Below are 121,896 nucleotides of genomic sequence, written 5' to 3'. Positions count from 1 at the left end.
ATGGCTGATAACTAAGGTAGGACCAAGGAGAAGTGGCAGGTCCTGTTGACAGAAGAAGATACAATGTTCAGGACAGGAGTAACCCCTAAGTTGAGGATGAAGACTTTCAAAAGCAGGTGGTATAAGGGCAATAGCATGGATAATCCATTCTCTTCACACTATTCAAGGTAGACACTGTATGGTTGCTAATAGGAAACTTGAACCTGAATTAAAGAACTGTTCTTCACATACTTCTGAATCCTATGTGTGTAATAATAAGTCAGCTCACAGAAAACCTTGTCCTCAGTAATGAATATGTCAACCAACCTTCTGAAGTTAAAGGCAAGTTACAGGTGAAATCATACACTATCTTAGCTTTAAGCAAAAACTTCCATCTCTTTGTGCACCGCTGTCTTTGTTTGTCCTGTGTTAGAGCATTGCATTAAGCAGCAAACAGTTTCGTGCTGAATAGTCATAGCAAAGGTGTCAGATGCTTTGTGTCAGGGAAATGTGCATAGTCAGGATTTCTTATACAAATTTGAAAAACAAAGACATTCCAAAGGTAAAAGCATCAGAAGGTTTAGGAACTGACCAGTCTTGAACCATCCCCTATCTCTGCACATTACATGTGTAAATTGCTGACCAGTCTGACATTTCTGGCTATTTTAGAGATAAAGAAGCAAGCATTAGAGCGTTGCACATGCTGGCTCCCCGAATAGTCCCAGAGATAGCTCCTGAGGCCCGACCTTGTCTTCAAAGGGCCAGAATCCTATGACTGGTCTGCCAGCTCCTTGCACTATACACATTGTTCCCTGCATCAAGGGCCCAGCCAGAGCTTTGAGCTTTTCTGGAGAGAAAACTCTCCCGAGGATGCAGGGCTCTGACAAAAAAGGAAGAGCATGCACAATTTTCTCTTTGACCACCATATCCCTGGACATACACTTCTGTTTCAAAAGCCTGGGTACTCAAAGTGCTTAACTTAACCAGCTTTATCTAAATTAAGTAAGAAATGCGATCATAGTGATTGCTGAGAAAGCTAAGATTTTATCTGCACACTGGGCTTAGCCTGAGCCCATTCTGAGTGGAGAGAAGAATTCATTCTACCTCTGCTGCTAGAGATGGCACTGATAGGAAACATTCTGTCGAGGTTATCTGCAGGTTTTTTTTTTTTTTCCAGTGTAATCCATCCCTGTCAAAAACTAAGAAACAGAGAAATGGTTAATGTACTAAGAAAAAATAATCACTCAATCTAGAAACCTGCTCTGTGAAACTATTTTTCAAGAACAGTGGTGGAATAAAGACACTTTAGATAAACGCGATCTAAGGGTTTATTATGAAAGATCATACTGAAGGGATTTTAAAAGTGAACTAGCTATCTGTATATAGGTTAATAAGCAAATGTTTATTCTATAAAAACTAGAATAATAACATCTAATTTTGGGGGAAGTGGCTAGAATTAAAATATTGGATACTAATATGTAAATGTTGAGAAGAGTACGATCAGAGTTAAAGCATTTTAAGGACATATTGTTGTTTAGAAGAATAAAGATACTAATTTTGATTACCTTTAGATACAGTTAAGAATAATTTTTAGAGGCATGATAGTAGTGTGATTATATTTAAATATTTAAATCCTTAATTTTTAGAGATATGTACTGAAATAGTTTCAAGTGAAATGGTATAATATCAGAGGTGCACTTCAAAATATCTAGGGGTGGGAAGATTGGGTGTGGGTATAGGTATAGATGAAACAAGATTTGCCATAAAGTAGTAAATATCACCACTGTATGAGGAGTAAATGGGGAGGGAGTTCATTATTCTTTTTTACTTCTGCATGTATTTGAAAATTTCCATAAAATTGTTTCAAATACACATGATTTCTAATAATACATTTATATATACATACATGCATGCACACATTATATATATATAATAAAATATGTATTTCACAGAGACAATGCTATGTATTTGCCAAGCCCTGTTTCATTTATATAAACTATCTTAAAAATAATAGTATTTAAATGAATTCATTAAAATATTCATAGATTCAATAAACATATATTTTTAAAACATTTATAATTTTTACTATGTGCTGTGAAAAGTGCTGGGCATTGGATTGAAAAGATAAGACATAACAAATCTTTCCTTGAGGAACTCATAGTTTACTTAGGAAGGCAGCAGTTCGTTATAGTCCAGTGCACTACTCACATAGACATGAACATAGGGATTCTTGCAAGACAGGAGGGACACTTAACCCTCCATGGGGCACAGAAAACTTCCAGAAGGAGGCCTGGGCCTTGCCTGGGGGAATAAGTAGGAATTAGCCAAGTGAAGAGGAAATGTGAGTAGGGAATTCCAGGCAGGAGGAAGAGCATGGTAAAAGATACCAGACCAGGAACATCAGGTGATGTGGAAACAGTGTTAGAGAAATATGACATGCAAGCAGGGAGTGATGAGATATAAAGTTAGACATGAGGCAGGGGCTGGATCAAATCTGTAGGACATGCTTATGTGTTTGGATCTCTCAGACAAGGATGGATATGACAATATAGATTTAGCAGGTGGTTTGGGCTTCCAAAAAAGGAGACTGAGGCTACATCCCAACCTTGGTCAGTTGCAGGAGAGGTGGGACCTCAAGGGGGAAAATAACTGGAGGCCCAGATGAATTTGGAGACATCCCAAGACCTTCATCTTACTTCCAAGAATATATACAGCTTGAAAAATGTCAAGCTGATGCTAGAGAGATAAAATATCAACAGCAGAGTAGGTGTCTGGGCAGATGAACTTCAGGCCACCTTCTAGGTCCTTCTTAACTCCAGAGCAGAGCAAGAAGAGAATGCTCATAAATCTGAGAGGGCTTGGACTTGTAGCCAGTAGGGATCTTGAGATCAGAATAGGAAGGGCTCTGAGGGATCAGGGACCAGGGTGAGATGTGGACATCTAGATGATAGATCAGGAACCAAGTTCCACACGCAAAGAATGGACAAAGTCACAGTCATATGGCAGTGACTTCCTGAGGAGAACAGTGTCTCCAAATTGGTTGCTTCACCCCCTTGAGTTTAAATACAACCTCTGAGGAAAGGCATAAAATGAAAAAAAAAAAAAAAGAAAAGAAAAAGAAAAAGAAAAAAAAGAACTGTTGCCCTGAAGCACAGAATGAGTTTTCCAGCAAAATAAAGCAACAACAAAACATTTCCTTCCTTTAGGGTAGAAAAACTGGCAATACTTTTGTGGCTTTTATCTCCTCACCTCTGTTTCTCTTTGACACTTTATGTTTTGACCCCTTGAGGTTAGGACTTAAAAAACCTACCAACTCCTCTGGCCACACCACCCCTCACCCTGGCTATTATGAAAAGCTTGCTGTTCAAGACTTTAGTCTCTGCTCCTGATTTCAAGATCATATTTTAAAATTCAGAAGCCAAAAATGTGAGTGTTTATTTTCTAAATCAAGCTCAGTCTGTTCCTGAAACAATGCATTTCAGCCTAGAAGTCTACTTGTCTACTATTGCTATGAAAACTGCTATAAAAAGGAACTGCTGACTATGAAAACCATCGATTTCAATTTCCAAACTTTATTATGCTACATAAACATTGTTAGCTTATTCAAAACCCTTTTGACTCTTTTTATCCTTATATTTATCTGGCAGAAACTTAATATTTATAACTATCCTCCCCCACCCCCATTCATAGAAGAGGATGCTGTGTGTTTCACCGTCCTCTCCTCCGCCTCTGTGTCCACTCATTGTTCAAGGTGACTCGACAGCCCCAACACTTCACTCTCATGGATGTTTTACTTCCAAGGCCACTCTCAAGACCTTATTGTCATCCAGAAGGGCTATGCATCGGAAACTTTAAACTCAGAAATCCTGCCTGCAGTCCTGCTAGCCTTACTTTTTTGTTTTCATCAAGCTTAACTTTTGACATCACAACCTCTAGTCCAGAATGACCTTTTATTTTCTTCCTTTGTTAGAGAGTCCCTCTTAGCTGAACTTCCTTCTCTCCCCAAATTGGATCTGTGTTACACCGTTCTTGCATTGTTATAAAGAAATACTTGCGGCTGGGTAATTTGTAAAGAAAAGATGTTTAATTGGCTCACAGTTCTGCAGACTGTACAAGCATAGTGCTAGCATCTGCTGAGATTCTGGAGAGGCCTCAGAAAGATTTTATTCATGGCAGCAGGTGAAACAGAAGCAGGCACATCACATGGCAAAAGCAGGAGCAAGAGAGTTGGGGAGATGCTGCATACTTTTAAATAACCAGATATCCTGAAAACTCACTCACCACCTTGAGGACAATACCAGGCCATGAGGGATCCATCTACCCCCTTGAACCAAATGCCTCCCTGCGGGCCCCACCTCCAACACTGGGGATGACAACTCAACATGACATTTGGGGGTACACAGATTCAAACTATATCAGGATCCCACTGGTTTAGTGGCATTCTCATCTGTACCCTGATTTCATGTGACCATGCCACCTGACACCTCCATAGATAAATATTTGCTGGCCTCAGCTGGGTCTCAGTGTTCTTCCCTCCCTGCTCCTCTCTCCTACACTTTTTCTCCTGTCTCTTTTTTCCACTGGACTCTAAGCTACCTGAAAGTACACCTGTGTCTTATTGCTCCAAATCTTCAGTATCTAATACTGTTTGTAGTATATAATAGGGATCAATACATGCTTGCTGAATAAATTAATGAAGAAAATGGTAATCATTAAGTTGCAACATATTATATCTATTTACTCATTTTTCAGTCATTCATATTGGCTAAATACAATAATCCAAAATGTTGAGGAGAAAATGCGAAATTATTTTAGATTTAAAAAATATTTTTTTAAATTAGGAAAAATTGAGTTAGCATACCTTTAGAATTAAGGTTAGCTCTCAAAATATTCCATGTTTTGTATATTCTCACCCATATTTTTATATACAGAAAGATTATACTGTTATAAACTTATTTTTACATGAAATTCTATAGCAGTATATTACATAAAGTAAAATGCATCCATTATAAGTATACAGTTCTATAAATTTTGATATATTTATACACCCATATAACCACTAGTACAGTCAAGATATAGTACATTGCCATTATCCCAAAATGCTCTTTTATGTCTCTTTTTAATCAGTTCCAATATACCTTTCCAAATTTCCAAGCCCCAGATAATCAATGATTTGCTTTCTGTCAGCAACAAGTTAGTTTTTCCTTTTGTAGAATTTCACATAAATTGAATTGTAGAGCATATACTGTACTCTGTTGCATCTGGCTTCTTTTGCTCAGCATGCTTTCAATATTTATCTGTGTTGTTGCATGTGTATGCCACAATATGAGTATCCATACACAGGTTGATGGACTTCTAGGTTGTTTTCACTTTTTGGCTCTGATGAATAGAGCTACTGTTACCCATTCATGTGTAAGTCTTTGTGTGGACACATGTTTTCATTTTTCTTGGGTAACCACCTAGGAGTAGAACTAATGAGTCTTATGGGAAGTGTATATATAATGTTACAAGAAACTATAAAACTGTTTTCCAAAGTGCATGTAAATATTTTACATTCCTACCAGCAATGTAATAGAGTTCTAGTTGCTCCATACCTCATCAACGTGACATTGTCGGTCTTTTTAACTCTTGCCATTCTACTGGGTAGGTAATTGATAGTTCACTGTGGTTTTAATTTATATTTCTCTGATGGTTTATGATGTTCAGAAGTCTTCATGTGCTTATAGGCAATTCATATTGTATTCCTCTTGTGAAGTGTTTGTTCAAATATTTTGGCAAGTTTTAATTTGGGTCGTCATCTTATTGAGTTGCAAGAGTTACAAATATGTATGTCAGATATACGTATTGTGAATATTTTCTCCTAGTCTGTAGCTTGCCTTTTCACTTTCTTAGCAGCATTTTTCAAATAGCAGAAATTTTTAATTTTGATGAGGTTCAGTTTATCTATTATTTTCTTTTATGACCCATGCTATTTGTGTCTTATCTAGGAAATCTTTGCCTATCCTAAAGTTGCAAAGAATTACAATGTTACCAGTTGATTTTTAATAGAAGCTTAAAAGTAACCAGTTAGTCACTATTGCAATGATCTTAGCTATCATATTCTAAAGAACAATTATTCTCCAACACTGAAATCCCTGTGTAGAGTACCATGACTCTCACCAATTCTAAATGGAGCCCTTGAATAAAGATGACGAGCTTTCAACAGCTGCTTTAAAATTAATAAGTGTTTCCAAAGGTAGTGATTAAATTTACTCTCAAACATACAGCCTAAGTGAGCAGGATATGAGGAGAGCATTCAGTTTCTCAATTTGGACTGTATTTAGGCTCTCCTGTTTGTGATATTTTAAAAAATTATCTTTTTTCTCTTTCTCCTATTTTTTTAAATCTCTTCTGAGTATCTCAATATGCATCTTTTCTGTCTTTTGTATGTTTCCCCCTTATGTATGCTCTTCCTTCTTTTTCTGTTTCCTGCCTCTTTTCATTCTCCTTTCCTTATTCCTTTTCCATCTTTTATCTTCTCTCTTCACTTCTTTTCTTTCCACTTTTCTCTTTCACTTTTTTCCATTGTTTCTTCTTAAATTGACTTAGGGTGGAAGCTATAAAGAGATAGATTTATACATTCAGAATTTATTGGATAAAGTTTTATAATGTGTATTCACAATTTTGAATATGAGTTGAAAGCTAAGTTAATTGAATGCTTTATGCTTCTCCTTATAAACTAACCAAATAGCTTTTATTTTCAATGTTGTCTTCAACTAATCTTCCATCTCCTGTCATCTAATAGAGTAAATAATATCATTTGGTGATTTGGGAAAAACTTTTCTACAGAAATGAACATGGATACATAGCTCTTTGTAGTGAAAAAGGTCTTCAAAGGCATTTTTTTCAAGAAAATATTCATTTTGTATAAACATAATGCAAAATATTAACTATTCTACTGAAATTTTTCTCAATAAGAAAGTTTTGCTGATGTTTTACTTTCAGAAAATATAGCTCTTTTATATTGTCTTTTAAAGCATCCAGCAAGACTCATAAACTGCTTCATACAATGCAAACCTACAGAGACATTGTCCTATACTCTTCAAGCCTGCAATATGCTTTAATATTTTCTACTTTTTAATGTAGTAAGTTATTATTTTTAGTCCCCATTCGTCTATATCCTACCTTCTATCTTTGTTTTTATTTTCTGTTCGTGCCATTTCCCTCTCTATATATATTTTTACCTAACTTTCTTTAAGTCTTTATAGATTGAATAGCACAAAGATTAGTTTTTCAATGTCTTCTTCCTTATTCAGTTTTTCTATTTCCATCTCTCTGTATACAACATTCTCTCATTCGTTTTTTAATATTTCTGTTTTACTTCACTTCTGTGTCCTCCTTAGGCACAATTCAACATCTTTCAGCAGCTTTTAGAAAAAGAAAGTGGTTATTTTTGATCATCTTATTTCTGTAATTATTGAAACCTATAAGCCAAAACATTTTGGAAACAATTATAGTTTAATGCTTTATAATGAAAATGCCTCTTTTAAACCTATTTCAACTTCCTTAGGGATGCTAAAATTATTTTTAAATTTAGTGGATTGAATGATCTATTTAAAATAAGCATAGAGTGGAAAGAATTAGGGAATGGCTGGAGTCAATGTATGCTACAAATAACTGGGGCAATTGGAATGTTTCAGGATGTGTTTTCAACATTTTTTATTTGCTTAAGCTCTAAAGAGAGAGTATAATAAATGAATGTTAGAGTGAATGGATACAGACTTGGGGAAATCTGAGAGTTATAGCTCTAATCTCCCTATGGTGATTTCTTTAGGGTCTCCAATTTAATGTTTATATATCACATAAATTTTTACTCTGTTTTATAATGTATCCATGCTCACTTTTTCATTAAAAATTTTCCAAAATTTCCAAGTAAAATCATTGGTTCTACAGAAAACTTTTTCTTCCTGTGCCTTCTCATTCATTCAGCACCCTGTTAAGCATCTGGTGGATGCCCCAACTTTTTGTTTACTATCTTGCTTCCTATCACTATTCCCATAATTGACTAGACATGACAGTGCTAAAAGTCAGAATGGGGTACATGGTGGTGGTAGCTGACTCTCTGACAAATGGCTGTCTTCAAATGCAGTGGACTGTTTGAGTAGAGAGTGAGTCATTCTGAGTGGAGGTATTTAAACAGAGAGCAAAATATTATTGAGAACCTCATTGTGGGGTAAGACTGGATAAATGGTCTATCAAAGAGAATCTGGTTCTTATCCTAGTAAAATAAAAGGAGGCTTTCATTTTCCTATCAGGCATTCTATTGTTAAATTGATCATTTATATTAAGATGTAAAGACATAAGAAAAAATCTAAGGCCTGGGGCAGTGACTCACACTTGTAATCCCAGCACTTTGGGAGACTGAGGCAGGTGGATGGCTTGAGCTCTGAAGTTCAAGACCATCCTGGGAAACATGGCAAAAGCCCATCTCTAAAAAATGCAAAAATTAGCTGGGCATGGTGGAGTGCACTTGTAGTCTCAGCTACTTGGGAGGCTGAGGTGGCAGCATCTCTTGAACCTAGGAGGCGGAGGTTGCAGTGAGCCGAGATGGCACCACTGCACTCTAGCCTGGGCAACAGAATGAGACCTTGTCTCAAAAAAAAAAAATCTAGTAGCATTATTGGGGTGTTTCAATAAAGCTAACAGAATAATAACCCAAGTAGTAGTAAACATTGGAGATAGTATTGCTGACTGTAACATTTACTGGTGAAAAAAATGAAAGTGTAAAATAGAAAAATCATTGAAGTGCCTTGGTTTTATTAGAAATAAAACAATGGTTCTGACTAAAATATATGCACACAAAAATTGGATTGGGAATATATTGTCCTCTGGCTGGTGGTGTTGGGTAGAAAAAAATGAAGAGATGATTGGAGGACGAAGGGCAGAAAAGAGCTGAGGATGGAGCTGAGAAGAGTTGTTTTTTTTCTCTGTTCTCGACCGGTTGAGCTGGATTCTTACTACCTCCTATTGCTGCTGAAGGCTAATCAAATAGCCCAAGGAGCCCCAGGACCATTTTCATGCATTCTTTCTTTCTACTACCATCTTGGCTACTGTTTATCTTGGTAGTCTATGGGAATCCATCTGGGTTCCTTCTTTGTTTAAAACTCAAAAAGATAAGCTCTGAGGTTGGGAAAGATACAAGTAATTTCCTTCTTTTTAAAAGCTGATGCCTCTAATAACTTGCTATCCGAGTTTACTCCATAGACCAGCAGCATGGACATTACCACGGAACTTGTTGGAAATTCAGAATCTCAGGACCAACTGCTTGCATTAGTTTGTTTTCAGGCTGCTGATAAAGACATACCTGAAACTGGGAACAAAATAAGGTTTAATTGGGCTTACAGTTCCATATGGCTGGGGAGGCCTCAGAATCATGGCCGGAGGTGAAAGGCTCTTCTTACATGGCAGCGGCAAGGGAAAATGAAAGAGAAGTAAAAGCGGAAACCTCTGATACGGATAAACCGTCGTATCTCATGACACTTATTTACTATCAGGAGATTAGGACGGGAAAGACCGGTCCCCAAGATTCAATTACCTCGTACTGAGTTCCTCCCACAGCATGTGGGAATTCTGGGAGATACAATTCAAGTTGAGATTTCTTGGGGCATAGTCAAACCATATCACTGCTGAATCATAACCTTTATTTTAACAAGATCTCCATAGGATTCTTATGCATATTAATGTTTGAGAAGCACTGATCTAACATATTTTATTTGCTTTCCCATAGGGTATACTCTACTCCCAGGGTGCCAGTGATTTCCTGGAATGAGTTTAATTGAGGCTGTGCTCTCTCTTAATTAATCCATTAATCCATCTCACAGCTAATCCTTACAACAAACCTTCAAGATACCTTAATCCTTATACTGCAGATGAGACAGGACAGGTTAAGTAACTTATTTAAGGTCATGCATCAAGTAAATGGTGAGGATGTGGTACCTGGGTCTCAGTCTAACTGATTCTCAAGTCTTTTGTTGTTGTTGTTCCTGTACTATATTGCTTTTCCTTGAACTTAATCATGGTAACTGTTTATGTATTGGGAGATGAAAGCCCATTTAAACATAAGGGCTGTAAAAGAGAGCCCTTTTGAGTGTGTTAAAAGGGCTTTCATTCCAAAATTATTTTAAATACTGTTTTACACTTCATGGGCAGGATGAAGAAAAGAAGAACGAGTGAAGCATCATTGGAGAAACTTGGCAAAGTGAGAGAACTCCATCCTGTCGTGCACACACTTCATCCTGCCCATCAGCTGACTTGCATCTTGTTGCTGCTGGGGTAGGCCCCATATTTTCAAGCCCGTGTTGAGCCAGGTGCTAAGAGCAGTACTGATTGTATTATGTTGAGGCTGCCCATATGCCTCCATGCAAACTGTAGTTCAAAAGCTGTAAAACTATTTGCATTTTCAATCTATTGGATGGCTTTGAAAAAAACCAGTGCCAGTCAGGCTATTTGGATGCTTTATATTTGCCAAAAAACTGTAGAACTTATGGCCATCAACCAATTATTAGGAAATACTTAATTTTCAGAATAGTTGCATTTTCCAGGGATAGTTGCAAGTGAAGAAACCCCATAAAACACTGGAGATGACCTTGATTACCTTTGTTCTTGGAAAACCTTATTTAGCTGGAAAAATAGGGGAGAGGGTGGAGGATTCTGGGTGGCTTTAGCTTTGGGTTTGTAACCCACATGGACCTGTTTCAAGCTGGGTGACATTTAGTGTGGGCTGTTCACACTGCACAAACATTATTAGGGAATAGATACCTAAAATGAGCAATGATTAGGAGGATGAAGTGAGCATAAGCAGTCCCAGGACCTTTAAGGTAGAACTGGGTGTATGGGGGGGGGGGGCGGTTGCAGACACAGTTTTCAGCTGGGTGAGGATAGGGGAAGAACTGATGTTTCTTGATTGATCTCAGGGCTGTTCTCATACTTGCAGGGGGCTCTGTTGCCTCATCCTTGTAAAGAGTGTATGAGTTATCTTTCCTGTGCCCTGGCCTGCTTTGCTTTTTCTAAAGTGATGACCTTGAGGACCTTCAAGCTTAGGAGCTTTCAGAGCCGGATTTGCCACCTGGGAGCGGAACCTGATAGTGGCGCCCTCCTGGAGCGCTCCATAGTCACTCTGTCCTTCCCTCCTGCTCTCTTCCTGACGTTAGCAGAGGACTGGGACTCGCGAGAGAGGACTCACGGACCTCCAGGACCTATTAACTTGACAGACCCGCCCCTCTATTCGAGCCAGCCGAACTCGGAGAACTCAGAGTCATCCTCGAGAGTAAAGAAAGCTCTTAGAGTTTTTTTTTTTTTTTTTTTTTACAAATCTATCTTAAATGTCAGTCCAATATCCACGGGGGCGAGCCACAGCAGGTAATTAAAAGCAATTAGCTGTCCCCCTGCCGGGAAGGTTACCTTTCTCTCTCTTCCTCTTCCGTCCTTCTTCGTCGCGTGAAAGCGGTGGAAGTGCTTTGCTCCCTAAGCAGCAGTGTACGCCGCCGAGCTGGCACAGGAATGAGGGATGGACTGAGCGGGGATTCACTCTCCTCCTCCCGCCGCCGCTGTGGCCGCGGGCGCAGCGGTGCATTGTGGAGGCAGAGCGAGCCGCGGCGGCTGGAGCTGCGGCCCCAGGATCTAGCGGCGGGAGCTGTCCGGGGTGCTGAACGTCCCGCCCGCCGCCCGCCCAGCGCGCCCTCCTGCACCGGGCCCCGCCAAGTCCGGCCTTCTTCCCATCCTCCATCTGCCTGTCTTTCTCTCTTAATCTAGGGGCGTAGCGGCTGGAGGAAATCATGGTGTTCGCTCCAGGTACACCGCACCTTGCTTTTTCACCAAGTGTCTAGGAGGGGAGCGGGGTAGAGGACGGAGAGGAGAGGGAGAAAAGGCCTCTTTACCTTACGGCCCATCTGCGCGTTTTGGAGTTACTGTCTGTGCTCAGGGTGCGGAAGAGTGCCTCGGCGCGTCGCCTTCGCCCCTCTCCCCAGTCCCGCCCCATCTGCCCTCTAACAATCTCCAGCCCTTCCTCGCCCTAGTCCCGCAGCTCCTCTTCCCACCTGGCTCCTTCACACCGAGCTCAGGCGCCTTAAGAACTGGGACTTTCGCCAGCAGCACTGGCACCTACACGGGCAAGAGAGTGGAGAGGTGGGGCAAAGAGTAGTGGGCCTCGGGCCACTTGCGTGGGAATCTCCTTCACTGCTACTTCCCCCTCTGCAGAATTGGCAAAGTGACCCGGGTCCTCCTGGCCTCCTGAGGAGAAGGAGGCGAAGTGGGCGAAGCCAAGGGGAGTAGGACAAAGGGCAGAGGAGCGATACTCCTTAAGGAACTAGACCTGAAACTCCGACCGGAGGCTGCAGCACAGAGGCAGCTACTGCGGCGACGCTGGAGGTTGCAGTGTCTTTTTGGAGCAGGCGGTGAAGGACCTTAGTCCCTTTGCTGCTCTCCGTGGCTACTAGTTGGCGAAGAGTCAGATTTGTCTGCGGTTGACCGGCTTCGCGGCGTGTCCGTGCGTGTGCATTTGAGTCCGCCCCACTGGAGCAAGGGAGGCCAGGATAAGCGAGGAAGCGGGGAAAAGCGTGGTCATTGTCAACTTCTGACGCCGTCTCTAGGGGTAGATCCAAAGTATTTCTCTCTCACACATTTTAGGGTCTGATTTCGTTGAAGACTGCTGTGGAAAACAGGGAGTGGGGAAGGCTGGAGGGGCCTAGAACTCTCTAGCTTTGTTCCGGGGGTCTTTAACTTGAAAGATTGGCATGCGTTTGCTGTGGTCATGGGCTTCAGATGGCTGGGGAGAAAAGGCATAATGTATTTTTTTAAAGGGAAGAATTGAGTCTTTTCTTCAAAAAATTCAATTAGCAAAACTTGAGAAGAGCAAGTCAGTCCCCTCCCCTCCCCCTCAGAATGCTAGCTGGGAAGGGAGGGATGAGTTTCTGTAGGCTCTGGCTTTACCACAGGCAGTGGTTCTTAGAGGAACGCCTTAAAGGAATGCCCAGGAGCTCTTCCCATGCCCATCCTAAATAACTCAAGGGAGGAAATTGTTCCATATAGTGAAGGACATTCAATCAACACTGGAGCAAGGAAGTTGGAAAACAGCTCTTCGCTGCATTTATACAGCACTTAACACTTTACAAAGCAGTTTCATGCTGCTATCTCATTTGATCTCCTAATTACCCTGAGAGTTAAGGAATATCATTCCTACTCTACCATCCCCAGGGAGGCTGGTTCCAGATAATCTTGCTAGTCTCAAATGGAGTTTTCTGACTTCGCATTCTATCTTTTTCTCCCACAATCTTTCTTCCTGACAAAATGTCTCACTGGCTCCAGGGGTAGATGACTACCGCTGTCCAAGGTCAGATGTAGCCAGAGACTCAGCATATCCTTTCCATTCCAAGGAGGGGAGGGACATGGTGTTGTCCAAGAGTTAGGGTTGTTGGGTGATGTTAACTAGGCATTTTCTAAAAGCAAGAACTTGAGTGATGGCTAGTGTAATGAACAGTGGGGAATTTCTGGAGTAGACTGGCTTGGTTTAAAGAGCCCACAATTGGGACAGGACTTTACTTTTCCATTTTACTTTCAAGTTTTGTATTACTGTTTTGTTCCGTGTGGAAAGCAGAAGTTATTCATAACTGTCAGAGATGGCATAAATTGACCTGGATAGGATAGATACAGAAACCTCTGGGGAAACGTTGTTTTTTGCATCACTTCTTCAATATTGGGGTTCTCTCAAAAAATCATAAGCATTTGGGACAATAAGAACAGGGTGCTAAAAATACTGTGTCAACTTACCTTCTCATCTATGGATCATTTGTTTTCTAATTCATATAGTGATGTGTATTATTCTGAAAGAAAAGCAGAACAATGAATTGCTTTTGAACTCTGCAAGATTTTCAGCACTGCAACCTCATTTCCTGCCTATTGCTTTTCTAAATCTCTATAATAATCTGGGAATCCAGATGTTTTGTACTAGTTAAAGGAAATACACTTCCACCCATTTCCTCCAAGCTAACCTAACACTCAGAAAGGGAAGAAACAGGGTCATGTGCTAAGATCATTCCAAAATTATTAAAAGGGTGTTATATAAGCCAAGATGAGTATAACAATAAATTAACAAGGAGCTATTCATAAAATTGGGTCAGTGGGTACTGTGCCCTTCAAAACACATTGTAGCTTTTTTGGATTTTAGCACAGGAGGGCAAGAACCCTGAGGTACAGTTCTGAACTTGCCTCAGCTGACTGGTCTCCCTTTGAATGATTCTCCTGGCTCTTTACCTTAAAGGCAAAGGTGAAAAGTGAGATATTTGTAGAACAAGTTCTAGTCCAAAAGTACAATGGAATGAGGGGGAATTAGAATGAGACTTTATTAACCCTATTTAGGATTTAGTCTTATACACCATAACATTTTCTTACATTTTCTTGTTTCAGTTAGTCTACAGATTGTAAAGAACACAGCTTAAGTTGGACAGGGTATTTGGGTTGTTTTTCAGTTTGCATGAGGCAGACAGTTCAATTCCATTTTTTCCCTTTCTCTTATTATTAATAGGCTATAATTTAGGAGGGTTTTAATTTTGTGCATGCCAGTTTTCAAACCCCATAAAGGTAAGGGGCATGACTACCAATTTTTTAAGGATTTAATTACTTGAAGCCCATCATTTATTTATGCTTCTGTCTAAAGGAACTATACAAAATTATTAACAGTTAAATGAGGTATAAATTATACATATATATTAATTTCTCTGTAAGTACCATATATACCTAAATAGAAGTTAAACTAAGCTAGGCTACGTGACTTAGGCTAAACGCCAAAATGAGGCCTCTTGCTTCCTTTTCCTAAATTGCTTTATTCCTCCTCCTCCCACCCCCATAAACTGAAGGTAGAAAATTTCAAAAGCAATATGAGAAAGCTAAGAAGCATACTACCAGGGCCAAAGGAAAGGGGGTGACACAACCAATATGGAGAAATATATTTGTCCCATAATACTAAACTGATCCAGGTTATTTAGGCTGTGGCTATAGCAATATCTTACATTCAGGAAGAAAAACATTTCTGGGAGGAGTTCTGTACTTCTAATATAGTGCTCTTGGTTTTGTGGGGAAATATCAAGGAATTATTACTAATTTGTAGACAAAGTCAAAGAGGAACAAGGAAGAAAGACCACTGACCATTGGTATTAAAGGTGACAAAGTACACAAGAGAATGTCAGGATATTTCTTGGCCTAATTCCAGGAAGAGAAAGAGGGAATGTTCACAAATTCAAATCCTTTTCAGTACCATAGTTTCACCCAAAGAATTCCAGACTCTGAACAATCAAGAGTCTTTTCCTAAATTCCTTCTTCCTCGAGGAAGAGCTAATAAGAAACAGAGTGTGAGGTGGAAAGTGAGGGCAGAAGTTACCTTATCCCTGGGCCATTCCCCACTTTCTTTCATGATTAATATATAATTCAGGGATTAGTGTATCTTTCTTGTGGATAGGCCTAATATATACTTCATTTGCTTGGATTGCCTTCAAGTCAGGTGAATTGCCAACATAAAAATATTTATTTTCTTGCATAAAAATTAGGCAAGGTATGATAACAAGGATTTCATGGAGGAATAAAAATGGTGTAATTGTAAGCAAAAAGACAGCCAGTCTCTTGACATCTAAGCTTCATCTGAAAAATATTTCGCACCAATATTTCTAGAAAGAACTTCCAAGTACATATAAGAAAATATTTATTGCAAGGTATTTATAAGTTTTATTCATTTACATAAACCTCTTAACAAATTCCTGACACATTGGTAAATAAATAAAGTATGTATCTGACTGTCTTAACTGTGAGGTTTACAATGTGCCAACACAATAAATTCTTTTCTGTTAGCATAGTCTTTCAACTTCTATTTATGTATTATTTTAAAAATTAGCATACAGTAAAATTGGCTTTTTTGGCATAGAGGTGTATGAGTTTCAACATATGTATAGATTCATGTAGCGACCACAAAACAGTTTCATTGCACCTAGTTTTTCTCTTGTGCTAACCCTTTGTAGTCAAATCTTTCTCCCTTCCCCCTCACCCCACCAACCTCTGGTGACCACTGGTCTCTTTTCTATCCCCATGGATTTGCCTTTTCAGATTGTTGTATAAAAGAAATCATACCAAGTTTTAGACCACTAGGACTGCTTCAACCAAATACCATAGACAGAATGGCTTATAAACGATAGAAATTTATTTCTCACAGTTCTGGAGGCTGGAAGTCCAAGTCCAAGATGCTGGCAGATTCCATGTGTGGAGAGGGCCCACTTTCTCATAGACAGCACCTTCTTGTAATCCCAGTACTTTGGGAGGCCAAGGCAGGAGAATTGTTTGAGGCCAGGGAAATTTTAGAACATAGTCCTTGTCTCTGAAAGAAAGAAAGAAAGAAAGAAAGAAAGAAAGAAAGAAAGAAAGAAAGAAAGAAAAGAAGGAAAGAAAGAAGGAAGGAAGGAAGGAAGGAAGGAAGGAAGGAAGGAAGGAAGGAAGGAAGGAAGCAAAAGGAAAGGAAAGGAAAGGAAAGGAAAAGTAAAGAAAGAGAAGAAAAATTAGCTGTGTGTGGTTGAACATGCCTGTAGTTCCAGCTACTAGGGAGAATGAGGTGGGAGGATCCTTTCTGAGCTACGATTGAGCCACTGCACTCCAGACTGGGAGATAAAACAAGATCCTTTTTCTAAAAACAAATAACAACAAAACCTAATTGACTATATTTATGAGCATCTATTTTTAAACCTTTTAGTCTGTTGAATTAATCTATGTGTGTCCTTTCATTAAGACCACACTGTCTTTATCACTATAGTTTTATACAGGTGGAGCATGCCTAATCCAAAAATCTGAAATCCAAAATACTCCAAAATCTCAAACTTTTTTGAGCACTGACATGATGCCACAAATGGAAAACTCCACACATACTTAACACAAACTTTGTTTCATGCACAAAATTATTTAAAATATCATTTAAAGTTACCTTCTATGTGTAGAAGATGTATATGAAATATATGTGTATAAGAAATATATGTGCATAGGCTATGTGCATAAGATATATATGAAATAGGAATGAATTTTGTATTTAGACGTGAGACCCATTCACAAGATACCTCATTATCTATATGCAAAGATTCCAAAATCTGAAAAAAATCCAAAATCTAAAACACTTCTTGCCCTGAGCATTTTGGATAAGGGATACTCAACCTGCAGTAAGTCTTAAAACCAAATAGTGTAAATCCTCCAACTTTTTTTTTCAACATTATTTTGGCTACTGTAGTTCCTTCACCTTTCCATCTAAATTTTAGAGTCAGGTTGCCTATATCTACATAAAATCCTGCCTAAACTTAGATGGAATTTCCTGAAATCTATGGATCAGTGTGCAGAGAATGAACTTCCTAACTATGTTGAGCCCCAATTCATAAATAGATATGTCTCTTAGTTTATTTAGTTCTTCTTTATTTCATCAGAATTTTGTAGCTTTCAGCATACAGATCTTGCATATTTTGCTATATTATACCTAAATGCCTCTTTTGGGGGGAGCTATTGTACATGTAATTTAAAAACAATTTGATGTCCGCACATTCGTTACTAGGTATGGTTCAGTTTCACATGTTGACCTTGTTTTCTATGTTCTTGCTTCGCTCTCTTATTAGTTGTAAGAGATAAGTTGTAGATTCCTTAGGATTTTTAAATGTAGGCAGGTACTTTGAAAAAAATTTTATTTCTTCTTTTCTAATTTTATGCCTTTTTGTACAGACTAGTGCTTCTAGTACAATATTAAATAGGAGTAATAAGAAGACATTCTTGCCTTGTTTACAATCTTAGGGGAAAGCATTCAGTCTTTTACCATTAAGCATGATATTAGCTGCAGTTTTGTTTTGTTGTGGATACTTTTTGTTAGGTTAGAGAAGTTCCCTTCTATTCCTAGTTTGCTGAGAGATTTTATCATCAATAGATGTTGAATATTTTCAAATGTTCCCTCATCACCAATTTACATATTGAAACTGCAACCTCTAGTGTGATGGTATTTGCAGTAGGGCCTTTGGAAGATAATTAGGGTTAGATGAGGTCATGGGGGTGGAACCCTCATAAATGGAACTAGTAACTTTATAGAAAGAGACATGAGAGATATTATCTCTTTCTCTGCCATATGGGAATACAGGAAGAAGGCATTCATATGCAAGTTAGGAAAAGAGCCACACACCAGGAACTGAACTGGCTGGCACCTTGACCTTGGACTTCCTAGCCTCTAGAACTGTGTAAAATAAATGTCTAAAGTTTAAGCTACCCAGTCTATGGTATTTTTGTTATAGTAGTGCAAACAGATTGGGCTACTATTAGAAAATGATGTGAATTTTTCAATTTTTTTCTGCTTGTATAAGACCAATTGTATAATTTCTTTTTTAAATGTTTCCTTCACCAGTAAAACCATATGGTTATAGAGTTTTGTTCATAGGGAGGTCATTAACTACAAATTCAATTTTTAATAGATATAGGTTTGTTTTGTTTATCTTGAGTGAATTTCAGTAGCTTTTTAGTAAATTTGCCTATTTCATTTAATTTGTTGAATTTTCATGAATACAGTTGTTTGTAATATTCTCTTTTCTATTTAACATATATATGGGTTCTATAGTAATAGCCCCTGCAAAGCTCATGTTGAAATTTAGTTGCCATTATAACAGTATTGAGAAGTGGGCCTTTAAGAGGTGATTAGGTCATGAGTATTCTCCCCTCATGAGTGGATTAATACCACTATTGCAAGAGTGAGTAATTAGTTATCGCAGAGGTGAGCTGTTGACAAAAGGATGATTTCAGCCCCATTACTCTCTCTGTCTCACATGCTTGTTTTTGCCTTCCACCATGGGGTAACCCTTGCCAAATGTAAGCACCATACTCTTGGACTTCCTGGCATCCAGAATCATGAGCCAAATAAACTTCTTTTCTGCATAAATCACTACGTGTATTGTATTTTGGTATGGCAACACAAAATGAACTAAGACAGAAAATTGATACTGAGAAGTTGGACTGTTGCTATAAAAAATACCTGAAAATATGGAAACAGCCTTGGAACTGAGTAATGAGCAGGAGCTGGAAGAATTTGGAGGAGCAGACTAGAAAAGTCTGTATTGCTGTGAACAGAGCATTAAAGGTGATTCTTGTGGGGGCTCAAAAAAAAAAAAGAGAGCTATAGGAAAAGTCTGAAATTTCTCAGAGATTATTTAAGTGGTTGTGACCAGAATGTTGGTAGAAATATGGATGGTAAAGGATAAGGCCTCAGATGAAAATGAAGAACAAGGGGTTGAAAATTGGAGTAAAGGCCATCCTTGTTATAAAGTAGCAAGGACATGGACTGAATTGTGTCCATGCCTGAGGGCTTTACAGAATGCAGAATTTAAGAGTGATGAATTAGGATATCTGGACTGGTTACTTTTAATAGCATACAGTGAGATGTAAGAGGAAAGGAATGACTTAAATACAAAATTTATAATTAAAATGAAAGCAGAGCAGAAAAATTTGAAAAATTAAGAGCCTGGCTATAAAAAGAGTGAAAAAGTGTGTTTGTTAGAGAATGCTGAGGGCAGAATGCTGTGGCCAAGTCATCATTTGCTAGAGAGAATACAATGGATAGAAGGATGTCAGGTGCTATTAATAAAGACAATGGGAGAAAGATTTTAAAGGCACTTCAAAGATCTTCCAGGTTGCCCCTCTTATCCCTGGCTCAGAGCTTTAAGAGGGCAGAATGGTTTTGGGGGATGGGGATGAGGTGCCCTCCACAGGCTTGCTACACAGAGATGTCTTGGGTCTCTGCTCCCTACATTTCAGCATAACTCTCCTTGGCTGCTCCAGCCATGGCTCTAATGGGCTCAGGTGTAGCTCTACCTGCTGCTCTAAAAGGTACAAGCTGTAAGCCTTGGTGGCATCTACAAATTCTGCGAGTGCAAGAATACAAAAGCTGTGAAGGCATGCCTTTTTCCACCCAGATTTCGAAGAAAGTCATAATTGTAAAAGGTCAGCTGAGAGAGAAAGGACAAGAGAGAGAGGGGACCCAAGTTCAGGCAAGCCTTTATTAACCTGCTGGCTGCCCTCTTAACAGTCAGGAGCAGCTCTGAGCTTACAAAATGAGGGGTTTATATTGGGGAGGGGAGTTTGGGGGAGTTCTTGGGTATGGCCACATCCTGGAGTTGTTTGCTGGTTAATTTTGCCATATATCACTTTGTGACATTTATGGTAGAATTTACAGGAGGGTGTAGGTAAAATTTGTTTATGCTTCCCATGACATCCCCCTGTGCAGCCCGGATGGCTTGTAATTAGGGTTTGCTTTTTGCAGCAAGGCCTGATAGGTAAAGTCTGCTGGCTTCACTGCGGCACCTAGATAAGGGCTTAGAAATGTAAAGGGGCTCAGGGGGAAGGGTGGATGGCACAGAGAAGAGTTGCAAAGCATAATGGGGAGGGGTGAGCAGCACGGAGAGGTTTAGGGGAAGTGTCAGCAGTACCAAGAGCTTTTCTGGGGCAGTTTGTCCCTAACAATAATCAGCCTTGGTGCCCAGGAAGAAACTTGCCCGTGGGTGGAGCTGCCATAGAATTCCTCAGTAGGGCAATGCCAAGTGGATCCATAGAAGTGAGGCCACCCCTGACACCACAGAACTGTAGAGTTACCAGCATAAAATGCCATCCTGGGAAAGATGCAGGCAAAAGGCTTCAACCCAAGAGAGCTGAAGGATGAACTGAGCCCACCAAAACCATGAGGGAAAGGTTGTCCAAAGCCTTGAGGCCCAACTCCTGTCCCAGGGTGCCTAGGATTCAGGACATTGAGTCAAAGAATATTATTCTTTGGCTTTAACATTCAGTGTTGTTTTCTGTTGGGTTTTGGACTTACATGGGGGTCAGTTAACCCTTTTTTCTGGCCTATTTCTCCCTTTTGGAATGGGAATGCCTATCCTATGCATGTCCCACCATTGTATTTTAGAAATAGGTAACTTGTTTTGATTTCACAGGTTCACAGCTAGAGGGAATTTGCCTCAGGGTAAATCACGCCTTGAATCTCAGCCATCTTTGATTTAGATGAGACTCTGGACTTTGAACTTTTGAATTAATGCTGGAATAAGTTAAAACTTTTGGGACTATTGGGATAAAATGAATATACTTTGCACTGTGAGAAGAACATGAGTTTTGAGGGGCTAGGGGTGGGATCCAGTAGTTTGGATGTCCCTCCAAAACTCATGTTTAAATTTAACTGCCATTGTAACAACCACATTAAGAGGGGAGACCTTTAACAGGTAATTAAGTTGTGAAGTTTCTGTCCTCATGAATGGGTTAATGCCATTATTGTAGGAGTGGGTTAGTTATTGCAGGAGTGGGCTCCTGACAAAAGAATAAGTTTGGCCCCATTTCTCTCTGTCTCATATACGTGCTTCTGCCTTCCACCTTCCCACCATGGGATGATCCTCACCAGATGCCAGTGCCGTGATTTTGGACTTCCCAGCATCCAGAACCATAAGCCAAATAAACTTATGTTCTTTGTAAATTACCAAGTCTGTAGGTATTATGTTATAGCAGCAGAAAATGGACAAAGACATTTCCCTTTCATTCTGGATATTAGTAATTTGTGTCTTATCTAGTTTTCCTTGTCTGCTTGGCTACAGGTTTATTAGTTTTTAAGATCATTTCAAAGATACATCTTCTAGTTTCATTGATTTCTTTATTGTTTTTCCTGTTTTCAATTTTGTTGATTCCTGCTCTTTATTATTTCCTTTTTTCTTCTTGCTTTGACTTTGTTTTGCTCTTGTTTTTCTTGACTTAAGACAAAACTTACATTGTTTATATTAGATCATTCTGTTTTCTAAAACAAGCATTTAATGCTATAAATTTCCAGCTAAGCATTGCTTAAGAGTATTCTAAAAATTTTGATGTTGTATTTTCATTTTCATTCATTTCAAAATATTTTCTAATTTCCCTTGAAACCTCCTTATTGTCCCATGGATTATTTAGAAGTGTATTGTTTAGCCTCCAATTATTTGGGAATTCTCTGGATATATTTTTGTTATTGATTTCTAGTTTCATTCTATTATGATTGGATAATAAACTTGCAATTGTTTCAGTTGTTTTAAATTTGGTAAGATATGTTTATAAGCCAGAATGTGGTCTATCTCGGTGAATGTTTTACATGCACTTTAAAACAATGTATATTTTACTCTTTCAGGTGGAATGCTCTATAAATGTCATTTTGATACAGTGAGTTGAAGGTGTTGTTTACTTCTTTTATATCCTTGCTGATATTCAGCCTACTTGGCCTATTAATTACTAGAAGAGGAGTACTAATGCCTCTAGAAAAAATTGAGGATTTTTCCATTCCTCATTTTGGTTTACCACTTTTAGCTTTATGTGTTTTGAAGCTCTCTCATTAGATGCATGTGCACTTGAGATTGTTACGTCTTCTCGGTGAATTGGCCATTTTACTGTTAGACAGTGTCCCTCTTTATTTCTAGTAACCTCATTCTGAAGGTTATTTAGACTGATAATAAATCCAGTGCTTTTTTTCAACTTTTATTTTAGATTCAGGAGTACATGTTCAGGTCTGTTACATAGGTAAACTGCATTTCACAGGGGTTTTTTGGTGTACGGATTATTTTGCCATCCAGGTAATAATCATAGTACTTGATAAGCAGTTTTTCATACTCTCCCTCCTCCCACTCTCTACCCTCAAGTAGGCCCTGGTGTCTGTTGTTCCCTTCTTTGTGTCCATGTGTACTCAATATTTAGCTCCCACTTATAACTGAGAACATGCAGTATTTGGTTTTCTGTTCCTGTGTTAGTTTGCTTATGATAATGGCCTCCAGCTCCATCCATGCATCTATGGAGCTCCAGCTCCTACAGCTCCAGCTGCATCCATGTTGCTGCAAAGGACAGGATGACATTCTTTTTTGTGGTTGTGTAATATTCCATGGTGTATATATACCACATTTTGTTTAACCAGTCTACTGTTGATGGGCATTTAGGTTGATTCCATGTCTTAGCTACTGCGAATAGTGCTGTGATAAACATACACCTGCATGTGTCTTTATGGTAGAATGATTTACATTTCTTTGGGTATATACCCATTAATAGGATTGCTGGGTCAAATAAGTTCTTTGAGAAATCACCAAACTGCTTTCCACAATGGCTGAACTAATTTACACTCCTACCAGGAGTGTATGAGCATTCCCTTTTCTCTGAAACCTTACCAGCATCTGTTATTTTGGACTTTTTAAGAATAGTCACCCTGATTGTTGTGAGATGGTATCTCGTTGTTTTAATTTCCATTTCTCTAGTGATTAGTGATGTTGAGCATTTTTTATATGCTTATTGCCTACATGTATGTCTTCTTCTGTAAAGTGTCTGTTCATGTCCTTTGCCCACTTTTTAATAGGGTTGTTTATTTTTTGTTTGTGAGTTTGTTAAAGTCCCTTGTAGATTCTGGATATTAGACCTTTGTTGGATGCATAGTTCATAAATATTTTTCTCCCATTTTGTAGGTTGTCTGTTTACTATGTTGATAGATTCTTTTGCTGTGCAAAAGCTCTTTAGTTTAATTAGGTCATATTTGTCAATTTTTGTTTTTGTCGCAATTGCTTTTGGCATCTTCTTCATGAATTCTTTGCCAGGGCCTATGTCCCAAATGGTATTTCTGAGGTTGTTTTCCAGGGTTTTTATAGTTTTAAGTTTTACATTTAAGTCTTTAATCCATTTTGAGTTGATTTTTTATATAATGCAAGGAAAGGGTCTAGTTTCCATCTTCCACATATGATTAGGCAACTATCCCAGCACCATTTATTGAATAGAAAGTCCTTTCCTCACTGCTTGTTCTTGTCAACTTTGTTGAAGATCAGGTGGTGGTAGGTGTGCAGTAATATTTCTGGGCTCTCTATTCTGTTCCATTAGTCTATGTGTCTGTTTTGGTACCAGTATCATGCTGCTTTGGTTACTTGCAGCCTTGTAGTACAGTTTGAAGTTGAGTAATGTGATGCCTCCTGCTTTGTTCTTTATGCTGAGGATTACCTTGGCTATTCAAGACCATTTTTTGGTTCCATATGAGTTTTAAAATAGGTTTTTCTAATTCCGTGAAGAATGTCATTGGTAGTTTGATAGGAGTAGCATTGAATCTGTAAATTGCTTTGGGCAATATGGCCATTTTAACAATATTGGTTTTTCCTATTCTTGAGCATGGAATGTTTTTTCATTTGTTTGTATCACCTCTGATTTCTTTGGGCAGTGCTTTATAATTCTTGTTGTAGAGATCTTTTACTTCCCTGGTTAGCTGTATTCCTAGGTATTTTATTCTTTTTTGTGTCTATTGTGATGGGATTGCATTCTCAATTTGGATCTCAGCTTCAAGATTATTGGTGTATAGAAATGCTACTGGTTTTCATACATGGATTTTGTATCCTGAACTTTGCTGTAGTTGTTTATCAGAACTAGGAGCATTTGGGCAGAGACTATGGGATTTTCTAGGGATAGAATCATGTTGTCTGCAAACAGACAGAGTTTGACTTACTTTCCTCCTATTTGATGTCTTTTATTTATTTCTTTTGCCTGATTTTTCTGGCTAGGACTTCTAGTACTATGTTGACTAGGTCCGCTTTCTTTTGGTTAGTGTTTGAATGATATTGTGGATCCTCATTATTTGTGAATATCATATTTGCAAATTTGCCTACTCCCTAAAATTTATTTGTAACCCCCAAATCAGTGCAGCACTTTTGCTGTCATTGTGGGGCATGTGCAGAGTGGCAAAAAAATTGAGCCACCTAACACATTCCCAGCTAAGGTTGAACACTCTCTCTTTGTTCCAGCTCTGATACTATGAACAAATGTTCTTTCCGTGTTCTATTAGTGCCATGTGTTTCATACTTTTGTGTTTTTTGTTAGCGATTTCACTGTTTAAAATGACTCTTGAATGTAGTTCTGAAGTGCTCTATAGTGTTTCCAAGCACAAGAAGGCTGTGATGTGCCTTATGGAGAAAATACATGTGTTAGGTCAGCTTGTTCAGCTGTGAGTTATAGTACTATTGGTTGTGAAATCAATGTTAATGAATTAACAGCATATGTTAAGTAAGGTATCTTTAAACAGAAACATACATTAAACAAGGTTGTGTGTTTATTGCTCAATTGTAAAAAATATTGTGATAGAGGCTCATGGGAAACTAACTCTGATTTTTCCTAAGAGCAATGGTTTCATATGGTCTAATTAAGTGCTTGCAGTAACTTTATAGAAAATAACTACTGTGAATAACAGGAATCAACTTTGCATTATTTTCCTTCATTTTTACTTTTAAACTACCTTTTGCATTATAGTCAACACCGGTTTTTTTTTTAAATCTTGCTTTTTAAATCAACTGCATACAGTTTTAAAGGTGGTTTAAGTTGGCTACTGACTGCCTACATGTCTTTCTTCTCTGATTACTATATTTTCTGATTTTCCATTGCCATTTAAAATTGAATTATATTTCATCATTTGAAAATTTTTGTTGTTGTAGTTTCAGAAATTTTAGAAAGCATAATTAACCAAATTAAAATATAAAAATCACTCACAGTATCATTCAACTAAACATTATTAATATGTTGAATATAATTTCCTATCCTTTGTCTGTATAAATATATCTTTCTCTTTTTGTAACAAAAATTTTATCTTGACATGCATATTATTTTTTGATGTGACTGTTTACACAAGGTATTCTTAATTTTTTCATGTCATTCAGTTGTCTTTTATATATTATCTTTTAAAAAGACATAGAGCAAAAGGTGCCATTATTTATATTTTTCCTTTCAGATGATAAAAGTGAGGCTCTAAATGCCTGACCTATTTTAGTTTGCAGAACCAGGATTTGAAAGTTGGGCCACTTTTTTTCTGTATGCAACACAGTTATTAAATAGGAGGCAACAAACAATTTGCATAATAGGAACAAAAAATATGTGCACTAGATAAAACTGGTCTCTTTAGAAAGAATCTTCTGTATGTCCAGCACCTTTTCTTCAGAGTTAGAGGATATAAGATGCTCTTCTCTCTTGCAGAGAAATGGACTCTGTCCTTGCACAGTTCCTAGATTCTTCATGTACTCCTGGATGCTGCGTCAGGGATGGAGAGTAAAAGAATAGACAGCCAGGATCACCAAAACTTGTCTAGAAGAATAAGAAGACCTAATAAATTCACACCATGCTTTGTAGTTTTGAAAGCATTTATGTTAACTAAGTGCCACATGCATAAGCTTTCTTGAGGTGAAAATCAATGGAATTGGGCTAGTTATAGTCTCTCCTTCTCTATAAAACTGATAAGAGTATTTCAGTTATTCCATAGCAATTCAAATATGAAGCAAAGTTGGTTGTTGCAGAAGCTTGGGTTTGGGGACACATAGGTCAGGGTTCAAACAACTAATTTCTGTCACTTTCACATTTAGTGGCATTGGGTAAATTATCCAAGCTTGCTGATATGCCTATTTGAAAAATGAAGATCATAATATCTGTTTTCCAGAGTGGTAGTGAAAATAAAGATTAATTGCCTAGCCCACGGTAGGCTAAGTGGAAGCTATTACTGATGTTATTGTTGTTTTAAAGAGGAATGACTTATAATGCACATCTTATACACATTTGCATGTGGATGATCTCAACATTGCATCATCATTTGGGAGCTAAACAGTTTATTCTTTCTGTGGAAAAAGACCAACTTACTGGATCACTACGTTACCTGTGCAGACATTAAAACTTTAAAGCAAAATGCTACAATAAGCTAGGCTGATGATAAAGCAGATGTCTGAGTGCATCCTGAGATGAATAAGTTATGAATCATGGAATGTTGCTGTTTAAAGGCTAGCAGCTGCATGCTTGAAAGCAGATGGCCATCTTGCTGATCTGAATAATTCTGATCTCGTCTATATTTAAAAGCTGAATACGTTTAGGTATGAGGATGAACGTGTAAGTACACTCAGTGGCCCTGAATGATGATTTTCTGGTGAGGGTATAGGGCATTATGTTTTTAATACTCAATTACTTAGGTAGGGTCAATTTGTATTGTGAGGTATTAAGACCTACATTACCATCCTGTGGTCTTATGTCAGAGCCAGACACATATATTCTTGGATACTATTCTTTGACCATTATCTTTGGTCTTGAATGTTCTTAAGAAGAAGCCACAAACCTTGTTGGTGAAACAACCGCGGAGTCACTAGCTAGGGATTAGGAGAGGGTTGGTGTTTTCTTCAAAAGCACTGACTTGCTATGTGACTTTCAGTAAGTTAATGTAACTCCTGTGCCTCTTTTAAAATCTTGTTCCACATCATCATCTTCAGCATCCTTAGAGGTTTAGCATCTTAGCTCTCACTAATGACCTTTACTGGGCAGATGAGATGAATGTAAGAAAAGGCAAGGGAGCTAACGCTTGTAGAATACCTACTCTGTGCCACATGTATCACATGTACTTTTCAGCAAGGAACAACTTTATATAAGTAAATGCCAAAGTAGAACTGTCTTTCTTTAACCTATGGCTAAAATGCTGTTCCATATTCCAAACAGTCACAGCTAATGGATTTGCTGCAATGAGCAGACAAAAGTAAAATGCCTTCTCTCAATTCCTTTAAAAAATTATATTTATTTGATTTTCTTTTTGAGATGAGGTCTTACTCTGTCACCCAGGCTGGAGTGCAGTGCTGCGATCACAGCTCACTGCAGCCTCAACCAGTCCTCTTACTTCAGCCTCCTGAGAAGCAGGGACTACAGCCATGTGCCACCATGCCTGGCTAAATTTTACCACTTTTTTTTTTTTTTAAGTGATGGGGTTTCACTCAGTGACCAGACTGGTCTTGAACTTCTAGGCTCAAGGGATCCTCCCACCTCACCTTCCCAAATTGTTGCTATTATAGGCATGAGCCACCATACCTGGCTGTATTTTTTTTTTTTCAAACTAAGAGAAGTGTTGCTGTGGCACTCAAGAAATACAATGAAATTATAAATGTAATATCTCTATTCTGGACAAGTATGATGAGTCTGTTTGGCATTTAGACAGGAGCACTCTATGGAATCCACATCTTGTGTTGCCTGACAGAAGTTGTTAATTTTTATCTCCATGGAATTTATTTCTAACATTCTTGTGCACTTATTCCTCCCTTCCCATTTTATTTTTGCATTTTGGGGGGAATAAAAAATGAAATTATGTGTTTATTGCCATACTTTAGATGAGATTTTAATTACTCTCCAACCAGGGAATTTAGAATAAAGTTCCCTACAGCCTTAATTGCAATCCAACTCATGCTTCAGAGTAGATTATTTCACCACCTGATCAGGTCATGCTATACAAGTTAATAATTAATAGTTATTTTACTCTAAAAATAACATGTCAAGAAGCACAACATGTAAAGCTTCTCTTATCTTGCCATTCTTTGTTGTGCCTATAGGACAGTGATAGTTGAGTGGAGCTGTTGGCCATCAGTAGAAAGAACCGGTATGACCACCCTTCCATGTACCTGCCTTAGACAGGGGCAGGTCTCTCCCCATGAATCTCTCAGTCACGTGCACCTGGCCTGGGAAAAGAGAAAACAGCAGCCTTGGTGGGAATGGAGCTGAAAATATTAGTTAAGGCCATAAATAGGTGAGCAGTATGGAGGATAAACACTTTATATAATTTGATTCATTTATTTCACAAACATTCACTGCCTATCTTCTGTGAACTATGTACTCTGCTAGGTAGTGGGCAGGACTTTAATATAAAGAAGGACACTAAAGTGTCAGAGTGCTGTGATTGAAGGGCAGAGAACAAAGGAGGTTGGAGCGGAAGATAGGTCAATTCTTTTGGGAAGAAACTGAGTGTTTTGCTCTGGGTCTGAGTCCTCCTGGGAAGCCTGCAGTGGGGGTGGCTAAAGCTGTGCTCCAGTAAAGAAACCCTTTTCAACCGATAATCCCTTAGCACCACTGGGCCAAGCATGGGGCTCTGTTTGTGAGTGCTGGAGTGTGGGATAGGGACAGAGAAGCTACTGAGGGTGAAAGAGAGTCCTTCTGTCATGTCCTTTTAGGTACGTAAATATACCTTATAAAGAAATGGCCTTCAGTGCCTTTAACAACAATAAAGACGTCCTCAAGGAAGGAGCATATGAAAGAGCTGAAAAGAAACTTTCTAAAGGGAGCAGATATATTTGATGTGTGTCCTAACTTGAGCCCTTGAAGTTTATCTTCTACTTGAAGTTATCTTCTTTTAATGACCACTGCCACCACCAGAACAGGATGAAGGTGTGCCAGGCTCCTGATTTCTCAAATAACTAAAACTAGAACTACCATTAGATCCAGCAATCCCACTACTGGGTATCTAGCTAAAGGAAAATAAATCATTATAACAAAAAGATACCTGCATTCATATGTTTATTGCAGCACAATTCATAATAGCAAAGATATCAAAGATATGGAATCAACCTAAGTATCCATCAACAGATGATTGTATAAAGAAAATATGGTATACATATATATATATGTACATACATACATACATACATACATATACTCAACCATAAAAATGAATGAAATCATGTCTTTTGTGGCAACATGAATTGAACTAGAGGCCATTATCAAGTTAAACAACTCAAAAACAGAAAGTCAAATACCACATGTTCTCACTTACAAATGGGAGCTAAATAATGTGTATGCATGGACACAAGGAGAGAGGTAATAGACATTGGAGACTCACAAGGGTGGAAAGGCAGGAAGTGGGTGCGAGATAAGAAATTACTTAATGGGTACAATCTACTATTCAGGTAATGGCTACACTAAAAGCCCAAACTTCACCACTAATGAATAGATTCACATAACAAAATTGCAGTCTTATCTCCTTAGTCTATTTGAAAAAATGGTGCTTTGAGCATGGTTAGACATGTTTTTTCCTTAGTTTCTCTAAGCACAGCTGAGGTTGACTTTTATTAAATAACACGAAGGGAAAACCCAAAGAAAATTGGCATACCAATACCTTTAAGGGGGTAGGATTTTTATCTGATCGCAAATATATTTTACTTTGTAGTTCCTGTTCCAGCTCACCCCATTACTCTCTGTGCTTTGGCTCAGGGATTATCAGTGCTGGGTGCACCTGGGAAGCTCTGGGAACCAGCCAGCCTGGTAAAATAAAAATCTCTAGGGGAGTGTTCTAAGCATAAGGATTTTTTAAAAGCTCTCCAGGCAGTTGATTGTGTGGTTGGGTTGTGAAGTTCAGATCTAACTTCTTAAGGGCAGGCAAAACAGGCAGGTGGCTTGCCTGATTCTTTATTCTCCATCTCTTTGTGCATCTCCTCTTGGCACATACGAGTGCTCTGTACATGTTGTATAAATGAATGAACAAATAATCATCTTTCTTTTTATCTCATAGTTTTCCCATTAAGTATAAACCAAGAGAAGATTCTAACTCTGATGCTCACATAGGGGCCTTTCCCCTCAAGCCTAGCCCTGGTTTGAAGAACACACCTTTCTGGTCATTGGCAGCTCTGCAGGATTGCCACTCTTTAGATACTGAGAGTGATCTTGTCCCACTTCCTTTTTTTTGAGATGGGGTCTTGCTGTGTTGCCCAAGCTGGTATTGAACTTCTGGGCTCAGGCAATCCTCCTGCTTCAGCCTCCAGAGTATTACAGGGTCCAGCCACCATCTATGCCGGGGTTGTCCCACTTCTTCATGGTGAAATCTCAATAATTCAATTACCATAGCCTGCACAAAACCATGCATATCAATAAGCAGGAGGGTCTGTCTGTCCTTAGGTGGATGAGTCCTACTATAGTTAGGCTAGTGGATGATGTACAGTCCTCCAAAACACAGGGCAGAAAGCAGGAGCATGCAGCCACCCAGAGCAACACTAACCTGGATGGGCACTGAGGACTTTAGAAACAGTCTTTCTTGCCTGGCTGTTTGCTTGCAGACATGACTCTTAGATGGATAAAGAGTCACAGTTGAGGAAGGAATAAGACAGGGCCCACAACAGGGCCCTGTTGTGCTCAGGAATTCCTCAGGCAGTGTTGACACTATGTCTTCTCCAATGATGTTCTAAGTAGCTTTTGATGTTCCTTCAGACAATCATCCAGGTCAAATGGAGAAATAGGGGCAGTGTTCTTAGTGCCACATTTCAGAAGGGCATACCACTGCAAATTTCAAACAGAGGAAATTATGAGGTAAGTATATTATCAAATTAGGTTCAAGGCTTCTATTTTTGTTACATGACTTAACTTAGAAGCAATTTATATATGGAAAATAAAAACAGCATTTTTATTATTTATAGAGTATTTATACAGTCTGAAAATAAACATTTAATGTTATTTAATGTGCTAAGTATTTTACTTTGTTTAGCGGGTTCTGGGATTGAATTGCCTAAATGTTTGTCAAACTTCTATAAAAGGTAATTACAGATATAGGTATACATATATGTATGTGTATATATATATATATATACATATATATATATGGAAAATAGAAAATACATATATAAAATGTCTTCATCTCCTAGAAAATAAGGCCAGTATACAGGAATCATGGCATAAGAAAACATTGCTTGGCTTGAAATCAGAAACTTGATTTTAATACAAGGTTTTTCTACTTACCTGCTATTTGATTTGAGGACAGTTACTTCATCTTTCTGAATCTCAGTTTACCTAATTATAGAATAGTAATAATAATTTCTTTCTCATCATATAGGGTTGCAATAATGATTTAAAGAGAAACATTATAAAATCTGCTTAGTAGACTATACATCACATATAAATTTCAGTTACAGTTTGCATTTATGATTTTTAACTTTAATTGAAGGCTCACCTTGTATAAATCTATAAGAAAGAGAATTCCATGATATCCTTAGGCATTTTAATGGGCACTCTTACTGAGCCCACTGCTGCCACTGAGCTAGCTGAGGTTGTGATTCCATTGGGTACTGGCCTTTGGGAACTGCTGTGTTTCATTGCATTCCGAGACCAACATATCCTGAAGCCACAGTAGGTGTCTGAGTTTACCCTTGGAAGTACATGAAGACTTTCCAAGCTGTATATAGGTGCAGGGAGAATTTTAAGGGAATTAGTTTTTCTTAGAATTAGAATTTCCAAGCTGTATATAGGTGCAGGGAGAATTTTAAGGGAGTTAGTTTTTCTTAGAATTAGAATTTGTTGTTATCGTGTTTTTTCTTAAAGTTGCTTGAGAAACACCTACAGTTTTTATTATCTAGCCATTACTTTTCATAATTGCTCTTTTCTCTTTTTATGAAAGAAAGAGATGTGTCTCATCCTTTTCTAATTTTACATTGTCCTGACAGAAAAACACCAAACATTGGGAGGCACCAAACATTCAGGAAATGACCTTAAATTTTGGCATCTTATCATGGCACTTGAATCCTACAGTGTCTACAGGATTTTAAACACTTGGCTTCCATAACACTTTTTCATTTGAAGTTCTGTCAGTCTTTATTTACCAGTGTTTTTTTTTTTTTTTTTTTTTTTGAGACAGGGTCCCACTCTGTCACCCAGACTGGAGTGCAGTGGCACGATCTCGGCTTACTGCAATCTCCACCTCCCAGGCTCAAGTGATTCTCCTGCCTCAGCCTCCTGATTAGCTGGAATTACAGGCATGTACCACTACCACCCAGCTAGTTTTTGCATTTTTAGTAGAGATGGGGTTTGGCCAGCTTGGTCTTGAACTCCTGACCTCAAATGATCCACCTGCCTCAGCCTCCCGAAGTTCTGGGATTACATGCGTGAGCCACTGTGCCCAGCCTATTTACCAGTCTTTATTTGTCAGTTTGGTAAAGACTGTCTAGGGCAGTGGTTGTCAACCAGAGGTGATTTTATTGCTCTCTCCCTTCTCCAGGGGACACTTGGCAATGTCTGGAGACATTTTCCCTTGTCATGACTAAGGAGTACTACTGGCAGGGCCAACCTATGTAATTTGCAGGGTCCATTGCAAAATGGAAATGTGGGGCTGTTGTTCAAAATGCAGGACAAAATATCATTAAATGCACAAAAATATAAAGTTTTTCTTACTTCTGTTAATCTGTCTCCTCATATCATGGTGTTTTGAAATTGCTGTTTCATGTTTAACTAAGTTAAAAAAACCCTATAATTTAAAGTTATGAGCATGAATTTTATTATTCATTTTAATACTGTGCAATACTAGTTTCAAATATAAATTAAAGTCATATGCTGAATCAATAAAATTGTACAAGTTGAGTTTCATAGCTTGTACATGGTTATATATTTCTTACCAGAACAGTGAAAATGCTACATAGACTTACTGAACTGTTTTTTTTTTTTTTTTTTTTTTTTTTTTGAGATGGGGTCTCACTCTTTCGCCCAGCCCAGAGTGCAGTGGTGCAATCTTGGCTCACTGCAGGCTCCGTCTCCCGAGTTCACGCCATTCTCCTGCCTCAGCCCCCCGAGTAGCTGGGACTACAGGCACCCACCACTGCGCCCGGCTAATTTTTTGTATTTTTCGTAGAGATGGGGTTTCACCGTGTTAACCAGGATGGTCTCGATCTCCTGACCTCGTGATCCGCCCACCTTGGCCTCCCAAAGTGCTGGGATTACAGGCGTGAGCCACCACGCCCGACCAACTGAACTGTTTTTATTTCACTTCCTGATATGCACATGTTCTATCAACATGCTCTACCTTTGGCTCACTGATGAGTTAGGAAGGGCTGAAAGGAAGAGAAACTAAGTGCTTCTCTGTCTTTCCCTTGCCTTCTATGTCACTGTTTTCAGTGTAATTTGTTGGCCAATACAGGGAAGTAACAAGAGCAAGAAAGAACATGATGGGGTCCCTTGGTTGTTTATGTTTCCTAGGATGCCATGATCTCTTTTTGTGTTCTAAGCAAGTTATAGTTCTAATAGAAAGCATGGCCTTCCACCTACCCACAACTCAGTTGTCGACATCCTGTGCTTACTTTCTACTAACTTCGAGGCTTTAGGTCTCACTGAACTCACATGCATTATGAGCCACTGTAATTCTGTGCTTGTGGGGCATTGCTAAGGCCTTATGAGTATACAAATCGGGAGGCAAGGAATGACAAATTGGACACGTCTCCTCTCTGCAAGTGGGATTCCTTGTTCCATTGAATTTCACTTACAAAATGCAAGTCTTATGAAGATAAGATCATTAAGAATTTTAAGACAGCAACGGCAGAGCATTAAACCAAGCACAGAGTCTCTCTGAGTGTGAAGCCCTGTGTGGCTACACTGGCTACCTACCCATGAAGCTGGCCCTGACTATTGGTATCTGGTCAAAGGAGGCTAGGGATGCTGCTAAACCTCTTACTGTGCACAGGACAGTCCCTCAAATCAATGACCACCCTGGAGAGGCTAGTATTCTGTCGCTGCAGGGCAGCTGAGGCCTGCACATGAGGCCAGTTTCCTCCTCTTCAGTAGAGTTGTTCCCCTGGTGGACTCTGCTCTGTTCTACAAATGTCACAATCACTCCATCTGAGACAATTGCTTTCTGCCTTTTTTTTTTTTTTTTTTTTTTTTGACAGAATCTCCCTCTGTTGCTCAGGCTGGAGTGGAGTAGCCTAGTCTCAGCTTACCGTAAACTTCACCTCCAGGCTTTAAGCGATTCTCGCACCTCAGCCTCCCAGGTAGCTGGGACTATAAGGGCACACCACCATGCTCGGCTAATTTTTGTATTTTTAGTAGAGATAGGGTTTTGCCATGTTGGCCAGGCTGGTCTTGAACTCCTGGCCTCAAGTGATCTGCCCACCACAGCCTCCCAAAGTTCTGGGATTACAGGGCTTTCTGCTCTTTGAGAGGCTGTTTACTCTGCAAAGTCAGTCCCCCTCAGTACTTTATACAAGTGGGCAATTTTGCTTACCACTCTTTGCCATCAATTTGCTGATAAGACCAGACAAGGTGGCCTAGCTTTCTAAGGTGGACCTTGACTGCTCCTAGCTGAGTGGTCCTCACAGTCCCTATAGGCAGTATTCCCTTGAAAGGGAATTCTATGAGCACTGCCTCTTCCACAGCACAAGACTTAGGGAGAGGCAGCCCTCAAGAGCTTGGACCTCCCTAGGCAATGGTCCTCAGGATTGTTCTCCAGCCTCGGTCATCTCCAACATCGAGTCTGCAGCATGACTGCAACTTCCCTGCAAGTTTGAAAGTCTTAAAAAAGGATGTTCATGGGAGAAAAGCTGGCATAGGTAGGCAGGAAACCCAGGGCAGGAGCAAAGAGCACGTATGGATTGAATACAAGGGGAGGGCTCTGGGGCAAGGGCTCAGAGCATCTTCCTTAGATTTTTGTTGTCACAAGCCAGAAAGAGTGCTGGAGTGGGTGAGCAAAGATCCCAGCCAGCCCAGAGTTAATTTTCCACCCGCTTGTTGGGGCTGTAATTCCATTTCTCGGCCTCTAATCGCGCACAGCAGATGGCCGAGGGGGGATCTTGCCAAAGACGGCCCAGAGACAAGCACTTCCATAGCACTTAATGCTATGGGCGCTATCAGTGAAACAGTGTTTAGAGATCACCAGCCCCACTGCACTTCTGCACTCCTAGAGGTCAAGATGATTCTTTGAACGTCATCTCCAAATTCTCAGCAATTGAAACAGCTTGGTTCATATTAATTATTTATTAGTCAACCATTATGTGCCACACCTAGGCTAGTGCTAAACAGAGAGGACCCCTGCCCTCTGGGGCGCTGAATGTGTTTAGGCACAGAACCAAGAAAAACAACACCCCAGTTGTCTTGACTGTGTTTTTTCCTCCAAAGGAAAGCACATTATTTTATTCCAACTAAAATATAACAAAACTCAACCCCTGATTTCTGTTTTGGCTCCCGATAGAGCTGCCAGCTGTCTTTGTTGGGCTTTCAAGTCACCGATGGCTGTTCTTCTTTTTGGACATGGGGAAAATGTCAGTTTCTTGAATCAATGATTTGGAAAAAAATTACAGAAATTTGGAAAGCTAGAAGATGTAACACACACACACACAAAAACACCAATAATGGCCCATGATTTGATATTTTTAAAGTTTTGGTTAATTCTACAAAAAGCTTTCAGCAATTGTGTTCAGTTAGTCCCTAGGAAATTTGCATATATTATGTAGCTGTGTGATGGTCAGTAAAAGCAAGTTATCTCCTGAGAAGGAATCCGAGCATTTTCATGGCCATTAGTAATTAGTACCGTTTATTAAGCTCTTTATTTTGCACATTACAATATCAGCTTGTGGGATTTTAATGATTCAATAACTTTTAACCAACTGTGAAATGAAATATTTCCCATGTATTGTAACTCAAACAATGTTTAAGATTTTTAACCAAATAATTTATCTTGCTTCAAAGTGTCTAATTATGTTGCAAACTTTAAAACAAAAGGTGTGTAATTTAGATTCCACACCTATTTTCTTCCATAATAACTCTTTTCTTCGTTGGCAGAATTCTAATATTAGGTCTTAAAATGTTCCTTAGAGGGGGTTTTATAAATAAGGTATAAATTAATTGAGTTAAGCTCCTTAGAAATTGCTTCCCCCAGCAGTAAAATTTCCATTTTTTATATATTTTTAATAAATATAAATAGAAGAGACCAAGAAACAAACTATTTTCTGATATAGAACTTTATTCCTCCCTAAAATATGTTGTTAGCAATCATTTGGCCTTTGGTAACATAATTTCTTAGAGACAAATACACATAGTTACATAAAAATTATGTAAAAATATATTTTAAGTCATTTGGTTAGATAAGATGCACATTGCAATGCCACAAGAAATCAATATGACTAATTATCAAAGACTAATCATTCTTTAAAATTTTTTTTAAATTTTTAATTTTTGTGGGTACATAGCAGGTGCATATATTTATGGGGTACATGAGATATTTTGATACCAGCACACAATGGGTAATAATCACATCATGGTAAATGAGGTATCCATCCCTTAAGCATTTATCCTTTGTGTTAAAAAATTCTAAGTATACTCTTATTTTAAAATGTACAACTAAATTATTGTTGACTAAAGTCATCCTGTTTTAATTTTTGTACCCATTAACCATCTCCACTTTATCCCCACTCCCCACTACCCTTCCCAGCCTCTGGTAATGATCATTCTACTCTCTGTCTCCAAGAGTTCAACTGTTTTAATTTTTAGCTCCCCCAAATAAGTGAAAATATGCGGTTTGTCTTTCTGCATCTGGCTTGTTTCACTTAACACAATGTCCTCCAGTTCCATCCATGTTGTTGCAAATGACAGGATCTCATTCTTTTTTATGGCTGAATAGTACTGCATTATGTATGTGTACCACATTTTCTTTATCCATTCTTCTGTTGATGGACACTTAGGTTGCTTCCAAATCTTGGCTTTTGTGAATCGTGCTGTAATAAACATGGAAGTGCAGGTATCTCTTCGACATACTGATTTCCTTTCTTTTGGGTGTATACCCAGCAGTGGGATTCCTAAATCATGTGGTACCTCTGTTTTTAGTTTTTTGAGGAACCTCCAAACTATTCTCCACAGTGGCTGTACAAATTTACATTCCCACCAAATATGTGCAAAGGTTCCCTTTTCTCCACATCCTTGCCAGCATTTGTTATTGCCTGTCTTTTGGATATAAACCATTTTAGCTGGGGTAAGATGATATTTCATTGTAGTTTTGATTTGCATTTCTCTGATGATCAATGACATTGAGTACCTTTTTGTATGCCTGTTTGCAATTTGTATGTCTTCTTTTGAGAACTTTCTATTCAGATCTGTGCCCATTTTTTTATTGGATTATTAGATTTTTTTTCCAGTAGTGTTGTTTGAGCTCCTTATATATTTTGGTATTAATCCATTGTCAGATGGGAAGTTTGCAAACATTTTCTTCCATTCTGTGGGTTGTCTCTTCACTTTGTTGATTGTTTCCTTTGCTATGCAGAAGCTTTTTAACTTGATGTAATCCCATTTGTCCATTTTTGCTTTGGTTGTCTGTGCTTGTTGGGTATTACTCAAGAAATCCTTGCCCAGAATGACTAATCATTCTTTTGATAATTACTTATTAAATGGAAGTATAACATATTGTTTAAGAGTTCAGCCTGTGGACTTTCTTTGTCTGTTTCCTCATGTGTAAAATGAAGAGAAAATGCTACCAATGTTGTTCTGTTACTGTAGAGCAACCCACCACAAAACGTTGTGGCTTAACAACATGACCCAATTCTTTTGGGGTCATGAATCTTCAGTTTAGAGGGTAGGGCTGGACATGGGTAGTTTGGTTCTGCTTCACCTGGCATCAGCTGGGATGACTTGAATGCTGGGGTCTGGAGTCATCTGGAGGCTTGTTCACTCCCATGACCGGTGGTTGATGCTGTTCATCAGCCAAGATCTTAGCTGGATTCTGTTGATTGGAACACTTGCATGTGGCATCCCCATGTGGCCTAGGTCTCCTTGCATCTGTTTTCTGGCTTCTAAGGTAAGCCTCCCAAGGGAGAAAAAGCCAGGTATTCCTTTTTATGATGGATCCTTGTCATTTTTCTTCTACCATATTCTGTTGTTTGAGGCAGTCACAAGTGCCCACACAGTTCAAGGGGAGGTTAAAGACACTGTGTTTCTTGAGAAGAATGGCAAGGTTCTGAAGAAAATGGGGAAACAGGCATATCACTTTGGTCATTTTGAAAAACAATCTGCATGCTATGGTTTTCATGAGAATTAAATGAGTCAACACACATAAAATATAAGTGTGCTATTGTTATTAATGAGGATGTACAATGTGCCAGGGGACTGTACAATATCTTTGCTTAGCAGAGACTCAAAATTCTAGGGTTGCCCCTTTATTTAAACATAAGGAAATTGGAACCCAGTGTTTAACTTGCTCAGTTATCCAATGAAAGAACTGGGGCCATGATATCAAAGTTGTGAATGCTTATTACAGGTCACATTATGGAAAATGGAAACATAGAGTTAGCAATCACATAAATAGACCTTTAAATAGTTAATGAAGACATGGAATGAATGCCTTGTCTATGGAGATCCTTGGAACCTGATTCAAAGACAAATGTGGGCGTAAAAGGATGAGTCTTTCCTCTTACTTGGAGTATATTTGTATTCTGTTGCAAAGTTGGTTTTTTGCCTTTATTTTGTGATTGATAGGATCAAATGAATTTCTGCCAAAATTTCTAGTGCCACATATTTTGCCACATCACACATGATAGGCAGTATTTTTGTTAAAAATCAGAATATTTTTGAATATCCCAAATGTATGAATTAGTAATAAAGAAGGCATGCCAGTCTTACTGACAAGTATAATTGTACCCGGTGTAAAATTTCAAATGGTTATAGTTATTAAAACTTTAGGCCATCATAGGCCTGAAAGGCTGCAGGTGAAGAGTAACTGCAACCTGCCAGGCATTAGCTATAATGTTAGGTAGTTTATATAAGCAGGTTTTAATGAGATGAGCATCATTTTGTTCCTAGACAATTATGTATGTAGATTACTATGAAGTTTTATCTTTTTGCTCAGAAGTATGTTAATTGGGACAAAATGCTTTTCTTGCTTTTAGTTTATCTAGATTTTCTAAAATCCATGTAAACTGGAAAACAGTAGTATTTTTAAAAATCCAGATAAACTAAGAGAGACCTCAGAGGAGACTGAGGCTGCCACATTAGTTGCTGGCCTCATCAAACATTATCCGTGGTAATGGTACTGGACTACATGGTACAGGCTATGGACAACTAGTAGATTTCAACTCCTATTCCAATTGTGCTTGGATTTTTGGAGCTGAGCTGTGTAGAGCTCACTGGAGAAGAGGGCCTTAGCTGATGAATGATATCTGTCATGGTCTCAGGCAGAGAGGGTGGATACATGTGCATGTGCTGTATTTGCTGTCCTTGCTGTGAATTTCACCTAACTTTTCTGTGATTGTGAATTTTGTGTCAACTTGGCTAGGCTATGGTCTCCAGTTGACTGGCCAAACACCTGTCTAGGTGTTGCAGCAGGATATTTTTAAAGATATAATTAACATTTAAATTATTAGATCTTGAGTAAAGCATGTGACTCTCCATAATGTGGGTGGTCTTATCCAACCAGTTGAAGGCTGTAAGAGCAAAGACCAAGGTTTCCCAATAAAGAAGATTCTCTTTAAGATTGCAACATAGAGTCTCTGCCTGATTTCCCAACATGCTTCCCTGAGGAATTCAGACTCAAGACTGCAACATTAACTCTTCCCTGGGTATCCATATTGCCAGCCGGCCCTGCATATTTTAGACTTGCCATCCTTCAAAACACATGAACCACTTCCTTAAATATTTCTCTCTCTATGTATTGATTCTACTTTCCTGGTGAATCCTGACTAAAACACCTCCTTTAGGTCCCTTATGTAGCTCCCCCATCCATTTTGTTGTTGTTTTTGTTTGTTTGCTTGCTGTTGTTTTTAAAGGAATTGCCTCATATGAGGAAACAAGCACCTTTTTATTATGCATGTCATCCAAATGCCCCTGTTTATTATTATATTATGACCACTGTTGGGTAATGGTTTATGAGAGTCTGCCCTGTAAAACATCACCTCTGTTACAAACTTAAATGTTTTAAGCTCTTGAAGGGATGATATTACCTGGTATGTCTGCGAAGTTAACATTTGTGAGTCAAGATTTGGTGTCAGGATCCTTAAAGAAGGGTTCACACTAAGACAAAGTTACAAAAAATGTGTAGTGGGCTTCAAGATAAAGTAACACTTTAAAACAGTATAAGGTATGGAAATATAAAGACAGTGTGGTACTGAGGAGGAATGGGCATGAGTTTTGGATCTGAACTGTAATATGCAACTTAACTGGATACGTGGCCTTTGGAAAGGTGTTTAGCTTTTCTGAGCTCCAGCTTTCCTCTTCTACAATACAGTGGAAATAACACCCAACTTCTTTACAGGTAGTAGACCGTGTAGATGCTTAAGCAATGGTAGCCACTTAGGCTGTCCTGGTTATTAAGAAAGGTTACATTCAAGCCACGGCAAAATAATGAAATAGTTATGTTTTTCTTTATTGCTTCCCTCTGCTCTGCTATAACTAGGTTTCCTTCAAGTTAGCCTCCTCTCTTTACTTCACCCAATGCTGCTTGGAGACTATTCATTCACATCAAGATTTCTGATAAATACAGCACACATTGTTACCACTTTGGTAACAGGGCTTAAGAATCAACAAAAGGAGCAAAATTCTGATAGTAGCCAGAGTGCAAAAGAAGTTGTGTTCAGATGGGTTTGGGTACAGGGAAAGGAAATGGTGGTTTCTTCCATAGCCAGCCCATGCACGTGTCTCATTCTACCACTTGCATGTAGGGGAAACAGCATTATTTCATAAGGCAATTTAGAGAAATAGATGAGATAATTCATGAAAAAGTGTTAATCTGTGTCAGAAACATAGGAAGTATTCAATAAATGTTACTTAGAAACATTAGCTATTACAGCAGCAGCAAAGGCAGCACTGATTTTACTGCAAAGAATGGCATAGAGCACTGCTGGTGGGATGAAAGTATGAAAAAGGGCTAGATGAAAAAGTAAACATGGTGTCTATACTGGCACCAACTAGACTAGACTAGTGAAAAATAAAATATTTAAGATAAGGCCAGGACAATATCATAAAACTCAAAGCACTTTTACATAGCTATTATTACCACTGTTTGGTAATGGCTCCTGAGAGTCTGCCCTATTAAACATCACCTCTGTTATAAACTCAGTTGTTTTAAGCTCTCGAGGGGATGATTATACCTGGTATTTCTGCAAAGTTAACTACATTGATGTGGCATACACTAATGCTTGCTTAAACAACAGTAACTCCTCCTTCATTCACGTATAAGAGTCCTGATTTTGTTATCATATTTACCTTTTGCCCATGTGACTCAGGCAGTTGCTCACAAGTCTAGGTTATAATGATGGTTACATTTCCATTGCCAGTGATTGGTTCAAGGGCAGCCATACGACGGAAGAGATATGAAAGGAAGCCTGCTGGTTGGAATGTGAATGTATAGGGGTCATTTCACATTTCATCATTCCCTTCTCCCTATCTGCAGTTAGAGATTTAACAATTTTAAAAAATCTATCTGACTCTTTCAGTATGTTTCTCTGCTCACTTGAACTGCCATATTTACCGTATATCAAGTATCAGGCTTTTAAACCTGCTCCATTTATCCATCTGTGTCTGTTTTGGTGCTATCATCACACTGCTTTAATTATCATATAGTTTTTAACACGTTTTAGTATGAGGAGTGAAAAATCATGAGTAATGTCCTTCGTGTATCATTTACTACTCTAAGAGAAGGGAGACCATTCTTTAATAATGTGTGTTAGCATAGCGGATTGCTAGTCACTGTCACCCAAGCCAACTATGTGCAATATTTTGCAGATGGTGAAAAATGTTATAGAAGATGTGATTTTAGGAGCAGAAACATGTTTTAAAAAGTGTCTACAACTGATTCAAAAGGAAACAGATGCTCACATGTTTTTGTGAACTCTAGTTTGGAGTTACTCAAGATGCTTACTGTGATTAATATTCTTGCAACCTTAAATCATGCTCTGTCAACTTCTAAGGAAACAGTTTCAAATGACTTATTGAGTAATGGTGGAATAACAAGAACTAAATCAGGTTCTGACCTCCTTTTCCTGCATGTTGAGCAGACTGTCATATCTGAAATGGATTTTTATCAACAAATTTTGTTTTCTTCTGCATATTTATCATTGAGATATTCTTTAAAGATGGTTCTTATTTCATGAAGTATATAGAAGTATGGTGGCTCTGAGAATTGGATTTTCTGCTTTTGGACACAAAACATGGCCTTGTTCTGTGAAACAGCACTGGATGGTGGTCCATGTGCCTATGTGGGAGAGGGATAAAAAGGAAAAGAGAGCATAGCAAAGACATTTTCTATGCCTCCTAAGGCAAAATGAGAGGGGAAAAGTTGGTAATTCACTAGTGCCTGAAGAGTCAAATTTATTAATTCAGAAAATAAAAACCCAAACATTTTGTTGTGACAAAACAGAAAAAAATGCATTGCTCTAAGACTTGAACCTCTTAATTCCTGCCAATAATTAGTAATATAATAATGAATTAGAAGAAGACTTATACATAGATGATAATATGGTATTTTAGGTAATTCTATATGTAATTTGGGGGACCTTCACACTAATAGATGCTTATATTATTTTTGGATACTTTGTAATTAATTTAATAGAAATCAGGTAGTTTGAAAGTCATGAAAATAATGGCTTTTCACAATCATGCAAAGCACATTTTAGAACTTTGAATATTAGAGGAATTTTTCTTTCCTAGAAAAGGAAGCTTGAACCCAGACATTACAACTGAATTGTTGAAGTCACTTAGTAGGTTAGTGTTGAGGCTGGCTGCAAGTCTATAACTCTATTCTCAGCCCAGTGTGGGTTCCACCAAACTAGGAACTGTAAAATCCTTTTCACTGCAATCAGTAGGCAAAGGCCATTTAGAGAACTGTGTGAAGGATCCTGAGCCAAGTTCACTTTCAACAAGCAACAAGATGGATTAATAGTGCTTGCCTTAGAAAGAGGAGTGGTGATACATAAGGCCTACACCTGCTATCCTGATATCATGCCTTCCTTTTATTTTTAGACATCAGTTTGTACCTATTCTTAGCATATCTGTTAAGGATTCCTTTTAGGCCATATTTGACGTCTGACTCAAGCTCTCTATCATCTGATTTTAGGACCAGACATGAAGGTTGAACAAGTGATCATATTGGAATCCTGAGCATTTGCTTTGAAAACTCCCATCTGTACTCTGAAAACTGAGTGTGGTACAAGAGTGTCATTATTTTCTTACTGCATTTATGGATTTGATTTCATATTATAATTACAAGGAGGAGATGAGTGTGGCGAGGAGATGTTGCTATTGCTGTTCTTTCTTACACCTTACTCCTACCCCCTTTGGAGTTTTGACAGGCAGACCTTGCCACTCTCCAATTACAAGTTAAGCACGGGATAGTCAGTAGCTAAGGGACCATTTTATCTGCTTTTATTAGCTACTAATTAAAGTCTTGGGTGATATCTCCCCTTAATAAGTAGAAGATACAGGTTCAAACATTCCAATAGAATATTTTTCTGGGTTCATCTATCTCTTTTAATGGGCCCTTGTACCAACCCATAATTCTTCAATTCGTTTTTATGTTCTACTACCTACTAGCCTGGCAGATTGGCATAAACATAAGAGAGACACCAATTGTACACAGCAGGGAATGAAATAGAATGGAAAATTATTTAATTAATTGCCTAGGAAGGTAGCAGTAAATTCAAATCATAGAGGAAAATGTTATTTATACATTCAGTTACCTTTAGATATAATTGAATACACATTAGTGGCTTGTACTCCCAACTCTTTAATATTGATTTTAGAAGGCCAGTGATGTGACAATTTTCCTTACCCATCATCACCAGAAATGCATTGTCTGCACCAATTTATTTTTACATTATGTGGGGGTGATATAAATGTTATGAGCTGCCTTTGTATAGAGAATGACAGCAGTGTAGTATGCATTAGTCGTAAGGCAAGTACTGTAAATATTTTCAAATGTCACAATAAAATTTTGTGAAGCTACTGAATCAACTTCAACCATCCCTTCTCCCATGACCATAGGGGGATACACTGAGGACAGCTTGTGTGACAGAGGTGTTATCTGTCTTCCTGGGAGGGACTCAGATTTCTGGCTCATTCTAGATTGTAGAAATGACCTTGACATTCTTTGCCCTATAAAAAACAGATGAGTTCATTGGTTAGAGATAATAAAGTAGAAATTACAACACTTTTTTTAGTTGCTTTTCTAGAGGTAAATTTATTTTTCAGTGAATGAGCATTCTATTGGTAAAATAAATACAAAATTGTGATATATCCTCAATCCACCTGTGGTGCTAGTTGTGTTAACCTTACTCCAAGTCACAAGAAATGAATAGGTTACTCTTCTACTTTGCTGAATTCTGGCCTGTTAAGGCAAAAGAATTTTGTAATAAGTGAAGGGACTAACCTGTATGTTTTTCATCCTTTCCATCTTTGTATCAATTTATCTATTCCCCTAGGATAACATAATTTTATATAAAATCATTTCTACATGCATTTGAAATTCAAATATCACTTGGGTTTTTTCACTGTTCTTTTTTTCATCTTGCTCTAGATTTTTTGCACATGGTTAGAGAATATTTTCCACATACAGGTGTAATAGCTACCTATGATATATATTCAGAAGAGTAATGGTCATTTCTGTTCATTTGATAGAATTACACCCTTCCCCCAGTTTTCTACAAAGGCATAATAGTTGTACTATTCAATTTTAAAAATAAGCTGCCCAGTACATGATGTGATGCACACAAGCATACCAGATGGATTCAAAAGATATTGAGTCATATTGTTCAGCCTTCTGAACACACATATTGATAATATTATTTGCCAGCATTTCTTTTTTATCATTTGCAAATGTTCTACGTCGATTCACCTATTAATGCTTCATGAGGCTTGGAAGTGTATCTTCTGATTTTTTCTTACTTCTTGGAAGCCATTTCAATTCAGTCCTATTAACTCCAATTAAGTATTGAAATATATTGCTTGAAGGCTGCCAAGAAGACAACGTGACTTTAACACACAAGGAATTTCAAGCATATATGGGGGAAAATGTTTCCATAGATAGGAGCTTGTAATTTGACAGTGTTTCTGACCAGTAATTTTTTGGCTTCACGATTAAGTAGAATTTGAATATTTTCCACTTGGTTTATTTCTATCTCTCAACAAGCCAAAAATTATCAGAATAGCAGTTCCATTTCCCTTTAACAAAAAGTTACTTCTTATATTGCACATGAACCTGGGTGCTTTGTTACATTCAATATAATTAAAGAGGAAAACCCTGGAAATGATACTAATCTTCATAATCCTGGCTTGAGGCCTGGAGAGGGGATAGATAAGTAATATCCAGAATTTTCAAACTAATGTTTAAAACCTTTTTGAAGATTAGTGCTTGACTCTTGTTTCTCTAAATGCAGTGCAGATTTGGCAATTAGCTGGTTAAGTACATGGAAAAGGCAGAACTTGCACTTTGGGACTTGAATCATCTGCTTCGTTGTGCCCATTAATTAAATAGGCTGTAAAATAGTCACTTAGCTACCAAATTTCCTCACGGTCTGTGGGTATAGGCTGAAGTTAGCATTGAAGAACAGGGTGGCTGCCTGAAACCTGCACCAGAATTACTTGCAGTCACGGCTAAATATGTACATTCCTGAGCCGAACCCCAAACCGACTGAATTGGAATCTCTGTGGGTGGAGCCTGAGAATCTTCATTGTAACTATCAGTCCTAGTTGATTCTTATGGATACTAGATTTTGAGAGTCACAAACCAACAAGAAGCTCCATGACCTGCCTGAGGCTGTCACTTAGACCTGACCTTTCCTGTAACTGGTCCCCCTCTTTATCACTTTTCCCTTTGTTCTCTGCTTTCCAATGCCTATCCCAGGGCTGAGTGAGCCCTTTCCTCTTCACACTTCTGTTATTGCTTATTTATTTATTTTTTATAAAGAGAAATATGCAAAATGAGAATTTGTAACTCACAGTAGCTTTTGAAATCAGCCCAGCAGCTACACACACACACACACACACACGCACACACACACACACATCACATTGAACTCTTCATAGAGTTTGAATATTTACTACATATTTTTATCTTTATATTCATCCTAGGCATTTCTATTGTGATTCAAAGATGAGTTAAACTAGGCTAGGGAGTTAAGACCTGCTCATAGTTCCCAGATATTCTGTGCCTTTGGTGAACATTTTGAGGACCAGGAAATATGGATTTTCTCAATAACCCCAATGCCTGACATGTTGCCTGGCCTGTAGTAGATGCTGAATAGAAATTGAAATGACTCCAGGTATTATTTACCTCCTCCAGCAGATCCAATCCTCCAGGACATGGGCCAAGAGAGCAGTCGGAGCAGCAGGATTTCTAGCTTGCTCAGAATCCTTACCTAGGGGACCAGAAGAGTGAGATCCATCTTTCCTAGCTCTGGCTTCCTGATTTCTGGAGTTTTCTTTCTAAGAGAAGATTCTAGTAAATAGGCCAGGTGAGAAAATGTGGCTACGCAACTGTATCATTTGTTATTTTCACTGATTTTGACCTAAGTCCTTATAATCTCTTTAACAGTATATAGACTCAAGTTAGCCCTTTTACACATAAATCCTTCTCTTCTCAGTATCCATTACAGTATCAATTGTTTTTGGTCTGTGGTACATACGTCTCTCAGATCTCCCAAAAACCTTGAAGAGCTCCGTCTTTTATTACTGTTTCCTTCATTTGCATGTGGCTATTAGCAAACAAATCCAGCAATCTATGAAAAGAGTAATAGATCACACCTGAGTGAGTTTATCCAAAGAATTAAAGATTGGTTAGCATTAGAAAATTGGCCAGGGTGCTTTGCAATATTAATAAATTCAGTGAGATTAAATAATACGTTTATCTCAGTGGATGTGAGAAAACATTTGACAAAATTTGATAGGCATTTCTAATTAAAAATAATTCTTAGGCAGCAAGAAATAAAAGGGAAATTCTTACACTGACAAATGGGACCTGCCAAAAGCTCCAGAAAATATCACACTTAATATTGGGATAGCAAAATCTTTTCCTTTGAGATTAAGAACAATATAGGAACACCACTCTTTTTCAGTCTTTTAATAGAGGCTCCAACCAGCATAGAAAGGTGAATAAATAAGTAAATAAATAAATAAATAGAAGGTGGAGAAATTGAAAGGAAGACAGCAAGTTGTCATCATTGGGAGATGCAATCATTGTATATGGAGGTTTCAACAGATTATTAGAATTAAGAGAAGTTGGTGAGTTTTCTGAATTTAAAATCAATAATTAACATAAAAGATTTATTTCATTTCTATACATTAACAATCAACACTTAGAAAATACAATTTAAAGAAAAATATAATTTACTATGATGTGAAGTACCTTGGAATAAATTTAACAAAAGATGTACAATACCTTTGTAAACATAATTTTTTTTAATTAAAGGAGATCTAAATAAATAGAGAGATACACTATGGACATGGAGCAGAAGAACAAAATATGGAAAGATCTAATTTTCCCAAGTGAAGCCAGTGAAGCCCCATGGAACTATGGAGTCCCAGCCAAAATCCCAACAGGTTTTTAAAGTTTTTGAACGTAATATTTTGATTGCCAAATTTACATAGGAATTCAAAGGGCCAAGATTAGCTAAGATATTATTCAATAAAAATAATAAAATGGAGAGACTTGCTGTTTCAGATATTAAGGCTTATAAAGTACTAGTATTTAAGACAGAGAAATGGGTGCAAGTCAAGTAGTTCAATGGAAAAGAATAAATAATTTAAAAACAGCCCCCCACATATATGGATACTTGGTTTATAATGAAGGAGCCATGGCAGGTCAGTAGGGAAAGGCCAAACGTCTCAAAACATAATTCTGTGGCAATTCACTATTCATATGAAAATACAGGAAATCAGGTCCTTACCTCACACCATGCACAAAAATCAATTCCAACTGGATTAAAGTCCCAAATGTAAAATCAAAATTGCAAAGTTTTCAAAAAACAATGGAGGAGAACAATTTCGTGAGCTCAGGACAGAGAGCTCAAGACCACAACAAATTATTAACAAGAAATTAATTAAAAAAACAGATTTGATTACATTAAACTTCTGTTCATTAAGAGAAACACAGAGGTTCTTTTTTTGAGCCACAAAGAGGGCCATAGAAGTATCTGCTGCACATATAATTGACAAGGAATATATATAAAAAAGTAAGAAAAAGGAAAACAACCCAGTAGAAAAATGGGCACATAACTTAAATGGGTACCTCATAAAAAGGGGAATCGTCATCATAAATCAATCTCTGAATAGATGTTCAACCTCATTAGTTATCTGGGAAATGCAAATAAAATCCATGAAATATAATTGCATGCTTACCAGGTTGAAACTTTAAAAATGATGACACATACTAGGTATTGGTTAGAATTTTGAACAATGAGAGGGTTCCTTGCTGAGGAGAGTGCAAATTTGCAGACCTCCTTCGGATAACAGGTTGGCAATACTTAGCGAATTTGAGCATGCTTATTATTCTCTACAATGCAGACGACTACTCCTATTTCTAGATTCCGGAAGTTCCTGCACATGTGTAGGCAAGGCCAAGAATGTTAGAATCATTCATAACAGCTAAAAAACTGGAATCAAGCCAAATTCTGTTACTGATGGAATGGAAACATTTTGGTCTATTCATTAAATGGGGCACTATATAGAAGTAAAAATGATCAAACCACAGATACAGACAACAATATAAATTTGTGACAAAATATTAAAGAAAATCATGGAAATGATTGTGAGAAAATTCTGGAGATGGTTTATCTTTTGCTGGAGTAAGGGGACACGATTGGAGAGCAGCACTCGGGTGGCGTCTAGGATCTGGCCAATGCCTAGTTCTTAAATTGAGTGGTGGCTAAACAGACAGACCAACTAACAAATTATGTTAGAAGAGTTTGTGGCTGAAGAACTTAATGTTTCATGAAAAAATAAGATGAATTGAAAAAATGCAGATGTTATTTTCAGTAAATAAGGCAAAAATGACAGCACAATGACAGTGTTGTCATTGTAAGTTCTTGCATCTTAAACTAGTCAGTTATTATGTCTTCTATAATTAATTTCTATTTTACCATAGTTTGCTTGCTAGAAACTTTTAAGCCACTATCTACAATTTCAGTTAGATAACATGTAATTTAATTTTATTTGAAGGTGGCTAATTTGCATCCTCAAAGGTACTGTTTCACTTTTCCTCCCTTCCTCTAATTCTTCTTACCTCCCTTTCTTCTTGTCTTCATTTCTGGTTCTCAGACCAAAAGCTCAATACATTTGACTTGGAGTTTTTGAATGTGACAGCCGAGGCTCCCTGAGACACAGGGTGAAACACGTGATGTTAATTTCCTGTCACACAGTTCTAACAAATACTTCTAAAGTCTGGGTTTGTTTTTCTTCGGCTTCTTTTTTTCTTCTGAAATATCACTGGAAAAAAAAAAAAGACGTAAAACATCTGATCTTGTTCTTCGCTTCCTTTTCTATTTCCAGCCACCTGTTCTCTCTTTCTAATTAACCCCAACACAGTAAAAAGAGCCAAGATTCTCATTCTTATGGTTATAAAAAAAAAAAAAGGTATAATAAAAGAAAAGCCACGTATACTAGGATAAGGGGAACTCATGGCTGGACCAAGATTTTTCTATTTCTTTATCCTATTTGTAGGTGAACAATGTTGACTCGTATTCTCATTTATCTGCTTCAAAATTAATCAGAAGTTTTCACCTGTATTTTGTAGTTTAGGTGTGAGAAAACCAAGGCTTGTTCAGGTGAACTCAAAAAGGCCCTGAAATGGGATTCAAACCCAGTGCCCCTAAGACAAGGGCTTTCTCAGCACAGGCTCATGACTACAGAGCCTCAGAGTGTTGGCAGGACTTGGTTCATTACATACCAATGTGTGCAGGGTTCGGGAAGTTTATAAGCTTGAGGAGAATGTTGTCATGGCAAATGGTTGACCAACAGGAACAAAATCATCTGGGAACATCACTGGACCCAACTGAAATGAGCTTATTTTCACACTTGTTTGTTCTGTAGTGTTTGAAACCAAATGGAGGGCGTGGAGAACTGACCCCCTTAGAAGTTTGCAGGCATGCAAAGGGAAGAGGAGGAGGGAGAAAACAAGAAGCTAGGAGATGGCAGAGATGAACTGGGTGTAAGATTTTGAAACTGCTAATTGGCCTAGCCATATGTGGCCTGGAAATTGGAGCAGCCTTTCTAATATTCACACTCTAGTGTGTTTTCTGCACCTTCTCTCATGCAGAGGGGCTGAGCTGGCACCAAAGGAGTGTCTCCTCAGCTGCTTCCTCTTGTGCCTTAACTCTCACTGCAGCGAATCAGCAAAACATAGCAAAGGAGACCAAGAGCAGAAAATTAATGGGAGCAGAGAAAATGGGGGAAGAAAGAACAGACTGGAAAACAGTGACTTTCACAGCCACTCATTGAACCATACTTACAGATTGTGCATACACAGGGGACAATGTTGAATGAGAACAAAGGGGGTCATCCCCTTGAGAGCAGATGCTGTAGGGGACACAGGCTGCAACAACCTTGTGAGGACGTGCCATTATTGTGCCCATTTTAGAGGTGAGGAAGCTGACTTGTTCAAGGTCCCACAGTAAGTTGTAACAGAGCTGGGTGTGGTGTCTCACACCTGTAATCCCAGTGCTTTGGGAAGTGGAAGCAGGAGGATCACTTGAGGCTAGGAGTTTGAGACCAGCCTGGGCAACATAGTGAGACCCCCATCTCTGCAAAAAGATTAAAAATTAAAAAAATTAGCTGGTGGTAGTAGCATGCACCTGTAGTCCCAGCTACTCGGGAGGCTGAGGTGGGAGTTCAAGGCTGCAGTGAGCCATTATCATGCCACTGCACTCCAGCCTGGGTGACAGAGTGAGGCACCATCTTTAAAAAAATTTCAATGATTTAAAAAAAAGTTTCTAAGTCAAAATTTTTTAAGAAAACAAAGTAAGTGGTAACGAGTCATGCATACACTCATGACTAGATTTTATCTTTGATGAATTGAGTACAGAGTCATAGATAGAAAAGTCCACATCTGCTAAGTGAGAGGAGGGGTGAGGGCATGAGGCTGCACAAGAGACAGGGACTGGTCACGCAGGGCCCTGGGGCCCATGGTAAGAGGTTGAGTTTTCTTTCCAAATGCAATGGGAGACCAAGGAAGAGTTGTGTGCAGGTGCATGACAGATTGGATTTACATTTTTAAAAAGTTACTCCAGCTGCTGTTTGAGACAGTGGAGCAAATGGAAGCACGACAAGAAGTGAGGGGATACATTTATCTATTTTCCATTTTGTGCAGAGAAGGAAATAATCTTTGGGCTCTGTGTCTGGACACCAGCTCCTTGCTTTCCTTCCTTATCCTGAAGACGGAAGCTGCAGCAGGAAGGTGTCATGGAAAGAACTCTGGCCCAGGGTGTGGAGCACACAGATCTAATCCCATGTGTGACTCCAAACAATATTCTGAGCCTCCAGTTTTCCACTTAAAAAAATAGAATTGATACTTCATCTTGGTTAATCATTTCACATCTTAACATATTTCATGATACTTAAAAATTGTAAAAACTCTTAGTTATCACATTGTTCCTGAAGGTGAAAACTCAGCCTGCCTTATGCAAACATAGTGATGTTGGATATTTAATTAATGTTTATGACTGACATTTAGGAGAGGCCAGAAATTGAGGATAGCTGGAGGAAGGCTTCTAGTTTCACACCATGCCCTGTCCCCTACCCCCATTACAGCCTTGAAAATTCATCATTAGGAATTAGTTTACAACATCTGCCTGCTTTTTATTGCTCCTTCTAATGCCTCCAGCCTGGTGTGAGAGCAAGAAAGACCCCTAGCCCATGGAGCTGCTTTAAAGCACAGCTATGTCTTATTTGCCTCTCAAAGTTTCTGCAGTCGGAATACACTGTCTTACATAACTCCTGCAATTTTTCAAAAGTACTGAATATGGAGGTTGCTGTGATTAATAGTATTAATCATCTAAAAGCATTACTGAATTCATAGCCTCTTCTTGTCATTGTGTCATGAAGGGATATGGGAAATATTTTGACATTACAAAGGAATCATCTTCAAAAGGTTGGGAGCTGTTCTTTCAAGGAGAGTAGGAAGGATTTTACTTTATGGCAGAGGATAATTTTCCTCTGGTTAGCCCCCTGAGATTCTCGCTCTATATTCACTTCCTCCAGGGACTAAATATTACTTCTGAGAGATTATTTAGTTAAATTCTAGACTTGCACTTTCTGATGACTTGTCACATCTGGGAATTTGATTCCTTCTTTGGCAGAGAAATGGTGATTGTGAAGATTGCGCTGTTTATTTCAGGGAGAACACTGGCATACAGTGGGGATGTTTTTTTGTTTGTTTTTGAAGATTCCTTTAACATCACTCATAGTGCTCATATTGGTTCCCTCCCTCCTTCTTTCCCAGGAAGGGAAAGCATGTCCTCACCATGCCTGGGAACTGAGCATCTTTGGTTAAATATTTAAGAGATCTAGTGATACGGTCCAGTAATTCTTATCTGAGTGGGGACAAGAAATCTCTGGACTCCATTTCCAGCTGCTTCAGAACTCTTGGGAGGACAAATCTATAAATGGCCTAATAAGAGTTTTTGTTGTCAAAAAGTGCTGTGGATGTACTAGTTACTCTAAGTATGTTTGATAAAATAAAAACAGCCCTTGTCTCGTGAGTCAAGGATTTTCCCTATCTTCTTACCTCCAATGTCCTGGTCCCCCAGGAGGCCACCACTAGGACATAGCAGAGGCTATGGAAGGTCCTGCAGTGGGGAAGAAAGTATGCAAGCCTCTGGCTTCCAAAATTTGCCTTGCATTCTATTAGGACCTTGGTACTGTGGCTTCCTTTAGCACATGAGATCACACAGTGTCTACTTTTGCTGCCCCTATAAATAGCAGACTCCTGCATCTGGGAGTCATGAGTTCGGGCCAGCCTGGTGGTTTGGTGGCTCTGGATTGCTTTTCCTGAACTTTCTGTTTGTCAGCTGATGCGGTTCATACATTTGGAAGGGAGAGCTTGTTTCTCATAGAGGGCTACAGCCTGCAGGGCAGCCATTCTGATGGGCTGGGCAGTGTAGCCGCGGATGAGAGGCCAGAAACAGCCACTTTCGGGGAGGGGCACAGGGAACAGGAATTCTGGCTGAGCAGGCCAGATATACATATTCAATAAGTTACAGGAAGAGTCATGAATATTTATGAAAAGAGAAACTTACGCATGCGCAATTGACATTCATACCTCTCCTGGGTCCCGAGTTCAAAATACAACCGAGTTAGCATGAGCCCAGGGTGGAGTTTTCAGCCCCCTGACCTCAAAAGATGAAGCACAGGATGCAAAAGCCTCACTGCACAGCCTGCATAGACTCACGGGAGCCACTCCATGGTCGATGGTCTCTTATCCCAAAGGAAGGCTGGCCTGTGCAGTGGCTCGCACCTGTAATCTCAATACTTTGGGAGGCTGAGGTGGGCGGATCACTTGAGCCCAGGAGTTCGAGACTAGCCTGGGCAATGATGGGATGGGAAGTGGGACAGGCCTTGTTATACCTCCTCCTTTGCCAACCCCGTTAGGCTTTCTTCCCTAAGGGCTAAACAGAAACCAGCCCTGTGGTGTGGCAAGACACTATCTCTACAAAAAATACAAAAAATTAGCTGGGCGTGGTGGCGGGCGCCTGTAGTCCCAGCTAGTTGGGAGGCTGAGGTGGGAGAATTGCTTGAGCCCAGGAGGTTGAGGCTGCAGTGAGCCAAGCTAGCACCACTGAACTCCAGCCTGGATGACAGGAGGAATGCTAGTTGGTTGTTTTGTTGAAACATAAAAGGGAGGGGCAGCATCAGTTGAGTGATTGACATCAGGCAGAGTCTCTTGAGAGGGCTAGTTTCTGTTTAACCGTTAGGGAAGAAAGCCTAAAGGGGATGGCGAGGGAGGAGATAGAACAAGGCATGTCCCACCTCCCATCCCATCAGGGTCCAGAACTCAATTTCCCAGGTTACTTTGAGGTCGCCTTGGCCAAGAAGGGGTCTGTTCAGTTGGTTGGGGGAGGCTTAAGATTTCATTCTTATTTCTCATTTCATAGATTTTCTAGAGTTCCTACTGACTGCAAGAAAGGAGAAACTCTTGGGAGGAGTTTGATTTCTGAGTCTCTTGGGGGTAAAAGGAGGAAAACCTACATTTCTGCTGAATTTTGCAGAAATGTATGTGGTGGTCAGAACAGCCTTTTAAGTCTCTCTGAACTCATAACACAGTCTTGGTTGTTATCTACGTGCTCAGAAAAAGGAAATATTTAAAGGATTTCCAAGACAGTATTTTCGTAAGCATTCTCTGTGCCTCTACCTCCAGTGAAAAGTCTTTTTCCAAGTGTGTGTTTCCCTGGTGAAAACCACTTATTTTAATGTATCCCAATTTGTCCAATTTTTTCTTTATGGTTATTGCTTTTTGTGTCCCGTTTAAGAAATCTTTATCCACTCTCAGGTCACAAAGATATTCTTCTAAAAGCTTGATTGCTTTACTTATTATAAATTTTTTTTTTATTTTTCATAGAGATGAGGGTCTCACAGTATTACTTAGGCTGGTCTCGAACTCCCAGACTCAAGTGATCCTCCCGCCCCAGCCTCCCAAAGTGCTAGGCTTCCAGATGTGAAGCAGTTTTAAGTTCACAGCAAAACTAAGCAGAAGGTACAGAGATTTCTTATACGCCCCCTTCCCCCACACACTCACAGCCTCCCCCTTTCTACATCCCCCACAGAGTGGTGCATTTGTTAGTTAAACCTGCACTGACACATCATAATTACCCAAACTCCACAGTTCATATTAAGGTTTACTCTTGGTGTTGTACATTCTATGGGTTTGGACAAATATGCAATGACGTGTCCATCATTATAGTATCTATCATACAGAGTTGTTTCACTGTCCTAAAAATCCTCTGTGCTCCAAATTATTTTACTTTTTAGATCTAGATATGAAATCCATTTGGAAATTTTTTGTGTATAGTATGAAGTAGTCACTTTCATTATTTTTCTATATGAATAACTACTTGGCCAAGCCCTAAAGACTGAAAATACTGTCCTTTCCCTACTATACAACACTGTCATGTTTTCCATACATCAGGTGTTCCATATATCTGTGTGGTTGTTTCTGGACTCTTTAATGTACTGATCAATTTTTGTATCCCTGTATTATTATCACACTTTCTTAATTGACATAGCTTTGTAACTGGTATTAATAGCTGGTAAATTAGGTCCATCTTATTCCTTGTTTTGTTATTTTTCTTTCCTTCAAAATTAACTTTGCCTTTTCCTGGCCAAAATAACTCAATAAGCATCTTGATTCCTAGAGTAAAATTGTCTTTTCCTTTTCAAGTTTTATTGGCACCATTTTTATGGCTTCTCTAAGGAATTACAATCCAGTAATATTATATCATTTAAATTATGTTCTAAAATAATTCAGCAGCTCTGCACATAAAAGCTTTCCATGACCCTGTTAGTCAACCAGCCACTTGTCTGCCCTGCCCTTTAAGGCCAGGGAAAGAATTCGCTTCCTTTTCTCCTTGGCCTTTCCAAAGTCCATCTGTGTTTCAAGGCCTTCTCCAAATCTTGCATATTCTTGCCTTAATTATGTAACTCTCCTCAGACTACTGAAGCTATGCTGGGTGGCACAGATATGAGGATACATGGCTGCTTTACTCTCAGAAAAAGGCTCTGATACCTCCCCAGGACCCCAGGCCCAGGCTGGCCTCCTTTCTTCAGTGCCGTCGCCTGTCTCCCTCCCTGGTGGGCACCAGCCACTCAGGCTGCCTTCAGTTCCTCTCCAGCCCTGCTGTTGTTACACAGATCAGGGATTTGCCACTCAGGGGTGGATCTTTTGCCTTGAGTGTTCTTGCCTTATTGCTCCCAGCACCTTCCTTTTATCAGCTAATTTTCACTAATCCTTAAGTCCCCTCTCTGGACATCTTTCCCTGACACCTAAACTAGATGAGTTCCCTTTGTGGTATTGTAATCATAAGAGGTTCATTGTCTGATGCACAAAGCAAGTCAATATGTGGAGACACTGGGTTGCAACAGAGGAAAAAAGGTTTAATCATAGAGTTGCTGACCAGGAGATGGGAGGAAATCTCAAATCTGTCTACCCAAGGAGATTGGGGCTATGGATTTTAAGGGTGTGGAGTGGGCTGAAGTGTGTGGAGATAGTTGATTGGTTGACGAGTGCAGGGTGAAGTCATGGGACAGGAGGATGAAGATGTTGCATTCTCATACCGATCCTTTTCCTCTGTGTGGGTTGACATCAGCTTTTTTGGTAGAATTTGGGTTTTGAAAAACTTCTTAAGTGATCCTTAAACAAAAACCTCATTATTGTAATGTCAGCTATCCTGTCTATAGGAACAATGGGATGCACTGGCAGTATCTAGTGTTGAGTGACTTTCAGCATCAAGTAAGCGGGCCAGAGCTCAGCCTGACTGATACTTAATTATAACTGTATTTCTGTCCAGAGCCTGGCATTCAATTCCTGTCAACCTTGTGGGGATGGTTTCAGTATGCTCGCCATGCTCCCTTCATAGCTCATGTCATAGCTCTCAATTATAAACCCATTTGATTAGCTGGTTAACATCTGACTCTTCTAGATTGTAAGCTCACACAGGGCAGGGGCTATGACTGTTCTGCTCAACAGTTTAGTCTCCAATACCTAGCCTAGTGTTTGTCATGTAGTAAGTGCTTTGTAATTCTTTTATGAATGAATGTATGTATGAATGAAACAGTTTGGCCTAGTGGCCTATGTTATCCTCCATAGTACCATACATGTAGGTCCTCCATAAATATCTTTCTGATTCATGTCATTTTGTTGTCTAGGACATTTTAATAAAGAACTCCATATAATTTATAAGAGTAGCTGGCTACATTATGACATAATGTGGCTGGCCATTGTAGGTAGAGTCAGAGATGATTCTTAATTCCATGTATCTGATTTGATAAGGGTGGTGGTGGTAATAGACAGTATCACTCAAATATGACTTAGAAATGTCCTATGCCTGCTGATAGCTGTCTTGCTTTCTGCATCTCAAATCTACCTAAAATGCTTCTGATTTGGTTATGGTGCATAGGGGAATAGCATGCTCAGTTGGGCTAGCAGCAAGCTGGAAACTCAGGGGCTGTGGCTTTTCATTGCTGGGAACTCACATAACTTTAGCTTGCTTGGTAGCAAAGCAGGGCTCCTGGGTTTGCTTTATTTGCAGTTGGTGTAGATGAGTGAGATTTAACATCTGGTCCTTCATGGAAAATTCCTGTAGTTCCAGAGCTGGAAGAAAAAAACTATCATTCTATTATTAAAGGGCCCCGAATTAGTTCTTGTTCTCTGTGTTCCATGTGCTCGTCATTGATAAATGATCATACTATCTTTGCAGTCTCAAGCAATCAGAAGGGGAGATAAAATAACTGCTCCCTGGTTGCCAGCAGCAGCCCTGTGTATTAGAGTGTGTGTGCAGGGAGTGGTGCTGGAGTCCTGTCTTGCCTTGGGAGGGACTTCTGTAATTTGCATAGTTAGTGAGTCAGTGGGGAGAGATGAGAGATAGAGATGCCATTTGTGATACAACATCTGGCGCCCTATCTGTGCAATCTAGAAAAACATCACTAACCAGATTCTGCCTCAAAATGGAACACTGACCTTTTCCAAAACCTGCCTCAGTGGAATATAACAGGGCTAATGTAAAAGAAGTAAATGACACCTAGGTTTTTGGGGGAAAATTGATGTAAGTTTTTATCAGGAGGGTCATCCAATGGTCATTAGAAGCACAATTTTAATGGTTATACATAAGAAATTAGACCAATTATTAACCATATTGCAATTGAGCTCCTTAGACACCTTCCACTGGAGAGGCATGAATGGGTTATGGGGCAGAAAGTTCTGAGGGGCGTGGTGGGGAGCTGTAGAGCTCACAGCGGTCTGTGGAAGGCCGGATCCTCATGGAGGAGCACTGGGTGATCACAGAGAAGCAGGACCATGTGGATGCCTGGGGATGAGGAGAGGCAAGTAACGATCCGAGGTGGAAAGACACTGAAGACAAATTAAGTTACACCACATTCTCAATTTTGGCTTATTTATATTGGGCATTTAAGAGTTTATAGCCAATTAAATCAATTCCTCATTTTTTTATGAAACACGAAATTGATGTTGTAAATGCTAATTAGGCTGGAGGATGTTTTCATCATTTAAAACTAGGCAACAGTCTGCCTACGACGCTAAGTGATTCATTACATTGAAGTGAATTCAGTGCATATAAGTCAATGGTGAGACTCGGAGGATTTGAGTGGCTGGACCTGCCTTCTGTTGGTTGTAGTGTACTTCCTCACATGGTACTTGTATTATTATAAGAGACTCCATCAGGAGTTCCTCAAATATCTTGTCCTTACAAGTGAATGCCACAGGAACACCAGGAGGTATGAGTGTGATGCCGCACAAAGACTAACCTGTGAACACCTGCTCTCCAGGATGCTTTGCCAAGGCAATGGGGCTAAGTGGTTCCTTCCTCCTAAGTAGCTGTGTTCCCACCTCTTGATCCGAACTTTTTGGCCACAGCAAAATGGGCCAGAATAAACCTTGTTATTCAACCTACGGCTGGCTTAAGAAGTGGCCTGGAGCCTGGTGTGGTGGAGTGTGCCTGTAGTTCCAGGTACTTGGGAGTCTGAGGCTGGAAGATTGCTTGAGCCCAGGAGTTTGAGACCAAGCTGGTCAACACAGTGAGACCCCATCAGAAAAAAACAAAAACAAAAGCAAAAAAACACTGCCTGGTATAAAAGTGCTGCTTTATAAGGATAATGGTGATATGGTGAGTCTATTAGCCTCTCTCTCTCAGGAATTTCAACTGAAGATATGGCAAAGGTCAGTCAGTTGCAAGAACATTTGCCAGGACCTTAGCTGGAATGACCTCAGGGAAGGAGATATGTACAGTCATGAAGCAATGCACATTGTGAATATGCAGAAATAAGAATGAGTGAATGCGTAAAGTCAGAGAGACTCCAGAAGAAGCGGAGAGGTGCTTGGTTGGTAGCAGCAGATGGAGAGGTGAGGCTCGCTCATGGCAGAGGATAACCTAGGTGGTGCAGTAACTGGAGCTATACTGGATTTTTCCAGTTTCTGAGTTGTAATATGAAGCTCAGCTGAACAGTTCCTGGACACTTGGCTATGGCATTTGTATATCTATTTTCATGGTTCCCTCCCCTCTACCATAGCTTAAGGTAATGGAAGAGAATATTATTCCTCGCATACCAAACAGCCTAACACACAAGTAATATGTGTGCTTTGCGCAGCTTTTTATTTTGCATGAATTGTCTGTTAAGTGCTCTGGGTGGCTTTTCCCCCCACCTTAATCCCTCTCTTTCTCTGCTCCAGCCTTCGCTGCTCTCGTTATCCCACAACCTCCACTGCAGGTAGATAAATATGACCTAAAACGAAGTGGTAATGAGGGCAGTGAGAGTTAACACGCATCTAGTTTGGCTAAGATAGTCTTTCTAGGAGCAAGCCTAAACCTTTTGAAATTGTTTTTGTTTGTCCTCACACTTACACACTATATAGTGGTAGTAGACAGAGCAACCTGGGTTTCACATTTGTCCTGCTGCAAGTATATACTGCATTCTCCCTTTTCAATGTAGCCTTGGCTTTGCTTGGAAGTAATTTTTTGAACTCCTTAATGGCTTATTTGTTTTAGCATTAGAACCTTCTTGAATTTTATTTTTATTTATTTTACTTTTTTTTTGTGACAGAGTCTCACTCTATCAACCAGGCTGGAATGCAATGGCATGATCTCAGCTCACTGCAACCTCTGCCTCCCAGGTTCAAGTGATTCTTGTGCCTCAACCTCCCAAACAGCTGGGACTACATGTGCTTGCCACCACGCCAGACTAATTTTTTTGTGTTTTAGCAGAGATGGGGTTTCGCCATGTTGGCCAGGCTGGTCTCAAACTCCTGAGCTCAAATGATTCGCCCACGTCGGCCTCCCAAAGTGCTGGGATTACAGCTGTGAGTCACTGCACCTGGCCCCTCCTTGAATTTCAGAAAGACATATGGCTGCCCAGCCTATGAATGTATTTCCTAGCCTCCCACATGGCTAAGCGTGGCCATGTAATTAAGTTTCCCTCAATGGAATATCAGAAGAGTGATGTTTGCAACCTTTATGACAATTCTTTAAAAAGAAATTGCTTGCCCTCCATTTTCTCTTTTGCTCTCTTTTGGTCCCACATGGGATATTGGTTAACCAGCTTCACTCAGGTAAATGAGGGCAATATTATAATAAAGGTCAGAGCAGTAAGATGTAAGGAAGTTAGAGTCCTTAGATAACCCATGCAGCAGAGCTACTTACATACTGGAGTACCTCTGAACTGTTACACGAGAGAGCAATGAATTTCTCTTGTGTGAGCTGTCCTATTTTTGAGTTTCTCGGTTACAACAGCTTAGACTATTCCCTAACACACAATGGTGGACACTTACAAATGCTTACTATGTATTAGGGACCACACTGACTGCTGAATACGCTTTATGTCAGTTAATTCTCCAACAACCATCCTAAATTAATGACACTTGCCCATTTTACAGATGTGCAAACAGGCTTACCGAGGTGAAGTATCTTACCCAAGATTGCATGAATGCAAGTGGTACAAAGGACTTGAAATCTCTGAAGTGATTCAAAACATATATTCTTGATAGCTATGCCTTCATGACTCTTCATATAGAAAAATTTCTATTCTTCTTGGCCATTTCACAGCTTCAGTCTATTGCAATTCATGCCTCCAGACTCCTCTGCTCAGTTTGGTGTAGATTGATCATTTTATCCTGTTTTTAAAAATATTGTTCTTTGCTCCCAATAGGTTTATCTTGCTTTGTTCACTAGATTGCAAATCCCTCAATGGATGGATAAAAATGCTCAATAAATGAAGATTGTATGTCTTCATGGATAAGAACTGTCTGGTCTTCCAGAATTACTTAATATTATCTTTTGTGATGTTTCCTCTTAGGTGTATAAATTCTGTTGTTAATTAATCAACCCCAGTGAACGTCATCCCTCCAATTTTAAATACATCTTCATGGTAGTGAGCATATTTATGTAGAGGAAATATCCAAAAAGATGATTTTAAATAAGAAATGATGTCCATTCTGTTTACCACTATAAAGATAAATAGATGGGATTTAGGGTTTTCCAGATTGCACTTCAACCAAATGGTAGATTCATGATCAGTCTACCATGTATGAGTTAGTATTACATCGGCTGCACAATAAAAAAAAATACAAAAGAGCAGTTGCCTTAAACAAGGCATATTACTTTTTTCTAACATAAAAAGAGGCCTGGAGGTGGGCATCTGAGAACTGATATGGTGGCTTCTTGGTCATTGGATCCCAAGCTCCTTCTTTTCCTTCTGAAATCCCTGAAAACAGTTTGTATTCTAATGGTTCTAATGGCTCTGGTCCTTGTAATAACTATCAGGCCAGAGTTGCAGGCAATAGGATGGGGAGAGGACAAAAGACCTTTATCTGACTTTACCCTTCTACATGCCTTTTCCAGAATTTTTAGTAAATGAACTTCCACTTCCACCACAGAACTTAGCTATACCTAGTTACATAACTACTCAAATAAAATTAAGATTTTGTTTTTAACTAAGAAAGAAAGCAGAGAATCAGTGCTGGGTAGACTGCCTTGCCTTCTAATTAGAAAGTTCCCACCATTCCAGATTGGGGGTTGACAAACTGGCCCATGGGCCAAATCTGGCCTGTGGCCTGTTTTTTTGTAAATAAAGTTTTATTGAATGAAAGCCATATGCACTCATCCATAGCTGATTTCATGCTACAACAGCAGAGTTGAGTAGTTGTTCCAGAAATTGTATGACCCATGAACTTAGACTATCTCCTATCTCATTCTTTAAAGAAAAGTTTGCCAATCCCTGCTGTAGATCACCAGGCGGGGAGGGGGGCAGGTTCTGATGAAAATGTTTGCCAATGACTGCTCTAGATCACAGTGGGCAGCTTCAGATAGTTTCAATGGTTGTGATCCTATTATAGGGGCAAAGTTGACCTTGATATGGATTCAGTCATCATCTATTCTCCAGCCCCAGTGAGGTTATATACACTAGGCATGTATTTGGGTGCAAGTAACATAAAACCTGAATAATGTTGGATTAAACAGAAAGGAAATATTTTCATCACATACACGAACGCCCAGAAGTACGTGGCCCAGGGCTGGTACAGATGTTCAGTGTTGCCATCAAAATTAGTCTGCTTCTTTCTCCTCAGCCATGCCCAGAACGTTGGCTTTCATCTTCATGCTTACTGGAAGATGAGTGCAACACCTGAAGGCGTTATGTCTGCATTTCCTGAAGGAAGTGGGGAAGGTGCAAAAGGGCAAGGGTCTGTTCTTTTCTAGAAACTGTCTCTCTAGCAGCTGATGATCCTAGGATTCAAACAACCATGGAAAAAAATATTGGAAAAAACCTGATAAAAGAAATAACAGTGCAGCAGTGAAAAACAATACAATTTTTAAAATATAGTATAACAACTACTTACATTACATTTATATTATATTAGGTATTATAAGTAACTACAGATGACTTAAAGTGTATGGCAGGATGTGTGTAGATTATATGCAAACACTAGGTCATTTCATATCAAGGACTTTTGGTATCCAAAGCATGTCCTGAGACCAATCCCCCAATTGTATGTGCTCTAGTGGGCTTCTCATAGTTAACTGGTCCACTCCAGTGTGTTCTTACAGTCTCACTCTTCCCTCCCATCTTCCTCCCCTATCTTTCCCCCTCACATTCCTGAAATTAATTTCTCTCCTTTTCCCCTCCTTTTCATGTTTTTGGCTAGGTGAGAAACCTGGAAATGAGCCTGAAGAGGTGATGCTGCAGAATGCCAGCAAACAGATTGTGCAGAATGCAATCCTGCAAGCTGTGCAGCAAGTCTCCCAGGAGAGTCAGCACAGGGAAGAGAGAATCAGTGACAACCGGGACCACATCCAACTGGGCGTTGGGGAGTTAACCAAGAAGCATGAAAAGAAGTAACATGGTGGACTTGGCTCTTGACATGTGCTTGGTTTCTAGCCTTCCTCTTAGTATAGGACGCATCACCAAAATGTTGCCAGTAAAGCAAACGGAAGTGTCACCGGCACCTAGCTGTAGAATGAATTCGCACTAGCCCCTGGCTGAGAAGCACTGTTTTGAAAAAGTGCATTAGATGATTCTGTTCATATTTATGCAGTGCCTCTGAGACATAGTGGGGCCAAATATGACACTGTAATTGCAAAAGTAGTTTTGCAGGCCAATTTATTTTTAAAGTTATTTTATTTGAAAAAAAAGAATTCTATGTCTCGTTTATTTACTTCTGCCTTTTATGTGTTCCTTCTGTGAATTTAACAAGCGGTCTTTTTGCTGAAATACTGAGTACAGTACTGAGTTCTTTATGATATATTAAAAAGACATGCTAGAAAGGTGAGGGAATGGAGTTTTAGTTACCTTCCAATGTGAAATTGAAGGCTTTAAGTGGGTTCAGGTCTAAGATCAAATTAAGCAAAGGGAAATTCTGAGGCTGAGTCCCTTGGGATCATACCAAGGCATTTACTAACATTTATGTTATTTTAAGAAAGGGAGGAGTTTAAGCTTCTCAAGAACTCAGTCTTTTAGTCTCAATTCTCTGAATGATTTCATAATTTGTGTTTATGCTCTGCGTAGAAATCTTTTGGGAATATTATGGATTTCTTTTCTCATCTCAAGATTAAATAAAATAAGACAAGTGAGTCTACACATGTGAGTTGCCAATGACTCAATTCCTTACCAGCCTCATGGAGAATGGCTAGAATTGTAGATTTCTTCAACAGCTGCCTATCGTTAAGAGACTTACACTTGGGGTTGATTATGGGGTGCAACATCCTTGGAAGGGATTCTGGGGTCCTTACGAATGCTGTTTTGCCACCAGGCTATGCATTTGCATTAGGACCTTACTAACTTTTCCCATCCACACATTAAAATTTTTTTTTGAGATCATGAAAATCATACAGGTCAGGAATATATGAGAATACAATGGGGACAGTAAAGTGACAGTGTTTTGAATGCAGTGACAGAGATATGTGTGTGTACATGTGTAATAAAGGTATCTGTGCAGCAGCAGGATCAATCCCTGCTCCACTTCTGTGAGGATAATGCACATATTTCTGGAGTATCTACAGTCCCATTTCTTGGGCTTCACAAAAGTTGTTGAATTGCTGCTATTGGGGACAGAGGAAGAATTTGACCTTGGTTAAAAACCTTCTGGTTTCAGAGTATCAATATCTACATTTGATTTCTTTTTAAAGCAAAGTATTCGGGTATAAATTGTGACTGATATTAAGATATACTTCTAAAATTCCAATATGCTACTGTTTCTAGAATAAATAGTTGGATAATAGATAATGAATGAAAAATATCTTACCAGCTTTGTTATGCTATCTCCCACAGTGCACAGGTGGAATAAATTCACAGGAAACATGGAAGGAGAAGAAAGCAGAAGGGCTTAAAATTTAAAGATTGTTTACTCACAAGTATTTCTTTTAGCAGAATTCATGCCAAGTGAAGAGTGAGTTTAAGTCGACCAAAAGTCGTATAACTGATGTGATATAATTGCATAGCACACATAGTGAGAATGAAGGTATTCAGGGAAATTATTCAGGAGTGCCACAAATAAAATAAATAAATAAATCTAATGCTTGTAGTTTGTAAGTGATCTGGTACTATGTCTACTCAGATATCTGGATATGACCAGCCTTTGTTTTTGCTGTCAAGTGACAGAAACATATAAACATACTATTTTTCCTCTCTGATGTGTCTGTACTAAAAAATTGGGAATTTTTGGAATATCTTATTGACCTCTGTGTCTAAATGTTATTTATAAATAAAACATATACAGCTTTGAAATATTTTAAGCAAAGTTTTCTAGACTCTGCTGTTTGGCTCATTTTGTACGTGGATCTTACCATTATTTGGCACCATGAGGCTTCCAAGGCTATTTTCAAACCCCTAGATATCATCCCCAGGGGAAGTGCTTCCTTAATAGGCCCTTCACTGTGACTGTGTGAGGACAGCCATGGGATGGTGGGTCCTGAGGATTGAAGAGAAAAGGATGTATGCTAAGAAGTGGTCTTTTGATCTAAAAAATTCAAGGTAAGTGGGTCGGGAAGGTACAGTGTCTGCCATAATTTTTGAGATGGAAAATCGACAGCAAGGAACAGAGATATGACTAAGTTGTTGGGAGGACAAAAGGAAGTTCAGCAACCCCTGTCCTCAATAGGTAGGTGCCATATTGGCAAAATTCTAAGAAAACTCAGTCATGAAAATAAACGAGTTAAATACCTATAAACTCTTACAGATCTTTCAGTATGAAGAAAAAATTACTAGATTTTACAAGGGGCCTACAGAACTTCATTTGACATAGGATTAAGGTGGATTTCCACTTGATTACTATCATAAACCAGATCACAGCTTCTAGTTTCAGAAATGAGTGGGAGCATTTACTTAGTGTCCTTTATCTTTCTGATTTACTACATACACAGGCTTCCCATCTCTGTGTGTTCAGCTGTTCGTCTTTTCTGTTGCCTGCCCCTAGGGTGGAACTAAAGAAAGAAATCCTTTCATGTTACTTTGTTCTGCTGTAATCATCTGTTCAGTGCAAACAGTATTGTAAATGGATGCAAAATGACTAACTGGTTCCCTTCATTTCTTTTCTTATTCATTTTTTAGCCATTTAGGTTTCCTTTATGGTGGAATTTCAGGTTACAAAGAAATGAATCTATCATTTAAAAATAATCATTGAATTTATGCCATTCAGAGACGAGTAACTGGCCATTTTCAAGGCTGTTTTAAGGTTTCTATAATAAAACAATACAAAAGAGAGGGGATCTTTAATTTATCCACTGTAATAGCTTAGTCTAGTAAAATACAGTAAAAAAATAAAATCTACGAAAAATCCGAAACTAGTTTAGCCCCTATAATACCAAAATAGATGTAGAGACAGGAAAGAGGAAATTATAGTAATAATATCTTTCTTGAGCATGTGAAAGTTTTCGAAAGATAGTAGTACAAATTCCCTCATTTATCTCATTGCCACAACCTCAAACTAAGGTGTAGCCTGAGAAAATCTTGATATAGTTTGGCTGTGTCCCCACCCAAAATTTCACCTTGAATTGTAATCCCCACAATCCCCACATGTCAAAGGTGGGACCAGGTGAAGTTAATTGGATCATGGGGGTGGTTTCCCCTGTGCTGTTCTCATCAAAGTGAGTGAGTCTCATGAGATCTGATGGTTTTATAAGCATCTGGCATTTCCCCTGATTGCACTCACTCAGTCTTGCTGCCCTGTGACAAAGGTGACTGCTTCTCTTTTGCCTTCTGCCATGATTGTAAGTTTCCTGAGCCCTCCCAGCAATGTGGAAATGTGAGTCAATTAAACCTCTTTCCTTTATAAATTACTGTCTCCGGCAGTTCTTTACAGCAGCGCTAGAATGCACTAATACAGATGTTATTCTCCTTTTGCAGATAAAGTCACACTGAGGCTCAGGGAGGATAAATATAACCTAGATGGAGAAAGTGAGCACTACTGTGCACAAAAATACATGAAATCAGTAATCTCAAACTCTGTGAGCATCTGAACACAAAATTGAAGAATATAAATTCTAGGGATTTTAAGAATATAAATTCTAGCTATATCAGTGTTAAGATGTAAGAATGCAACTGCTTTAGATAAAACATTTCTGCATAAGACATTTAACAAAAATAGTAAAGAGTCAGTGAAAATATTCAATAGAAAAAACTCAATGCCATTCAACTAAAACGTGGTAGCTAAGGAAAGAAACAAGAAACTTCGGAGGGAACAAAATAGAAGACCACAGTAGGGTATGAGAAGACTACTAATCTTTCCTCCATTCCTCAGAAACCATATTAGTAAGTACACAAAATCCTGATCCAGGTGTGAGAAAAACAAAGTGAGTGACTTTGTCCTTTGTCTTCTGGCTACAGTGTAGTGGAAATGGCTGTCGGGAAGAAATAGGTGAGATAGGAGACAGGACTCCTCTCAGATGAAAGTGGCAACTTTGGCTAGGTGCAGTGGCTCACACCTGTAATCCCAGCACTTTGGGAGGCCAAGGCAGGTGGATCACCTGAGGCTGGGAGTTCAAGACCAGCCTGACCAACATGGAGAAACCCCAGCTCTACTAAAAATACAAAATTAGCCAGGCATGGTGGTGCATGCCTATAATCCCAGCTACTCAGGAGGCTGAGGCAGAAGAATCCCTTGAACCTGCAAGGCAGAGGTTGCAGTGAGCCAAGATCACGTCACTGCACTCTAGCCTGGACCACAAGAGCAAAACTCCATCTCAAAAGAAAAAAAAAGAAAGAAAGTGGAAACTTTCCCTTACAGAAATTAAAAAAAAGGAAGAAAATAGGGGAAGGAAGGAAGGGAGGAAAGAAGATAAATCCCCACAGGATATTCTAGGAAAATAGATACAAAATGCTCAACAGCAATACTACCAGAATAAAAGAAAAGTTATTACGTTCTGGGCTGCGAGCAAGTCGTTTACGATGGTAAACTTTCATGCTAGCATCAGATTACTTCATAGCAACATTGAGTACTCTAATATAAGGGAGAAATGGCTGTAAAGAAGCACTGAAGAAAGGAAAGTATGAGGGAAGGATATTATTCCCAGCCAAGACATCAATTAAGAATAAAGGCAAACATTAAAAAAAAAATTAAGCATTGCTAGTACTCAAGATTTCTTTGTGAAAAATCTGCTTGACCATGAATTTCAGCCAACTAAAAAATGAATAAAAATAAAGACTTTAGGAATGGAGAGGCTACAACAAAAGGACTAGTGAAGAGCAGTATCTTCACCTAAATATAAAGTGAATAATACATAATTGTGAAAATTATGGCCAGAAAGAAGTATGTAAATTGTTATATCTTGATAGCATAAAATATAACCAAAAAAATCAGGAGGTAGGCAGGGAAAATGACATCATGCTAATGACTTTATCTGTCAGAGAGGAAAGATAATTTATATGATCTCAAGTTGAATAATTTAATGAACTCCAAGGATGCCAATCCCTTATTAGATTGTATAATTCCTCCTCTTAACCTTTGAGGAATGTTTTGGAAACTAGTATGATACAGAGTTATTTAAAGTTTAGCAATTTCTTTAGTTTCTATTTAGTATTTTTTTCTTTCATTAAATTAAAAAGAAATTAAGTATTCTATCGGTATCCTTTTTTTATTTTAATTTTTTGAGACAGTGTTGCCCAGACTGGAATGCAGTGGCTTGATCTCAGCTCACTATAACCTCCACCTCCTGGGTTCAAGCAATTCTCCTGCCTCAGCCTCCTGAGTAGCTGAGACTACAGGCATGTGCCACCACACCCGGCTAATTTTTGTATTTTTGTAGAGAGGGGGTTTACCATATTGACCAGGCTGGTCCCGACCTCCTGACCTCAAGTGATCCCCCCCACCTTGGCCTCCCAAAATGCTGGGATTACAGGCATGAGCCACCACGCCTGGCCTTTTATCTGTATATTTTTACTGTGTCCTTTTCCACTGGAATAATCCCTTGACACCATATGTCTCCCACTGTTAGCTTATTCTTCCGCTGAAGCTGACCAGGAGGACTTCTGCTGCATGTGAAGACCTAGGGTGACTTTCTTACTCAGAAAAGTAATTCCTTTGATCATTCAACTTAGGCCACAGGTTGTACATAGTCTAAGTAATAAGAGAACAAACGAATAGCTTTATTCCTATGGTGTTTTCCATTTTTAAAGCAAGTTACTATTCCTTTCTTAGCTGATTTCTACTTAATCAATTAACCAGTGCTTTCACTACATGCCTGACGCTTGTATCTAAGAACTGATGCTCTTGCATGAATGCTCCACTAATGGAGTTATATGTGCAGCCAGTGTCGTTGCCGCCCATCTGTATGCCCTCAGCATGTGTCATTTCACTATTCAGAGATGGCTTCTGGCTCCAAATAGCTCTCACTTTTTGCCTGTGGGCCTTTTCTAGGTATATCTGTGTGCTCAGCCTACACGAGGGCTTCGCCAGAAGTACCAGGGCGCTAAGGCCCCAGGACAGCCTTCCAACAATAATGGATAGGAGATGGCGTATAAATACTCCAGCCTTCTCACCGCTCCGGTGGGCCAACCCTGAGGCATGTTCCATGGTCTCCCATTGGTTGAAACCTGATGAAGTCCCTGGTGTGCAGCCCCTTCTCTCTCATTTCTCCACTTTCCTATTGGTGCTTCCTATGAGCTACTTTCTCTCAAATTCTTGTCTCAGGATCTATTTCTAAGGGGACCAAAGTTAAGACAATGATGTTACAGTGCTTTCTATCAAAGAAAACTGAGGTTGCTAATTATCTGTATCTTGTTGCAGAAAAATTGGACCAGGCTTTCTGAAGAGACAATCTGCCTCAACCAGGTATTGAGCAGTAGCTGATGTCTTTCAAAACAAATGCCAAAGTAATTGACTGTGAGTTGGTTAAGAAATCAGATGTGTTGTGTATTTTAATTTTATTATGGCTATTTTAGCTGGCTTGCGATTGATTTAATCTCAGTTCTGTTTTCTAAACTGGCAAATTTATACCCATTGAATCCACAGAAATATCACATGAACAGGTACTGGAGGCTGCTGTACTAAGGAAAAGTGGTACAGAGACTATTGCCAGGCCGTACAACTTATAAACCTAAAGAACTGAGATTTAAAACATAGGAGACAAATATCAAGTCCAGTAATTTTATCAGTACCTTCCCTCCTGAAACTAGACATTTTTGGCAAGTTTTGGCAAAGAGTCATCCCTTTAAATTTATTTACTGCTTTGCTTATGCTTTACAATTAAAGGTTCACCTTTAAAATCAGAAGAAATAAATATATGTAGATCTAGAATTTGTTTCTAGTTTTGCAAAATTTAAAGTTTACGGTAATATATGAGAGTTCCAAAAAAGGCAGTATTGTTGAAGTCAAGAGCTCACCACTCTGAGTCCAGTGATCTGGGTTTGGAGTCCATGTATAATTGCTAAAACACTTTGTGATAGTCCTTCAAAAAATTTATCGCAATAGGCAATTGTATCTCTATTTTTATATTATTTAATTTATCTTTCCATAACTAAGGCATAGGCTTCATGAAAGCAGGTATAGGTGGTTCTTGATTAACCTGTATCCTAAGCAAAGAGCAAGCACTCGTTGACCAAATGGATGTTACCTGCGTGACACTAACAAGCTTTTTAATTTTTCTGAGCCTTAGTTTCCTCATCTGTGAAATAGAGGTTGGCAAAGGTGATCACTAAGCTTCTTTCTAGTTGTAAAATTAAATGATTCTGTGGTATTTTTATTGAGGCTTTACTTCAGTGCACAGCATGATGAATTTTTATATCTGAATATAACCAGGTAAATACCACTAGTTTGATATACAGCATTTCCTCCACCATAGCACATCTCCTTAACTCCCTGCCAGTTGATACCTCCTCCAAACTAAACAATATCTGACCTATATAATCATAGATTTGTTTGTGAACTTCATATAAACAGAATCATGCAGTACATACTCTTTTGGTGGGGTAGTATTTCCTAAATATTTTGTCTGAAAGATTCCCTCATGTTATTGCAAACAGTGGAAATTTGTTCTATTTGCTCCTTTGTTTAAATATACCACTACTTACTTATCCATTCTACCATTGACTATTAAGGGTCTCCTCCCACCAATTTTGGCTATTACAAATAAAGCTGCTGTAAATACTCTTATACATACCTTTGAGTGGGTACATGCCATTTCTCTTGGGTAATTTCCTAGAAGTAGAATTTCTGGGTCACAATGTATATATATTTACTTTAGTAGATCCTGTGAAAGAGGTTTCTAATGTGGTAGTTTTAACTTATCCTCCTGCTAGTAATATACGAGAGTTCCAAATTGCTTCATATGTTTGAGACAGGCTTCATCTTTATAAACGAATTTTGTTTCATAAGCATCATAAGGTTATGGGAAATTTCACTCTGCCTTCAAAGCCCTTGGTTCCCTGGCCTACAAAGTGTAGTGCCAGAATTCAACAAGAGTCCTTTAGGCAGAAACTGGCCTCATTTCCACTCAGTCCACCTGCCTGCCAAAATCCTTGCTGATATCATTTTCCTCCGACTTTACCCAGATAACACACTGTGGAAGGCCCTCCCCTGATGCTGGAATTCCAGTTCATCTAACTCCTATTCCCTCTACTCCAATCTGCTTTATTTAAATGCTGCTTTTTGTCATTTATTCACTCCTTTTTCTAGCTGCAGGAGCATTGGACTACCTCCTTTTGAGAGCAGAAGTCCCCTGATTCTGTGAATTCCTAATCCACACACTTTGGGACCAGTGATAATGTACCAATTACAGATAACATTTATGATATTGGGATCAAATATAGGAACTAAAATATGACTTTCACTTTGATTTGTTTTAGAGTCATAACCTTAAAAGCAACCTTGAGAAACTACTTACTCCACTGATATGCTCTCTGATATACAGTGTTTTCTGGTGAGGAGATTTTGCCGGGATCATAGTCACTGAAAATTATGCTTGGCATGGGTAATAAAGGAGCCCAATGTTGTTAAGCAACAACTCTTCATCTCTTTTCTTTTTCATCCATCTTTTTGCTGTCCTCCTTTAATCCCTCTACACCAATCTCTTCCCCACCCCCACCAAGCTTCTGCCTCTTCATTCCTGAACAATTTTAAATACAACTGTGAAAGAAAAGAAGTGAGTGAAAGAAAGAAAGGAAAAGAAAATGCTCAGATGAATGTGGGAAAGAGTACGTTTTTTGCTCGATGTAGCAATGTGCATGTGTGTGCATGCTCACAAGCACCATACGCAGGTATATTTATGTGTATTGGGGTGTATTTGCTTTCAAGTCCAAACATGTACATTTAGCATGAAATTAAGTAAATTTTTCATAGTTTTGGTCGAAATGAAAAGTAACCCTATTTTGTAACCACAATGCACATAAACATTAAAAAGAAATATAGTTGACCCTTGAAAAATATGGGTTTGAACTGAGCGGGTCCACTTGTACATGGATTTTTCTTTTCAACCAAATGTGGATCAAAAATACAGTATTCATGAGATTTGAAAACTGTGGGTATAGAAGGCCAACTTTGTATATTCAGATTTCACAGGGCCTACAAGTCTTGAATATGCATGGAATTTGGTATAGTTGGGGAGTCCTGGACCCAGTCACCAATGCATGTAACTCAGCATGTCTGTAATTTGCAGAAAAAGTAGGTATTGAGAACCTCAGTCTTTTTCAAAGATAGGCACTCTGTGGCATCAGGACAGTTAAAACTGGTGCAATTAAGCACCAATTAAACAATTAAAATGTATGATTTCCTGGAAATGCCAGCCAGACTTTCAAAGAGGATTCTTTATTTGAATTGAGTGATGAAGTCAATTTTGCTATGGTTTTAGGAAAAAAAACAAAACAAAATCTCACACAACAAAAAAAACCCTCCATCATTTTGTAAAGTAGTTTTTCTTTTGTAGTAGCTTAGTATTCTAGTTTGTCTCAAATTGTTTATTTTTATTTTCATTAGATTAAAGGTTTATTGAAAATTAGCATTTATGTTGAAATAATATAAATGATTATAAATCACTCTGATGCTGACATTTGTTCAAAACTAGATTTGTGACCTTAAGCAATAAGCTTACCTTTCTGGTGCTTGTTTATATTATTTCAGAGAAAAAGGATCATGATACCAGTTCCATTTTGGTAACAGAATGTTGGTATCATCAAATTAGGCCCTGTGGAGTTCCAAGCACTAAATGAATGGAAAACTGTCTAGGCAAATGCATCCCTTAACACAGCTAGACAGCAATTACAGAATTACTATGTGGTTTCTTCACCTGGTAAATCAATCAAGATAAGCTTCTTTTCTAGACTAGTGATAGAAAACCTGAATATTCTCCTCTACATCTGATTTGTGTTTTGTCTTAACCGTTCTTTTTTCTTGCCTTCCTACGATAGAGGTAATCTCCCACAAGGTCTTCTCATACCATGGGCATAATACGGTGAGAATTATCAAAAGATTGATCCTGTGCAGAAAAGTTACAAGAAAATGTAATTTTTTCTCCAATCCAATTCTCTTTATACTTCTTTCCATAAAGATACATCCAATCTCTTTAAAGCTGTATCCCTGGGTTAAAGATCTAGTTATAGATCTCTGAGGACTGCACCTTGTCCTTGACTCATGAAAACAAAACAAAACAAAACAAATAAACACCTCTTTAGAATTGGAGAAAAAGTGTGTTGAGGTCCTTATAGAAGGAAAAGCATGTCATGTTAAGGGAATTCATTTACAGAAATAAGTGTGAATGGATGTGCTTAGAAAAGTTCAAAGTACCACACAAATGCATTGCATTGAGAATTCGTGATCCTAGGCACTACATAAAAACGCTTATTTTCAAGATGGTTTTATGTTGCAGGAAAGGGAAGAAAGGTGAATGTTCTTTATGCAAATGCTTACAATATAAAGTCAAAACTAACAGACTTAATAAAATACAAAATGGTGAAGGAGACCAGAAATTTTCCATGGAGGAAAATATATTTCAGTGGAATATTTAAGAACTGTAGAAATGGAAGAAAAGAAAAACCATTGTTTTAAATAAACTTTCTAAATTACTGTCTTTAATGTTTTCTTCAGATTTCATATAACAAAAACAATTTGTAAATGGTAATGTTAAATAACAATTACAGGGAGCCATTGTTTTGGACTAAGCTCCTGCACTAGGTCCTCAATAGATCAGACTAAAAATAAAAATGGAGTCACCAATGCTCACCAAACCAAAAGTAAGTTGTTATCTGATCTTTTAAGAAATCAGGGGACATAAACAACAATTTTCCCAATAGGCCAGTTTCAATGTTCGGTGGGCTTAATGATGAAATTCCCTCTGTTTTAATCCTTGACTAACCTGAAGTAATCTTATGTTAAGTAATCTATTATTTTCTTATTTTTCTGTCTGGCCATCCCCACCTGAAAAGGAAAGTAACTTTGAAATGACCAATCTGCTTTTTGTCCTTTGTATTTGCTTTCTTCAGTCCTTTTTCTGTCTATAAAGTCAATGACGTTTACTCACTGGAACACTTATTCTATTTTATGGAATGAAGTGTTGGCCGATTCTAGAATTGCAATAAAGCTAATTGAGATGTTTAGACTAAATTTGTTGTAATTTCGTTCTTTTGACAGTAGCCTTCCTCTTCCTGTCTGGCTCCATCTCTTGCCAGCTTCCACCCAACAATTTTATACTCTAGTAGTCCTAAAATACTTGCAATTTCTCTTTGATTTCACTTCTTTGTATCTGTGATCATGCAGGTCTCTGTCTACCACAATTTCCTCAACCTCTTTTATCCTGGAAACTTTTATTCACTTTTATGAATCCCTTGAGCATCTTATCTTTCTGGAAGTATTTATCACATCTCTACGTTTCATTATTTCAACCACTTAGTCCCGTCTAAACACAGTCTTCTGTGTACCGAAAGCTCCCAGAGATGGCTTTATCTTATTACCTGCCTTATATTCTTGCAATTATCTACCGAAGAGTCGATCTCCCCTGTTAGGATTTAGCTTATAAATCCTTGTAGGGCAAGCACCATGACTTAGTAATAATTTTTGTACTCGCATTATAGCACAGTGCCTTAAACATGATTTGTACTCACCAAATGTGGAATCGAATTGTAGTTTCAAACTTTCCAATATGTATTCTGAACTGAGCTGCCTTTTAGGCATGGGCACAGATGAAGGTCAGGGGGTCCCTTTTAGTCTGGTCTTTATTTTTTTATTTGTATATACAAGCATGGGTTGCAAGGGCAATTTTGCTACATTGATATATTGCATTGTGGTGAAGTTAGGGCCTTCAGTGTATTCATCACTGGAGCAAGCACATTCTACCCATCAGGCAACCTCCCATTACCCACTGCCTTCCAAGGCCTCCAGTCTCCGAGTCCCCATTGTCCATCATTCCACATCTGCTTCCATGTGTGCACTTAATTCCCATATCTAAGCAAGAACATGTGGTGTTCATTTTTCTGTGTCTGAGTTGTTTCACTTAAGATAATGGCCTCTAGTTCCGTCCGTCTTGCTGCAAAAGACATGATTTCGTTCTTTTTAAATGGCTAAATAGAGGCAGTTTCCACAGCCTCTACTACCACTTCCACCATCTCAGAGCTGGCCGCCACCACCATCACCTCTGCCGCTGCCTCCTTGGGACCCCCCTCCAGCTCATCCTCTGCCCCCTCTGCCTGCCCCCTCTGCCCCTCTACACATTCTAGGCCCTCTGTCCTGGAGAAGAAGCTGTATTCCATCTTCCTCGCGGCACGGGGCACAGCCATGGTGGTCGGCGGCAGTGGAGCTGGCTAGGCCTAGGCGGGAGCAGCGGCCCCATCAACCCGCCTCGCTGCCTCCCGGTAACCCTCTGCTCGTCACACTCACCCTGGAGCAGTTCAAGAGCCGGGCCCCGATGAACACCAAGCCAGCTTACCAAAACTGGAGGAGGAAAGCTGAGCATTCGGTGTCCATACACCTGGATGAGCAGGACTGGAATCCTACGATGCACAAAAGCCTAATGGGAAATGAGCAAAGGCAGAGTGAGGTTCAGTCAGGGACATTGGAAACTGGAGTAGACAGGGTAATTTCTCAGACAGTGGATCCAAAATTAAACTACATCCTCAGGCCACCAATGGAAGGAGCAATTCATGAGTTTCTGGAGGCCCGGAAAAAAAGCAGCAGCACCAGCGCCCAGACCAGAGCCCAAAGGCCGGGACACTCCAGCTCCATCCCAGAGCACTTCCCAAGAATATCCCTGACACCTTTTGAAAGTTACATTTGATTATTGGTAAAGAAGTGGCTTCGGTTACATAAGAGTGTGTATTAGCCAGGCTTCTCTAGAGGGACAGAACTAATAGGATAGATGTGTATGTAAAGGAGAGTTTATTAAGGAGTATTAACTCACAGGATTGCAGGGTCCTACAACAGGTGGTCTGCAAACTGAGGAGCAAGGAAGCCAGTCCGAGTCCCAAAGCTGAAGAACTTGGAGTCTGATGTTTGAGGGCAGGAAGCTTCAGCACAGGAGAAAGATGTCGCTCAGAGGCTAAGTCAGTCTAGTCTTTTCACGGTCTTCCGCCTGCTTTTATCCTGGCAGTGCTGGCAGCTGATTAGATGGTGCCCACCCAGATTAAGGGTGGGTCTGCCTTTCCCAGTTCACTGACTCAAATGTTAGTCTCCTTTGGCAACACCCTCACAGGCACACCCAGGAACAATACTTTGCATTCTTCTATCCAGTCAAGTTGACATTCGGTATTAACCATCACAGAGTGCAACTTCAGAATTAAAATGGACCAACGTCTTACTGATTTCAAGATTTCAGCCTTGACTGTGGGCCATGTCCAGTTTGAATGGGGAGCGAGTTTGGCAGTGGGGAAGTTGACCGAGTGGTCCCCTGCATTGTGCTACCATTTGGCCAGCCTGTCCAAGGGTGCAACACCCAGTAGACACTACAGAGAGACAAAGAAACAATACAGCAACCTGGGGTTGTCCTGAAACAGACTTTTATACTTGAACGTGGAGACTGCGCTTTATTTTATTATTTTTTATTTTTTTGGACAGAGTTTCGCTCTTGTTTCCCAGGCTAGAGTGCAATGTCGCCATCTCGGCTCACTGCAACCACCGCCTTCCAGGTTCAAGCAATTCTTCCGCCTCAGCCTCCTGAGTAGGTGGGATTACAGGTGCCTGCCACCACGTCTGACTAATTTTTTTGTATTTTTAGTAGAGACAGGGTTCCACCATGTTGGCCAGGCTGGTCTTGAACTCCTGATCTCAGGTGGTCCACCCCCTCGGCTTCCCAAAGTGCTGGGATTACAGGTGTGAGCCACTGCTCCTGGCCGAGACTGTGCTTTAAACTGGAGACTTTAGGGTTTGTGCTCTGAAATACACAAAAGCTACAGTGAGAGAACATAACCAGTCCCGAAGATAATTTCAAAGAACAATGACAATAAAGGTTGGCTGGGAGTAGTACTTGACAGTGCTTTTTTGATATTGTTTCCCAGAGTTGCAAACAAGATTGTACAGGCTGCATAGCTTTAAAGTTGTTGTAACTTTCTTGAACATGAATCTTCCAGACAGTTTCCTTTCCTTTGTAAGAGGTAATAAAACATGAAACCCTAGAATGTGTGAGGAAGTTCAGACATTTTAGGTATAAGGAAGCACATTTGCAGGCTCTCTGTCCGGGGCTGCTTCCTGTTCTGCAAGGGCTAGTGAGTCTTGGGTTGTGTTTATTTTATTCTCAAATTTGTGTTTTTTAGAAAAGCAAATGGTAATAAATGCCTTATTTTTTATAATAAGAAAAAATGGCTAAATAGTATTTTGCTGTGTGTATGCACCACATTTTCTTTATCCAGTCCTCCATTAATGGACACTTAGGTTGATTCCATATCTTTCCTATTTTGATGCTGCAATAGACATACAAGTGTAGATATCTTTTTGATATAATGATTTCTTTCTTTTGTGCAGATACTCAGTAGTGGGATTGCTGGATCATATAGTAGTTCTGTTTTTAATTCTTTGAGAAATCTCCACACTGTTTTTTGAAGAGTTTGTACTGTTCACTCTATTATTTCCTTTGCTTTGCAGAAGACTTTTAGTTTAATTCTCATTTGTCTAATTTTATTGTTGACACATGTGCTTTTGAGGTCTTAGTCATAAATTATTTGCTTAGACTAATGTTTAGAAGAGTTTCCCCAGATTTTCTTCTAGTATTTTTACAGTTTCAGGTCTTACATTTAAGTCTTTAGTCCATCTTGAGTGGATTTTTGTGTATGGTGAGAGATAGGGGTCTAGTTTCATTCTTCTGCATATGGCAGTCCAATTTCTCCAGCATCATTTATTGAAAAAAGTGTCCTTTCCCCAGTGTACATTCTTATCAACTTTGTCAAAGATTAGTTGGCTCTAAGTATGTGGTCTTATCTCTCAGTTCTCTATTCTGTTCCATTAATCTATGTATGTATGTCTTTTTTAAAAAAAAAATAAAACGGTCCCATGCTGTTTTGGTTACTATGGCTTTGTAGTATAATTTGAAGTCAGGCAATGTGATGCCTTCAGCTTTGTTCTTCTTGCTTAGGTTTGCTCTGGCTATTTGAGTTCTTTTTGATTTCTTATGAACTTTATAATTTTTTTTAATCATTCTGTGAAAAATGACACTGGTATTTTGATAGAGATTGAATTGAACCTGTAGATTGCTTTGGGAGTATGGCCATTATAACAATATTAATTCTTCCAATCTATGAGCATGGGATTTTTTTTTTCATTTCTTTGTGTCATCTACAATTTTTTTCAACAGTGTTTTGTAATTTTCCTTATAAAGATCTTTTACCTCCTTGGTTAAATATATTTATAGATATCTTATTTTTTTGTATTGTAAGTGGGATTGCTTTATTGATTCAGTCCTCGGCAAGATTATTATTGTTGTATAGAAACACTACTGATTTCTGTACATTGATTTGTATCCAGAAACTTTACTGAGTTCATTTATCAAATCTAAGAGTTTCTGATGGAGTCTTTAGACTTTTCTAGATAGAAGGTCTTATCATCAGCAAACAGGGAAAACACATCATTCTCTTTTCCAATTTTGATGCCTTTTATTTCTTGCCCAATTGCTCTGGCAAGGACTTCCAGTACTATGTTGAATAAGAGTAGTGAAAGTGGGCATCCTTGTCTTGTTTCACTTCTTAGAGGCAATGCTTTCACGTATTCCCCATTCAATATGATGTTGCCTGTTGGGTTGTCATTAATGGGCATTATTATGTTAAGGTTTGTTATTTCTCTGCCTAATTTGTTGAAGATTTTTATCATGAATGGATGTTAAATTTTATCAGATGATTTTTCTGTGTCTATTGAGATAATCATATGGTTTTTGTCTTTAATTCTGTTCATGCAGTGTATCACATTTATTGATTTGCATACGTTGAAGCATCCTCACATCCCTGGGATAAATTCCATCTGATATGGTGTATTATCCTTTGATGTGCTGTTGGATTGATTTGCTAGTATTTTCTTGAGGATTTTGTGTCTATATTCATCAGGTATGTTAGTCTGTAGTTATATTTTTATTGTATTTTTTTCTGGTTTTGGTATCAGGGTGGCCTCATAGAATGAGTTAGGGAGAATTCACTCCTCCTTGATTTTTCAGAATAGTTTCAGGAAGACTGGTATTAGTTCTTCATTGTATGTTTAATAGAATTCATACATATATCTGTGAATCCATCTGGTCCTGGGCTTTTTTTGGAGTGGGAAATTCTTATTACTGATTGAATCTCAATATTTGTTATTGGTTTGTTCACAAGTTCTATTTCTTTCTGGTTCAATCTAGGGAGGTTGTATGTTTCCAGAAATTTATCCATTTCAGGTTTTCTAGTTTGTGAGCATGTAGCTGTGCATAATAGTCTCTGATGATCTCAAATTTACATAGTATCAGTTGAAATGTTTCCTTTTTTCATTTCTGATTATTTGGATGTTCTATCTTCTTGGTAAGTCTGCTAGTGGTTTATCAATTTTTTATATCTTTTTGAGGAACCAACTTTTCATTTTGTTGGTCCTTTTTTTTTTTTTGCCTCTATTCCATTTAGTTCTGTTCTGATCTTTGCTATTTCCTTTCCTTTGCTAACTTGGGGTTTGGATTGATCTTGCTTTTCTATTTCCTTGAGGTGTGATGTTAGGTTGTTAAACTGTGCTTTTTCTACTTTTCTGATTAGGCATTTCACGGTATAAACTTCCCTCTTAGCACTGCGTTTGCTGTATCCCACAGGTTTTGGTATGTCATATTTTCATTTTTATTTATTTCCAAACAATTTAAATTTCTGTTTGAATTTCTTTGTTGACCCAATGATCATTCAAGAGCATGCTGCTTATTTCCGTGTATTTGTACAGATTCCAAAGTTTCCCTTGGTATTGATTTCTGGCTTTATTCTACTGTGTCATGAGGAGATACTTGGTATGATTTTTAAAAATTTATTAAGACTTATTTTGTGGGCAAACATGTGGTCTATCTTGAAGAATGTTCCATCTACTGAAGAAAAAAATGTATATTCTTTAGCTGTTGCGTAGAATGTTCTGTAAATGTCTGTTAAGCCTATTTGGTCTACTGTCAGATTTAAGTCCAACATTTTTTGTTAATTTTCTGTCTTGATGATTTGTCTACTGCTATGAGTGAGGTGTTGAATGCCCAACTATTATTGCATTTCTGTTTATATATTTAGGTCTAGTAATAATTGTTTTGTAAATTTGGGTGCTCTAATGTTAGATGTATATGTATTCAGGTTTGTTATTGCCTCTCCTTGCTAAATTGATATATTTATCATTTTAATTTTAATGCTTTTAATTTAAAGTCTGTTTTATCTTATTATTATTATTATACTTTAAGTTCTAGGGTACATGTGCACAACGTGCAGGTTTGTTACATAGGTATACATGTGCCATGTTGGTTTGCTTCACCCATTAACTCATCATTTACATTAGGTATTTCTCCTAATGCTATCCCTCCCCCAGCTCCTCACCCCTCAAAAGGTACCAGTATGTGATGTTCCCTGCCCTGTGTCCATGTGTCCTCGTTGTCCAACTCCCACCTATGAGTGAGAACATGAGATGTTTGGTTTTCTGTCCTTGTGATAGTTTGCTTAGAATGATGGTTTCCAGCTTCATCTATGTCCTTACAAAGGACATGAACTCATCTTTTTTTATGGCTGCATAGTATATCATGGTGCATATGTGCCACATTTTCTTAATCCAGTCTATCACTGATGGACATTTGGGTTGGTTCCAAGTCTTTGCTACTGTGAATACTGCCACAATAAACATACATGTGCATGTGTCTTTATAGTAGCATGATTTATAATCCTTTGGGTATATAACAAGTAATGGGATTGCCGGGTCAAATGGTATTTCTAGTTCTAGATTCTTGAGGAATCACCACACTGTCTTCCATAATGGTTGAACTAATTTACACTCTCACCAACACTGTAAAAGCGTTCCTATTTCTCCACATCCTCTCCAGCATCTGTTGTTTCCTGACTTTTTAATAATCGCCATTCTATGAGATGGTATCTCATTGTGGTTTTGATTTGCATTTCTCTGATGACCAGTGTGATGAGCATTTTTTCATGTGTCTGTTGGCTGCGTAAATGTCTTCTTTTGAGAAGTGTCTGTTCATATCCTTTGCCCACTTTTTGATGGGATTGTTTGTTTTTTTCTTGTAAATTTGTTTAAGTTATTTGTAGATTCTGGATATTAACCCTTTGTCAGACGGGAAGATTGCAAAGATTTTCTCCCATTCTATAGATTGCCTGTTCACTCTGATGATAGTTTCTTTTGCTGTGCAGAAGCTCTTTAGTTTAATTAGATCCCATTTGTCTATTTTGGCTTTTGTTGTCATTGCTTTTGGTGTTTTAGTCATGAAGTCTTTGCCAATGCCTATGTCCTGAATGGTATTGCCCAGGTTTTATTCTAGGGTTTTTATGGTGTTAGGTCTTATATTCAAGTCTTCAATCCATCTTGAGTTAATTTTTGTATACAGTGTAAGGAAGGGATCCAGTTTCAGCTTTCTACATATGGCTAGCCAGTTTTCCCAGAACCAATTATTAAATAGGGAATCCTTTCCTCGTTTCTCGTTTTTGTCAGGTTTGTCAAAGATCAGATGGTTGTAGATGTGTGGTGTTATTTCTGAGGCCTCTGTTCTGTTCCATTGGTCTATATATCTGTTTTGGTATCAGTACCATGCTGTTTTGGTTACTGTAGCCTTGTAGTATAGTTTGAAGTCAGGTAGTGTGATACCTTCAGCTTTGTTCTTTTGACTTAAGATTGTCTTGGCTATGTGGGCTCTTTTTTGGTTCCATATGAAGTTTAAAGTAGTTTTTTCCCAATTCTGTGGAGAAAGTCATTGGCAGCTTGGTGGGGATAGCACTGAATCTATAAATTACCTTGGGCAGTATGGCCATTTTCACGATATTGATTCTTCCTATCCATGAATATGAAATATTCTTCCATTTGTTTGTGTCCTCTTTTATTTCATTGAGCAGTGGTTTGTAGTTCTCCTTGAAGAGGTCCTTCACATACCTTGTAAGTTGGGTTCCTAGGTATTTTATTCTATTTGTAGTAATTGTGAGTGGGAGTTCACTCATGATTTGGCTCTCTGTTTGTCTATTATTGGTGTATAGGAATGCTTGTGATTTTTGCACATTGATTTCGTATCCCGAGTCTTTGCTGAAGTTGCTTATCAGCTTAAGGAGATTTTGGGCTAAGACGATAGGGTTTTCTAAATATACAATCATGTCATCTGCAAACAGAGACAATCTGACTACCTCTTTTTCCAATTAAACACACTTTATTTCTTTCTCTTGCCTGACTGCCCTAGCCAGAGCTTCCAACGCTATGTTGAATAGGAGTGGTGAGAGAGGGCATCCTTGTCTTGTGCCAGTTTTCAAAGGGAATGCTTCCAGTTTTTGCCCATTCAGTATGATATTGGCTGTGGGTTTGTCATAAATAGCTCTTACTATTTTGAGATATGTTCCATCAATACCTAGCTTATTGAAAGTTTTTAGCATGAAGTGGTGTTGAATTTTGTCGAAGGCCTTTTCTGCATCTATTGAGATAATCATGTGGTTTTTGTCATTGGTTCTATTTATGTGATGGATTACATTTATTGATTTGTGTATGTTGAACCAGCCTTGCATCCCAGGGATAAAGCCAACTTGATCATGGTAGATAAGCTTTTTGATGTGCTGCTGGATTTGGTTTGCCAGTGTTTTATTGAGGATTTTTGCATCGATGTTCATCAGGGATGTTGGCCTAAAATTCTTTTTTTGTTGTGTCTCTACCAAGCTTTGGTAACAGGATGATGCTAGCCTCATAAAATGGGTTAGAGAGGATTCCCTCTCTTTCTATTGATTGGAATCGTTTCAGAAAGAAGGGTACCAGCTCCTTTTTGTACCTCTGGTAGAATTTGACTGTGAATCCATCTGGTGCTGGACTTTTTTTGGTTGGTAGGCTATTAATTATTGTGTCAATTTCAGAACATGTTTTTGGTTTATTCAGAGATTCAACTTCTTCCTGGTTAAGTCTTGGGAGGGTGTATTTGTCCAGGAATATATCTATTTCTTCTAGATTTTCTGTTTTATTTGTGTAGAGGTGTTTATAGTATTCTCTGATGGTAGTTTATATTTGTGGGATCGGTGGTGATATCCCCTTTATCATTTTTTATTGCATCTATTTGATTCTTCTCTCTTTTCTTCTTTATTAGTCTTGCTAGCAGTCTATCTATTTTGTTGATCTTTTCAAAAAACTAGCTCCTGGATTCATCGATTTTTTGAAGAGTTTTTGTATGTTTCTATCTCCTTCAGTTCTGCTCTGATCTTAGTTATTTCTTGCCTTCTGCTAGATTTTGAATGTGTTTGCTCTTGCTTCTCTAGTTCTTTTAATTGTGATGTTAGGGTGTCGACTTTAGAACTTTCCTGCTTTCTCCTGTGGGCATTTGGTACTATAAATTTCCCTCTACTCACTCCTTTAAATGTATCCCAGAGATTCTGGTACATTGTGTCTTTGTTCTCATTGGTTTCAAAGAATATCCTTATTTCTGCCTTCATTTTGTTATTTACCCAGTAGTCATTCAGGATCAGGTTGTTCAGTGTCCATGTAGTTGTGTGGTTTTAAGTGAGTTTATTAATCCTGAGTTCTAGCTTGATTGCACTGTGGTCTGAGAGACAGTTTGTTGTGATTTCTGTTCTTTTACATTTGCTGAGGAGTATCTTACTACCAATTATGTGGTCAATTTTAGAATAAGTGTGATGTGGTGCTGAGAAGAATGTATATTCTGTTGATTTGGCATGTAGAGTTCTATAGATGTCTATTATGTCTGCTTGGTCCAGAGCTGAGTTCAGTTCCTAGATATCCTTGTTAACCTTCTGTCTTGTTGATCTGTCTAATATTGACAGTTGGGTGTTAAAGTCTCCCATTATTATTGTGTGGGAGTCTGTCTCTTTGCAGGTCTCTAAGGACTTGCTTTATGAATCTGATTGCTCCTGTATTAGGTGCATATATATTTAGGATAGTTAGCTCTTCTTGTTGAATTGATTCCTTTACCATTATGTAGCGGCCTTCTTTGTCTCTTTTGATCTTTGTTGGTTTAAAGTCTGTTTTATCAGAGACTAGGATTGTAACCCCTGCTTTTTTTGGTTTCCATTTGCTTGGTAGCCCTTCCTCCATCCCTTTATTTTGAGCCTATGTGTATCTCTGCACGTGAGATGGGTCTCCTGAATACAGCATACTGATGGGTCTTGACTCTTTATCCAATTTGCCAGTCTGTGTCTTTTAATTGGGGCATTTAGTCCATTTACATTTAAGATTAATATTGTTATGTTTGAATTTGATCCTGTCATTATGATGCTAGCTGGTTATTTTGCCCATTAATTGATGCAGTTTCTTCATAGTGTCGATGGTCTTTACCATTTGGCATGTTTTTGCAGTGGCTAGTACCAGTTGTTCCTTTCCATGTTTAGAGCTTCCTTCAGGAGCTCTTGTAAGGCAGACCTGGCGGTGTCAAAATCTCTCAGCATTTGCTTGTCTGTAAAGGATTTTATTTCTCCTTCACTTATGAAGCTTCGTTTGGCTGGATATGAGATTCTAGGTTGAAAGTTCTTTTCTTTAAGAATGTTGAATATTGGCCCAAACTCTCTTCTGGCTTGTAGGGTTTCTGCTGAGAGATCCACTGTTAGTCTGATGGGCTTCCCTTTGTGGGTAACCAGACCTTTCTGTCTGGCTGTCCTTAACATTTTTTCCCTCATTTCAACCTTGGTCAATCTGACAATTGTGTGTCGTGGGGCTGCTCTTCTCGAGGAGTATCTTTGTGGTATTCTCTGTATTTCCTGAATTTGAATGTTGGCCTGCCTTGCTAGGTTAGGGAAGTTCTCCTGGATAATATACTGAAGAGTGTTTTCTAACTTGGTTCCATTCTCCCTGTCACTTTCAGGTACACCAGTCAAACATATATTTGGTCTTTTCACATAGTCCTATATTTCTTGGAGGCTTTGTTTGTTTCTTTTCACTCTTTTTTTCTCTAATCTTGTCTTCTCACTTTATTAATTTGATCTTCAATCGCTGATATCCTTTCTTCCACTTGATCAAATCAGCTACTGAAGCTTATCTATGTGTCATAAAGCTCTCGTGCCATGGTTTTCAGCTCCATTAGGTCATTTAAGGTCTTCTCTACACTGTTTATTCTAGTTAGCCATTCATCTAACCTTTTTTAAAGGTTTTTAGCTTCCTTGCAATGGGTTAGAACATGCTCCTTTAGCTCAGAGAAGTTTGTTATTACTGACCTTCTGAAGCCTACTTCTGTCAACTCGTCAAACTCATTCTCTATCCAGTTTTGTTCCCTTGCTGGTGAGCAGCTGTGATCCTTTGGAGGAGAAGAGGCACTCTATTTTTTGGAATTTTCAGCTTTTCTGCTCTGATTTCCCCCCATCTTTGTGGTTTTATTTACCTATGGTCTTTGATGTTGGTGACCTACAGATGAGGTGTTGGTGTAGATGTCCTTTTTGTTGATGTTGATGGTATTCCTTTCTGTTTGTTAGTTTTCCTTCTAACAGTCAGGCCCCTCAGCTTCAGGTCTGTTGGACTTTGCTGGAGGTCCACTCCAGACCCTGTTTGCCTGGGTATCACTGGCAGAGGCTGCAGAACAGCAAATATTGCTTCCTGATCCTTCCTCTGGAAGCTTCCTCCCAGAGGGGCATCCGACTGTTTGAGGTGTCTGTCAGCCCCTACTGGGAGGTGTCTCCCAGTCAGGCTACATGGGGTTACCCACTTAAGGAGGCAGTCTGTCTGTTCTCAGAGCTTGAATGCCATGCTGAGAGAACCACTGCTGTCTTCAGAGCTGTCAGACAGGGACATTTAAGTCTGCAGAAGCAGTCTGCTGCCTTTTGTTCTTCTATGCCTTGCCCCCAGAGATGGAATCTATAGAGGCAGTAGGTCTTGCTGAGCTGTGGTGGGCTCCACCCAGTTCATGCTTCCTGGCTGCTTTGTTTACACTGTAAGCTACTCAAGCCTAGCAATGGCAGGTGCCCCTCCCTCACATCAAGCTGCAGCATTGCAGGTTAATCTCAGACTGCTGTGCTAGCAGTAAGCAAGGCTCCATGGGGATGGGACCTGCTAAGCCAGGCACGGGAGGATATCTGTCAGTCTGCCAGTTGCTAAGACTGTGGGAATAGCACAATATTTGGTCAGGGGTGTACCATTTCTTCAGGTAGTCTCTCATGGCTTCCCTTGGCTAGGCAAGGGAAATTCCCCAACCCCTTGCGCTTCCCAGGTGAGACAATGCCCCACTCTGCTTCGGCTTGCCCTCTGTGGGCTGCACCCACTGTCCAACCAGTCCCAGTGAGATGAACCAAGTACCTCAGTTTGAAATGCAGAAATCACCCACCTTCTGTGTTGATCTCACTGGGAGCTGCAGACAGGAGCTGTTCCTATTTGGCCATCTCGGGAGCCTCCTCCCTAAAGTCTGTTTTATCTTATATAAGTATAGCTATTCCTCTATGCTTTGGTTTCTGTTTCATGCCATATCTTTTCTCACCCCTTTACTTCCAGTATATATGTGTCTTTATGAGTAAAATGAGTTTCTTATAAGCAACACATAGTTAGATCATGCTTTTTAAAATCCGTCCTGCCAATCTATATCTTATAAGGGGAACATTTAATCCATTTATATTCAAGGTTAATAGTTATATGGGAGGCTTTTTTTCTGTCATATTGTTAACTGATTTCAAATTATTTTATAAATTCCTTGTTCCTTTATCTCTTTTTGTCATTGTTTGAAGGTCTTTCATGTTACCGTTTGATTTCTATCTCTTTCTGCTTTGTGTGATTGATTTATAAGACCTATTAGTTTTATATTTTCATGCTAGTGAATATTGACCATTCATTTCTATGTTTAAGACCCCTTTGAACATAACCTGTAGGTCTGGTCTAGTGGCGACAAATTCTCTCTGTATTTTCTTGTCTGGGAAATACTTTATTTCTCCTCCATTTATAAAGACTATTCTTGCAGGATACAAAATTTTTGGCTAACACTTTCATTTTTTTTCAGAGCTTTAAAAATGCATTCCATTTTCTCCTAGACTATAATGTTTCTGCTGAAAATTCCACCATTAGTCTAATAGGGTTTTCTTTATAGTAAATAGATGCTTTCCTCTTGCTAATTTTGAAATTCTTTTTTAAACTTTGACTTTAGACATTTTGAATGTATTATGCTGTGATGAAGTCCTTTTTGCAATGTATTTTTCTGAGGATTGCTGGGCCTCCTGTATTTGGACATCTAGTTCTCATGATAGACTTGGGGAGCTTTCATTGATAATTTCCTTAAATAGTTTCTCTAAACTTTTTGGTCTCTCCTCTCCCTTGAGAATACAAAAAATTTCTAGTTTGGTTGCTTTATGTAGTTGCAGATATTTCAAAGACTTTGTTCATTCTTTTCTATTATTTTTTCCTTATTTTTGTCGACTGGAGTGTTTCAGAAGACCTCTCTTCAATTCCTGAGATTCTTTCTTCTGTTTGGTCTAGTTTATTATTGAAGCTTTCAAATATATGTTGTTTGTCTTTTAATAAAATTTTTAGTTCCAGAACTACTTCTTCTATTTTCTAAGCTATTATTTCTTTGGTAATTTTCTCATTCATATTGTGAATTGATTTTCTTGCTTCTTTGTATTGGTTTTCAGATTTCTCTTGCATCTCATTGAACTTCTTTATAATCTATACTTTGTATTCATTTTCTGTCATTTCAAGGAACTCTTTTTGATTAAAAGTCTAAGCACACATGTTCTAGAAAGACCAACCCAACCTAGACAGCAAAGGCTGGAATAAATAATATTTCAAAAAATTGTGGCTGGACAATTTTTGTAGTTTTTTAGTGGTTTGATATTTTCTTGCTCTTTCCTTTCCTGTGTCCTTCCATTGATATCTATGCATCTTGTGTAGCAGTCACTTGTACCATTTTTTTTGAAATTGCCTTTGTAGGGAAGAATTTTTCCTGAAGATGTGTATGTGTTGTTTTTTGAGTAAGATAATTTGTCTTTAATCTTAGGTGCCTGTAGTAGTCTGATCTTTTTATGACTTCTTTGGCAGCCCACAGAACCAGTGGTATCTGTGATTTGTGTGTGTGTGTGTGTGTGATATAGTGTACAGTTAGTTTGGGTTCTGGTGAAGTTTTGTTGGGCACTTGGATGCCAACTGAGCTTGTCTTTGGGCCATCTTGGTGGCAGAAGTGGGCTGAGTGGACCTGTTCTTAGGCCCCAGAGCAGCTTACATGGACTCTGGCGTTAGTGGGTCCTGGAAGGTCTGTTTTGAGGTCCCCACGTGATTAGCCTAGAAGCCTCTTGTGGGAGCAGTGGGACGGGTGTGTGGGAGAGTTCTCAGGCTCTGGTATGGATGTTGACAGTAGCAATGGTGGAGCAACTCACTGAGACCCAAGCAGTCTTTGTTGCTATTGTTGGTAGCTGTTGATGGGTTGGGTGGGCTAATCCATCTGGGCATGGACTCCTACCCAGCATCCCCACAGAACCAGGGACTCTACTCACCATTCAGGCCGGCAGTACTTGGAACTTTTGCAGGAGCCTCAGAAAACCTTGGCTTAGGGTGCCATCTAGTGCTGAAAAAGATATAGTGCTCTAGGGCTAAGGTAATGAAGAGGCAAACTGCATAGGAAGTCTAAGCACACATGTGCTAGGAAGACCAACCCAACCTAGACAGCAAAGGCTGGAATAAATAATATTTCAATGTGAAGACATAGAAGTATATCTATAAGAAACAACAGCCATCGAGAAACCATGAACTTTCTGAATGCACAAAGCAAGAAGCCAGTTACTGACTTAAATGAAATGGAGCTATGTGAGCTCTAAGATCAAGAGTTCAAAATTGAATTTCTGTTTACAAAACCCATTGAACTGCAAGATAACACAGAAAAGCAATTCAGAAAATTGACAGAGGAATTTAACAAAGCGATGGTGATTTTAAAAAAATCCAACAGAAATCCTGAAACTGAGAAATACATTGGCTGAACTAAAAAAAAAAATGCATCAGAGGTTCTCAATAATAGAATTGATCAAGCAGAAAAAAAATAGTGAGCTTGAAGACAGGCTATTTGAAAATGCATAGCCAGAGAATAAAAAAATTAAAAGAATGAAAAGGAAATAGGAGTTCCATGAGATCTAGAAAATAACCTCAAAAGAGGAAATATAAGAGTCATTGGCCTGCAAGAAAAAGTTGAGAAAAAGCAAGACATAGAAAGCTTACTCAAAGTAATAATAACAAAAAAACATTTGAAACCTAGAGAAAGATATGAATATCCAGTTACAGAAAGGTCAAAGTTCACCAAACAGATTTGACCCAAATAAAACTATCCCAAGGCATAGAATGATTGAAGTCTCAAAATTCAAGGACAAAGAGATGATTCTAAAAGCAGCAAGAGGAAAGAAGCACATCATATGTGAAGAAGGATTGATTCACCCAGCAAACATCTCTGAGGAAACCGTACAGGCCAGGAGGAAGGGCAATAACATATTTAAAGGACTGAATAAAAAAGGAAACTCTATTAACTGAGAATACTGTACCCAGCAAAACTTTCTCTCAAACATAAAGGAGAGAGAAAGATTTTTCCAGACACACAAAATCTGAGGGAGTTATTCATCACCAGAACTGTCTTACAAGAAATGCTAAAGGGTTTTGTCAATCTGAAAGAAACGCATTAAAGTGTAATAAGAAAATAATCTGAAGGTATAAAATTTACCGGTAAAAGTAAATTCACAGATAAATTGAGAATACTCAAAAACCATAATTGTGCTGTGTAAACCACTCATATCTCTCATGTGAAGATTAATAGACAAATCTATTAGTCTGTTCTCACATGACTATAAAGAACTACCTGGGACTGGGTAATTTATGAAGAAAATGGGTTTACTTCACTCACAGTCCTGCATGTCTGGGGAGGCCTCAGGAAACTTGCAATAATGGTGGAAGGTGAAAGGGAAGCAGGCACATCTTCACGTGGACAGCAGGAGAGAGAGCATGAAAAAGGGGAAGTGCTACACACTTTCAAACAACAAGATCTTGTGAGAACTCTATTACAAGAACAGCAAGGGGGAAGTGTGCCCCCATGATTCAATCACTTCCCACCAAGTCCCTCCCCCAACATTGGAGATTGCAATTCAACATGAGATTTGTTTGGGGACAAAACATATTATTCCTCCCCTGGCCCTTCTCAAATCTCATGTCCTTCTCACTTTACAAAACATAATAATGCCTTCCCAACAGTCCCTCAAAGTCTTAACTCATTCCAGCATAAACTCAAAAGTCCAAGTCCAAAGCCTCATCAGAGACAAGGCAAGTTGCCTCCTATGAGCCTGTAAAATAAAAAACAAGTTGGTTACTTCCAAGATACAATGGGGTCAGGCATTGGGTAAATGTTCCCATTCCAAAAGGGAGAAATTGGGCAAAACAAAGGGGCTACAGGCCCCGTGCAAGTCCAGAATTCAGTAGGGCAGTCATTAAATCTCAAAGCTCCAGAATAATCTTTTTTGACTCCATATCTCACATCTAGGTCACACTGATGCAAGTGGTGGGCTCCCACAGCCTTGGGCAGCAGCATCATGTGGCTTTGGAGGGTACAGCCCACACAGCTGCCTCCATGGGCTGGCATTGAGTACCTGCAGGTTTTACAGGTGCATGGTGCAAGCTGTCAATGGATCTACCATTCTGGGATCTGGAGGATGGTGGCCCTCTTCTCACAGCTGCACCAGGCAGTGCAACAGTGGAGACTCTCTGTGGGGTCGCCAACCTCACATTTCCCTTCCACACTGCTCTAGTATAGGTTCTCTACAACAGCTCTCCCCCTGCAGTAGACTTGTGTCTGGACATCCAAGCATTTTCATACATCCTCTGAAACCTAGGTGGAGGCTCCTAGGCCCTAACTCTTGCCCTCTGCACACCCACAGGCTTAACACCACATGGAAGCCATCAAGGCTTGGGACTTGCACTCTCTGAAGCAGTGGCTTGAGATGTATATGGGGCCCTTTTACTTGTGGTTGGAGCTGGAACAGCTATGACAAAGGACACCATGTCCTAAAGGCTGCACAGAGCAGCAGGGCTCTGGGCTTGGACCATGAAACCATTTTTCCTTCCTATGCTCCCAGGACTGTGATGGGAAGGGCTACTACAAAGGTCTCTGAAATGCCTAGGAGGCATTTTCCCCATTGTCTTGACTACTAACATTAGGCTCCTCTTTACTTATGCAAACGTCTGCGGCAGGCTGGAATTCCTCCCCAGAAAATGAGTTTTTATTTCCTACCATATGGCCAGGCTGTGAACTTTATGAATTTCTATGCACTGCTTTCCTTTTAAATATAAGTTCCAGTTTCAGGTAACTCTTTTTTCATGCCTATGAGTATATGCTGTTAGAAACAGCCAGGTCACCTCTTGAATGCTTTACTGCTTAGAAACTTCTTCTGCCAGGTACCCTAAATTATCTTTCTCAGGTTCAAGGTTCTATAGATCTCTAGACCATGGGCACAATGCCACCAGTCTCTTTGCTAAAGCATAGCAACAGTGACCTTTAGTTCAGGTCCCAATAAGTTTTTCATCTCCATCGGAGACCACCTCAGCCTGCACTTCATTTTCCATATCACTATTAGCATTTTGGTCAAAACCATTTAACAAGTCTCTAGAAAGTTTCAAACTTTTCCTCATCTTCCTGTCTTCTTCTGAGTCATCCAAACTCTTCTGCCTATTACCCAGTTCCAATGTTGCTTCCACATTTTCATGTGTCTTTATAGCAATGTCCCAACTCCTGGTGCTAATTTTCTGTATTAGCCTATTTTCACACTGCTATAAAGATGTAAATAAGACTGGGTAATTTATGAAGAAAAGAGATTTAATTGACTCACAGTTCCACAGGCTGTACAGTTCCACAGGCTGGGGAGGTCTTAGGAAACTTACAGTCATGTCAGAAGGTGAAGGGGAAGCAGGCACATATTCACATGCCTGGAAGGAGAGAGAGAAAGAAAAAATGGGGAAGTGCTACAAACTTTCAAACAACCAGATCTCATGAAAACTCACTCACTATCATGAGAACACAGCAAGGGGGAAGTTTGTCCCCATGACTCGATTACCTACCACCAGGCCTCTTCCCCAACATTGAGGATTACAATTCAACATGAGATTAGGGTGAGGACACAGAGCCAAACCATATAAACAAATATACCACAACAATAACCACAACAATTTGTTATGAGATACACAATATTAGAAGAGGTAAATTGAGACAAGAAAGAGTGAAAGTGTGAAGAAAGGCATGTAGTTAAAGTGTAAATATTTTTAGCTTTTTCTTTCTTTTTTTGTATTCATTTTTTTGGGATCAAAGTTGTCTTTCATTCCAAGTAACTTGTTATACCTATAAGCCTTTTTAAGCCTCATGGCAACCACAAAGCAAAAACTTGTAATAGATACATTAAAATAAAAAGCAAGGAATAAAAATATACTACCAGAGAAAATCACACAGTTGCATAATGGAGTAGATAAATGGATAAGAAAAAAGAAGACCAAACTATATGTGGCCTACAAGAAACTCACTTCACCTGTAAGACATGCATAGATTAAGCGAAAAAATGAAAAAGATGTTTCATGCAAATGGAAACCAAAAAAGAGCAGGATTAGCTATATTTACATCAGATAAAACAGATTTCAAGTCCAACACTATAAAAAGAGACAAAGAATGTCATTATATAATAATAAAGAGATAAATTCAGCAAGAGGATATAAAAATTATAAATAAATGTACCCCCGTTACTGGTGCAAACAAAATATATAAAGAAAATATTAATAGACCTAAAGGAAGAGATTGACTACAATACAGTAATAATAGTGGATTTCAACAAACCACTTTCAGTAATGGACAAGGCATCCATACAGAAAATTAACAAAGAAACATTAGAGTTAAACTATGCTGTAGACCAAATGGATCTAAATCACACTTAAAGACATGTTATTCAACATCTCTACAATATATATTTTTCTCATCAGCACATGAAACATGCCAGGATAGATCATATATTAGGTCACAAAACAAGTCTCAGCAATTTCAAAAAATTTAAAATTATATGTAAAGTATCTTTCTTGACTACAATGGAATAAAACTAGAAATCAACAAGAGTTAGTTTGGAAATTGTACATGGAAATTAAGCCACAAATGCTCCTAATGATCATTGTGTCAATGAAAAAATTTTAAAATGTGTTAAAATAAAAATGAAAACACAACATATGAAAACTTTTGGGATACAGAAGAAACAGTACTAAGAGGGAAGTTTATAGCCATAAACACCTACATTAAAAAAGTAGAAAGACTTCAAATAAACAACCTAATGATGCACCCCAAGGAGCTAGAAAAGCAAGAACAAATCAAACCCAAAATTAGTAGAAGGAAAGAAATAATAAAAATCAGAGCAGAAATAAATAAAATTGAGACTACAAAACAACACAACGGAACAAAAAAAATGAAAAGTTGATGTTTTGAAAAGATAAACAAAATTGAAAAACCTGTAACTAGACTAAGAAAAAAGAGAAGACTCAAACAAAAGCAGGAACAAAAAGGAGACATTACAACTGACCCCACAGAAATACAAAGTATTATAAGAGATGATTATGAACAATTACATAGAAACAGATTGGAACACCTAGAAGAAATGTAGAAGTTATTAGAAACATATAACCTTCAAAGATTGAACTATGAAGAAATAGAAAGCCTGAACAGACTAACAACAAGTTAAAAGATCAAAGTAGTAATAAAAAAAGGTCTCCCATCAAAGGAAAGTCCAGAACCAAATGGCTTCACTGCTGAATTCTACCTTAGCCAAAAGGCTAAGAAGCAATTCCACTGCTGAATTTTACCAAACATTTAGAGAACTAATGCCAATCCTACTCAAACTATTTCAAAAAGTTGAAGAGAAGGAAATAATTTCAAAATTATTCTATGACACCAGCATTACGCTGATACCAAAGCCAGGCAAGGACAAACACAAAAAAGAAAACTACAGGCCAAAATCCTTGACAAACATAGATACAGAAATCCTCAACAAAATACTAGCAAACAGAATTCAACAACACATTAAAAATATCATTCATCATGACCAAGTGGGATTCATCCCAGGAATGCAATGATGGTTGAAAATATGCAAATTCAGTTAATGTGACACTAACATAACCAAGGACAAAACCATAAAACCAATTTAATAGATGCTGAAAAAACATCCAATAAAATTCAATATTCTTTCATGATAAAAACTCTGAACAAATCAGGTATAGAAGAAACATACATCAACATGATAAAGACCATATATGACAAGCCCACAACTAATAATATACTGAATGAGGAAAAATTTAAAACCTTTTCTCTAAGATCAAGAACAAGACAAGGATGCCCACTTTCACCATTTGTATTCGACATAGTACTGGAAGTCCTAGTCAGAACAATTAGGCAACAGAAAGAAATAAACAGCATCCAAATTGAAAAGCAAGGAGTCAAATTATTCTTGCTTGCAGACAACATAATTTTATATTTAGAAAAACCTAAAGCCTCCGCTAAAAATTGTTATAACCGATAAACAAATTCAGTAAAGTTGAAGGATGCAAAATGAAAATACAAAAATCAGTGTGATTTGTATATGACAACAGCTAACAATAAAAAAATTCAAAAAGGCAATCACATTTACGATAGCTACAAATATTTAAATACCTAGGAATTAATTTAACCACAGGAGTGAACAATCTCTACAAATAAAATTATAAAACACTCATGAAAAAAGTCAAGTAGGACATTAAAAAAGGTCCTATGCTCATAGACTAGAAGAATTAATATTATTAACATATCTAAACTACCCAAGGAAATCTATAGATTCAATGCAATCTCTATGAAAGTACAAATGACATTCTTGACAGAAATAGAAAAAACAATCCTAAAAATTGTATGGAGCTACAAAAGCCCCAAATAGCCAAAGCAATCCTGAGCAAAAGGAATTAAACTGGAAGCACTGCATTACATGCCTTCAAAATATACCCTGAAACCATAATGACCAATACTTCGTAGTGCTGGCTTAAAAACAGATATATAGATCAATGGAAAAGAATAGAGAACTTAAAAATAAATCCACACAATTACCACCAACTCATTTTTGACAAAGGCACCAAGAAAATGCATTGGGGGAAAACAGTCTTTTCTTCAGTTATTTGAATAGCGTTAGAAAAGCTGGATAACCATATGCAGGAGAATGAAACTAGACCCCTAAACTAGATCTCTCACCATATTCAAAAGCCAAATTAATGTGGGTTAAAGACTGAAATATAAGATCTAAAACTACAAAACCACTAGAAAAAACATTGGGGAAATGCTTCAGGATGTTAGTCTGGACAAATATTTTTGGAGTAAGACCTCTAAAGCACTGGAACAAAAACAAAAATAGAGAAATGAGATTACATCAAGCAAAAAAGCTTCTGCACAGCAAAGGAAACAATCAATAAACTGAAGACAACTAACAGCATGGAAGAAAAATTTGCAAACCATTCATCTGCCAAAGGATTAATAATCAGGATACATAGGTAACTCAAACAACTGAACACCAAAAATTAAATAACCTGATTAAAAGCTAGAAATAATCTGAATAGAAATTTCTCAAAAGAAAACATACAAATGGCCAATAAGGGCTGGTTGTGGTGACTCACACCTGTAATCCCAGCACTTTGGGAGGCTGAGGCAGAAGGATAGCATGAAGCTAGGAGTTTGAGAGTAGCCTGGGCAACATAGCAAGACCTCATCTCTACAAAAAAATTTCAAACATTAGCTGGATGTGGTGGCATGCACCTGTAGTCCTAGCTTCTCAGGAGGCTGAGGCAGGAAGATCCACTGAACTTAGGAGACGGAGACTGCAGTGAGCTATGATTGTGCCACTGCACTTCAACCCGAAGAGCAAGACCCTGTGTCAAAACAAAACAAAACAAAAGAAACAAACAAAAACAAACCAAACAAAAAAATGACCCGTAGGTTTATGAAAGAATGGTCACTAATCAGGGAAATACACATCAAAATCAGCAAGGATAAGGCGAAAGGGGAAATCTTATATACACTGTTGGAGGGAATGTAAATTGGTACAACTATTGTTAGTTGAAGTATGGAGGTTCCTCAAAAAACTAAAAACAGAACTACCATATGATCCAGCAACCTAACTGCTTGATATATATCCAAAAGAAAGGAAATCAGTATATTTGAAGCAATATCTACACTCTCATATTTATTGCAGCATTATTCGCAATAGTAAAGACATGGAATCAACCTAAGTGTCCATCAGTGGATAAATGAATAAAGAAAATGTGGTGTATGTATGCAATGAAATGTGATAAAAAAAATGAAATTTTGCTATTTAAAGCAAGACTTATGGAACTGGAAGGTATTATGTTAAATGAAATTAGCCAGGCACAGAAAGACACATATTACATGTTTTGACTCATATGTGGGAGCTTTTTTAGCTTTTTTAGCTCCCACATAACAGTAAAAAAGGTTGAAAAGTTGAAAAAAAGTTGATCTCATGGAGGTAGAGAGTAGAATGATGGTTCACCAGCGGCTGGGAAGGTTAGGAGGAGTGCAGGGGTGAAGAAAAGTTGGTTAATAGGTATAAAAATAGTCAGTTCAAAGTCATTTCTAGTGTTCAATAGAATAGTAGAGTGACTATAGTTAACAATAATTTATTGTATACTTCAAAGTAGCTAGAAGAGTTGGAATATTCCCAAGACAAAGTAATTTCAAAGTTTGAGGTGACGGATACCCCAATTATTCTGATTTGATAATTATTTTATGCATGTATCAAAATGTCACATGAAATCCAGAAATAATATGTACAATCATTATGTGTCAATAAAAACATATATTTATTGGATGAGTAAATGAGTTAACTAATACAATCTTTAATTCATTTATTTATTCACATTAATCTCCAAAACCCATGGTTAGATGCACTAACCAATTTAATTCTTATTTCTTTGTAAAGCGTGTACCGCAGTGTGCCTATTTTACAGTTTTGAAAATTGAGATGTACAGAAGTTAAGTAACTTGCCCAAAGTCATCCCTCTAACAAACCGTGAGATCAGAATATAAGGAAAGCATTCTGCAGCTTGCAATCTGACACCACAGCTTTATTGTGGGACTGTGGGGGTTGGGGGAGCCTGGACAGGAGAGTAGGACGCACCAGGAGGGTGGCTAGAAAGCAAAGTCCTAATTCTTCCCTTTACAGGGACTCTGACCTTTCCCTCCCTTAGTGTCCTCACTTGTCCATGTGGACAACATTCTCCCTACTTACTGGGTTATAGTGAGGATTGGATTTAAAAGTCAAATAGAAATCTCTAAAGTTCTGTATAAAACATATGTGAAATTAGTATTTAGAGGAAGGTGATTATAAATTGGCCAAGAAGAAAGCATTTTTGAAATGCTGGGTAAATGCAGATGCGGAGGGTTGGGATGGAGAGGTTACCTTCTCTCAGAGTAAATGGAACTTGAGGAACCCATGGGCTTCAGGAAGCTTCAGATTTCTCCGGAAATCTTGGTCAGAATCAGGGGAACTGGAAGTAAGATGTGGGAGGAAGGGCAATTAAAAAAAAACAGATGGATTGGCATTTGCAAAATCTATATATGTACATAGAGATCATAAATGTTAATTGGCCTTAGGAGCATTTGATCAATGCTACTTTGTATTTTTCTAATAAGCTTTAAAGTACATATTAGTAATTTAAATACTTAATGGGGGTTGTTTATAGTTACAGAACAATATTTTCTGTTTGCTGCTCCTTTTACCCTGTCTCTGGAATATATCTCAGTGTTCCTTTCAAACATGAGATAAAGTTAAAAGGTTTTTTTAATCTTCTAATTAAGGATGAAAGATTAGCTAACTGAATTATAAAGGGGCTGGTCTCTCTCCATTCCCCACCCCATCCTCCTGCTTCTTTTATAAGTGAATTAACATGCAATTTAAATTGAATGAATTATAGCCTATCAGAAGATATAATTTAATAGCTCCTGGAACAAAAACCAGTAGGGAAATAAGCTTAACTGAAGTTAAATTTGCCTTAAAATGTAGTTTGAAATTGGATTTTGAATTACTTAATATATAAATTCCAGAGTTCTGAAGCATGATGCATTTTGGTTCTTATTGTTCTTATGTTATTCGTGTGAAAATTTGACACATTTCTAAACTATGTAATTTGATGGTAACAATAATAACTGTATTGATTTTAATAGTTTATAATTAACCATCTATAGGTATAAAATGCTAGAGCTGAGGGGGCTTTCAGCATAGTATTTCTGAGAGTTCTTCTGAAGCCTAGTCTTGTAAGATGCACTGAAAATCAAAATTATTCTTCAGGCAATCAAGTTGAAAAATACTGCACACAGTGACCCACTCTCAGAAACTTGCAGTGGGTATGAACTTATTAAAGACTCTGATAAGTTTTCAACAACAAAAACCTATCAGTTTTTGTTCAACTGTTTTTCCAATATGCTTCACCATAGAGCCCTTCTGGACAAACAGCTATTAGTGACTTTGTAATATTTAGTCCCAGGTCAAGTGACTTGTCCACGGATACACAAACGCAAAAATCCTGATTCTACAGCTAGCTAATGTCCTCACCCCAAAGAAAAAATATATATCATTATTATAGCCTATTTTCAGAGAACACATGCTTACTACTAGTGATTGTTTTAAAAATGTTCATAATCATCTCTTTAATAACCTTTTCTAAATGTTGCTGGTTATTAATATCAAGTTCATCAATCTGTAGTTACTACTTTTTGAAACTGAAGACATTTGCCAATCTTTAATTCTTTGATTCAAAAAAAATTGTCTTGGTTTCCCAAATATTATTGACAATGGTTTTATAAACATGTATTCAAGTTTCATATGATATAATTGTTCTGATTTGGCTATTTGAAATTCTTGAAAACAACAAGTTATTCTCTTACAATTACCTTACATATCTTAAGTTTACTTTTCCCTTTAACCATTATTTTGACTTTTCAATTCTTCTCCTTCTTGAAGTAAAATAAATGGAATATTACTTTAATTTTTGCTTATGGCCAGTTCTATACAACAACATTAGTGGTATGTAATTTAATCCAATATGTAATACTTATATATTGGCTTTTGGAGCTTTAGACCTAAAACGTTAAATCTAGGAACGTTTTAGGAAATTTTGCTCATCATATGCCCATAATTTAAATTTAATCCTGGAGTATTTCTAGAATTTCTCTGAAAATTAACTCATGTATTTGGATTAATTTCTGATTAATTCAAACATTACTGCCTGTACCCACTGACAAAGAGGAAAACTGATATAATACTGAATGTCACCACCTGGGTTAAAAACAGGAACTATCTTTTCTATAAGTAGTAGTCGGTCCATATCCATGATACTCACGAAATTCTTAAGATAAAACTTCCCTAAAGGCACACCAGAGTGTAGTCTACAGGCCTGGCAATATAAAATAAGAGAGTTTGAAGGAACCAGCCTCAAATGACATTTATTAGAGTGAATTTATAAAGGGAGAGAAATTCAATAGAGGGAAATACAATGTAAAATTCTGCAGCTTTGAGGGGGCACAGTATGTATAACAGATTCAGAATGTTCCCCCTGTGTAGGGAATAGCATAGGAACAGTTACTATACTATATATTGATTGATGGTTAATCAATGGGCAAACTTTTCCTACAGAAAAGTTAAGAGCTTGACATCATGGAGGGCTCCATTCTGTGTGAAGTGATGAGGCAAGGATGTGAGGGAGACTGGTAAACCCACGGAAGAAGCTGGTGGAAGAGTGGGGAAGACAATGGCTGCAGGATGTAGACTCAGCTTGCAACTAGCAATTGCTTGAGATCTATGGACTCTGAGGTATGATGCAAGGCACAACACCAACTCCAGGTAGCATAACTACACAATGATGAATAACATTTCCTGAGCTTCTCCTATGTCCGAGTATTTTCTATTAGAATTTAGTTTGATCATCAGTACAGCCACAATCGATATTATAATTACTGTCTTGTATAAATGTGAAAACTAAGGCTTAAGGAGTTAAGAAATTTGTTGAAGTTCCTGGAAAGTGTCAAGGCCAGACTTTACGTCTGAGTCTGTTGAGTTATGAGTTCAGGACCTTGGCCAGGTCCTGGCTATACTGTCTACCAATAGAAGTGTCCATCCAGTTGACCCTGATGTCCAGGATATCTGAATAGAAAATTAGTACATCAGAATAAACATTTGGGAGAACACTTACTCAGCCCCACGTTCTGACCTTTAAGGTTTGGTGTGAAGCACCATGGCTATAATGAATTAAATATAATCCTTGTTTTAGGGAGGTCTCATTCTAGTGTGTTTAAGACAAGTCCTTCCAAAGTGTTTTGACAGCTGCAGGGAGGACATGAAGCACTGGAATTTGAATGCTTGCTGCCAGGTGTGTACTTCTCAGATCCCCACAGCCTTCACTGCTTCCCACTGTTATTTGATTCACCCATTTTCAATATGTTCTGGACCCCTAAGACATTTGAGTTGCTAACTTTACTTCAGAATTTGTTGCACAGGGGAGAGAGGGGGCAGTGTTGAAGTAGAAGTACTTTTAGTGAGGCGATGAGTACATAAGTAAAAAAAAAAAAAAGTAACATCATTTATAAATTTGATATTTAGAAATATTTTCTTTCTACCTAATTATGTATAATTTTCCTCCTTGTTTTAGCAAACCCTGTCATTCTTTCTTTTATTTATTTAAGTTATGACCATGTGATAGTATAGTGTCTTATTGATATATTTGCTTTTGGCTAAGAAGTTTCTAATTGTATCTTTATTGAAAAAGTGTTTCATACTTACAAAAACAGAAAAGGAAAAAAATTACCCTTAATCCTATTGCTACAAGGAAACACTGTTCCTGTTAACTTCTGGGGTTTTATGTACAAGTATACACATTTCTACATTTTTTCACAAAATTAGACATTTTATATATGCTATTTGTAACTTATTTTTTCCACTTAGCAGTATATCACAAATGTTTTTTATATCATTAAACATAGTAATTTTTGACTTACGTAGACTTTATTGAAAGGATATGTCATAATTTATTTAATTAACTTTCCATTGAAGGACATTTGTTGACCTTTATATTAATAATTTTTATTTACTTTTTAATTGAAATTTACAAGTAAATACCTAATGTTCATTTTCTGATTGTTAAGAATGAGTTAAGTTTCTCTATGATCCTTAATGTTGTCAGTGCTGATGACTTGAACAGAGCCACTTACAACTTCCTGTTAATGTTTCTGAGATGAGAGACACCAAAGAAGGTCCATTTTAACTAACCCTTGACAAAAGGATGCAAAGTAAATGAAGAAATGATTCATGTGACTCTAAACCTGAGACCTGACTTGCTTCTCTTGCTTGGCACTAGGTGGCACTTTAGCTGTTGAAAAGAAATGTCAGGTAATCTTTAGAAATGGAAGTTATTTAGGCTTGATTTCTGCCTAACATTTCCAGTGATAATTATTTAGGTTCTTTCTGCTTTTTAAAATGTTTCTCCTGTATGATTACCCTTTTGCAGTACCATTTGGCAGGTTTCATCAGACAAAAACAGTTCTGCCTTATTTTGTCAACTTTTGAACCTTCAAAATATTAGTTTTCCTCTCCCTCTTACTGGTTAGTCTGAAGTAAAATGCAAAACCAAAACCCAAAATAAACAAATGGAAACTAACCAACTAATTAACCAAACAAACAATCTGGATTAAAAGTGTGATAGAATCTTAACTTTGAGGAGTCTCAATTCAGTTATAGCCCCCAGCATGAATAAATAAAATTTTTAGTTTTTCATGAAATAATGGAACATGAACTTCAAAAACCACGCTTATAACTTACTCAAGTGTTGATGATGTGTGGGAAAGTGTTGAATCCTGGCTGAATTTTTTTCTGCCATCTTGTTAAGTGCCGTACTCCCAGAATATGTTTGTATATGTGAAGAAGAAAGCTTATTTTAGGAACACAATAAAAAGGCACATCCTACATTAAATTCATTTGATTGTCATAAGCGATTAATTTCTTGAATTATTAGATGATTAGAATTATGATGTTGAGTCTTCTTTTCAAAAGGGCAGATCATTAGGAGTTCACCCATTCATTAGTAGTTTAATTTTGACTTTGATAGACACAACAATTCCCCAAACAGCCTGCTTGCTTCTCTTGTTAACACAACTAAATTAATTCTATTTTTTAAGGAAAATGAGTGTCTTTGTACTTAGTTTTATTATTTTTTCAAATTCAGCTTACTTCCCAAGGATAAAGCCCCGTAAATGAAATTACCAGTTCAAAAGGCATGCACATTTTAAAAGATATTAGTACATATCACCAAATTGATTTTGAAACAGATCAACAGGCTGTTAATATGGAAGGGCCACAAATTTGTTCTCCCATGATAAATTCTTACTTTAATTATGTTTTCCTTACTCACAACATCACCATTTTAGAGATGCTTGAAGAGTTTTCTCTTTTAATACTGATTTATGGATGGACTCCTTTCTTTCAAAGAAAATTAAACTTCTTTCTGCAACTTGTAACTTTCAATGTGACTGTTGGAAATAAATTACAAGGCTTTGCTGGCCCCAGTTGCTAGTTTTCTTGTTCTCTTGGGATATGTGCCACATGGACCCACTGATTTTAAAGTTGTATGATATTTTGCAAACATCCATGAAGACTTTTTTTGCAAGTATTTTCCTAATGTTGTCTCCTATGAGTTAAATAGCAGACTTGGAATAATATTGAGATCAGCTCTTTCAATTGATTTAGTCTGTTTTTATTTCTTATTTAATTTGAGAAGTTGAGAGTCAGACATTATTCTTGGTTTTCTTTTTTTTTTGAGACGGAGTCTCGCTCTGTCACCCAGGCTGGAGTGCAGTGGCGCAATCTCGGCTCACTGCAAACTCCGCCTCCTGGGTTCACGCCATTCCCCTGCCTCAGCCTCTCCGAGTAGCTGGGACTACAGGCGCCCGCCACCAGGCCCTGCTAATTTTTTGTATTTTTAGTAGAGACGGGGTTTCACCGTGGTCTCGATCTCCTGACCTCGTGATCCGCCCGCCTCGGCCTCCCAAAGTGCTGGGATTACAAGTGTGAGCCACCACGCCCGGCCTATTCTTGGTTTTCTAATAGTCTTTCTGGATAAGCTCTGAAGTTGGCATCTATGATACCTAATAAAAAATCTGGCTTATTCTTTTGATGCTTTTGAAGCATTTCTAAAGGATATCCTAACAGGATGCTACATACTGAAAATAAGAAAAGATGCAGCAGGCTAGTTAGAATATTTATTTATTTATTTATTTAGTGAGACGAAGTTTCACTCACATCACCCAGGGTAGAGTGCAATGATGTAATCTTTGCTCACTGCAACCTTCGCAATTCTCCTGTCTCGGCCTCCCGAGTAGCTGGGATGACAGAGACCTGCCATCACGTCCATCTAATTTTCGTATTTTTAGTAGAGACGGGGTTTCACCATGTTGGCCAGGCTAGCTTTGAACTCCTGACCTCAGGTGATCCACCTGCCTCAGCCTCCCAGAGTGCTGGGATTACAGTCATGAGCCACTGTGCCCAGCCTAGAATACTTTAATAGTACTACTCTAACCAGAACTTTGATCTGCCTAAATAATTATTTTAAGAATAGCTATTCTTATTCAATTACTGAAACAATATATATTTATAATAAAATGTTGGGAAATGAAAAAAGTACAAAAAGGTGTATTAGTCAGGAATCTTTTGTTATCAGGTGATTAAAACCCATCCCAACTAGTATGAACCAAGGAATAATTTGTTTGCTTACCTAAATAGAAAGTCAAGTTAGTGAAGTTCTAGGCAAATCTGGATCTAATGGTTGTAGGGTTAGAGAGAGGGAAACGTTTCTCCTCTGTCGTCTGAAGATTTGATGAAAACGAACTGACAAAATCAGATTAGTAGGAGAAAATGGCATACAAAATTCAGGAGAATTGCAGAAGAATGATTACCTAATAACCAGTGAGGTTCAGATGTTTATATATCCTTCTTCAAAGGAGAAGAAAAGATGGGGTTGTGGGAGTAAATAATTCAGGGGAAAAGACTGAGCCCAAAGAACAATGGCCTGGGACAAAATTCTTGTAAGCTCTGGGGAAGGTGGGAGGAAGGTGGTGGGAAGGTGAGGGGAGGAACTTCACTGTGAACAAAGGTTGTCTTGTTATGCAGATAAAGTCTCTTAGGTAATCTCTCAGTGCGGCCCTTGAAAGAATAAATGAAAACTGTGTCTGGGTGTGGTGATGACTTCCAGTCTCTTCTCTTCTCTGGTGGTTCATCTTTTGTGGTTAATTGATGAGATTCTTAGGGAGGAGGTCTTAAGAAAATTACATTTCTCTTGGAAAGTTTTATTAGGGAAGGGGATTCCAAAGACAGTTCATCAGGTGCTTTGGGCGGCAGGGGGAGGGGGGTGGGAAAGAGGATTAGAGAGACAGAGGGATAGGGGAAGGTCAGAGAAATAACTTGGTTCTGAGGTTGATTTCTGAGACTTTTCAACTTTCTTTAATTCAAAGCACTCAGCATGCCAAATTGTCATTTTTAAGAGTATCATTTTCTTTGCCCCAACATGGCAATGCTGTATCTAATGATAATCTTATCTCTAGAGAGAATATTGATTGAGAAAATCTCTCCTTCCACCTCCATTTTATTTCTGCTTTCTTGTATCTTGGCTTTGTGTTAAAGGGCTGTCTCAATGAGGTGGCAAAACAACAATGAGTCACACTGGAAGCCCCAAGTTAAGAATGGCTTATCAGCTGATATGATCCATGCAGGGGAGTGAGAAAACTTTTTTCCCTGCATCTTTCTAGGTTCTCTAGCTGGGGCCCTAATTTATAGACTGACAAAGGTATTAGTGCAAGAAACACAAACAGAATTCTATTAACATACATAATACATACAGATGTAAGTGCTCAATGATAAGTAATTCAAAGTAGTGGCTTTGGCCTTTGTAGCATCTAAGCAAAAGAACAATACATTTTGAGAGAAGTGACAAGACAAAGGAAAAAGACTTTTGAGTTTCTAGGACAGCAAGCTGTGGAAATATATGGAGGAACAAATGGAAGATAAGGGTTAGTTAGTAAGGTTTGTTATACAGATGCCTCTGGTGACATCTCCAGGCTGGTAAATGTTTACTGTTGTCTCCGATGATTAACTGTGGTACTTTCTGTTGGGGGCAGGGGACATCTTTCCAAATTTATTTCCTGCTTTTAGGAAAATAGGGGGAGAGCAGAGAGCTTTTATTCTATCTGTTTCTTCTCAATTCGCTTCAGCTCAAAATAATCAATACATCAAAGTGGCATATTTTGGAGTGGCATATTCTGCTATCCTTAATCCTTAGACATTTTTTTGCTGTTTCCAGGGCATATGCTAATGGACCAAGCTTCAGTCCTGAACGAAGTACTGTGGCCAGAAGTTTACCAGAGCCTTCTGGCTGGGCCTAGGTCATGTGCCCTTCTCATCACTCAGTGTTGAGAAGCGTCCAACTATCCAAAGCTCAGAGTGGGTTACCCATAAAGAAAAGGTGCTGTGTTACACAGAAAAGTAGAAAAAGGATTGTGCTCTGAGTAGAGAGAACAATAGTTACTTCATTTATCTACAGAAGAAAAGAAAATCTCCTAGAGTGATACTGTTCAGAGATAATCACCAGTTACATTTTTAGGTGTAACCTTCCAATTCTAAAATAAATACTTTTAAAAAAATTAAGCTTATCCTGTATTGTATGTGATGGTTTCCTATGTTTTCTTTTTAACAACTTATTATCAACTTTGTTAGCATCATCTACTTGTACCTTTCAAATGCTGTTGACACCAGCTAATTCATCCAAGAATACATTTTACATCTTAAAGTGAAGATGTCGTTTTATCCCCAGTCTGAATTTTAATACTCAATATAGCTGTCTCTTCTGGGCTTCAAAACTTATCTTTCCCACACCTGTTTAAATCAGAGTTCTCCAACATTGTCTCCTGTTTTTCCTGCATCACATTATAATCATCATCATGCCTGGCTCGTGTGTTCATTGGTGGGGTCATTTCTCCGAACTCTCTGGTTTCTTGATCAGTCCCAGACACCTCCCTCCCCCTCCCAGATGAGGTCCAGGGCAGGACTGGGGTGAGGTTAGAGAGGTTTTTGTCTTGGCCACCAAATCTAAAAGGGATGCCAAAAAACCTCAGTAGTCAAAAGATATAATATTTTAATGAAATAGTTTAAAAATCCAAATTAATGGCCAGGTGTGGTGACTCACACCTGTAATCCCAGCACTTTGGGAGGCCAAGGCAGGTGGATCACAAGGTCAGGAGATCGAGACGATCCTGGCCAACATGGTGAAACCCTGTCTTTACCAATAATACAAAAATTAGCTGGGCGTGGTGGTGTACACCTGTAGTCCCAGCTACTTGGGAGGCTGAGGCAGGAGAATTGCTTGAAGCAGCGAGGTGGAGGTTGCAGTGAGCTGAGATAGTGCCACTGCACTCCAGCCTGGTGACAGAGTGAGACTCTGCCTCAAAAAAAAAAAATCCAAATGAATGCAAAAATAAAAATTCATGATGAATTTTCAAGACTCTCTCCTTTGACCAAAACTTAAATCGGGCTCCTCCGAGTCCTTTTTGACTATGTTCAGCCTTGGGCTTCCATTTCTATCCTTGCAGAATCCAGTTTGAGCAAGAGTCTTGCTAAGCCAGTTTTGTGAAAAGCCCCCACCCTTGGTAATGACCACCTTAGATGGCTTATCCCACTAGCCTACCTTCAGTAGTAATCTTGCCAAGCCAGTTTAGCCAGAGACTGTGTGATTCTTGATGCTTCCTCTTAGTAATTTTTTATCTCCCCACTCTGCTCCTTTTTTATAAATCCCCACTTCTCTTTGTTGGAGTTGAATTGAGCCCAGCCTCTGTCCCCGACTGCAAGACCTCACTGCAATGGTTCCTATACCTATCAGCATGACTCCCTTGGATAAAGTCTGCCTTACATTCTTTAGCAAGTGATCATTAAATAATTTTTTCTTTAACATAAATAAAATAGCAAAATTTTATTTTATTTAGGGGCAGGATCTCACTGTGTTCAGGATCAGTATTACTGATTTGCCTTTTGCATCCAATATGGCTCAGCAGGAGGCTGATCTTGATCGTCATTGCTGCCAAGGCACCACCCAATCTATCCTCCCCACACCTATGTATTGCAGTGTGGAGATTCCTCTCCTTTGTTGACTAAAACGAGGGAAGGGAGTCTCCTTTGATACCCATGATTAATTTTTGTGCACATAATCCATGTTTATGATATAATAATTAGAAAATACAAAGAAAAAATGTAAAAGAAACTCACATTTGATTCTGAGACAGGAATAATACAGGGTGGTCCCAGGAGAATACAAATTCCGGGCAGTAGTTTAATATGACTAGAGTCTATGGGCTGGTAAGACCCTGAAAACCAGGATATAGGCCAAGCTGGCTAAGACTGACTGGACCCAACATGGCACTGGATTTGATCTAGGTTTCACCTAAGGCCTCATTATATGCTCATTAACACACTAAATCACACATCCACCAGAGTTGTGGCAGCTCTGTGACCACCCATATTTGGTATAGAAATAGATGACACCACAGTTCTGAGAAATCTCCACCTTTTTTCAGGAATTTTTATGAACATTCCACCCACTGATTAAAGAAACCCATAAAGGTAGAAACCCCAAGCTCCACTAAGTGACTCTCTCCAGTATGCCTGTACTCCCCTTGAGCGTGTGCTTTTCCCTTTGCAATAAATCTCTGTACTTTCACTATTTTCTGACTCATCCTTGAATTCTCTCTCATAATGATGTCGTGGCCCCATCAGCATTTGTGGACCTGGAGTCAAGGTCCCACAGGCATTTGAGGACCTCCTCCAACCCACCAGTATCAATTCTACTATCAGAAACCACCATGTCTAATAAGTCAGAAGGAGTGCAGGAAATTTTATTTCTGAAGCAGCACAGGAAATTTCACCCCAAAATATGGCTCCCTGGTGTAATGGGTATTTTGAATTAAAGACCCTTAGAGATCAACAGGCCCTGGAAAAGACTTTCCCCCATCTATGTAAAGATAGGAAGGACCTACCAAGGAGAATAATTGTTCCATTCCCTTCCCTGTTATCTCATTATTCATTGCAGAAAAGAAGACAAATAATGTAATCATACATGAACAGATCATTTCACGAGATTATGTTTGTCTACAAGGATCATTCAACTTGCAAATAGAACATTTACAAGCTAATCTCTGTTCCTCCATCCAATGATTTTCCATTTATTGCCCTTCAACAGAATTCCTCTTCTCCCCCTCCCATAATCTGTTTTGCCAGAATCCAAGTCCCCAGTCTTTCTGTAACTTCAAGATAGTATATAAGCTTCTGAACCCCATTGGGATATTAGGCAGTCACTCAGTGATTCCCCTCATGTACAGGGTAGGAATAAATTTGTAAACCCTTTTCTCATATTAATCTGTCTTTTTGTGAGTTGATTTTTCAGTGAACCTTCTGAGGGTGAAAGAGAAGCTCCTTCACCCATGCAGTTCACATGTTGGAATACTCTTTCAGACTTTTCCCTATTTACATAGAATATGTGTATATGTATACATATACATAAACACACACACGGGATTATACTATACATATGCCATATGTACCAATACACAGTTTTCTCCCTTATAAATGTGTAGTAAACATCTTTTCATGTTAATAAATATATATTAATACCTACATCCTCATTTTTAATTCTCTCTGATTCTTATAACCCTGCCTTTATGACCACCTTCTGCCGACATGGTTGTTTTCTGTGAGAGGGATGTGTTAGTCCATTCTCACATTTCTATAAAGAACTACATGAGACTGGGCAACTTATAAAGAAAAGAAGTTTAATTGGCTCATGGTTCCACAGGTTGTACAGGAAGCATGGCTGGGGAGGCCTCAGAAAACTTACAATCATGGCGGAAGGTGAAGAAGAATGGGGCACATCTAACATGGCCAGAGCAGGAGGAAGAAAGATAAGGAGGAGGTGCTGCACACTCTTAATCCGCCATATCTCATGAGAATTCACTCACTATCATAAGAACAGCAAGGGGGAAATCCACCCCCATGATCCAGTCACCTCCCACCAGGCCCCTCCTCCAACACTGGTGGTTACAATATGACATGAGATTTGGGCAGGGACACAAATCCAAACTATATTAATGAGTTATCCTAATCTTAATTGTAGAAAAGATCAGTTGTTTCTGGGTGGAGTGGAAAGGGTCTGAGATAAGGTAGTAACATTTTTGCAAAGGCAGAGAGTGCCTTGACTTCAAAGGCCTAGGACCTGTCTTGGTCACAGGTCAAAAAGGGGGAAATAGGGAGGAAATGATTCTTTAGATTTGAGCCATCCCCCCTATCCTGCCCATCCTCACCCATTTTATAGGTCCTTGAATGAAGTCTGTATTTTCATTCTTGGACATATTGTAGATTCCACTTCTCAGCCAATTTGTGGTTAGGTGGAGCCATAGGACATGCTTTGGCCATGGAAATATAGTTGGATATTGTGGCTGTCGCTTCTGGAATAAGGCAGTGTAAGTCCCTGCACAATCCTCCAATCTCTTCCAGAATAGGGAAAAAAAGTTCTGTTGAAAGAACAAAGTCACAAAAGTGGTGTAGTCTGGAGGATAGCTTCAGATTTTACATGTGTGAGAAATACACCTTTAACAGGTTAAATCACTAAGATTTGGAGAGTTATTTTCATCACAGCAGTGTATTCTATCCTGAACGAATTCACTCCCCTTGATGGTATCACCTTGAATTATATCTGTTCTTGATCCTGACAAAGATAAGCAAACCTGGACACTAGTTAAAGTGGTAAGGACAGATTTTAATCAGTGATAACTATTTCAATAGGGAAAAGAGTCCAGTGCGAACCAAATTCAACTTTGATTTGTACAGAGGTGACTGGGCATTTTAAGGAGAAAAGAAGGAATTAGGGAGAGGGGAAAGTAGGGGCTCAGTTAGGAACGTGAAAAATTCCCAAAAGTGGTAAAGTGGAGTTGGTCCATGTGAAACCATGTGGGTTTTTTGACTGGGGCTTATCCAAGCTAGGCTCCTGCCTTCCCACAGAGACTAGGAGACAGGGGCCTTATCCTCAGGTGATGGCTGGAAAAAACAGCAGATTCATTTGGTAGTCTTGAGTTTTCTCAGGCCGGCACTTTAAGACTAGTGAAGAGCACCTTTGGGATGTGGGGTTGAGCTGTGGGAAACTATGTTAGTGTTTGTTTAAGTCTTTATAGACCACGGTTGAGATCTAGTTGAGAAGAGGGCTCAGAGGAGCCTGGGTAGAGTCTGGTGAAGGGGAGAATCTTCATCAGACCCAACGGGAAATTATCTTGAAAGCTGACTTTTTGGAAATTTACTAGTCCAGGAGCTTAGAGAGGCTTCAAGTAGATCTGCAGGCTTTTCCAGGTATAAGCTGGCCTGAAAACCTTCTTGAGAATATTTTACAATTCTGAAGCTAATGAGAAAGAAAAAAGAGGAGTCTAGAAATACTGGTTTCTTGGGCAAGTTCTGCAGGTGGTGAAGAAAGGAGCTTGCTGAAGAACAGACATCTGAACATGAGAACACAGCATTTTACATGTGCACCTGGAACACGTGAATAGGGAAGCTGGTGCGAGTGGTTGCCTTTCACCCTTAGGTCTCAGACACACTTATTGGAAACAGGGATGGGGTCACCAACAAATGTGTGCTCTTCTTTCTACCTCCCAACCATTAATCTTCCTTACCTCTAAAAGACCAAGACTCTGATTTTAGGGAAGAAAAACTGTAAGTTTTGGATTTTGAAAAACCTTAAGCTTAAATTGCAGACTGTAACTGGGTCTAGACAAAAGATATTGAAGTATTATTAACTGAGGAAAAAAAATCTCACTCAATCAAGGTTTATTAAGCCAGCTTTAGGGCTTATCTGGGCAAAACACATTCCACAGATGCATCTGTGGCCATTTTTCTGAAGAAGTTTTAGGGAGGTTTAGAATTTATACATTTCCTTAAAGAAGGCTTAAAGAAGGGGAAGGCATGTAGGAAGAGGAGCAGGTATGTTGCAAGGCAAATTGTTACATTCCTGTGAGACTTTAGTTCCTGACCAGTACATCTACATTTTACATAAGATAAGGTGTGTGTTTGAAGAGAAAAAGAGAGTAAAGGAAGAGTCAATTATGTAGACGTCTCTGGTAGATGGAGGAATGACTGATCACCTCTTGTCTTTATTCTGCACCTGAGAAGATAAGCTTGCAATCGACATTATCAGTGTGGAACCCAACAGACTTTAGTTTTAGGGGCTAGACTTACATTTGCAGAGCTACAGTTACAACGGCTATGAATGAGTCATGGGACAGCCCTTCCTACATGCCTGATGCCTTTTAACATTTCCCGGGAATCTGGCTAATGCATAATGCTCCTAAGAGCTGTGCATTTGGAAGAAGATGTTGCCTGACTCAGTTTCCAGGCTTAACCTTCCCTTTTGCATGAGGATTTTGGGGGTCCCGAGATTTTTTATTTTCCTTTATTGACATGAACAAGTGAAGGAAAATACTAGATTGTGCCAATCAACATTATAGATGTTTAAGAGTAGACCCTTTTGTCATGGTCAGGCTGTAAGTTTCTTCAGGACAGGGATCTCTATGTCTTGTTCATCAATGTCTTTACCTAGAACTTGACAATGCCTGGCATGTTGTAGGTGCAGTTTAAAAAATTGAATGAATTTAAATAATTCTTGCTGGATACCTACTGCTGGAGGATACAAAATGTCAACCATTTCTCAAAGATTAATGACCCATAAACATTCATGCTGTTTCAGCAAGGAAACAACTTCCTACCTTGTGAGATCTTGGCCATTCCTATACAGAGAGCACTAGGGGCAAGGATGCTACAGAAAGAGAAGGCCAAGTGTCATTTTCTCCCCCTCCCAGCTGCTGGAGTTTAACCTCTGTGAGTGGGTTGATAATCTGGGAACTTCTGCTCTGGACTTAGTAATGGATCCTCTGCTAGTGCACTTTATTTTTTTTGGTGGTATTTGTGAGCAGGAGAAGATTTAAGAGTTAAGGTGAGAGAGGCTATTGGTTGGGGTACAAGAGGTGAAGGGAGGGAAGACTGAACGAAAAAAATTGGGAGAACAAGGAAGGAAAAGAGAAATCTTGTGCATTATAGGTGTAGATATTAGCTTATTTGTATGTCAGTAGAAATGTGGTCAAATGGTATGTTCAACTATTCCTATAATTTTCATCTGGTCATTATTTCAATGACCCAATTTGGGTGGGGATGGGAGAATACTTAAAATAATAGTGACTACAAAATTCATTCTATGTTGAAATTCTTATTGTTGTGACAGGAGCAATTGTTTGCAAAAAATGGTCCCTCTCCAGCCCAGACTTAAAAGCATAAGTGTGTTCTGCTTGGTGAAATTTGTGCTTAATTAGTCACAAAAGTCAGGCTGAGTCACCATTTAAAAAAAAAACAAGGCTCTTCTTTTGGAGCCCTGTGTGGTTGTTTGTGTTTAAGCCTGTGATGATTTTAAAATTGTTTAATCTTTAAGGCAAGGAACTAATTCTCAAGAGTTGAATTTCTGCTTGCACAAAAAGATAATTTTTACTTGGGTACTCTTGTATTAATATTATTACTTTGCAAGACAGAAAATCTCATTACAGGCTGATCTGTGAGCTGCTAGGCTGGGTATAGCTGCTGTGGATGTTAATGTTTTGAATAGTGAGTAAGCACATGGAAATTATATGATATATAAAACAGTTCTTATGCTTACAATCTACTGTAGCAGCTACTTACCTCCAAGTGACTTTGGTTTATGAACACTATGTTATTGGTTTGTAAAACACCACAGGCAAGTTCATGTGGGACTCTATATCACTTCAGGGATTTCTGAGGGTCCTCAGATGGTGTCCATGTCCTCACCAACAAGACAGGTGAATCACCCCAGGAGACTCCTGGTAGCAATCTGCTATGTGCACCAGGCATTGCTGCTTCTGTTGGGCATTGTAGCTGCCATTGAGTCTATTTCAGTAGCTATTTAGGAGCATCCAGCCAAATTCTGAATCTAGATTGATAAGAATTAAAATGTAGGATCTGTTTTTGTAGATACCAGGTTTTAAATGAACTACGCAGTGCTGAATTCTAGACCTTGGACTTCCTCATTTCGTCCTCATTTTGGGCAGCAACACATCTCTGTTTCATTACAAAATATACTCTTAGAGCTTGGCCATAGGAAGGGTGGATGAGGCCTTACGTTCTGTAAAGAAATCCCTCTGTTGATGCTCCTAATTCTGCCCTGCCCAGGTTAATTCTATGAAAGGCTTTTTTTCTTAATCTTTTGGTTTTATGAAATTATACCATTTTAAAGCCCTTCTAGTCATTTTTCTTTTTATTGAATTAATCTCTGTATCAATCAAGTTGTCCAGAGGAAAAACAGGACCAACATGACAGAGAGAGAGATTTGTTTTAAGCAATTGGCTAATGTGATTGTCCAAAGTCTGTAGAGAAGGCTAGAAAGTCAGGCAGAATTTATTTATTTTATTTTATTTATTTAGTTTTAGATGGATACTTACTATGTTGTCCAGGCTGATCTCGAGTTTCTGGCCTCAAGCGATCCTCTTGCCTTGGCCTCCCAAGTGCTGAGATTGCAGCCATGAGCCACCGCACCCAGCCCTCAGGCAGAATTCCATGTTACAGTCTTGAGGTAGAATTCCTTCTTCTCCAGGAAACCATGGTCTCTGCTCTTAAGGCCTTTAGCTGATTAGATGAGGCCCAACCACATTATTAAGGATAAACTCCTTTACTTAAATTCGATTGATTATACATGTTAATCATATCTACAAGATGTGCTCACAGCAACATCTAGACTGCTATTTGACCAAACAACTGAGCACCATGCCCTAGCCAAGTTGACACATGAAATTGGTCAACACAATGTCTTGCTGGTATCTCTTTCCTCAGCAGGTTGCCTACCATAAAGTTCTCTCAAGTACAAGTTTATTTACTTCAGTCAGATATTATCCTTATTGTTTTGCCAAGCAATACCCAGGCTGTCATAAAATTAGCAGTCTCAAGTGCACATTTTAATTAACTCCTTTCATATAACTTGTGGTCTTTCATGGAAAGAAGAAATGTTAGAACATATTAGTGAAGAAGTAATTTTTTCTTCAGAAGTATAAATAAAAAGGATGGATTTAAATTTGGAGGCAACCCATAGACATCTCAACTGGTTCATCTTACACAATGCTGACTAAAAAATTAAAGTTGGGCAAAGTTTCCTCTTGATGGATGCCAAAACTGTTTAGCCCAGATCAGCTGGGAGACAAGAGGAGAGGTTTCAGTGGAAATTTTAAACAAATGGATCAAGATCCTGAAGGATTTCTTTAAAGAGTTGTAATAGATGATGGAACACAGCTTTACTAGTACAATCCTGAAGACAAAACACGATCAAAATAATGGCTACCAAGAGGTGAAAGTGGTCTTAGTCAAAATGAAAGTAGACCAGTCAAAAGCAAAGGTCATGGCAACATTATTTGGGGATGCTGAAGGCATTTTGCTTGTTCACTTTCTGGAGGACCAAAGAGTGATAACATCTTCTTATTAAGAAGAGTGTTTTGATAAAGTCAGCCAAAGCTTTAGCTGAAAAACCCCCAGGAAAGTTTCACCAGACAGTCTTTCTCCACCACCACAATGTTCCTTCTCATTCCTCCCATCAAACAAGGGCACTTTTGTGAGAGTTTCAATGAAAAAATCATGAGGCATCCACTTTAGAGTCCTAATTTGGTTCCTTATGAATTCTTTTTGTTTTCTAATCTTAAAAAAAATTTAAAGGGCACCCATTTTTCTTAGGTTAATAATGTAAAAAAACAAAAGACTGTATTGACAAGGTTAAATTCCCAGGGCCCTCAGTTCTTTCATGGATGGACTACATGGTTGGTATCATTGCTTACAAAAACGTCTTGGTGTTGATGAAACTTACATTGAAGAAGTTTATGTATTGTATTTGTATCTTTTAATTTTATTTTTCTGTGAATTTTTTGAAGTCCTTTTGTTTATCCCACACCTCCCTTCCTCAGTATATTCCTGAAAATGAGATTATGGATTTACAGGATATTAGGAAAGAAAGATTCACCCAGCAAGATGTCATTAGTTGTGGCACCCAAAATATGGACAGGTGCTATGACAGATGGGCCCAGGGAGCAGGGATGGAACATCTAGGGTCCACAGTGAAGCACTGAGGGAATGCACCTCTTGCCAACATCTCATTTTCAAAATCATCTTCTCTCCTTGAATAAGCACACAGCCCTTTTAAAAAAATAAAATATAATGAACAAAGAGAGGTAAAATACTTTTACCTAAGCCATTCTTATACCTCCAGGTTTTCATTTAGACTATGACCCAAGGAGATACAGATCTCAGTAAAATATTTTTTAATAAAATTAACTATACCCCTAGGATAGGATTTAAAACAAATTCTTCTTTGATAGCACACCAAAATTCATTCAGTTTGGAACCTGGAATCTGGGAAGTTCCACATTCATTCTACATTTTACTTTTTCTTGCCCCCTTAACTTTTTGTTCATTCTCTTGTCCTGTTTCCTATACATGTTTCTCTTTTCATTCTAGATAACAAGTCCCTTTGAGGATAGGGTTGAAATGTATTTGTTTTATTCAAAACAGTTTATAGGTTGTTGTTGTTTTTCTTTTTCTTTTACTTTTTTTTTTTTTTTTGAGACAGAATCACACTCTGTTGCCCAGGCTGGAGTGCAATGGCACAACCTCGGCTCACTGAAACCTCCACCTCCCGGGTTCAAGCAATTCTCCTACCTCCACCTCCTGAGTAGCTGGGATTACAGGTGTATGTCACCATACCTGGCTAATTTTTGTATTTTTAGTAGAGATGGGGTTTCACCATGTTGACCAGGCTGGTCTCAAACTCCTGACCTCAGGTGATCCATCTGCCTTGGCCTTCCAAAGTGGTGGGATTACAGTCATGAGCCACCATGCCCAGCCTGTTGTTTTCTTAATAAATACTAAATACGAATTTTGAAATAGACCTTCAAGTAAAAGGAAAATATCTATAAGTGATAAGTTGAACTTGTTAGCTGTCTCCCTCTTATTTTCCTTTCTGACAACACTACAGTTATTTTAAGAGTAGCACAGTAATAGGCTCAGGAAAGATAGGTTCATCTCTGGGGATACATTATAATTGGTTTAAACCAGTATTGGTGATCTCTTTCTTCTTTACCAGTGACTGGTTTAAGAGTGGCATGTGGCCCAGTCCTAAGCCAATGAAACATGATGGAAACACAGCTGGGATTTCTGGAAGGCTCTTTCTTTTTTTAAAAAAGTGAAACAAGCCAGATATGGTGGTACATGTGTAGAATCCTAGCTACTCAGGAAGTTGAAGTGGGAGAATTTCTTAAGCCCAAGAGTTTAAGACCTGCCTGTGAAATAGAGCAAGACCCTTTCTCAAAAGAAAAAAAAAAAGTCAAGCAGATGAAGAGAAATCCTTTTTCCTCCTTGCCTTTAGACCTCCTTCTGTGAGGATGTGATGCTTGGAGCTACAGGATTTGTTTTGTGACCATGAGGAGAAAGTAAAGAGGATTTCAGAGAAGCATATCAGAACCCTGACATCACGAGCTGCTGAGCTAACCAATGGTGAAAACTCCAACTACTGAATTTCTTTGTATGTAAGATAAATGCCACCATTGTTTAGGTCACTTTTAGTCTGGATTCCATAACTTGCATCCAAAAGAATTCAAACCGATATAGAAAAGCATTCAAGTACATTTTGTGATATAAACATAAATATCTTTTAGAAAGATGCTCCTGTGGGAAGCATTCCAAATCCCCCATGGCGAGTTCCAAGAGAATTTTTCCTAGAAACATTGTATCATTACCACTTGTTTACTTGGTAATATTGCCTCACTATATTGTAACCTTCAGGAGAAAGCTTCCTATCTTGATAAGATGTGAAGAACTCACAAGTTAGAATAAGCAAAAATCTGAATAGTGCCTGATACTTTTAGAGGCTGGGTGCAGTGGCTCTTGTTTTTCTGTAACCCCAGCACTTTGACAGGCTGAGGTGGGTGGATCACTTGAGCTCAGGAGTTCAAGACCAGTCTGGGCAACATGGTGAAACCCCGTCTGTACCAAAAATACAAAATTGGCCAGGCATGGTATCATGTGCCTGTGATCCCAGCTACTTGGGAGGCTGAGGTGGGAAGACTGCTGGAGTTTGGAAGGTTGAGGCTGCAGTGAGCATGATCATGCCACTGCAAGCCAACCTGGGTGTCAGAGCAAGACCCTGTCTCAATAAATAAATAAATAAATAATTTTAAAAATAGAAACCAGATACTTTCAGAATCCCCTTGTGTCCGGAATTTATTCCTTCCAGTGGGTTCTTGGTCTCACTGACTTCAAGAATGAAGCCACAGACCTTTGCAGTGTTACAGTTCTTAAAGATGGTGTGTCTGGAGTTTGTTCCTTCACATGTTCAGATGTGTCCAGAGTTTCTTCCTTCTGGTAGGTTCGTGGTCTTGCTGACCTCAGGAGTGAAGACTCAGACCTTCACAGTGAGTGTTATAGCTCTTAAAGGTGGCACATCCAGAGTTGTTTGTTCCTCCCTGTGGGTTTGTGGTCTCGCTGACTTCAGGAATGAAGCCACAGACCCTCGCAGTGAGTGTTACAGCTCATAAAGGTAGTGTGGACCCAAAGAGTGAGCAGCAGCAACATTTACTGTGAAGAACAAAAGAACAAAGCTTCCACAGCACGGAAGGGGAGCCAAGCATGTTGCAGCTGCTGACTGGAGTGGCCAGCTTTTATTCCTTATTTGGCCCTGCCCATATCCTGCTAATTGGTCCATTTTACAGAGAGCTGATTTGTCCATTTTACAGAGTGCTGATTGGTCCATTTTACAGAGTGCTGATTGGTCCCTTTTACAGAGTGCTGATTGGTGCATTTACAATCCTTTAGCTAGACACAGAGTGCTGATTGGTGCATTTTTACAGAGAGCTGATTGGTGCATTTACAATCCTTTAGCTAGACACAGAGTGCTGACTGGTGCATTTTTACAGAGTGCTGATTGGTGCATTTACAATTCTTTAGCTAGACAGAAAAGTTCTCCAAGTTCCCACCCGACCCAGAAACCCAGCTGGCTTCACCTCTCAATCCCCCCTCTAAACAGGACACCCCAAATGCTGTTGGGAATTGGGTGATGACCACTCTAGCTACTTCCTGCTGCACAGGGGTGAAAAGGGGCCCTGCAGTTGTAGTGTCCTCCAGAGGGGAACTCTTCAGGCCAGTGAAAAGGACAGTAGGTCTGTCCAGGGGTCCTTGGCAGAAGTTGTTAGTTGAGCTCATTTGGGGTTCCATTTGTAAGACCATCTGTAGCTTGATGGCCTTGATTCTAGAGGAAACAAATTTGACAAGGAGGTTAAAAATACAGGGCCCAAAGGAGTAACAGCAAGATGGCTGTCACAGGACCTAGAAAGGGGAGAAGCCATGTTGCCCAACTCCAGAGGTTGGTATAAGAGTTTGAAAGGTGTTGTCTGATTTCAGAAGCCTTTTCCTGTAAATGCCAGGTGGTATCTCATACTATCCCTGAGTGATTAGTATAAAAACAACACTTTTCCCCTAAGAAGGTGCAGAATCCTCCTTTCTCAGCTGTGAGGAGGTCTAGGCCTCAGTGGTTTTGGAGAGTCACTGCTGCCAAAGAGTCTATTTGGGATTGTAGAATAAGGATAGGTTTTGTTATTTCTTGCAAACTGTCTGAGAAATCCTTTGAGAATGTGTGGTAGCAGGATAACACATGTTACACTGTTAACTTTTAGCAAACTTTACTTTTGTTGAAAACCTTGTAAGTTTGGGATTTCAATTATTCATTGCTATTAATAAGACCTCATTCAGTCATATTAACTTAGAATTGGTATAGATGGCTTCTTCCTGATTCTGTAAGTACTTTAAGGTTTGTCTGAGTGAAAACAGCTAGCACATTTGAGCAGACCAATTATTAGGCAATTTTCCTAACTCTGCTTCTACAAGAGTTTCCTTATCATTTGCTGAATACTCACTGTGTGTTTTTCCCTTAATCGCCTTGGAGGAAACATCTATCCTCCTGTCCTGAAGGGAGTTCCTCCTTGGTCTGGTTGGACCTTTGTATGGTAATTAATGAAGATTTAGATCCCCTGTTAGGAACCTGCTGGGTTAAGGATTTTTGATAGGAAGGCTATGGGTTGTCAGTGGCCTCAGTGCTTTTGGGCTATGCCCTTGTTTACACTGACAACAAGGTGGTATTGGAGTGTTATGGGGTCATGGAGAAGACCTTCAATTATCAATTATAGGTTTTAAATTTACCCTGGCTTTTAAAGGAATAAGGTACATTGTTTTTTCTTTACTACTTCCATCTCTCTTTCTCTTTGATTTCTTCTTTGTTTCTCTCTTTCTGACTCCCTCTTTGTTTCTTCCTCTCTCTCTCTTTGACTTTGTCTCTGTCTTTAACTCCTTCTTTCTCTCTTTCTCTCTCTTTCTCTTTCCTTTCTGCTGATCTTTCCCTGCCTCTGCCAGCCAGTTATGTTGCTGTTCTCCCCTCTCTTTCCCCTTTTGATGGCTTCAGCAGCGTAAGACTGCCACCTCCTTGGGTTTTTGTCCTGCATGCAATAACTCCATGGTTTCCTTGTGATATTTAATGGGGGTTCTCTCGGAGGTTAGGAACTCCTTTTTTTCCATATTACAGCATGGGCATGTAGGATTAGATAAGCATACTTACTATCTGTAGCAAAGTCTCCCAATTGCAACTGAGGAGGTGGGAGAAATACCTGCTTACAGTCTGTCCCAGGATTCCTCGGATGGTAACGGACCTTGAGGACAGCTGTCCAGGACAGGATATTAACCCTGAGAAAGTCTTGCCAGTGTCCAGGAGGAAGTCAATTTCCTGGCCCTCAACACTTAAAAGTACCTGGGGCTCAGTGAGGGTGATGACATGAGCTGATGCTTGCCCTGGGCACCCTCAGTCCTGTTGTTGGATCATTTCGTTGGGGGCTTCTGGCCCAGAGAACCTTTGCCCTCTGGGGCAATGTGCCTTCCAGTGATTGCTTTGGCCTAGTGGACATGGACGAGAGGGTGGCTTGTTTCTCGTTGGACAATCTTTTTTAAAGTATCCTTGTAAACCACACTGATAACAAGTCCTACCAGGTGATTGGTCCACTCCATTTTCTGTCCTCTCTGAACCACCAAGGTTTGTTCATCTGAGGGCCATGACTAAGGCTGCTGTGGCCTTTCTCTGATCTCACTTTTCCTTTTGGACCTGTTCCTCTTGGTCCCTACTATAGAACACTGAGGTTGCCAGGTTTAATAATGCCTCCAGATTTTTTTCAGGGCCCAGGGCTCACTTGTGGAGCTTTCTCCTGATATCTGTGGCTGATTGGGTAATAAACTTATCTTTTAGAATCAATTGACCCTCAAGTGAGTTGGGTGGCAGGGGAGTATATTTTCTTAAGGCCTCCCGTAGCTGCTCGAGGAAGGCAAAAGGATTTTCTTCCTTTCCCTGAGTTATGGTGGACATCATTGAATAATTCATGGGCTTTTTCCTAATTCTCCTTAGTCCTTCTAGAACACAGGTCAACAGATGTTTGTGACTCCAGTCCCCATGATCTGAGTCATGGTACCAGTGGGGATACATACTGGGGACAGCTTGCTGACTGGTAGGGAATTTGTCCCTTTCTTCAGCTGTCATTCTGTCATTTACTTAAATAAGATACCAGGTATCTCCAAACTCTTGGGCTACAGCTAAAGCCACATTCTTTTCATTAAAGGCCAGGGTTTGATCTAACAATAGCATGACATCTCTCCAAGTGAAATTGAAGGTTTGCCCCAGACCCTGTAGGACATCTATGTACCTATCAGGATCATCTGAAAACTTCCCCAGGTCTTCCTTGATCTGCTTTAAATCAGAGAGGGAGAAAGGGACATGTACCCAGGATGGGCCAAATTCCTCTCCCCCTACAGCTTGAAGGGGACATAACCAATAGCCCAGGGGTTTTTGTGATCCTTTGGAGATTTCTTTGCTTGTTTCCTTCTGGGTGG

The 121,896-nt window shown here is 38.8% G+C and overlaps 1 protein-coding gene across 2 annotated transcripts; it reads left to right on the top strand.

Moving 5' to 3' along the window:
- The first annotated feature begins 11,066 nt into the window (after nucleotides 1-11,066).
- AKAIN1 (A-kinase anchor inhibitor 1) lies at nucleotides 11,067-65,498 on the top strand. 2 transcript variants are annotated; one of them, XM_012506276.2, is made up of 2 exons: nucleotides 11,067-11,376; nucleotides 63,413-65,498. In XM_012506276.2, the coding sequence occupies exons 1-2, from the start codon at nucleotides 11,340-11,342 to the stop codon at nucleotides 63,604-63,606; spliced, it is 231 nt and encodes a 76-aa protein (XP_012361730.1). In that variant the 5' UTR covers nucleotides 11,067-11,339; the 3' UTR covers nucleotides 63,607-65,498. The 2 variants fall into 2 exon arrangements, with proteins under 2 accessions (XP_012361730.1, XP_003262103.1); XM_003262055.4 differs by lacking the exon at nucleotides 11,067-11,376 and adding an exon at nucleotides 11,587-11,808.
- The last annotated feature ends 56,398 nt before the right edge of the window (nucleotides 65,499-121,896 follow it).

This window comes from Nomascus leucogenys, chromosome 4 (assembly GCF_006542625.1).
Source record: "Nomascus leucogenys isolate Asia chromosome 4, Asia_NLE_v1, whole genome shotgun sequence".
In the NCBI taxonomy this organism is placed as follows: Eukaryota; Metazoa; Chordata; class Mammalia; order Primates; family Hylobatidae; genus Nomascus; species Nomascus leucogenys.
Note: the sequence above shows the minus strand (reverse complement) of the source record. Positions and strands in the feature narration are given on the sequence as shown.

Excerpts from the sequence above, each read along its gene's own strand:
- AKAIN1 (XM_012506276.2), top strand. The coding sequence starts at position 11,340 with ATGTCAGTCCAATATCCACGGGGGCGAGCCACAGCAG. Across the intron at positions 11,377-63,412 it reads ACGGGGGCGAGCCACAGCAG|GTGAGAAACCTGGAAATGAG; the intron begins GTAATTAAAAGC and ends GTTTTTGGCTAG.